The sequence below is a fragment of the Phymastichus coffea genome, unplaced genomic scaffold (genome assembly GCF_024137745.1).
Source record: "Phymastichus coffea isolate CEN01 unplaced genomic scaffold, Cenicafe_Pcof_1.1 PCOF00175, whole genome shotgun sequence".
In the NCBI taxonomy this organism is placed as follows: Eukaryota; Metazoa; Arthropoda; class Insecta; order Hymenoptera; family Eulophidae; genus Phymastichus; species Phymastichus coffea.
In genome coordinates, this window is record NW_026706986.1 from 112,411 (window position 1) to 232,554 (window position 120,144).

The window sequence follows — 120,144 nt, forward strand, 5'->3', positions numbered from 1 at the left end:
ACATCAAACCAAATAATGAAACGCAAATCAATTTGAGATTTTAATCGTAAAAGTATCAGTGAATCAGTGAATCAAATATCAGTAAATCAATGCAGCTAAGTTAATGTGACGATGTATAATTAGAAAAGTTACTAAGAAAAAGAGACAGGTTATGCTTTAAGATGAAATATATCTCTACTCTCTTTTCAACTCTCTTGAATAAAAGACAAAAATTGAATTTTTCTATAGAATTCCATAAAACTTTATAGTTTAAACCATTGGCTTCAATTTATATCAATAAGTATAAAATAATTATGCTCAATTACTTAAGATTTTTAATTTGTTGGAAATCAAGTCACAATCCTTCTTTAATGTTACAATTATAAAAACCAACTGTAATTATGTTTTATTTATCGAAAGTTATTACAAAGTAATAAGGTTGATCAGTTCCTTCAAAGTATTATAATCATGTAGAAAACAACTGAAAATATAATATTCAGAAAAGAAAAATTGTGAAAAGTTTACGGGATACCATAGAAAACAAAAAAATTGCAACCAAGGTGCCAATTCATTGTTTCCTACGCGTCTATTGATGGTTCACACATTGTACCGTTATCTCGACATGCCGCGGCAGATAAAATCACCGGAAACTTGTGTTGCAGGCTCTGGGAAACGTTTACTTCGGAACTTGCTTTACTGGGAGTTTATATTTTCTATTTTTTTCTAATATTATCACTCGTAAATATTTTAACATCATGAAATAAAAAATGTGCGATATTTTTCGAAAATATTTGTTTGTTCTTTTGAAATATTTCACTGCTTAGAAAACGAACTCATTCTTTCAAAATAAAAAATATCAATCACAAATTTCTTTCAAACCACGAATATAAGTAGGTAAAAATCGTATATCATTTTGGATTTTTATATCGAACTCTGAAAGCACGAAACGGAAGAAGAAACGTATATTAAATAGCATTTCTAAAGTAAAATGTATAGAATATTACATGATTTATTTCACAGTGTAATAAAAGACATGATTAATATCATTCTTCATTACCTCGATTTTATGTTTCGCCAAAACATAGCTTATATATGATCTAATTAAATGCTAATTAGATATTAAATAAATTCAACTATTTACTAAAATATCCTCATTATAAACTTTAGATGAGTAATGGCTTTGATTGATTAGAATACAACGCTTACTCGCAGTCGGTGCATCTGTCCATATAATACGCATGAAAAGCAACGATAGCCTTTTTCAACTACTTTTGCAGATCATCAAGGCGCGTTCACTTAATTTCGTTTTTCGAGCATAGTAATGAAAATCAATATATTATCGTCTAAGTTTAAACGTTAATAGACAGTGAGAAAAGGTACGAAAGGAAACCAGTTTTTAAAAATTTTTATTTTCAAGATTGTAATAAGCATTTCATATGCTGAATAAAGTAACAACTTTCATGGTGAAATATGAATTTCTGATTTATTTAAATATTTAAGAGAAAATTTTCATAGTTGTCAAGAAAACATTTGATAAATAAATTCAATGATCGTCAGTGAGTAATGAAAAAAATAACAATAAATCAATCAATTTATGTTTTCGATACTTTCATATTTGCTACCAACGTTTTTATCTTTATAAGTACTTCCTAAAAATCATAAAATAAATGTAACAGTAATTAAGACACCGATTCTCACGTTCTTCTCAGCCTACAAAGATCTAAACTTTATGCAGTTAAGGTCGAAACTAGAGTAGCACGCCGACGCCTAACGGGCAATCGAGTTGCGCTATTTGCTGCCGCCAATCGTGAGACAGTTCGGAACGCAATCTTCGTATAAATGCCCTAATGAATATAATTTTTTTGTTATTATAACATAAAAAAAGCAATATTTTATATTGAAAATTATGCACCAAAGCATTTGAAATAAAATAAAGTCAAGTTCAGCAAAGCGGGACGCACTTTGCATTTGGTCAGCTATCACATAAGCCAATTTCTTGAGAAAGGCTTCCTTTCCTCTAATACCCCACACGTGACCGTTCCTTATCGCACATCGATACTTACTTATATGGATTAGTTATTATATTACGTGGGCTGTCAGTTAGAAATACTGTGATGATACCATTTATCGCTTGTAATGAATAATTCTCTAGGCTCGTGGAAAATTTGCTAAACCGTATCAACATTAAACTTTCTTAAATATTAAGTAAATACTCTTTACTATTGAACACGATTATTGGCTATATCTTTTTTGTTCTATATTATAGTTTAAAGTTATATCCGCAGACATATAAAAAAGGCGAATATTTATGTAAAACGTATTGTGTAAATCATTTTACTCTATTTTCGTGACAGTTCAAAAATCTATCTAATCTTCTTCGCATTAATTATATATCTATATTTATATCTCAGTGAGTTTCACGTGCTTCATTTTTTACGTTACTTTCGTAGTCAGTATAGATGAAATCGCAAAAACGTAAACAATAATCAGAATTGTCTGGTTTCTCATTCACCTATATACTAGTACTCTAATTCTCATAATTAATGAAATTTTAGGATGTTACAAAATCTAACAAACTTGTACGATTACCAATGCTATCCCCGTTGTATGAAATATCACAAACAATGAAAACTGTGAAGAAATATTTTTCTCTCTATCTCGCCACAAGAAAGCGGAAACGGAAAATTTTTCTACATTATTTGCGTGTGCCTTCGTGCTAAATTAAGATATGCGCTCGGTCTAATAAATCAACCATCGGCGCGTGGTCAGTTCACGTAATTCTCAGCACCGCAATAATTTAATTAAGACGTAATCGAGCATGCATACCGTATTGTTTCTCACAGAATTTAAAGAATTAAAATATTCTCTATCCTCTGGAAAAAAATACAACAAATTTGGATTGTTGCTCGTATAGCTTACGTTGAAACCATTAGAAATTTTCAACAGAAGGAAATTTCATATAAATAAAATGTACGCAAGGTGGTATAATACATTGCTCAAAATTATTTTAGAGACATGTTATACATTGATTTGATATAATTAGACAATTTTTTTAGATTTTGAATTTTACATAGTGACTACCACTCTAATAAGTATAAAAACATGAAATTGCTATAATATGGTGCATGTAATCTGTTATAATAATTTACAACTACGAGCCATCCAATTTAAGGTGTTTTTATTTTCTGTATAGTATTCAAGTTTCAAATATCATGTATGAACATGTTCGCAGAACGATGCATGAGGCGTGAAAGAAGCTTATTATGATTTCCAATTATAAATACGCCTCTTTCACTGACGTCGACACAGATGACTCTCGTTGAGTAAAACAGAAAATCGAAAAAGTGGATTTATTTCCTTTTTTTTCTTTGCTACTTTGTAATTTTTCAGCTTCAGGAAGCGTGGAGATTGGTTGAAATCTTGAAAAAGCTCATGAAAAAGATACAAAATAACGTTACTTGTCATTCAAATTGAATCGCTTTTTTGGCACGCTTAAATATATAATAAAATTTATGCACACATTGCTGTCTTTCGTTATTATAAATTACTTGATTGTTGTACATTTATATGTTACAATGTTTTAAATCGTTTTTAATACTTTGAGTATTCGTAAATTTGTTGTTGTTTATAAATGTATGTATGTATGTGAATATAAATAGAATGAAACAAATTGCAACTGAATGAATAGACTAGGATCCTCTCAACAAAAACGATTGATGTTCCTTTGTCTCCAATTCAATGTGCCAAGAACTTTGACAGCGTTCTACACTTGTCCTATCGAATTGATCCATATTCTAACACGCTATTCATGATGCCACCATTGGCTTCGCACTTGATAAGGTTTCTTGCTTTGTATTTAATAAAACTAGGTCTAAATATAGAATCCTATTTTTCAAAGCACAGTAGGTTCGCGTTTTGCAACAAAAACAAAATAAGTCAGTTTTGAAATGAACAGTTCTTTTCGAAATTACATTAAGTGTCCTGGCAATAAATTGGATTACACACTTAATACAGATATCATATAAATTATATAAAATATATCAAAGTATTTAAGCACTTCAAGATTAACTTCTGAGATTTCTTCAAATAAAGAAAGTCTTAGCCGTTAAAGCTTAAAAAAGTTTGCAAACTTTTGTGGTTAGTAATAAATTGGTCAATTCGTAGTTTACGTAACTGAGGGATGCGCGCGCGAGACTATGGCCTCAAATTCGATCCAATTACAGGGGTTAACAGGTATCTGATTAGCATTCTCCAAGTAGACATAGTCCCAGTGACTACCCGACACTGCTTGGCGTCGCGATGTTCTTCACTTCGTTTTTACTTTAAAGTGCTTTGCGTTTCTCTAGTTAGATATTATGGCTGATATTATTGGTTAGTGTGATTTTTGGCGTGCAGACAAATGTAAACGGTTTTATTGTACACATAAACTATTGTGCACAATCACATGGTACGAATCAGTGTGTATAAATTCTTACACTATGTTATCGTGTATAATAATTTGTATGTGTGATAAGACCGTGTACAATTATCCGTACGCCTGATTTTCAAGTTGAAGTAAGCTTATCTTTTATGGAAAAAGTTTGATGTTTCCAATATTAAGAAGGAAATGAAATTTTTAAAATGATGGTGTTCGTTTTTAATGATTATGATTTTTGAATAAAACTAAATATTCCAAATTGAAATTTTCGCTTTTTAGCAAATTTTGTTTTTTTAGTTTATTTTTTACGGCTCAGTCATGAAAAATTATCAATACTGATGGTTACAGTGAAAATAAATTACAATATTTTTGAATAACCATAAAATTAATAATGCATAATTCAAAATAAAAATACAGTTTAGTCCTTTTTAGCTAATCTCTATTTTTATTTCAATTATAAGCCTGAAACTATAAGAACCCTTAGCAAAATATCAGTAATTTCGCAGTGAACAGGATATTTTGGTTTTTATAATAGTACCTATCGAAGTCAATACTTACGATAGTTAGTCATTCTTCTATTTCACCCGTTACTGCGTAAGATTGAAAATTACGAATGAGATTTAATAGTAATACTTTTATAGTAATACTAATATTTTATAGTTATGCTACTACTAAATATTTTTTGAAGTCGTCTAAAAAATATTTTCGACTGATATTTAACACAAAAATATTCAATTTCAAAATGGCTAATTACGTAAAATACTAAAACAATTGAAAAACAAAATCAATGTGAACGTTTTTTTATATGTTACAGAAATGACTAGTGGCGGTACCAACATGGCGTACCGTGGCCTAAGTCAACACGTAAATTTTGACTCGATCCCAGATCCGGAGGACCGTTTTTCTCTTGAGGAGTTAATTGGCGAAGGCACTTATGGTGAAGTATACTCAGCACGTGAAAAGGAAACGGGATCTCAAGTGGCCGTGAAAATTCTCGAGAATGTCGCTGATAACATCGAGGAAATAGAAGAAGAATTTCTTGTGTTACGGGATCTTAGTATGCATCCTAATATTCCGGAATTTCATGGAATTTTTCTTAAAAGAGCAAAGCCTGCTCAAGAAGAGGATCAGCTTTGGTTTGTTATGGAGGTGAGTCAACGGAAAATAATGATAAATTTAGTTTATTTGCGAAATTTCTTATATCCAAATCAACGTTTTTAGATTATTAAGTGGAAGTTTTTATATTTAAACAGAAATAAAATTTGAATTTATGATAGAACAAAAATTTATGATGGTAGGTGAATAGACTAATTATTCAAATAATTGCTTTCAGCATTAAATAGAGTTTTATTTTCATGGAAGATGATCATGAATCTACAATTTTAAACAATTCTTTATTTCTATCTTATAACAAGTTAAAAATATTTCTCTGATCTACTAAAACTGTACAACTTATAACATTCTTATGATACTCAATGCAGTTAAACCAATCATTACAATTTGTACTTGGCTTAAGATGAATTAATTCCGTATAATATTAGATAGTAATAAGAATCATTAATACAACAATACATTTAAATGTATAAATATATATTGGATAAATTACTGCAATACCGGATATCGGAAATCAAGAATTTCAGCGATATTTAGTTTTGTTTTCGATTCACATTTCGATATTCTTAACCAAAATTCTTAATAAAGTAAATAACATAATATCTACTAGACAATGTGAGAAAAATTTATGTTGTTTAAGACTACATTTTTTGTCCAATTTGAAGATTATTATTTGAATTCTCAATATACTATCAATAAGCAGTTATCGGCGTGCATCTCAGCCAAGAAAATTGGTGTAATTATATAGAAAATATTCGAATTATTATCCATTGTTTCTTCTCGCACGAGTGAAAATATCGGCATAGACAATGACGACATCGTGCACAGTTATCGTCTGTAAAATCGCAAGCATGACACTCAATCAGATGCCGATTGCTGCTATATTTGAGAAAGTAGCGCAAAGCGCTTACAATTGCAATTTTTTGTTTCCGTTCGTTCTTCTCTGTTCCACTGATAGGAACAGAGAAAGTCTTTGTTTCAATGCCGCACCAATGATAGAAATTGTCTCGTCTTGAGGTGTAAATTTTTTGTACTATAACTTGTAGATTAATATCCGTAATCGTCATGGAAATCACGTTTAAATCGAGAGAGCACGCTCAAGCGGAAAATAGAAGATATTTCCGGAGAGAGTTGTACTTGATAATAGTGAATTTTATATTTTATGGCAATGTTTATTGCATGAAACTTTCATTTGACTGAAAAAAATATTGCTTGAAAGATCAATATACTTAAAAAATCGCATATTTTTAATAATTTTATAACATTTTCCATATCGCCTATCAATTCTCTTCACGTTTTTGTCGATATTTTCCTTTACATTATCCTTTGCACAGTTATGCACTGGCGGTTCTGTGACGGACTTAGTACAGGGACTGAAAAGGCGTGGAAGCCGTTTGACCGATGACCAGATAGCCTACATCTTGCGTGAGACCGTCGAAGCATTGATTTACTTACATAACAATCATTGCATGCATCGTGACGTGAAAGGCCACAATATCTTGTTGACTGAGGATGCACGAGTCAAACTCGTTGATTTTGGCGTTTCGTCGCATCTTGCGGCAACTTATGTTAGGCGGAATACATCTGTTGGAACGCCATACTGGATGGCACCTGAGGTATCTACATGAATTTTTTATTAGTCTTGTTTACCTATGCTCAATCATTGTGTTATTGACCATAATACTCGATGTATTGAATTAAAGATAAAGGTAGTAATATTCAAACTACAAATCGCTGTAATTATAACTTGCACGATGCGTTCATTAGCCTCAAAGAAACCATACTGTTATGCTAAACTTAAGTGACGTCGAAAATTCCATGTTACAGGTGATTGCTTGCGAGCAGCAGCTCGACTCTTCGTATGATTCACGCTGCGATGTATGGTCGATTGGTATCACGGCTATCGAATTATCAGAGGGTGACCCACCACTGTCTGAACTACATCCAATGCGTGCCTTATTTCAAATTCCTCGTAATCCGCCTCCTTCCTTAAAAAATCCAGATATTCATATGCCGGAGTTGGTTGATTTTATTACCGAGTGCCTTGTCAAAGATCTTGAGCATCGTCCGTTTGCTTGTGAACTGAAAGAGCATCCTTTGCTTTTGAGTATTGAGGAAAGAATGGATGATATAAGACTTCAAATACAGGAAGAAATCAAACGGCAAAGGTAAGACTTTTCGATTGGGTTTTGATACATTAGAAATAGCTTTAACTTATTATTAACATTTTCTTTGCTACTTAGATCCGAAGGTAAAGTACATCGACAGCCAGAAGTAACGACTAAGCATGGAAAACTAAAAACTGATCGAAAAACGCGACCCGAAAAAATGTATATGGATGATTTAGCAGCGCTAGATATGCTCTCGGAAGATGCAATTGTTGACCAACTACAAAACCGTTATGAAAGATCGCAAATTTACACTTACATTGGTGACATCCTTGTTGCAGTTAATCCATTTGCGAATCTCGGCCTTTATACAGGAATGGTATAGTATTCAGTAACAATAGAGAGCAAATGTTTAGAAAAAAAAAGTAATTCCAATATAATTTCTCATATAATTTGAATTCAGGAGCAAAAGCGTTACAAAGGCCAAGCCCGTTCCGACAACCCGCCACACATATTCGCCGTAGCGGATGCAGCCTATCAAGCGCTACTGCATCAGCGGCAAAACCAAGCCATAGTTATCAGCGGCGAGTCGGGTGCCGGTAAAACTGAGTCGGCTAATTTGTTGCTTAAGCAGCTGGTGTATCTAAGCAAAGCTCCTAATCGTAATTTAGAAGAGCGCATTCTTCAGATAAATCCCATAATGGAAGCATTTGGAAATGCAACTACTGGTATAAATGCAAACTCATCACGGTTTGGAAAATATCTAGATCTTACGATGACTAAAGGTGGTAAGGTCACCGGTGCTAGGATTGCCGTGTATTTGCTAGAACAATCACGGGTCGTTGCGCAAGCTGAGTAAGTACTATGATTTGTTTTAGTTTCAAGAGCGTGAAAAATTTGGAAAAATATAGTGATTATTTATCGTGAGCTTGATTTTTTACTCTTTAGATTAAAGATAAACCTAATTGTTTTTAGTAATTACGAGCTTCAAACAACATCATTTTTAATAAAATTAATGCTTTATTTATATTTCAAAACTATATTTTTGGATTACAGAGGAGAGAGAAATTTCCACATTTTCTACTATATGTATGATGGTCTTGAAGCTGACAACCGTTTGCAAGAATTTTTCTTGAATCCTGAGTTACGACAAAACCACCGATACTTCACCGATAAAGTCGATACATCACAGACTCATATAGACAAATTTCAGCAGCTTAAAAATGGATTTAAAGTTCTGGGTTTTCATGATGCTGAAATTGACACTGTTTATAGCGTCTTGGCAGCAGTACTCCATCTCGGTGATATTGAATTTACCGAAGTGGTCTCCGAAGATAATACCGACAATAAAAGTGAAGTTGTTGATAATGAACCTGTATTGCGAGGTATTTACTAGCATAATTCGTATAAATTATTAATTTATGAAAGATGTAACTATAACTATATTTTGTTTAGTATCAAGACTGTTAGGAATCGAACCGAACGATCTCGTTGATGCTATAACATCAAACTCAGTGGTAACACGCGGCGAAACAATTACCCGCAATAATACAGTTGTGGAAGCTTGTGCTGCACGTGATGCCATGGCCAAAGGACTCTATGGCCGTTTGTTTGACTGGATGGTCAATCAGATTAATATATTGCTCAGTTTTAATCGCTCTCCTAATTATGAACCTTTGGCTATTGGACTGCTCGACATTTTCGGCTTCGAGAATTTCCCGAAAAATTCGTTTGAGCAGCTTTGCATTAATATTGCTAATGAACAAATTCAATATTATTTCAACCAACATATTTTCACCTGGGAGCAGCAAGAGTATATGGCTGAGGGTATCCCGGTGGATTTAGTCGAGTTTTCAGATAACCGGCCTGTACTTGATATGCTACTAAGTAAACCAATGGGATTGTTGGCACTCTTAGATGAGGAAAGTCGATTTCCAAGAGCTAATGATAAATCTTTGATTGGTAAAATTAATATAATGATAGATATTTTTTCGTATGGTGAACTTTACACCTAATCTTTCATTTATTGACAGAAAAATTCCATAACAACATCAAATCAAAATTCTATGTAAGACCAAAATCAGATGCTGTTTGTTTTGCTATTCATCACTTTGCGGGACGAGTAGTATATCAGGCAGATGGTTTTCTTGAAAAGAACAGAAATTTTCTGCCACCCGAGGTTATACAACTTGTTCGTCAATCCCAGTTTGACATGGTTCGCTTCCTATTCCAGTGCCCCATTACGAAAACTGGTAATCTATATTCTGCTATCCATGATACAGATTCCCGAAAATTAACGTCTTCTGGACACAGTACAAAGGTATATTATATATAAATAATTGTTATGTACATACGTTAACAATTGTTCAATTTACTTCGATAATTATTATTTTGTAAATATAAAGGAACGATATTCAAGCAGAGGATTAGCATCCCAGTCACGAGCGCAACAGACCGTGGCGACATACTTTAGATATTCGCTTATGGATTTGCTGCAGAAGATGGTATCTGGTTTACCGCAATTTGTTAGATGTATCAAACCTAATGACAATAGAAGTCCAAAGTTCTTCGATAAAGAAAAGGTTATTAAACAGCTGAGATACACTGGTGTACTGGAAACTATTAGAATAAGGCAAAATGGATTCTCTCATCGAATATTATTTAATGAATTCTTAAAGAGGTATGTACAATTAACATAAATATATTTTTGATAACAGATTGATTGTGACAGTATTAAAAATTACGTTTTAGATACTGTTTTCTTGCTTTTGGTTGGGATGAACGGGTAATCGCAAATCGCGACAATTGTCGCTTACTTCTAGTGCGTTTGAAGATGGATGGTTGGGCTTTGGGCCGCACTAAAGTATTCCTCAAGTACTATCATGTTGAATTTTTGTCCAAGCAATACGAAGAACAGCTAAGAAAGATTGTAATGGTGCAAGCATGTGTACGAAGATGGTTAGCTAAGATTCGCTTCAAGAAGGAGAAATGGCAGCTGGCAGTGTCGGTAGTAACGCTGCAGCGTCATATTCGAGGTTGGCTTGCCAGAAAGCATGCCATTAAAGCCATCAGAAAAAGGAATATGGATGAAGAAGCTTCCGTACTTCAAAAATCTGCTGGTAAGCATTTTTAAATACTCCAATTAGCAATGGTCAATTTTTTTCTATGTAGTTTGAACGTATGACTCTGAAGTATTACAATCTTATTATGTCATCTAAGAAAAGTACTTGTAATTATCGTAGATTTTTATGTCAAGCCCATTGCTATTAATACTGATTCTTTAATACAAAATAAAAATCTGTCGATTCAATTAGATGCTATCCTCTCCGATTGATAAGTGTTTCCTGTAGCGATAATTTTATTAAACTAGATTATTCAATCAACTCCGTTTTTGACAGTTAATATATTGTGATTTATTTTTCATCACTTTGAATTACATATTTTAGAAGAAATAGTTGACAGGACAAGAGCATCAAGACAAGCATCCGTTGATGCAGATGAAAATTTGAAAAATGAAGAGCATGCTGCCGTAATTATTCAGAGTCATTTCAGAGGATACACAATTCGTAAGAAATTTGGTTATGAACTAGAAGAACGTTACAAAAATATTTTGAATGATTATGACGATAAGAAAGAAGCTCATCAGGCATTACTACGCGAAGGTCTCAAAAATGAAGATGCGGCTCTCATTATCAGAAGATGGTATAAGACAGAAGAACGTGTCAGAAATAAGCCGGCAACTAAAGATAATATCCATCCTAAGCTCAGACAAGCTGATTTAATTCACTTTGCGCAGACTGTAATTAGCGTAAAATCATTCCTTTATTACAATTTTCAGGTTTCTATACACGAGAGTATGTTTTCTATTCTAGGTACATATGAAGAACCAAGAAGTGCATAAGTACTTACGTCGCAACAAGCCTGGAGTACGATTATACGAAATTGAGGACTTACCACCAGACTACGTTGTTCCGGAAGGCTTTAAAATGGCCAGAAAGGTTTTGCAATATCGCAATGGAAACCAACCAGAAGCTGATGATACTGTCAAATATTACCGTGACCTTAAGGAAGAAATGAGCAGGTAGATACTCAATTTATTTTGATTTTGTAAAAAGCACATTCCACGCGGAAATTGTGAAATTTAATGCGTATATTATAATATAAACACAAAATATGAAAATTTTAATTTCGGATTTCACCATGATTTCGGGCACTCGCATCGAAAGTGGTTCCGACTTCGAAGAAGAAGAAGTTGGCTGGGACTTACCGTTGATACAGCTAGAAAATGACCTTCAGCCATCGGGGAGGTATTATTGTGTGGTTTTTGAGCTAGTTACTATAGACTTTGTTGCTTTGAATATATTTGTCATTAGATATATTGTAAGGAAATCTGTTATCTTTCGATTATTTATTTAATTGAACCAACCGTCATTTCACCTAATCGTCGATTTCACCTCGATACAATAATATAAATTTCCTTATTTTTTAGCATGTAGATCACTGTTTCGTCCACAATTACTTTCTTTTCAGAGTGCTCTTCATTAATCAGTCCGAGTAATGAAAAAATTTGCGACACCATTTCTCATAAAATCATCTTATTTGAAGAATATATCAAAGACATCATGATGTATTCTTTCAAGTTCAAATGAGATTATATACATATAATGCAGAAAAATATTATTATTAAACGTGGAGTGTGCAATTTTTATTACTCGGTGTAGAAATAATACAGTCAATGGTCACTATTAAGATAATACTGATTGGAACGTTCTTTAAAATCACAGAGGTCGAATGGGTCAAGTACTGGAGCTGAATGCCGAAAGAAGAGAACGTCTACAAGCTTATGGAGATTACACAGTCGCTCCGGAACAACAACTTTCAGATATTTGGCATAAAGCCCTGAGAAATCCAGCAGAAATTCAAGTGGGAGACAGTTCGACGAAATCGATTAAGTAATTATCATTTTTCGTCAAGTATAAATGTTGCATGTATGAAACAATAAATTATGATGTTGTATGCAAATTTTGTATGGCTGATGTTATCTAGCCATTTAGAGCTTATTCAACTTATACTAATGTGATTATTATTTCACTTTTATTTCCTATATCAGAGGTATCATGGCAAACTTTCAGGTATATCCTGTTTGATTTTATCCGTTTCCTAGGTGTTTAGTATAGAAAATGCATGAGTTCCTATATTTATTTCTTTTGCTTTGTTAAAGATTCATCTGTACATTATGACTTTTTATACAAATATTTTTAGTTATTTTGTATAAAAACTTCGAAATGCCAATTAACACCCGCAATTGACAATTTGAAGATATCGGAAAAAAATTGAATATTGAGTAATAATTTTTAAATTATTTCCAGTACAAGGACTAATGAGCTGCGTAATCACATGCGATCCTCACCAGATAATCGAGCACCCGCCAAGAAGCCGCAGTTGCCTAACGCTAATAACAATGCGTATATCAACCCTGCAACTGGCATACGAATCGGAGTTAGTTACAAGGTCATCGAGCCAGTTTTACCAACGAACGGGATCAACAGCTTCGTTAACAACAATAACCGACAGAATCATCAACAACATCGAGACAAAATGATCAAGCAGCAAAGGCATAACAACAATAACGTAGGAGAACGAAAAAACGAGCTGAGCCGACTGCCCATGACCAACCTGATCGATCGAATAAGCAGCCAGGATAACAACTACAATATCACCAATAATAATAATAATAATAATAATAAAATAATAATTAATGACCAAGATAAAAACAGACAAAGACCGATCATTGCACGAAATTTGGTCAACAGCCATCCAACGATAGCAGTAAGATCTATTAATGACACAATCGGAATAACACCAGATCTTAGGAAATTTCTCAGGCCAACAAAAGTTAACGAGGAAAAGAAAATGCTGCAGCAACAGGATACGGAAGACATTAATGGGCCTTACAATTTCCGTAAACTATTGAGGCCAGCCGAATATTTGCCAACCGAGTCTCTTCGTAAGAGGAAAGGCTGTAACGGAGCTACTGCCGTCAAAGAAAAAGTTACCGGTAAGCAGGTGAAAAGGAGAGCGCCACCGGCACCAAACGTCAATTGTCGAATTGTCGGCAGTCGGAAATAACAAGTTGCAATTGAGTAAAAATTCAGATCGATTTTCAGTCTTACATTTATCGCTTTTAGAACTATTCCATGAAGTTTATGTTTCTCAGATATTAGATGTTTTTTATTATTAAAAGATTGCTACTGTGACAAACAAGTTGTGGATTGTTCGATCGTCAACTGTGATTAATAATCTAGAAACATTATATTGGCTGCGCGCGATTATACGAAGCAGTGTTTAAAATGATTTTTAAAAGATTTCTTTTTTCATTTGTTTTCAGATTAACTAATCGAATAATAATTAATGTGCGCATGTTTAGTACTAGTCATTATCAATCTAAACTATCGCAGTTCAGCGATCATTTCAGTAGAAAATAATAAAAACTATTGTGTTCGTAACTAGGTAATTAGAGATAAGACACCAGTGGCTCAATTTTTTGCAAACCAAAAATCAATATTCATTTACAAAGCAGTAAAGAATATTATTATTATCGTTATTAATATTTAAACTGGAATTATTAAGCTCCTATATTACTTAATAATGTAAGGTTAAAATTATTATTGAGTCGGTATTTCACTATTGCTAAAGTAATAAATGTAAAATCTACAAAGAAATATTATTGTTATAATTTAGCAAGCCTATAAAAATGTTCTCTAAAATATACGCATCGCTGTCTTTCTTCAATAACCCAATTTATCCTAACGATTATTTCAACAAAATATGAAAACACTCGAGTCTATCATCACAACTTGTTAGATTCTTAATCAGTCAAGCCTGGAAAAGCTCTTGTTATCTACAGGGCTTTTGTCTAAGCTCTACAACTTGGAAAGCTCTCCATGAGATGTCGCGTGTATTCGGGGCGTGATGCGGGGCGACCGGCTTGGCGTATCGTCCGCGTGTGCCTCAGTGGCGCCTAGCTCCCTCTCGTACAACCGCGAAAAAGAATTGTGCGTGCATCGTGCACGTTGTTGTAGAGGAGGAGGAGGGGGTCGCATGTGTGTTGGTGCATCGAACTCCGTGCTGCTACGTTGCAGCTAGTGCGACCAGGGCATCGTGCGCGTAAACACAAGCTCTCTTTTTCTCTCTTACTCTTTACATCTCTCTTTCGCTGTCTCTATCTCTCACTCGCTTCTTTCAAAGTCTCTCTCAAAAAATAAAGAATGGCGACCGAAGACACGAGCAGCAGCGAAAAGACAACCACCGACAAGGTGGAGCCTTCTACTACTACCGCTACTACAACTGTTGCAGCTGCGACTGGCATTGCGTGCACATCTTCGTCGACAAAAGAGAGTAACCTTGTGGAACAAGCAGCAGCAAATAGTAGCCTTGATTTCAAGAGTCGTAGCATCGAGCAGGTTGTACTGCCTCTCGTGTCGAAGGTAAGAAAGAAAAGTAGGAAAAAAATTTCCTCTGTTTTTCTCCTCTTATTTCACGACAAAAAACAAGTGCCACTCGGCACCGCATATGTAAGCCGCCGTCGCCACCGACGGCGAAACGTTTTATCGGTCGGCGATATATCCCAAAATAGCCCAAGCAGCATATTTCAGCTTCTAGAACGCCCCACGCACACTCGACGATTGATTCGGCAAAACCAACATAACGTTCTTTTCGCACAATGTGTTCAATGTATATTCACTCTCTCACGTGCTTTAGCGAGGTTTTGCCGCACACACCGATCTGTCATCGGTGCACTTGTTACCATCCTACCGCCCTACACCGATTCATGCGTTGTTGTATGTGTGTGCGTGTGTAAATTATGCTTCCCATTTCTTTCTTCTTTTTAGTATTTATGCGCTCGATGGGGTCATTGCGACTATGTGTGTGCTACTTTCGCGCTAATGCTCTGTTGCCTTTTTTTATCTTTGAAATCGATAAAAAGGATTTACGATTAAGAAATTTTGCTTCGGTCTTTGTCGTGAATTCACGACAATAACATGTGTTTACAAATGCTTCGAGTATAATTAAACAGATACATTAGTAGTGAGTAAGGCATAGCCCGATTTTTTCACGAGTAAAAAGCGCGAGTCTATAGTTAAGCAAATATCATGACCTAGTAGATCGAAGGTGAAAAACTAACAAATGAAATATCCACATTTCACGCAAAACGCTTATTCAACCTAAGTTATGCTGCCACTACAAAAAAGAGTAGTACTCCAAAACAGACCGAGGAATCATACTCAATTGCATGGGCGACCTGACGCTCACAGTTACACATGTACAATCGATGATCTGATATAACCTAAGAACGTTATTTTCTTCTCCCACATCTTCAACAACAGAATACACACACACACACACTTGCTTAACAAAATTTGTCGACGAAATTACATACCAAAACTCAATCACCGTAATCAACAATCACAAGGTAAATTTAAAACGGTTTGTATTCAAACTCAAAAGTGTTACTTTCTGAAATGTATCTTTAAGCATACCGAACGATGTACTAGAAAATATATTAGATTAAATAGGAATTATATGTGGATTTATTTTATGGTGGATAATTAAAGTTAACATATAGATAAAGACGACTATAATCATGTAGCTAGCTTCAGAAGGCAAGTTTACTCGAAACCTAATGACATATGATGATTGCATTATGACGAATTCAATTATTTTATCTAAGTCATGATAGTCTCTCTCAACTATTTTTATATACAAACAAGACGGATACGTTGCTGATCGAAAATTGAATTAAGGGTTCTTTAGCTGACATAGAATTCGATAAATACCAATCCACTCGTCATGTTAATAGGAGCAAATACAAAAGAATGTATTCAACAATTATTTTACATTATACATTATCAAAATTAAGTACGCCAAAACTGCAGAATGATAATATTAAACACACAGCTATAATCATGAAGGGAAATAAAAGAGAAGACTTTTCAAGAAAGTTTATATTATATTCAACTAGATAACACAAAACAATATAACAAAACTTGATAGAAAATAAAGTAATCTACCAATTTAACATGACTAACGAATTGTTAACAAAAGGAAGTAGCACTTATCAATAAAACATTAACGTTATTCCAAACTTTCACAAATTACACTAATAACAGCTATGACTAACATACCAAAAACTATAACTACTTACAAAAAATATACTCCACGATGGAATAAAAAATACAAAACAGCTTTCAAAAAGAAGAAAAAGAACTCTACTGATATATAAAATACATAATACTATCGAAAATAAACATGAACAATCTAAAAGAAAAGCACAAGCCAAGGAATTAATATAAAAAGCAAGAAAAGATTCGTGGATCAATTTTTTCATTTAGTAAATCAACAAACAATAACGTATAAAATATAGAAAAAATCAAAGCGACTAAAAGGCGAAACCGCTGCTCTCATCCACTTTAATTAAAAACGGAAAAATACTGAATAATGATCAGGATATATTAAATATAATCGTTATAAACTTTGCCAAAAATTCAAGCGACAGACTACATGCTCGAATTCCTCAAACATAAAATCAACAGTGAAAAAATATAAATTAACTCAAATCTATTTATAGGTGACGTTGAACCGTTTAATGTTATAACAATTGAAGAATTAAATACGATAATGATAAATGGTAAGAATACAATCTCAGGACCAGATACTATTCCAAATTTATAAATAAAACATCTGCTAGAGAAGACCAAACAGTCCTTGGTGTTTATATACAACATAAGATAGAAAAAATAAGTATTTCCAAAAATATGTAATCAACCCAAAGTTATTTTTATTCTAAAACCAGACAAATACGAACGTGATAAAATTAGCTAACATCTGTAAAGCCTTCAATAATAATCAACATCTTATAGTTTTATGTATTGGTATGAAAAAAACGTACCATCTAGTATGGAGACGCAAAATCATAGAACTACTCGCAAAAGCAAGCATCAAAGGGAACATATTAAAATTTATAAATAACTTACATATTAATAGAAAGATAAGAATTAAATTAAATAATGTTTACTCCAATCCAATATACAGAGATAATGGAGTACCACAAGGATTGTGTATTAGTATCATACTTTTCATATCATAGAATATATATAGAGACATATACAACAAATTTATCAAAATAGTCAAATTCATGAAACAAATAAAAGTATTTATAATTGACTTTAGTTTAACCAGCAGACGGCCGGGATTTTAGAATGTGTCCAAGTCGTACTTTTCAAAAAATTTTCTGAGAAAAATTTCCAAATGGACTAGAAATATGGATCCATCTCAGAGTAATGCCGATCGGCATCATCCCGGCCACCTGAAAGTTAAAGATATATTTATAACACTCTATGTTTTGAATTTAACTTTCGTGAGTTGACCTCGATCCCGATAATTAATTAATTTTGTGTATGTGCGTGTGTGCGTGCGTGCGTGCGTGCGTGCGTGCGTGCGTGCGTGCGTGCGTGCGTGCGTGCGTGCGTGCGTGCGTGCGTGCGTGTGTGTGTGTGTGTGTGTGTGTGTGTGTGTGTGGACAAAAAAATAAATAAAATAGAAAAATTTTGAAAGCATGATAAAACAATGTACTCGTATATTGAACACTAAGAAAGATAGGCATAAAAACCTCCACTCTGTGAGTGAAGGAAAAAGCCGTTTAAACTAAACTTACAATTAATCGAACTTAAACTAAAGCACTTACAACACAGTGACATGTAGACGACGCACTGGACACAATGAAGCTGAGCAGTAGTCCAGCAGGATACAGCACTGTGGATAGGAGGAGGGTACAGCCCTCAGACAATACACGCACGCACACCCGAACATAAACATTAACAAATTAATTAAGTAGTAGCGCGTTAAACTAAGAATCAATTTAAATATATAAATGAGAACACATTGAACAATATCGAACCGACGGTGAAGCTGAGACACTGTTATTTTACTCGTAAGGGTTAGGTAGCGAGTGAGTGTCAAGAGAGACGAGACATCGCGCGAGTTCAGCGTCTCGAACGGTGAGGAGAGGGTAAAAGCCCACCTATATTAGCGAACGATCAATGAAATTACTCTTATACAGAACTGGTCCCGTCGTCATTGTAGCCGCTCTTTCGGCTGTTTCACAGCTGGATTTCACGACAATTAGGCCGTCGGTTCTACGATACGTGTGGAGAATCCCACAGAAAAATCTTTCCTTTTGAGTTTTACCCAATATGTGTACGAAAGGTTTTCTTGGGTTCCACAAACACAAGCGCTCACGCACATGTCAGAGAAAATCGAAACATAACCCAAACACTCTACTTATAATTACATTGAATACTTTGAATATTTCGTTAATATCCAATAAAAGAAGCAACAATAAATAAAACTAATAAAAAAAATTTGTTTATTGATCGTTCGATTCAGCTACTTTCCAAGCTATATAAAAATTGTTTTGTAAATGAGATGTCGCGTGAACTGCTAGAACAGATCGATAAGCATCCGATAGAATGTGCTACACTGCTTAATTAGTGTGCTCTTCCGTAAACTTTACTTAATAAAATAACACTTTCTAACCCAGAGAAAATGACAGGGTAAAACAAAAGAAGCTTGGGCTTCTACTGTATACTTTAAAATACACCGTTGTGTAAGCTAATACTAAAACGATTATTTTCCATTTTATGAACAGCTCGTTTAATAGTATTTTAACTCATGTATGTTTTAGTATTCAAAGTTTTATTTTAGTGAATTAGTCATTAATATGTAGCAAAGTATTAAAATGTAGAATACACTAATTAACACATCAATCAGCTTTTCGCGGGAAAAGCCATAAAAACATTCGAATTTACTTTACGTGCCAAACTTGGTCAACCGTCTCCTATTTTTATATACGTATAAACTATTTATATTAAATTTTACGCGACATTAGCATTATTCCTGAAAGAGAGCTCCCACCCCCCGCCATTACTCATTTGTGGTACTTGCTTACCACAAATTGAGAACCTTAAAAATGGGCAAAATCATCGTCAGACAGTCACATACACGCTCAAAGAGAAATGTACATATACAAGGATAAACAAAACGAAATAATTGTACAGAGCTTGCGCACTCCCCTTTTTACTGAATATGCGTCAGAAAATTTCGACAGCTCGACGAGGATGTGTTTCCGCTTTGACAAACACACGCGAGCGTATAATACGTCATCGTCGTCATCACCGTCAGTTCAAAGAACCCACACATACATACACAGAAAGTGTACAGGCGCTTAGAGTCAAAAAAAGTTTCGCGACTGCGATTTTAATCACGTTGCTGAAAGTTCACGAGAACTCATTAAGATATAAAATGTGTTCTGTAACTGACTACATATTGATTTTTCTTGTATGTGTATGTAGCCTAGTTAAATCAAAATATTGGTGTTTGTGCTTTCAAATGAATTTTGATAATATGTCATGATGTTTGCAGGTTAAGCAGAGATCGAAGTAGCTTACATTGATAAATTATTTTCAATTAACGTGGCATTTTATGAAAATAATAAGTTGATGGAAAACGAACTAGGTGCAATTAATTAATCATGAAATTTAATCCGATCAGGAAAAGCTTGTGGAATATTATTAACTAAGCAATCAGAAGTTATTGAATGAATTGGGATCTCATAAAATTATTAAATTAGCATACGTACTAATTGAATCTTTAAGTTTATGAGTTCAGCAAAGCTATTGACAAGGAGAATGTCAACCTTGTGAGTCACGGATTTTGATGAAACTTTGCACACACCTTTTTTAGTCAAAAATATTAGACAAATATCTTTCAGTTTCTCTGAACGGGCCTTTTTTCATCAATCTATGTATATTCATTTTTCGCTATTCGACCGACGTAGCGGATACTATGTTATTTTTGAAAACTATAAAAAGTTATTTCCAAAATGTGATACGTGTTTTCAATGTATTTTTATTACTTAGAATATAATGGTCAATCGCTAAAAGCGAAAAACTAAATTTTTTAACGGTATTTTAGCGATTTTTTTGTAGTTTTTTGCTTCTAGTGCTTGACAGGGTAAGTTTCATGATATATCTAATATTTTTGAAAATAACATTTTGTAGACTTTAAAATAATACCCAACGTCCTTTGACCATTATCCACAAACATCGTAAATATTGATTTGACGCCAATCTTAGAACAACTCAAAATTTTGTTTAAAACTTGTAATACATAATTTTTTTTTTTAATTTTTTTTTAACATCGCTCTATTTATGTTCCATCAGTGCTAATCAGCGACAGAGGCTTGCAATATGCTTGAGAACAAAGCATGTGAAACTTTTTTCAGTGGTGTTTGTATTAATCAGCAGGCACTAGGAATCGAACCAAGGTCGACCGGGTGCGAGTCCCGTCACCCTACCAACCGAGCCATTGCAGACCCCAAATATTAAATATTTTTTATTTTTATCTCTAAAATACTTAAGTCAGAATAGGAAAAAAGTATGAAAGCTTTAAAGATGATAAAATTTTTCAAAACCGTTAAAATAATCATTAAATACGTTACTTATACTTCATATTCTAAATTATCCCAAATCATTAACAATGAGGGTTTCTTCACGTTAAATAAATTAAGAAATAAAACACTGCTCCAATTCAATTATTTATAATTTATTTGTATTCCTATTCTGAAAATAGATTTTTTTAGATATGAAAGTATTAAAGAGAACTCGAGATGTGCTGATTTAATACGCATCGAAAAATGTGCTTGAGAATGACTTTAGTGGCCAACGCAACTATTCAATTAAAATCACCATATCTCATGTTCTATTTAATATTTTTCAAATTTGTTGTTCTTTCTAAAATATTAAATTATAAATAAACTTTTATAGTTATTTAAACAATTAAAGTGCTGATAATTAGTTACCTGTCCATTTTTTGTCAAGCTCTTTTCAAAATTAGTGTTCAACAGGTCCAAATACATAAAAACATACTTAGGTTGTATTTTGTACACCATCTGTCTCAACTCCGAACGAAGCTCACACTGGAATCTACCCTACTTTTTTTGCAAAATAAATTATAACAAACACACAGAAATCTCTTAATGACTTTTTAATTTAAGAAACAAGTTGAAAGTTTAAGCATGTTGAATATCGAACTGTCGGGTTCATGTCAAATTCCTTTCTTGTCCACCTGACCGGTATCGTTGAATCACTAATATAGGTGAAACCATTGTTCGTAACTGTCATTATTTTGAATGTTTGAAATTTTTTTATACCAATTGTGAGTAGATAATTATTAACCCTTTAACTGCTAAAGGTGTCTATATACGCCCTCACAAATCCATTAATTTTTACGAAAAGCGTATATATACGCTCTCTATTTTTAATTTTTTTGCCATTATTTTTTAAAAACTCTAAGAATTGCATCAAATTTTCGAGTACTGTTTTTGTCACTGTCAATAGTCGCAGCGACTGACGAGCGAAAAACGCGCCGCCCATATAAATGGATTCGTCCGAGAGCGCGCCGCAGTCAAAGGGTTAATATTAATATTATATATTAGAAAACCCAAAAAGTTACCAAAAATAAATTTGGTACAGGTTTCTATAATATTTCTATAATAATAAATTCAATATGTAATTAATAGTAACGGAAAAGTGATTATTCAAGATTATGTTGCGCTTCGTGAAAGGTTTTTCAAAGATGTTTTCGTCAAATAAACTGTAGTAAGTATTATAAATTGTTGTTATAAATTAATTATTAAAAAGAATTAGTATTATATCAGGATTCCATGAATTGATTATAATTAACTATAACTGTTCGTGAAAATGGCTGATGAATACAAAAATATTGAATCAAATTCAAAACTTTTCAGTCAGTGTTTACAAGTTTGCTTAGAAAATTAAAAATACGAATTTGATGAAGAGTTCTCGTAAGACCTATCAGACTATTTTGAAACATTGACTTTAAAAAAGGAATTGATATTAGATAAAATTGACGAACATAGTTATCTATATACAGATGTTGAATATGTAAATTCAATCAATACGAATCAATATACACCAGAAGAATTTTATACATAACAAAATTTAGAAAGTAAAGAAGAAGGTGGGTTTACATTACAAAAGTGAAGTCTTCATAATAATTAATATCATTTGTAAAACCCACCAAATAATTACTCACACACTAAACAATTTTTGAATAAACTTATATATTAGCTTTTGTACATTTATAGATGACTTTGTTGACAGTCAAGGGAGTGATTATCAACCTGAAACCAAAAAATAAAAAAAGATTATTCAACTGATCCATTGGAAATTCACATTAAATATGCAAATTTAGCTAAAGAAAACTCTGGTTGGTCGCTTTTACCTCTCTGCAACGGAGAGGATTTCATTTTTTGACTAAACTAGACTTACTCAAAAGATGGGCAAAAGATATTCAAAAAGGAGGTATTCAATTTGATAAACAGAAATTCATAAGCAAATGGATATATTTTTTAGATGCCACAGAAAAGGAAAACTTCTTGTGAGTACTCGGAACTTACAAGAATGGGTATTGCAAGGTGCTATGCAATTTAATTTAATATAAATCCTAATTCAGTGCTATCTTATCGTAAGTAACAGATTAAAAAAATATTACCGAATAAAGCAAAGAAAAGTAACGAGATATGTAAAATCTTGAGAAAATAAGTGAATTACAGAAATATTTTCAATAGCTGAAAAATTCCAAGATGAGTATTGCAATACAATAAACGGTACGGATAAGAGCTATATTTTCAATACAGATCAAACGGGTTGCGAATACAGACCAAATGTAAATAGGACATTCAAAATTGCTGGTACGAAAACTATAGAAATATACTTTGATGACTACAATAAAGTGACCCATAGCTACACCATTTAATATAAATTACTACAGCAGGTAAATTTCTACTAAACGTTTTCATATGTTTGCAAGAGGTCAATGGTGTATACGAGCTAAAAATTGTGAAAGATATAAAGGCAATGACTAAGGAATTTTCAAATATTTTTATAACTTGCTCGAAATCTGGGAAATTATCATCGGTCTTGTTTCGTTCATATACTTTTAATATTCTGTTGCTACCTTTGAATACCTGGGGTGGACTGAAAAATAAAAATTTATAAGAAAAATTTTTTCACTAGTACGGTAATCAAAGTTGTACAGTGAAATTTATTCCTCCTGGCTGCACAGCTTATGCTCAACTTTTAAATGTTTATTTTCATACACAAACAAAAATTTTAATCAAAGAAATTTACAATTCAACATACTTTAAACAAAGAGAAGATCAATTAACATCAATATATGATGTAAAAATACAATCAATCATCAGCTCCAATATTTAAAGAAATGATAATATATACCTGGAACACTTAAAAAATGTTGGATGATTGTAACATTTTTATGAATGTTAGACAAATTTTTTTCCCATTTGAACAATGCAAAAATAAATAGTATTATTGTATTCGACGTAAAAGAAATACATCGTAAACATGTACAACACTTTTGGAAATAACTTTTTCTAGCCTATAAAAACAACATAATAATCACTATATTGGCTGGATAGCGAAAATTTAATATATATGGATAATTGATGAAGAAAAATCTATTCAGAGGAACTGAGAGACGCATGTCCAATATTTTCAATTAAAAAAGGTGTGTGCAAAGTTTCATCAAGATTCGTGTCCTACAACGTTGACACTCTCCTTGTGAGTAAAATCCTTAAATATCAGAGAAAATAGTTGAAACTTTATTATAAATTATTCGTTCATAAAAAAAATTAAGATACATCAGTAAAAAATAGTACAATATTCAAAATTCATTGGAACACAGTTTAAATCTGCCGAAAATAATCAATTAGTTTATAAACGTTAATTTCAAAAACAGAAGTCATATTAAATAAATATGCGCAAGATATGCATTCTTTCGTGTATCTATATGCATCTAATGCAACATGCAGTTACATACTTTTTTTCAAGTCCCAAGATTCGATGCCTGCTTCTGTTTTTTTTACAGTTATCCTGGTCATTCTTTAGATGATAAAAAAAATAGTACATACATGAATACGTTTGGCAATACTTCCTACTCTTTTTTTATTCTTTTATTGCCCAGATTTTGCGATTTTTGACTTGTCTCTCAATTTTCATTTGGTCAGCTGAATAGAAAATAGATTTTACAATTTTTTAGTAAAAAACTGTAGGAATGGACGAATTTCTTTATTCCATTTTGCATAAAACGAAAAGATTAAATTTTCACGATAATTTTCATGTTTGTGAAATTGCATTAAATTTGCGGAGAATAAAATTTTTATTTTGAAATATGGCAACACCACGCCACCTGAGCCAAATTGATGTCGATGACTTTTTTGCGACTCAAAAAGTAAACGCACGTTATTATATTAAATCTAAATATAACTAAAACAAAAAGGAAAAAAGTAGAATAAGAGAGGCTCCCCCAGACGGTCTTGATAAAGCACACACAAGAAAGCTTCATAACACATAAAATATTCTTGCAAATAATTACTTCCTTCGTCCATCCTTTTGCGGATTAATCACAGCATAAGAAGAAAAAAGTAATCCAAAGCCCATGATAGCACAGTTTCCTCCAGTTGACGTCGTTCCACGGGAAAGATCTCACGGCAGAAAAGCTTTGACCTTTTCACCGTTATAGAGCCCGACACATTAGTCTATAAATAATCTCTGCGTGCCTGAGACTCCAATAGCAGTTGACTCGCAGAGCTTTCTATTTAAAAACGCATCTTACGTTGTTATCGCTGGAAATACACAGTACACACAATCCATTCGAAAGCATAAAAACTATTGATCCATTTTGTCTTCTTTTTCCTCGCACGCCCACGAAGCAAGCGCATGGATGACTCGTTTGCGATATTACTGCTTGTTCTTTTCCTGCTTTTCCATGTGGCTACCTGTCCGGTTGTGCTTTTGTTCATTGCAATCGAGCTTTTGACAATCCTTGAATACTTGTGATTCTCTCATTCTTCTCATTGTGCTTTGCCGTTTGTTTACGATCAGTCAGTCTGAATGTCAACTGCGACTATCTTTGAAAAAACGTACGTAATAAAATGCCATGACAACTCAAACTCATATTGGCCGAAAAGAGACAGATGGGTCTCGTATTTTTAAGGTATTTGCTCCAGCAGTAGGTAAGGTTGGTATCAATCAGGCCAGTTCATGTAAGCTAGTACAAAGGAAAACGAACCTATTTCCTAGAAATTCTATTATTCTATTATAAATCTTTTATAAATCTTTTATATAATCTTTTATAAATCTCTAATATTTCCCCGGGAAACAAACTATAGGTAATCAGCAAATTCTAAAATACCGTACGTACCCTCACATAAAGTACTAATATCCTTCCATCCTTAAAAAAAGGGAAAAAGAGTATCTGATTTATATGCCTGATCCGTCATCACAGCCATTCGTGAGCGGGTAGATTTATGTCTGCCCGAATTCTCACACGAAGGTTATTATTTGGCGATGTTTTAGTTGCGACGGTATTTTTCTTCGTATGGTTATGTGTTTTCAAGACATAGGTGTATACTTGGTTTTGAAATATGAATTATTAATTTGTCTACAAAATGATTGTCTAAAAAAAAGTATCATTGAAGTTGCTTAGCCAATACGAATGAATCTCGTTGAACTCTTAAAAATGTCAGAGAAGCACTCTTTTTTTCAGAAAAAAACATCTCTTATTTTTTATCCTTTGAAATCTAATGAAACAACACGCACCATCTGTAACATTCAACTTTCCCATCTTATTCAGAATCGAACAAAAGATCTTTGCTTCTACAAGTTTGAAAAAACTGTCTTGCAGATGTCAGCTCCATCGAGAACAAAAAAGAAGAAGTAGTAGAAAGGAAGGTCGTATTTAAAGTAATCGAGACAGCAAAAGATTGGTGCACTTGACGCCTTCCTACACAAAAAGGTTATTTGATGTATATTTTAAGAATGGAAATTTCAAGCGTTTGTTAGATTCAATTTTAGCAATTGTTGCATAAGCTTGCAAATACGTAGATCTTATTATGCGGGTATGCGCGCACATGCCTATAAGTTACGCCAAACATTCGCCAAGTGTATCTGTGTAGTCAATGTTCTAATGTAAGCAAAAAACGTTTATCTTCAAAGCGATAATAACAATCATACAGAACACTTAATCTGATATAGCTCATGAAGCATCGTTAAGTTTTCACTAAACGTCGCCATTGCTGTTGCCGCAATAAACGCGGTGCTGAGGTTCTATCAACGCCAAAGGTTATTGACGTGGCGCGGTTTAACGCACTAAAAAGCCCCCCGCAACATTATACCGTCTTTAACGAAATTCACTTCAATACTCATAAAATGGTTGTTATTGCTTCTGTTTACGTCTGTTCTTTTCTCTTCCTCTCTCGGTTGCAGAATGTTGGCAACTTATTAAGTAACCTAAAATTACGAGTGACATAGCAAATTTTTACGGATAATTTGAATTTCAATAGTCACTCGAAAAAAAAAGAGAGAGAGAGAGAGAGAGAGTTTCTGTGTTTTTACCAAATAGTTTATCCGTTTATTCATGTACGAGGGCTAGCTACAAAGATAAGGAATCCTCACTTCCATTATTTCCAACGTAAGAAACTTGTGTATATATGTAGGTACAAGATCAAAACAACGGAAGCATGTCTTACAAGGTTACCCAGAAAAGACATGCAGTAGATAGGCTTTTAAGCGAGAATATCGCTTTTGTGTTTCGGTGTTTTTCAGAATTAAATGGGCGCCCTTCTTTTTTTTTTCGCGGACGCGCGCTTTAAAAATAACCAAGGTTTCTCACGTGAACAAGTCAGAAAGACAGTTCTTTTTGTTTTTTTGTGCTTCAAGGCAAACGTGAGTGTGTTGATGAAAGTTTTAAAAATAATAAAAGCTTTGTAGACTATAGATGGGATATGTATGCACGTGATACAAAGTCACTTTTATTCTTTTCATTTTTTAATATGAATGATCGCAACTTTTGTTCGTGGTTAAGTGATACCTTTCATTTCGATCATAGCATTGACATCCAACTATGAAAGTGAATTACTTCGTTTCAGTAGTTCGACCAATTCAAAAATGAGAAATAAAATGCTCCGAATTAGAATAGTCAATATCTTAGTATAATATAAAGAGGTTTGCTTGTTAAAGCTTCATAGAAAATAAAGAATCTCTGACCTCCATGTATTCATGTGTTTTCATCAAAAATTCTCCTTGTCCGTCTTATATACGTGATGGAAATATGTCGCTCTGCAATATTGATTCTCTCCACTCGTCGTACGATTCCGATAAAACATCTTGGGATCTAATTTCTCGCCCGTAGAATTTCCGTACAACATACAGAATTACAGCTATATGTAGATGCTAATTTCTCGGAATGTTTGAATATTCTTCTTGTTTAGTAACCGACTGAATGTTGCGAGTTTCCAACGCATCTTTGTTTTTCCACGTGGAAGAAAAAGTTTGGAACGAGAAAGATGAATCCTCCACCATTTTCGAATGCATTAGGAAGTTTCAAAAAAGAATCATTTGAAATTTAAGTAGCTATATCCAGGACAACTTTTATACGAGAGAAAAAAGCTATAGTAAATTTGAATTTAGAAATAAGAATTTATTTACTCGAGAAATGGTTTTTCACTATATATAGCTTTTATTTCGAAATCAATATGACTGCACAGTTGTTTGTCGAGCATCAGATAAAAGAGCATTACTTTTAGGTGGCATGAAGTTCTTGTGCACTTGCAAACCATGGTTCTGAGTATCATGAATAAGACTCATATTTGCCTTCCATTTGAATCGTGAACACAAATTATATACAATATATGATAAAAACAAATATATATATATATGTGTGTGTGTGTGTGTGTGTGTGTGTGTGTGTGTGTGTGTGTGTGTGTGTGTGTGTGTGTGTGTGTGTGTGTGTGTGTGTGTGTGTGTGTGTGTGTGTGTGTGTGTGTGTGTGTGTGTGTGTGTGTGTGTGTGTGTGTAAAATACTATTATGCACAATCTCAAAATGCTATACCTAAGATTACGTATCACTGCTTTCGTACATAATCTTCTGCATATATAATTCCATCTTTCATGTTAGCTGCAAATGTTCTTTAAAATTATAAAATTATACTATAAAGTAAAATGCATATTTACCTTCGAGATTTTTGATGCTGTATTTCTAAAATCAGGATATCATATCTTATCTATAATAGTAAGATGAGGACAATAAATTTAATAAGATTATAATACATAATAGTGTTTAATACTTCAAGACTTATCATAGCGATAAATCGTACTGTTAAAATAATTAGAAAATAAATATAATACGAAAATTAAAAAAGTTAAATTAGCACAGGTTCGTTGTATTTTTTTTAAAGATTTAATTTTTATCGTAATCTTTGTCATTGTTGGATTGAACTTTCATTTAATAGAATATTTGTCAGTAGTGCAAATATACAATAATTTATTCGCTCTTCTTTCACAATAACAATTTTTAAATTATTAAAAATAAAAACAATATAATAAATAATAATAGTAAAAAATGGAACCATCACATTAAGACGTAAATGGAATAATTATTTGCAATAAATACAAAAACTAGCATTCAAATATCATCACAGTAGTAGCTTGGACCATTAAAAGTCAATAAACAGCAGTTTTACCGTTTGGAGCGGACGCCTGACGGAATTGGCAGAATTGTCGGTATAATCAATTACCATCACTCCCTCTTACTTACACTCTTATAAATTGGCCCGCATTCAAATATCTGGTTGTGACGTGAACGACACTCACAGATATTACCGGCAGGATATGACCGTTCGATGCAATAGCTTACTGCGCTTCATTAACCAAATAGCACAAGCAATGTCTTGACCACCTTTTCACAGGAAAATTTTCTGTTTTTACTGTTCATTGCACAGAGTACAAAAAAAAGTCAAGAATTAAGTTAAATTTCCTTTGTTTTCTTTTAAATAATATCATTGATTAGAATGCAAACGGGATAACTTTGCTGAAAGCGTCGGCACAAGCATTTGAAGATATTCCACATGTGCTTTTACTGCGCTAATTCCATTTAGCATTCACACTGCTGTGAGGGATATATCCAACGAAAATTGACGCTTCAAAAGATTTGTTCTAACGCTCCAGGTATAGGATTAGCGTCGTTTCCCTAGGTCGCGAAGATTACGCCGTCGGAATGGTTTAGGCGAGCAAACACGTGAACCTCTTCAAATACTCTCACAAAATTCGCCCGTCGGAATTGCGAATTCACCAACGGATTTTTCCGTGAGAAATGAAGATTCCTTGTGAGCATTCAAATATTGTTTGTCGCGGAATTTTCGAATCGGAAAAAACATGTAAGCAGTACTTTTCACGCATTATTCATTCTGTCAATTGAAATTAAGATCAAATATTTGCATTTCAGCTCAAGTAAACGTCTTGAGTTTTGCTCTGAAGATTTTCTTTGATAGGATTGTTGAAAAGTAAAGGGTTTGTACTTTTAGAATGTGCAAATACTTACAAAAGAAAATGTAAACGACGAACTTCTTCCTTTGTGCTGTAATACCTAGAAAATGGACAGATATATTTTATTATTTAATATTCAGCGCGGAAAACTTGACGGTTTATCAGGGAAAAAAGAGATCGATGAATTCTCAAACAGTTCTAGTAAAAAATAAAGAATTATAGCAAAACTCTTCACTTCAGTCAATGAAAAGTTCTCATTGAACCATTTTAATATTTCTATCGAATTTACGTAGATAGACGCACTCGTGGACGTGAAGAAAAGAAACTCGCGTGCGGTTTAGTTAGAAAAGAAATTGTACTTTTGTTTCGATATAAACATGGGTATAAATAATCATTGGAGAAAAATGTACTAATTTAAATGTATAAATTTATTCGCACTAAATTTGTTATCACGTAACGAAGATATTTAAATGCATTACAAACTCGTAGTTTTTTTTATTTTGTAGCAACCAATCTCATGCATATTTGAGACGGAATATGCCACTCATTTGTAATCAATTTTCTGTTTAAATATTTAAAGGTACATTTAATTTTCAATCGATATATTGAAACTTATAATAATAATAATAATAATAATAATAATAATAATAATAATAATAATAATAATAATAATAATAATAATAATAATAATAATAATAATAATAATAATAATAATAATAATAATAATAATAATAATAATAATAATAATAATAATAATAATACTAGTAATAATAATAATAATAATAATAGTAATAATAATAATAATAATAATAATAGTAATAATAATAATAATAAAAATAATAATAAAAATATAATAGTAATAAGTTTTTCACAAAAACGATGGCTTACTAGAAAGTTTGTTGAGCTTTGATTTATTTAGGCAAGCTTAAACTTAATTTAAAAGTTTTCAACTATTTTCACGAGTACATCTAGCTATGGCTAGGACTTTTGTCGTCCAAACTGATATACTACCCAAATTTATTCAAGCTTCTCTGATTGCAATTTACTGCACATTCAATTAAAAGTAAGCTCATGCTCAGCCAAAAGTTATGAAGGTCATCTCCTGCGTTGGTGTATTCTTTGTTTGAAGAAAATTAAAACACGATGATTTTTTCAATTTATTAACTTTTCTTGAAAACTCTAAAAACATCTTTTGACGTCCATTAAACGGTCCTCACAGTATTCAATTTTTATTTTTCCTGTACAAAGGCAAGCGGTGTACACGCCTTTTCGTAATCCGCAAATAGAGAAGACTCCGAGAGCTTTGGGGGGAACATGCTCAGTACAATAATTCTGTACTGATGCTCGCTTCCTCCACGCCGACCCAGTCACACTCCAAATTTATATAAGTACAGATAAGTGAGTTAATAGGGTCCGCGCTTCGACAATTTTTCGATCGACTATATTTTTCATACACTGCAATACCGTATGCGTGGAACTATATAAGTGCACTCGCAGAAAATTAAACAGTTACTAGTTTGGTTGTCTCGAGTATGCAAAATATCAGTATAATAGTATTTTTAAATTACATTAGTTAACTAGAAGTCCAACTGTTAGACGTTGAATTATTGGTTTCCGTGATTCTCGACCACTTCATTTTGCAAGTAGTGAATGTATGTGTACAGTCAGACATACGTGATTTTCGTACATATAATCCGCCATTCAAAGAGTTTGACATCGCTGTCAAATTAATAAGTTGTGTATAATTAACAAGATTCTCCAGCAAAGTGAAAACGAAAGGTTGCAACATTAAACTGTTCCGGTCAAATATTTCATCTCTCAAAACATGCAGCAGTTAATCTTTCGCTTTTCTTGAATCGATCAATCAACATCTTCTTGATGGATGGCAAAGTTCGAAAAAATTCGATTGTTTTCAATTTGCGCGATACCCCGTTGCCCACGATTGTAAGCTGTCAAGCCACACCGTTGTGGAAAATTATCGCCCACTTGGCACGTAGAATCGTAGCAAAAAAAGTTTTAATGACAGAGAATTGCTAGGAACGCAAAAATATATAAGTTGGCCGTCTCTCTAGCGGAAAACTTATTTAATAAATCCGATTTTTTTATTCCTTCAAGGCATCACCTGATTTTATTTCGAAATATTTTGGAACGAGTCATTATATTATAGACACGTGTGTACCGTGAGCAAATGAATTACTTTTAATAGATTTATATATATGAACAAGTTTCATTGTGTGTTCGACTACCATGTATCTTTATCCTGATCAACTCATTCTACTTTTTCCTCCATGAAAAATTTCTAATTTATAGATATTATTTTAATTTATGGCGTCACGCAAATGCTACTTAAGTGAAGATAATAATGATTTATAAGATTTTTACGGTCTATCAATAATCGTATAATATCTTTTGAAAGCCATATAGCCTTGTTTAAAAAATTAGATATTATTTTAATTTATGGCGTCACGCAAATGCTACTTAAGTGAAGATAATAATGATTTATAAGATTTTTACGGTCTATCAATAATCGTATAATATCTTTTGAAAGCCATATAGCCTTGTTTAAAAAATTCGTACATAAAATGTACTGAATTTTATTGAACTAAACTTAACTATAAAACAAACGTAATAATAAAATATACCAAAGTTTATATACGTTTCAAACATCTGTTTTAACAAATTTAAATATCTATTTTGTATATTCTTATTATTACTCTAGGTAATTTCTATTATCGAATTTATCAGTTTCTTTTAATGTTCGTTTTACAGTTACTAACATGTTTAATTCCTTTGTGAGCATATTATAATATTTAATTACCACTGCATATCCACTGCACTATACTAATGTTTTTTTGAGCTTTGGTATTGGTAGATTTTTAAATTTGGCGTTACTGTTAGACTTCATATATTTATTTTTTCATTCATCGTAATAATAAAAGAGCGATTCGTATAAAAAACTTGATCTAATATAAGTAAATAATTATATATCATAAAATTATTTTTACTGATAATTCTTAACAGCTTATTTTATAAATGTTGTACTGCATATATAGTTGTATTATTTGCAGTGTCCTATGCTGTTATTCCATAATTTAGTAAACTATGAAAGTAGGCATAGTAAAGCGTTAGTAGTAATTTAGTACTGGATATTTTTACTAGTTTATAAAAAATAAATATTAGATATTTAGTTTTATTAACTATATTTTTGACATCATCACTCCATTATAAGTAAAAATCTATACCTAAATATGTATTACCTAAATATCTAAAAATTTCAACTTAGAATTTAATTTAAATAGAAAATTGTAATTTAAATAGAAAAACAATGCGTCGCGCATGGGTAAAGTTAAACTAGACGGTGTATTTTACGCGGTTGCGACTTCAAACATTGGGAGAACACGAAGGGTATGACTGCGCTTTTCGTGACCGTAATGCATGGTCGAGGCCCCGTTTCTGCGAGAAAATTTATGATTCGAGAGATGTGTGGAGGACTTTCCTTTATACTTTTTTTTTCCTATTTCTTTGCCCTTCAATTTATCAAGTGAGTTGGTCGCGCAGTTCTAAAAGATGCCTAGAATAGTTAACGTATTTTGTTATTCACAATAGGTTTGGTTTCCATTCTTTCACAACTGTTGAGGATGATTTTGCGAAAGTTTTGTAGTATCTTATTTTCATAAATAGTGCTTTGGATTACATTAGCCAATCCATAAATTTCTAATGCTCCCCCAAAGTTCTTTCTTTGCGGTACCTCAATTATTCTGCGCAAAATTTTGCAAATATTTACTTGCTCTTTGATGTCACTTAATATCTGTTCAGAGAAATAGCACTACCTTGAAAATATATGTCGTTGCACCATTTTCTTGCGATTGAGCAATTTATTTTAGATTAAAAACATCCGAACAAAATACAACACATAAAGGAAATTGTAGTAAGTCACTCGAAAGATTTCTTGACAAATTTTCTTCCTTTGCTTTCCGTTTCCTGTATTTCTTACAAGCTCCACTCCTTTTATTTTTCTAGAGTATACTTTACACAGAAGTTCTCTTGGTTTTTGAAAAAACTGAAAATTTAAACAAGAATTTTCATACAGCAAATTTCGAGAAAAGAACTATGAACTTTTGAATAAAGACTATGCGCTTTATAGACAGCATGCAATGTCGAAATTTCAGAATTTTTAATAGCGAAGAGGACGTTAGGATACATAAAAATTCTATATTGAATTAAGTTTTCCTACTCTTCCATTCAATTGTATTACCCATTACATTGCCTCTGCATAACATATTTTAATAGCAATTTTTATTTTTCGAGCGGTAAAGACTAGAAAAATAAAATAGCTTCACAAATGATAAGAAAAATATAAAGAATGTATGTAAAAACATAAAGAATGTATGTAAAATTAAAAATTGAAGAAAAATTAAACAGATATTGAATTGTAATCACTATTGGAATCACGGAGACATTTAAAAGTTAATCAATTTTAAGTTACTAAAAGGTTAGGTTTGATGCTTCATCAACGTTGAGCTAACTATTAAAAATTAAGTCGCTAAAAGCAAAAATTACTCACATGCACATTAATACGTACAAACATATACGCATGAATTTCATAACAATTTGATCATTTTATGGAAAAAATGGAATCCTAGAGCGAAGGGAAGGAATATCATTTTAAATCAAATAGAAATCGGAAATCCTTGATAAAAACTGTAAAATAAAAAGTGCTAATAATATTATTACTATACCACCTTTGGAACAAATATCACAGTGCATTTTTTTACATCCACAGCAGGCCTATTCTACTAGGTATAGTGCAAATGCGAATCCACTGTATTTTTGAAAGAATGAATTAATTGCAAATGCAAGGAGAATGAATTTTCCTTCAAATTTTTTAGAAATCAATAATTGTATAAAGTTTTAAATGTGAATTGATTGTGCGAATATTCATAACATTAACAGTAGCTTGATTGCGTGAACTTCCTTGAACTATATTCACGTGTTTTAGGCGTAAACAAGAAAAGACATCTCACGTTAGGTTTCTTAAGAAAATGCGTGGCATGTCTATGGTTTCCTCTATCCTAGTTGCACTTTATATACAGGTTCCATTCGCTAGACACAACTTTTTTTGTAATATTAAATGTGAAGATATAGCAAAAATTATATGAAAAAACTCTACATTGTCTAGGTAAGGCGATGAATACATAAAAGTTTAATAAAATATTCCGTACTCGTAATTTCGATCGTGCCACTTATAATAACCTTATACGTCACATTTTTATAGCCGTTCTTATTTTTTGAGCAGCAATAAACTCGAAAGAAAATACCAGGAGAATCACGTAAACTGACGAGAGAGAATATTTCTGCCAAAAAATATAATAAGAGAATGCATGTGGACCAATCATAATCGACGAGAGATATAGAAAAAAATTTCGGCAAGGTCTTTGAATGAACTTTGGAACGTCGCCATTTCCGTAGCGCTTATCGTTTGAGAGAAAGAGAATGGGAACTCGCGAATATGCAAGAAAGGGAGTAAGGCCTTCTTTTTATTGCTTTAATGGATCCACTCGCTCGCTTACTCGTGCGACTTTCGCTCTTTTACGACGAGATAATGTTGGCTCCGTGCGGAAAAACTTGCAAGCATTGTGTGTTGCGCGCGACGGTGCAATTATAGCGACGCGACTTGTGTCATTTTGAGGCTGACTGTGCCGTATGTCGAATTGCGGTAGTTTACTTCTTAAACTTTCCACGAAGTATCGCGTAAAATATTGATATAATAAAATATTAACTGATATTCTTTTGCAATATGCTTGGGCTGATGATAGAGTGCATAAGCTTTTCATTAGTCATATCTAATAAAATTTAGCTAATGCTGTCGCGAATTCGGTATTGTAATAATTATGGGAACATCCAAATCGAATTACGTGCGGATATTAGGAGCACAAGTTTAAGATTGCCTCACGATTCAAAAGTTAATTTCTGAATTGTGATTGGTGAAACTGCACTAACTGCCTAGTAAAATTACTTTCAGAGCTGCTAGGTAGGTTTAATTACCAGTGTAAAATTTAAAGAATGAAGGGTGAATTGTATATGCCTCTTCTGTTAAAATCACAGCAAACTTATCAGCGAGCTTTCTTCCGAGTAGCTGGAGGTAAAGCATCATTCACTTAACGGCAGCCACAAAACAATGAAAACCGCAAGCGCACAGTTTCATTGCGTCAAGATAACTGACGATCCTCGAACGCGATTGGACGTTAGCTTCATCTCTTTCTCTTCGTTAGCGCATTAAAAATGGCTTTTTTCATTTTTCCTTTGACGCAGACGGAAAGCTAAGCGTTGGACGTGACAAAGAGGGTATACGAGAAGAGTAGCACAAAAGAGAGCGATAGAATAAAGAAAAGCGCGAGTGGGAAATAATTGTCCAGGACGTTCGCGCGAGGTTTTCAATGAACACTCCGACCGCGTTGAATATTTTATGAAAAGTATTGGACTGTCAGGTTGCGAGCTCCCCTTTTTCGTTCCATTGTCTGCGACGATGCAATTATTTGCTTGGGAAAGTAAGTCTACTGAAATATTCTCGCTGAATTCTTTTAATTATACCGGCATTTTCCAATGTTTGCGTCATAATATCGTAGATATTCATTTTTTATTAAGAACTCACGAATAAATTTTTAATATTATTCAAAAATGAACACAATTATGAAAATATCGTCAGCTTCTGAACGCAGCAACTCACGTCACGATCAAGTATTTATTGTTCTATTTTATATTTATTGCTTTTCGCATACCATATAAATGAAAGAATACGTTCCTGCTGTATATTGTAATCTGTCTGAATGATAGTTTGGTATACACAAGAATAACCTGATAAAAAATTAATAAAAATGAAAGCCGGAAACAAAATGGATAATTTAACATAACACTACACTTGATTATTTAAAAGGAATCCATTTATTAGCATTCATTCGCCAATCTACTTAAACTATGTCGATTACTGTCGATCGGTATATTTGACAAGATGTTTTATCGAGTATTAGGGTAATACGTGAAGTGTAAAATATATTTTTAATTCATCCTTAATCTCTTCCAATCAAAAGAAAACAAGTAAGACAATTTGGACGTAAATATGGATTTAAATTCAACCACTAAATCAAAATGGGTTAAATGACGTTTTACATCCCGAAAACAAAAAGCTAGCGTCAATAAAAAAAGTGTAGCCAAACGTCAGAAAGAAACAGAAAGAAAATAAAGTAGTAGATACTTAATTCCGTAAAAGGCATTGTGCAACTAACTTGAGAGAAGCTGGCTCGAGCGTACGAGAGAAAGAAGAAAAAAAGTATAAGAGCTGCAGCAATGAGATCGATAAGAAGACTATTTGCCGTTAGAAAGAAACCCTACGAAGAGACGCAACACTTGACCTCACGCTGTGCGACATCTTCACGTCCGATGACTATCTATTTTTGTGCTTCGCAGCCTCCTGCCCTTCTCTTAGATAGTGATTGTCTCGAAAGGCTACATTACGAGAGAGAGCAAGTTTCCCCATTGATTTGATTATCTTGGGCTGCGTCAATTAGTCGAAAGTGTCACCGAAATGTCGAAAATTTGAAAGCACGTGTTTGTTTTTCGTCGCCAGCTGTAGTTTTCATTAAGTCTGTGAACAGTTATTCTGCTGCGAGCTACTGTATCAAGTGACTTCCTGAGAGCTTTTTTTCTTTAATTGCCAACTGCGTCTAATTGAAGTGCCCACTAACACACAACTAAAAGCACACGTTTTATTTCAAAAGAAAGTGAAAAAGCAGTTTTAAGTAAAGCCTTTTATTCCTGGCCGTTATTTCAATTTTCACGACTATATCTGCGAATATCGAGCGAGTACAAAGAAGAGTCTCCAGTGCAATTAACTTCGTTACAGGGCTCGCCATCGGGTCTTCTTATTCGCCGATTTCATCGGAATGAAATATCGCACCGTCGCGACATCTTTCCCGCGATACAGTTGCTACTTGCAAAATAATAGAGAATTACTGTTCTGCTTCTCAATCACAGTTGTTGAAGATTAGTTTATGTGTGTTAAAGTTTTAAATGAGATAAAATAATTGTTCGACATTTGTTCGACTTCCTTTTTCCTTGCTATTTGCGAGATGAACGTGTGCAAATAATAAAACTCCTGTAAATATTTTGTAAAGCTTTGTATTCATAAATCTGATCAAACACAACACGAAATGAAAGTATTTTAGCAGTAAATGTCAATATTGGTTTATAATGAAAAATTAAAGTTGTTTCGAATGTACACTTTGATAAATTTATACGTGGAACGTTGTCTGACTTGGATATATAATTTTACAGTAAAGCTAATTACCTACCCAGCTCTTTTATAAAATGCATTTCGCTAGCAGCTATTTTCTCATGACAATTTATTTTGTGCAGACGTATATAATTAATCCTGCCGTTACTTTACTTGAGAGTAGAAATAATCACCTTCTCAAGATTGTTCTAATAACTGATTATCTTTCTCTTTCTCATAGTGGATCATTATGAAGATTCGAACAAGCACGGCTCGCGAAAACAAACTATCAATCATGAAAATGCATTCATGAGAGCTTACTTCTCATTGTGCTGGCTGCTAATTAGCGGGGATGGCCTCTGGCGATTTTTAATATAAAATACTAACCTATTGCTTCCCCGTAATAAAAGGGCGACGGCGACTAACGCTTGCAATAGAATTTTTAACGAATCCTGACCCTACCTTTTTTGTGTACGCGCACACTTTCGTCGCATTCATACTATTGTATTTTTTACTACGCTAACCATCCACCTCATTTTTCAATTGTTTACTTCTAAAACCTTAACGCGGATTCGAGAATTCATTGCAGAACGAAATTTCAATTATAAAAATCCAGTTAAATACTGAAATACTTGCATAGCGATTCGTTTTACTTCCTACTTTCCGCGAGCTTTACAACCTATAGTAAGTTTTTTATTCTCGAAATATATTGCGCATATGCGACAGTATGCAAAGTAATCGTACTCCAAACCGTTATAAGTCCTCACGAAGAAGCTAAATAATGCTCCAACTATCCAGTCTTTCTTACAAAGTGTTCATTTTTAAAAAATGCGGATGCTTTCAATGCACGTACGCAGTTGTTTTTATTTTTGTTGATAAAACAAACGCCAATATTCAGCTTCCTTTTTCTATCGTTGAGCTTTGGCATGGAATATTTCATCTAAATATCGAATTTTTATCCCTCGGGTAAACGCGAGAATACTCGAGAAAAAGAATACTCGTTTAATATTCGGAGTCGCTTGAGGATTACACGACAGAAAAAGCCAACAACCACATGTTTGAAATTTGTTTAAAATGCAGAAGTCAATAAATAAGAGGTAATCGTCTTTTTTCAAGATTGCTTGAAAGTGATATAGCGAAAGAAAAAATAGTATTATGAATCGCAACTATTGAAGCTGCTCATTAAAACTGCTGATGAAGTTTTGAAAAGCGAAAAGTCACTTTGACTTCAAATCAAAACAAAATATCTAAGGAACATTCATTACAGAAGCACAATAATCAATCGACGAATTTCCGCACCTAGACATTTTCATTTATTTCATGGATGAAGTTACAGTACTCCTCATTCCGACCACAATACTTAGCATTTGATCCCTTGCCCGTACACCTGAGAAATCAAGGCAAAAAGAGAAAAGAGAGAGAAAAGGAAGATAAGAGCAGTACCCTTCAATTTATTATCTAGTATATCCTTGAAAACAAAATGTCATTTCCGCGTTTGCAAAAAGAGGTGGTGAATAATAATTGTACTGTCAAGGATTTTTCTCTCGCCGCGGCAATGATGACGGGCTGCTATCAATTTGCGCTGTGGCTCCACTATTTTTATAAGAGGACGACGCCTGCTTTCCACGAGATAGTAAAATCCATTTAACTTTAATCGCGGGCCTCTCGTTTTCTTTCTTAGGCAAGGCTGTAAGCTTCATTTGCGATCCTTATCTCTCCGAGCATAATTGACTTATTTTTCATCGGAAAAATTTACTTCTTAAGGTTAAAATGTAAATTTTGGATTGAAAGCACTCCAAAATTAGTGCTTTTTTGAAAAAAAGCACTAATTTCTTTTAGTGCTTTTTTGATTATCTAGTTATAAATTAACTAGATAATTAAAAAAGTGTCAAGTGAATTCACAAACCGATAGATGGCTCATTCAGTTTCACGCTGATGCTTATATACGAATTTCGTCTTATAAGAGAACGTTGCCAACCCTTCGCCTCCAACTTTGCTGCAATTTGGATATATTTTTTTTATCGGCGAAAACAGCTTTCTAAGGAGTGAAAACCACCCTCAAAAATCACCCGAAAATCAGAGCAGTTTTCTATCACTATTTTTGGTTTCAATTAATACTGATAGAAAACTGCTCTGAGGGATGATTTTGAGTATAGCTTTCACCGCTTAGAAAACTTTTTTCGATGATTAAAAAACATACAGATCTTTTATTTTTCAATCAGCTATAACATATTCAAATTGCAGCAAAATCGGAGGAAGTTGGGAACGTTCCCTCGTTAGTAAAAGTCACATAAATTATATACCGCCATCAACTTGTATTTGTCATTGGATCCGAACGTACAAAACGGTATTGTAATCTTTATCCCACATGTAAACCTAACATCGCATTATAGGTTTCTTTCCTACTAGAAAAATAACTGTATGGCTTTCTGATTTGAACTTTTTTATCAAAGTGTATGAACAAAACTTTTTCCGAAAATACCTCAAATAAATTTTCAATTTCAATTTTATTCCGTATAAAAATTCCTGTAGAATTAGGCAAAATATGTAAAAAATTGTAATATATAATCGCTTGAGCTCACATTTGTTGCCAACATTTGGAAAACAAGCAGGATAATTAAGGATAATTAAGCTGAAGCGTAATGCGCACTTCCATCCATCTCGTTGACAATAAAAATACTGAGGACGAAAATCAAGGGAATAAAGCGATAAATCTATTAACATTAGGAGCAGCAGATTGACATATTCGCATAATCGCGTAACTTATGACCGAAAGAAAAAGAGCACATCCAATATCTGCGACTGCTGGACCAACACACTCGGTATGTTAGTCATAAAATTGCACCTTTTCAGGCGTAACTTATTCGGAGTTACAGCGTTCTTTGCACGCCGCGCGTAAAAGCTTTATTGGAGGCAGGCCCAACGCAAATAAACTGTCTGGACGTGGATTTGACGTTGATATAATAGAGAAGCAATAGCGAGATCAATAAAGAGATTTCAATTGAACTCGTAGAACCAATGCTATTTCAATATGGCTTATTCGTTTCAAAATAGAGATAAATTGGAATGCCCGACATTATAGGTACGCATTTGACGAATTTTAACGATCCCGTGATCAGCAAACCAAGATCAATAAACTATCTGACTAATTTAATTTTCAACAATTCCTCACAAAAGGAAAGAAGACGCCCATGCTTTCCCCCACGAGTCGCCAGGAGAAAAAGTCCGAATGTAATCAGCCAAAGCCACCTACAAACATATCGCGACGCGAATAAACGAAACCGACATTATATCAGTGCAGGGGATTGTTACCAGTACTAAATACATTCACGAGAAGATCCGTGCAGCGGTAGAGTTCTATGTGTGTAGGCGTCGCCACCGCATCTAAAATCTATGTAACACATGCGGAGTCTGCGCGACGAATGCAAGCCCAATGTAATCGATAAGTGCAAAATAGGCCGCCGTCAGTAGTTCCTACGAAACGAAAATTAATCGTTGAAACATCTGTCGATGAAAATAAAAAAATATATAATTAACAAACTCGCCCCCACAATAAATTCCATCTAGCTTAAGCTGCTGCTGTCGCGTGGGTTTGTTGTATTTAGAATTTAATCCGTAGAAACAAGACACAGATGTTTTGAATTTTGCGAAATGTTCATGCTCGGTTAATTATCGGTGAACTATATTTAACGACGACGCAAGCTATAAAACATTGTCCAACGCTATGTCGTTCGTGGCTTCAGCTTCCAATCAAGATTTGAACTCTTTGATGGAATTAAAATAAAAATTCTCGATGTGTAAATCTCAAAGGTTATATTTAAACAAGTATAAAGCTTCATTCAATGTGTATTCTTCATTTAATTACCAGGACACTTCTTTTTTTGTCTTTCAGCTGAAATTTTTACGCTTTTGAAGTGAAAAGCTCTCCACTTGGCTTCTCGTGTAAAATACTAATTAGAAGTTATGCATATAATTAAAATTTCTAACGGTCCTGTAAATATCAACGAAAATTCAAACAATAAAAATTAATAACATGTTAAACACTGCCAAGGATAGTTTTGAAAAAAAACGTGACAATTTTAACATAATCTCTCGAGATTATTGCAAAAAGAACGTAATTCCATCTAGGCCTTACCCTTCCGAAAAAAAGCTCCTATTATTTTGTACTAACCGTGTCGTGTCCCTGATCCTCTCTTCTTTGCTACAGCTAATTACAGAGAATTATGCAGCGAACGCACTGATTTAATAAAAATTACCGGGAAAGCACTAATATATACGGACCGGTACTTTTGTGTACGGTAACAGATCGCACAGGACTTATTCCAAGTATATGGGTGTGAGCCCAAATGCCCACATTATTCAATGCTATGTGGTCGAAATATTTATTTCTCTTTTGCTTCTGCTGGCTATCTCAATTACTTTTGAAAGCATATTTTTCGGTCTACGCTTTGTATTGTAAAGAAAAGCTTAGCCTTTAATTTGTCTTTTTTTAAGGCTTTTTTGATTAAAGAAGGTTTTAGCAGATCGTAAGTGTAAAGAAACTGTTTCGTTTTTCTTTCTACTTATTTCGACAATGTTATTACTACCTAATTATGCATATAAACCTGGCATCAGAAGCAGATCAGAAGTTAATTAGTGGTTGCAGTTGGTGCAAGCCAAGAATGGTCGCGCCGCGCCAACACTTTATTAAATGTCACAGATTAAGTTCACCACTGCTGCCGCGGTACTTTCAGTCTTTTTTACATCGTAATCAAACACTAATTAGCATTAATTATTGCATTTACGTCTCATTACAGATTTTCTATATTTAAATTGCTAGTATAGCTTTTATCGCTGATGTGAATCTTGAGTTACATACGCTTTCTCGCTATATCGAATACAGACATTGAAATTTTTTCAGTTTTAAGTATATTACTCTCATCTTGTACAGGTTGTCACTTGAATAAAAATAAGCAAAAAATAGATTTGAAATTTGAAATATATCCAAAATGCAAGTGTAATATACTTGCTTCTTCAGTTAAATCACTTTATGAGCATAATACATTATACATTGCGGAAGCAAAGTAAAAGAAAAAATATTTTCCTTGGTAAAGTTTTTCAAGTGGCTTTAATTGATATTCAAGTTCTGTTAATTGTGTCGAATTTTGAAACGTCTTAATACTGTTTGGACGTTATAGTTTTGTTCAGAGTTTTCTAACAAGAGTGCTATTGTTTTCGTGCTCTAAAAAAATTCCATTTGCAATAATTAATGTGTCAATTACGAATAGCCGAATAAGTCACTTATCTTTGTACTAATAAACCAGTTCTTCTAAACTATGTGTTTATTTTAATCGTCATCAAACGAACAAATACAACACATTGTTACTGCTCATTTTCTTCGTAACTGTTAATTTTCGTAAAAGAGATGAAAAGAATTCTGCAAAAAACTACTGCAATTTCTTTTCGAAGGATCAATTTTTTCATCAACAATTTCTTCACAGTGATAAAAGCTCAATCAATCAATCGCTCAAGATATCTGCAATAAAAATCAATAAAATTGATTAGCCATAAGCTCCTAAGCAAAATGGTTCCTTCCTCAAATTACAACTAACCATTAAAATACCTCTCAACGTGATAATTAATGCGGAACTGTCGCAAATACTGTTTGTTGGCATAGTAGCGTGGTTGGGAATACGATTGCGCAAATTCTGTTCACGTACGCGTCTCCGCAGTACAGTTGCTTGCTTTAAGCCGTAGGAAATATTTAACGATGATTCCTCTCTATCTTTCTCGCATGCATTTTATACTCGATAGCATTACCTACGTATTACATACGTTCTGTTGTTTCTGTTAGAATACACGAATGAACTCGTTGAATGATGGCGTTCATGATTTTCTTTGAATTTTTAGATTCTCACTATTGGTAATGAAGCAAACTTTGAAAGGACACATAGCGCGTTTGATAGGGCAGCTTAGTGTCGATAGGTATATCAAGTAGTTTTTCAAGAATGAAGGCTTATTTTTTTATTATTTCATAAGAACCTTACGGACTCTCGAATCCGCTTTGCTTATACAAAAGCTATATAGCGTATGTATATTTTACTAGATTCGGTCCCAAAGTGAAATCAAATTTTAGCTTTTTTCTTTGCGCACAAGAAATGCGCATTGAAGGAAAATGTAAAAAAATATGTACGCTGTCCAATTAAAAGGCAAATATGTTTTTCAATTATTTTTTATATATCACTTTTTGAATAGAATAAATTTAACAATAAAATTATTTTTCAAGTTAGCATTACTTACATTTACAGTAATTTTTATTTTAACTAAACTTTCATTGTTCTTGTAATTACATTGGATTGAATGATTTTTATATACTTTTTATTTCCCAAAAATCCAAATGAATTTTCACTATTATACAACATTATAAAATGAATGTTTGATAGGAAGAGAATTTAAATTAAGAGTTCTAGATAGTTGTTCAACGCACTTGAAGTGTTTAAACTTTCATAGACTCAGTGAACATAAGTTATTGGTTAATAACGAATTGAATCCATCTACCAAGAATACATCGTTCTCAAATAAATTAAATCTAAAGTTTAACTTGTTTTTTTTTAACTGACAATATAAAAAAAAATGAAAAATGATTTCATCTGCAAATAAAAAAATCCGAGTCATGTGTCATCATTATTCAAAAATTAAATTGCCGTCGTTTTTAAATAAATAAATAGCAACTTAAAGTTTGCGAAGAACAAGACTGGATCAATAACATACGCGTCTTCACATATCACACGTTACGTATCTTACAATTTCGCGCAAAAAGACCCTCCACGCATTTATTTCCACATTAATGACATGCACAATTATTCCAATGAGTGCTACTACTGTCTTCATAAATCCACATAAATATCGTCGGGGGCGTTCGCACTTTCCGGATTTACCGGTGTCACTAGCGTGATTGGAAGATCTTCCGAATATTTTTCTTTTCCTCGAAGCTCTCATGAACTTCGAAATCTTGCTTCTTTTTTTCTAGAGTGGTATATCGGAAAATTCACAAAACTTTTAACTTTTAAAGAGACGTCACAATTGATCTAATAATAATAAAACCAAAGTCATCATACTGAAAAATTTCGAAAATGACTGCAAGTTTTCAACAAATTTTCAACTCTTATGAATTTATGTTGGACGCCCTCACAGATTTTGTTATTCGATTTGGTTTTTTAGGTACCTTACCATGTAGTGTAACTATTCCTCCAAGGCTGTGCATGTGCTTATACTGATATAAAAATTATTCAACGATAAACATATGATGTTAATTTTTTTTTCAATATTTAGTAAAGTTAAAATATTTATTTGTGCGACCCTTTATTATTATTATACTACATTTTTTTTAATTTCGTGCCAAAAGGAACACTTTATATGCTGTTCGATTCGTATGCTATGAATAACCTGTGTATAGCGAGTATTCAAAATTGGTATTTCAAATCGTAAACAATGGCAATAATTTAACGCTTTCTATAGTACAATAGAACTTTACTATACTTCCATGGCATTTCAGGCGTAAGCTGAAGAATTCAATGAAAGTGATCGAATAAAACAAGGCGCGTAAAAATACCGTGACTACATTGAGAGATAATTGCATAAAAAAGTGTTGTGTAATTACTGTTGTAACGGCGGGAATCTTGCAAAAAATGGGAAATTTATTTATAAGCAAACTCCCACGATGCAGAGCAAACCGCCGCTCCGTTAATCACGTATGTAAGTACGTGTATTCGCCTTAACGTCAGCTGACTTAACTTGGTTGTCTTCGATCAAGCAGAGTTGAACTCACCTTAAGTCACATGTATCGTGACACTCGATGAGTTTGAAGTGTGAGCGACTTTACTCCTTCTCCGCTTAATCCCCTAGGCGTAATAGGATTAACACCTAAGCCTATTTCAATTTCTTAAACTATTAGGAAAATCATATGACGAAATCGGCGAATAAGTTAACAAAGTTTATTCATAAAAAATCTATACAGTCTTTGTCGGGCCGAAAGACTGACGCCCGCGAATAGGATTTACAATTAAATAATTTTCCGGTGAGAAAGAGAGAGAGAGAAGATACGAAAATTGGCGCGACCTAACGCTCGGCGCGAATACAAATAATTAACGCTAAACGGTTAAACAAAATACTTAATATATTCTGTCTCGCGATAATTAAGGGAGGTGCACCTACCCTGCGGTGCAATTACGGTGATCGGCCGTAATTGTTGATGCCAGTAAAATTATCAACTGCCTCCGGTTCTGATTTATCAACTGCGCTGCCTCGTATCGCCTATCAGCTCCAAATCTACTGCTACCGTAATGCTGCAATATGTTGACTACGTTGTTGTACTCGCGCACGTAATTGATCTGAAAAAACTATCACTCGGCGAGAAAAATAGTGTAACCAAAATTCGGCGATATCCACACGTATCAACAGCTGAGACGTAACTGCTAATTTGAAAGATCGCGCGCCCCCTCTCTCTCTCAATACTTAGAACTAACGCGCGAAATTCAGAATCGCGAACGGTGCGATTAATTGAATCGACTACCGTTGCACTGTATAAGACTTGAACGTGTACAAATGTATTATTAGCATTATAGTTGCTTTAGTGTACTCAGACTGAGATTATAATTGAAAATACAAAATACTTGTGCATTGCGATTAGGCTTACATATTATTTCCAATAATTAGTTTTATCACTTTATAAAATGATCGTCATTTCATTTGCTGTTATATAAATATGACATACATGACATCAAAATATGTAAACAACGAGTATGATCTACCTTCAGCTTCGAATGTGTTGTCAGTTGAGTTATAAATTTACTAGTGAGATGTCTGAAATCCTGATAACAATGTTATCCGTAACTAGATAATTATTTTTTTTATTTATTTAAAGATTAGTCGCATTATTATATAGTAATATTATATAGTAAAGTAAATATAACAATATTTGTCCAGATATGATGTAAGTGTACCTGGACATGGTGATATCAATTTAATAATGGTAATATAACAATCAGCAACAGCACCAAAACTTCTCCGATATTTGTAGGACAAGTCCCAAGTATTGTAAAGAAAAATATTTATATGTTGTATATTTTATTGCTATTCATATTATTTATTGCGCATGAAGTGCACATAAATTTCCGTTAGTTTCTACTCGTTATTATAGATAAAATGATAATATAATGTACGAATAAAGTAAAAAATAGTACATTACGATACAAGTGCGCAAAGTAGGCGATTCTCGCACGTGCATGATCGCCTACTTTTCGCACGCGTATCGTATACTATTTTCTCGTACGAGATGCGAAAAGTTCGATTATACTTTGAATTTGTGAGATGGGTGGAAAAAGAAGGTTTTATAATTAAGGAATAAATGTGGAAAAACACGCAAAACATTTTTTTTCCCCATTGACAATGTAGATGGCGAAAAATATTGGGAAAACGAAGTCCTTTCCCACTCCACGCAACTCATTTTTAAAAATGAAAATTCAAAAACTATGTTCTTGAGGTCCGACGGAAAACATTCTGCCAGTACAAATTTGGCAGTTGTCCTTTCGCGTTTGTCCTTTCTAGTTCCTTTCAATTCAACAAAAATGTCTAAACAAAAGGTGCTACAGAAATAAATTTGGCAAATACAATAGATTTAAATAAACTTTAAATTTAAAAACATTTAAATTACATTAAATTTTTATAACTGTAATGTAATCATAAATATGTCTGGAGATAAAAAATAAAATTGATTTTTCCTAGATTTTTTTCATTGTAGAAAATTTATCTTCCTTAATTACAGTAACTGGCGAAAATTTGTCTTCGCCAATTACAGTAATCGGGAAAAATGTATCTTCCCCAGTATTCCCTCGTTAAACTTTGTAGGCATTGACGCATTTTTTCCGTGCGCAAAGTATTTCCCCGTGCGGGAATGGGTTTGCGCATGCGCAGTTCCGTGTTACGATAAGCGTGCGGGAATCAAGGGTTTTGCACACGGAAAAGCGTGCGCCAAATCGAACTTTGCGCACGCTGTGCGAGAAAAAATTTTATTTTCTAATATTTTCAAAAGTTAAAAGTTTTGTGGATTTGCTCATATATTTGCGAGTTGACGGTAATTGTTTTCATGATCAAACTTCAATTACTTTAACAATAAATCTTGGGACGAAAGAGTGATTAAAGCTTATTAATTTTCAAAAGCTATTATCGAAAATTACCTCAGTGCAATCAATCGCCTACGTGCAGTTATATTTAGTTTAAAACGAGTTTGTCGATAACTGAGCCAAAATCATCGGAAAAATCATTTTTAAGAAATAATATATTAATCCTTCATTTACACCATCATGCAGCTCACATGATAAAAAAAAACGAAACCGGAATGAACGCGGTCTTGTTGAATTGGGGTCACACACAAGCAGCAGTAATAGTTTCCCCCTGAAATATCCAAAATTCACGCATCGCTCACCAAAATTCATCAGCGATTCGCCGAATTGCCGTCAATACAACGCATGGTGATTAAATTCAAAGCAACCTGGCTAAGGGCTGATTATCCCAGCAGTCAATCCGGCTCATGCCTACACACGACAATAACTTTTAATATGCATGTCTACAGTAGACGACGTGTGTGCTGCGTCGTTTATACATTCATGTTTTACGCGTTTAAAATGTTAATTAATGAGTTTACTGCATTATTTTTTTTATTCTCTTTATCGTGGATGTCTAAAATACAGGCGAGTGATTATTATATTAGTATAATAATTACTCTATACTATTATACTAATTATTATATTAGTATAATAATATAATTTTATCAGTGAACACACGACTGTACATAACAAGTTTATTCGAGCACGAGGATCACCGGAATAGCGTAACAGCTAGTCTTGTTGCTTTCATAGACTTTGGAAAGAGGTTTGATGGAAAATCATATACGCCATCAACCTGCTGCACTGCATACCTGCACGGAGCACCATTTGCACGTAGCTACGAGTATTATAGTTATTTATGTTTCTTAGAGCTATTTACGTTATCGTGTATTATTTACCACGTAATCTTGCACTAATGCATGATTTTGTGCTATATGATTTTGAGAAATAAGTTATATTAATTGAGAGCTTCACTAATACAGATTATCAAATGAAATATAACGATCGAAAAATGAAATCTCAGATGACATTGCAATTTTTATTATATAAAATAGATATATATATATAAATGAATCTTTATAGTGTAGTGTTTATATACAATAAAATTTATAGGTACCAGTTCGATTATTTAAGCATCTAAAATCCTTTCTTGGCCGACAAACGAAGACACTAGACCTTTGAAAACAATGGGATACAAAAAAGTTGTCGGCAAACTTTAAACCAAACTTTCTAAGCACATCAATAATGGTAATTTTACCCTCTCGATCACAGAACGAATCGATTTTCTATGTAGTATATCTCAGCCTTTAAACACCTACATCGGTGACAGATAAGAGAATGGCCGAATTGTACTTCTGTTACGTCAGTGATACGTTCGTTAGCTTGAAACGCTTGAGATAGAAGAAAGAATTACGCGGGTCACGATAAAACATGTGAATGGGAAGAAATACGATTGTGTTCTCTTTTCCGTCAGACATCTATAGGATTATCCTAGTAATTGATATTCTTTCATGTAACCTCGATTAGTGAACGGAATCGATGGACATTTTCAGAAAGAGTTTTATTAATCATCATAAACATATATTTCATACTCTACTAATTTTCTTATCCATTCGGTTGCTTTGTTTTACTATTTCGTGGTCAAATTTTTACGGGAATTAGCAACTAACTTCCGAAATAAAAAATATAGTAGACTCCATAACGTCTTGAGTTCGGCAAAGGTGAAAAAAGCGTAGCTCATGACGTCATCGATTGTTACATTTTAACCTGTTAACCGAGCGGGACGTATGAATACGTCAAAAGTAAACAATATCGGGTACGGGTAAGACATATGAATACGTCCTCGATATTTATATTGCGCCCTGGAACGGGCGGGACGTATATTTTACTACTACTATGGTAATACGTCATTCATACACGTCTTAGTGGAAAAGGACGCGCCCGTTATGTGTTGCGTAATTAGAAAGGGATTTCCCCGGTTAACAGGTTAATAATCTTCTATTTCTAAAAACTAAATATTATCTACCAACAGTAATATAATCAATCAATATTACAGTTTGTGCAAGAACATTTACAAAACTCAATAATAATATTACCGTTGGATATTATTCACAAATTACTCAACAAAATCTCTAGAAAATTCTAGAATCAACTCGAATATTTCCTTTATGTTAACTGGAAACTAGTGTCAAAGTATTCCTGACCTTTGAGTGAGTAAAAATTGTATACAACAATCGAATCTATCTCTTTGCTAAACAAATTTTCAAATTATTTCTTATTATTTCTAACGATGATCGGTGGTCGTAAAACATTACAATACCAAAATATGAATTGCATTATAAAAGTTTTATAATTGATATGAACAAGTAAAAGTTGGAAGAAGTCAACAAGTTTCGCCACTGAAGGATATACTGTTAATTGATATCATTTTCAATCCGGTCATCATTGATTATTATCAAATATTTCATTAATTTTTTTTTAAATTCCTTTCAATTTTAATACCTTTTGTTGACGAAACCTACCTAATTATAAATACTGACAGTTCCTAATATTAAACATTGTCGTTACATGATTTTAATGAAAGTTCTGTACAACTTTTTCGAACGACTCATATCACCACTTCTTGTTCTGTGGTTATCGGAATTCAGAAACAGGTTTATTGTGCTAACTACCAAAAATCAGACAACAAACTAAGCAAGCATGTTCGTGCATTGTATATGACAAGTTTCCGTTTTTATCTTACAGCTTTACAGCAATACATCGCGGTACAGTAGTGCGCCAAAGTAAAGGTAAAGTGAAATGGCCGACGTTGGGTAGGCCTGCGTAAAACCAATAATAGCTTGAAATCTTATTAATCTATTAGCATTATGAATAAAATTTTTGCATTTATTATTTATAAAATTTATAAATGGATATCCAAAAACAGTTGAAGATTATTATATTTTAACTACAAACGTCGTTGTATACATTGGTAATATTTCGAACTATTTTTTATGAATATCTATAATTGATCGTTTTTTTTGTTGTTGCTCGAACATTAAAACCACTCCGTCTTTTGCATTCGTAATGAAATTTGACGTATCAATTACATCAGGATACTTCGTTTCCTTGGTAAATTTGATAACTTACTTTCTTAGTATATTTGTAAAAAAAATCTTTTTTTCCATTAGTGCAAAACAATTTACTATACACTGTCTAGGTTCCAGACCAAATAGTAAGTAAGTATTTGGATTGAAATAACCTTTACTTTCGTCACTGAATCTTTCTGGTAAAAACTTTTTTGGCTCATTACAATATTGAAGATCGTTACGTAGTCCAATAACTGGGAAGCAGGAATATAGGACTGTTTCCGATAATATACTTTAAATAGCCCTCCATCAACGAAATTAGTTAAAAATCTTTAGTGCAAAGTCTATTTTTCATCAAAAATAGAGGATACAAACGTAATGATTATTTCAAAACCATATTTAAATATTTGTAATTCGCTACAGATCGATATGTTACATATTCAACATCGTCAGATAAATGTTTGTCATTTTCTTCGTACAATTTTTACTGTATATAAAGATTAGCTGCTAATTCAAGAGCAGTGAAAGTCATCAAACTATACGATATGTCAAATCGAGCCAAAGAAAAGAATAATTGAACAATAATATCATCTATTGTTATACTGTTATTTTGTTATAATTCATCAACAGTGAAATTATATCTGGCCTAATATTGCCTTTCTGTTGTCTTATTTTCACAGTATCTTTTATAAGATTTAAGAACAATTTGTTTGTAGCATTTAATACAAATGTCATAAACTGTAATGATCGAAATTACATTAAAATTTATCTATTTGCAAAAAATTCATTTGACGAATTTCTCATAAAATTTACTTTGATACCAAAAGTTGCAGTCACGAACATATCAATTGAGTATTTTGTAAAAACCTTTTTTACATAAACTTTTTTCTTAATCTAAAATTAAAAAATGACATCTCATCAGTTATCTAGGCCAATAAACTAGAAACTCACTTCAGTATGCTCAATGAAATACTGAACAAACTCGTTTTAGCACCCCGCAATTAATTCGAAAAGTAGTTTCATTCTTGCCTAAGTAAGACTCAAAGAGGCTCTAACTTTTTTCAACATTTACCTTTTAGAGAAAAAACGTTGTGACCTGCCATCGGATCCATTTCCTCGATAATAAAAGCGTCGTCATCCGTAAAATTTTCAAAATATATTATATTATTATACATATGAATTATTTCTGAATCTTTAATTATCACTATAAGCTTCATAAATTCAGAAAATCTGAAATATAGTGCATTTGCAAATCTATAAATAAATTCAAAATATAATCGCCAAATGATAACTTTCGTCATAGAAGAGAATCACTGCTGCCAAGAAGAGTAGCTTCGACGTGTTACACTTTTCGAATTTTCCAAAAAAAATATAAATAAACAATAGTGTAAGCAATGTACAATAGAACTTTACCTACTACATAAAGTAGTAATAACAAAATTGAACCCATTACTATGAAATATTTGAAAGGTACTGCACAAAAATGTAGATTTTTTTGTGAATTGATTTATTTTATGAAAATAACTATTTTATAATACAGAATCAATTAATAGTTATTGGTAATTAAAAGTTTCATTATAATTTTCTTGTACCTTTAAAAATTATATTTAAAAAATAGTAAAATAATGTATAAACTTTCAATATTTTAAAACATATTATTATGATCATAAGGAAATTATCAGAAAAAATTCAATGTACCTATAAAAATAAATAATTATATTTGAATAATATTTCGAAATGTTTCATGATATCTTGTTTAATATATGACAAATATAATTATAACAATAATACGATAGCAATACTATTTTACAATTTAGACTTAATGTTATTAAAATTTATATAACTTATCAATCAAATAATTTTATATTTAATCATAGATGTTGAATTAGTAAACGGTTAAGATCAACTATTTTTTTTTTCTTTCTTCAAATTTTAATAATGTTTCATTTTTGATTGTTAAACTGAGATTATTTTTTGAAAATTCTGTAGGATATTGAGTATCTTCAGTGCACGTAATGATAAATTTACGAAGTAATTGAGTCAGAACAATTTAGTTTCCATTATAGCAAAACGTTCTCCTATGCATTTTCTAAGGCCTTGTCCAAAAGGCATGAAAGTATATGGCTCGATTTTACTTTTGTTTTCATCAGAAAATCTTTCAGGATTGAATTTTTCTGGATCTGTATGATATACTTTGGATCGCGGTGTAGGCCTATGATTGGAATCATCAAAATAGTACCTTTTTTCATTTGATATTCTGGGCAATCAATCATAGGGGAAAGGAATGTAAAATCATAAACATAAACTTTGTTTCTTAATGAAGTTGGTGGATTAATATCAATGGTTTCTTTAAGACCATGTCCAAGTATTTCATTTCAGTCATTTTTTCATAAGTTATAGCCTGATATTAATTTGGAAAATTTTCGATTATTTCTTGGTACAATTTTTTTTGTACATCTTGGTTTATTGCTAATTCTAATGATGCAAAAGTCAATAAACTAGAAGTAGTTTCGAAACATGCTATAAAAAAGATAAAAGCCTGACCAATTATATCATCCATGGTTACTTTATTCATATTCAAGATCATGTTCTTTATTCATAGCTTTTGTTAATAACTGTATTATATCTGATCTTATAATACTTATATTTTGCCTTAGTTCAACAATATTTTTTATTAATTGCTTAAAAGATTTATCAGTTGAATTTGGAAAAAATATTGCGCCAAATAAACGCATCAAATGAGGACAAGTACACAAAAAATGAACTTTTAAAAACCACGGAGCACCAAATACAGTAGCTGCTTGACCATTTATGTAAAATTCATTACTTTCATCCTTCATGGAATTGATTGTTATTCCAAAAGCTATTATAACATCAGTGGTATACTTTATATATACTTTTTTAGTATCAAATTTCTTCGCCACCTTCAAATATACACAAACAAATTATTATTTAACGAATCTGGATTTAAGATTACATTTACCTCTGGGTGTTCAATGAAGTATTGAACGAATTCTCTCGAACATTCGACAATTAGTTCAAAGAGTAATTTCATTCTTGATGCTGTATAGCTTAAACTCAAAGTTCCTCGAAGTTCTCTTCAGCGTTGACCTTTTAAAGAAAATACGTTGCGACCTGATATTGGATCCATTTTTTTGCTGACGAAAGGTACGTGATCTATAAAATTAACAAAATTCTTTTTACATATTTCGCGAATAATTTTCAGATCTCGTATCATTACCATCGGCTTTTAAAAGTCAAATAGACCGTAATAACGAGCTCCGTCAAATTTCTTATAGAGATTAAAAACGTGTTTAGGAAATTATATTTTCCGCAATTCAATATTTTTTGAATAATTTTATCTATATAATTCAAACATTTAAAATTTGACAATAAATTTTTTTTTTAAGGCATAAAGGTTATTTTTAAAATACTGTAAAAATTCTGTGAATCAATTAATAATTAATTATGAATTAAGTGATTTTTAAGTGACTCACCAATACCGCTCAATACAGACCTAACATTAAATTGAATATACAGTGCCGGTCAGCCACTTTTACCCCCCCACGGGCAAAATCAGTCTAACTTCAAAGTTTTATATCTCTGGTAGAAATTAACGTATAGAAACGCGCATGGGGTCCGTTTGAAAGGTCTTTCGGAGAGCTTTCAAATGATATGACTCACGGTTGCCATCGATTGTTTTTTAAATTTTGCAACAATTATGCAAAATTGAAAATTCTGAAATTTTTTTATTATTTTTGACAATTAGCCAATTTTGGAAAAAAAATCGTACGAAAATTTGAAGTAAACCATTTTTTAGCTATTACCAAGTCCTATCTGAATCACTCATCAAAAATTTATTTTCGTCAAATATGACGCGCGCACGGGCATTTTTTCCTGGAAGTGACAGTTTTTTTCAACATTTTTTATCTCCGTCAAATTGTAACAATCGAAAAAATTTTATAGGAGAAAAAATGTTTGTTTTTTCACGTAGAATACTGCAATAATTTTCTTTTCGGTTTTTCGAAAAATTTTTTTTTTCGGTTTAAATTATTTTTCAAGGTTCGAAAAAAAAAAGATTTTTTTTTTGATGTAATTTACGATACTTGTTATGTAGTATTATTGAATGGGTGGAAAAAAATTTTTTTTTGTGGTTTCTCATCTTTTTAGCGTACCGACTGTGAGAAAAAAAAATTGAAAAAAACCGAAAAAAAAAATTTTTCGAAAAACCGAAAAAAAAATTATTGCAGTATTCTACGTGAAAAAACAAACATTTTTTCTCCTATAAAATTTTTTTCGATTGTTACAATTTGACGGAGATAAAAAATGTTGAAAAAAACTGTCACTTCCAGGAAAAAATGCCCGTGCACGCGTCATATTTGACGAAAATAAATTTTTGATGAGTGATTCAGATAGGGCTTGGTAATAGCTAAAAAATGGTGTACTTCAAATTTTCGTACGATTTTTTTTCCAAAATTGGCTAATTGTCAAAAATAATAAAAAAATTTCAGAATTTTCAATTTTACATAATTGTTGCAAAATTTAAGAAAACAATCGATGGCAACCGTGAGTCATATCATTTGAAAGCTCTCCGAAAGACCTTTCAAACGCACCCACGCGCGTCTCTATACGTTAATTTCTACCAGAGATATAAAACTGAAGTTAGACTGATTTTGCCCGTGGGGGGGTAAAAGTGGCTGACCGGCACTGTACCATCACCGAAGGAATTCATATTAGACATAGAATCGATAATCACCTCAAAATGTTAACTAATACTCAATATGACATACGTGTATAATGAAATGCGATAATTATGCCGTCTACGGATAAGAATGAATTGAGTGATATATAACCGTGAAAAATTAATCGATTCATATTCTGCTATCGTGAATAATAACTTAAAATTTCTCTGACTTTGAAACTGCTAGAAGAATCATATACAAAATTAGGCAATCATTATTTTGTTTATTAATCTCGTTTTTCAAATTTACTCTTTCATTTTTAACTATATCCAAACATTAAACGATAAGATACGTGTGATTATGATATCTCTGTGAACCCCCGACATATCCAGGTGCTAATAAGTATTTAATAATTATAAATCATACATAAGTACAGATAAAAATATACAGTCTTAATATTTTCAACTGAAAAACACAACGACTATACTAATTTTATTGTTTGACTATGCCAAAAGCTAAATGATTTGTTTAAATATTCAAGTATCTAACCTAGAAAAATAGGCTACTAAGGTCATCTCTTAATGCTAATAACGACCATTCGATCGTATTTCCTTCCTTGCACGTATCTCATTCTCGGCTTCGGTATTTCGCAACCAGTTTCACTTCTCGCACTCTCTTTGTCTCTCGACATGTTGCTGAGCGGTGATGTAAAGTTTATATACTCACACACCCACGCAAACTACATTGTGCTTACGAGTCGCGTGCATTACGTTTGGAAGCTGCAAATGGAAGCGCTGGAAAGCGCAATGTTTATAAATAAAACGTGTGGTGTATTTCTGCGTCAGAATGGTCTTTTTCCTCGGAAGTTAACTTGACATGGCTAGTACATTGAAATGATAACAGAATCAAATCGAGTTAAAGTGAATTTTATCATGTAAAATTGATTTGAGAGGTCATTATAATAATGTGCATGTTGACGTGCAGGTATAACATGTTTTGATACATCCAATACTTCAATTACGAATGGAAATTTTCTTTTGCAAATAACGCATAAGTTGTGAAAAATGACCCGTGCTGAAATGCCAAATTTACCAAAAATCCCTCATGAAAATATATATTCTAGAGAATATTAACAGAAAGGATTTCTATAGGAATTCTATAGGAATAGTGGTTGAAAATAGCAAGTATTTTTCACAATACTAGCAATCAATAGATTTTGATAGAACAATTAATATAAGCTAAGTTATATTTTTGAGTAATATAAATCATTGACGAAATGGAACTATTGAAGTAATTTGCATATCATGATGCTATGTTAATTTTAACATTTATTTTGCATAGTCATGGCATAATTATGCAAATAAATTTAATTAACGCTACCGCGATGTATATTGAGTTATTACCAAATACGTATAGCACTGAATATCGAATTTTCCTACGCGGATATACGTTGTTTCCAAAGCATGATTTCAAAATCAAGTTATGATATTCCATGTGAACACACGAAAAGCGTAGACTAGATATTTTTATAAATTTTCGATTCTGCAAAAAAAACGCTCGTTAGAATAATATTGAAAGTAAACAGAAAAAAAGATAAATATGAATGTTATAATTTTGTATATCCACCTGTGTATTTCATTACATAACAATTTTACAAAGAGAAAAAACTTTACAAAAGGGTATTCTAAGTTGCACATTACATATGCTTAAAAATTCCTTGCCCTTTTTACATTGTTTGACTATGTCATTAGATGGTTTCCTTTGCAAAATGTATAATAGTTCTTTGTATATTACAGCTTTACACACATTCACCATATTTTATAAAAAAAATAATAAAAGAAGCACATTGTCTCTCAAATATTACATTCTAAAATTAAAATAGTACATTACGATACAAGTGCGGGAAAGTAGATTCTTGTTTCATGTGGCGTTTACGCTCTAGCGAAGGTGGAAAGGTACAAGAGACGAGAAACTCTTTCTCGAACATGTGCCGTACCGTATTTTTTGATACGACGTGTGAAAAGTACGATTTTCAACGCACATTTTCTGCCGAGCGTGCGGGAAAGACGCACTTTGCACACCAAGTATCGAAAAAAATGTTAAACCAACAATTTAAAAAAAAATTATGCACAGACTAGTCCAATTTTGAAAACGCAGAACTTTATCCGTTATAAAAAGCTGAAAAAACAAAAGATGAGAATGCAGAAACTGAATAACCCTGATTTAAGCCTCGAGAATTACATGTGTGGGTTAAAGCGTATTAAAAATAATAGAGGAAAAAGAGTACAAGCTTAATTACTTGGTCACTCGCAATTTTGAGTAATTCCGTAACGCTGCTGCCCGATGGACATCTAGCATTTTTCAATGTAAATAAAGAATTTTCCTGAGGAACGTCATTTCCACGTTAATATTTTGCATTTTACCGCTGATAATCGCTAAATATTCAGATATAGCGTTTTGATGTGATTTTTATTTCATATTTAGCGGAAATCATGAGAAAGAAAACACTTTATACACAGAGGTTCAAATCGGCTAATTTTTATGGTGTGTATGAATTGAAAAATTGTGAATTTGAAACATAAGGATTATTGGATTATTGAATTCTGTTAGTAATTTATTGTTAGTGGGTTATTGGGTTCTCAAATAAAACTATCAGTTGAAGGTATTCCAAAAACATTGCGTTGAATGTATCATTAAGTCATAGCGAACAAACTTAGCTGTAATTGTAAATAATGATAAGAGCGTAAATAGCGTAAACTTTGTTGAACATTTATTTTTTCAAGACTTGTCTATTCTCCGCTTGTTCTCTTTATATTACAAAGTTTTTCATCTAAGAATTCCCAAAAATGTTTCTTTACGTTGAAACGCCACTCATGACAGAGGTAAAAAGGGTCCAGGATGGTAAATACGAAATATGTAATAGCAGAGAAAAAAAGAAGTATCTCTTTACCTTGACACAGTGAATAGTAGTGCGATGTCCTAAGAGAAAAATGTCGACTTTTCATTTAAAATGCTAGACTTTTGGCGCCGTTCTCTTGTTCACGTTTCTCAATAATTGTCTTCCACGATTTGCACTCCCAAAAGATAACGTTATCGTCCTCTCGTGAAGAAAAAGAGTCGTGAAGGTCACGGTATTTTATTGTTTTGTACGATCTTTCTATTCATTTGTTCTCAATTGAGCTGTTTTGCTTTGAGAAAAGTAATAAAAAAATTGCTAAGAAATTTAGCTTGCTGTATCGATTCGATTAGATTCAATTTTTTTATTGTTGTAAGTCAATGATTTACCAAGATAAACTCGCTTATAGAATAAAAAAATGAGCATTTAGAGTACACGAAATGATCTATTTTTTAAGCACAAATACAATTATGAAAAGTCTCTCTGATTTTTGAAAACGAAATAAGATGAATGTAAGTAATCGTTTTAAATGAAGAGGGGTCATATGCTAACACAAGCTAGCATGATACTAGACTACGGCATAAAATCAAACTTCCATCTTATTTATATACGATGCGAAATATTTTATGCCATTATTACGGTTCCTCGATGTGTGTGTGTGTGTGTGTGTGTGTGTGTGTGTGTGTGTGTGTGTGTGTGTGTGTGTGTGTGTGTGTGTGTGTGTGTGTGTGTGTGTGTGTGTGTGTGCGTGTGTGTGTGTGTGCGCGCGCGCATCCTTCTTTTCCTGCCCTCGAGTACGTTTTTTTCCAGTTAGCCTTATCTCATTTTACTTGTCATTTTTTTTCTTCTAAAGTTTAGTCACTTTTCCCTTTATCTTGCAGTCACTTTTCCCTTTAATTTCCAGTCGCTTTTGTTTTATATTTCTGATCAAAATATTTTTTTTCAAAATACGTTATCTGAAAAAAATGCTTAATTTAGTTATCATACCGCCCCAAGTTGTAATCAAGATTTAGTCTCTTTTTTTGCTAAAAATTCTGGAATTCTTCAAAGGTATCATCTTCTTATCAGAGTTTTCCCATCGCAAAGGCAATTAAATTTCAAAAGGAAATTATTATCAAGCTATTAATATGGTAAATGAGAAATGTATCTTGCAGTACTAAAAATACAATAAAAAAACACTTTTCAAGTAACACGTTAGCTTTCATAAAGTTCAAAATAAATTTTAGTAGAAAAAAACATTATCAACAAGCATATCTGAAATAAAACTTAACATCAATTCACAAAAATCTTTTTTTCTTCTAATCGAATACTATACGACTCCGATAAACGGCTAAATAGGGTGAGGTGGTTTCGACAAACATTCTTTATCAAGTAAAGCCACCAGAGTACATAAACAATCCTTAAAATATATAGCATATATGTTTACTTGAAAAATATTGAAAGCTTACATATTTTTATTGAAATAGAAATAAATATTTTAACAAGTTTATAGCTATGGAATTCAAAGTAAATCATCTTCAATACGTACATCAAAAGAAAAAAAGAAACGATAAGCTCTTCTCAAATTAACATCTCTATAAGATAACTTAAAAGAATTTCACGATTTTAATTCTCAATTTTTGAAGCTCAAAACTAACAAGTGTCGAAGACAACCACAACTCATCGATCTGCCATGAACTTTAAAATCTAGGTTAGTCGCCAAAATCACGAAAACAAGCGTTTTTGGACCCAATTAAAACAAAAAAAAACGAGAAAAAGGAAAAACACGATATATACTCCTGAAAAAGAAACTCTCATGCACTTGTGTGAAAAGAAAACCACTCGTTCAAAACTCAAGGAACCAAAAAAGCCAATTCTCCTTGTTAGTTTTCATCCAACCGATCATTTGTGCGTGAGGGTACCTAGAACTCGAAAGTTGACATTTTAAAAATACCTCATGCGGACCTAAGATCGTGGAGGTTTGAATCTAACCTCGTAAAAAAAGCAACAGAGTATCAGCCATAAACAATGTGATATGGACTGGTCGAGTGCGTATGCAAGGAAATTTCATTCAGATGTGTGTTCGTGGAGTGCAAAAGTGTGCTGTGAGAGAGAAAGAGAGAGAGAGGGAGAACGAGAGAGAGAGAGAGAGAGAGAGAAAAAGAGAGCGAACGAGAGGGAGCTCACGAGCATGAGCGGGAGGACGCTAGGGACCTGCGCCGGGTATTGATTGTACGTGCACCTCTCTCTCGCTTGTCGTCGTCAGTGGGGCGCTAGCGAGGGAGGAGCGAACTCGGCCAGCAGCAGCAGCAGCCAGTCTTCCCTAGGCGCTCGAGCGAGCCACCTGTACTAGATTGCTATACACACGCGGTGCACGAGGTCGCGCTCTTGTTATATTTTTTGTTTGAAAGCCGAAATAAAAAAAGCAAGTTTAAACACGCGAGTCACGGTTATTTTTCTTTCCCACACGTGCTTACTCGCGCTCTACTGTACCACTGTTGTTTCTTCCTTTCTTTCCAAATCTCTCTCGAAACCAAACGCCGTGTGTATCCGCAAGCAGATTTCGTGATAAAAGATAGTGGGAGCGAGAGAGACAGACAGACCAAACGTATATTGTACACAGGCACCCACACACATACATACGCGCGCGCACATATATATACATACACACGCATTATATATATAATATAAATACGACCAAAGTGTGCATAGACAATAATCCCACGAGACAAGGCCCTGATTAAGGCCAACCATGTACGAGGGTGGCATGGCTGCTGAACGCCAGGTACGTTACTCTCGGCTTGTCATTTTGAGCAAAACTATACTCTTGTTACATATACAACAGACAAACATAATACTCTCACGCTCACACGTGCTTAGCGTCATTCATAACAAACCAAAGCATTATCTTTCTTTCGATTTTCAGTTTGAATTTGACGTTATGTTTGTAGACAAGCGTGTGCTTACCCACAATAAATATACGTGTATAGATTTAAGCAGACGTGTGTTTTAAAACAAGTTGCCCATAAATAGCGCTCCACACCATAATGAGTGTTGAAAACTTTTTAGTTTTTAATTCTTGTCGACATGATAGTATACACAGCTCCACGATACATGTGTTTCGCTTTTAGAGAACATGCCTGTATCAAAAGCGTGTATGTACGTCTGTATGTGATCCCTCATAGAAGAAATAAAATTTCCTTTTTTATATTCGTCAGTAGTTGCTATGGTTTTTTGTTAGTTGACCCACAGACAAACGGGGTCTGTTTTAGATTTAGCCGCTCACTACGATCGATACGTAGCGGCTTTTTTCTTTTTCTGTTCTTATTTTTTTACTTTGCGCATCGATGTATTATGAATGAGAAGGTTGGAACTGACTGATAAGCTTTTACCATCAAGCAGGTGGATGGATATATGAAAGCTTATTCCTTTGGGGTCATGAACGATAGAGAGAAGAAAGTTACTCGCACCAAACTTTGACGGATGTGTATGTGATTCAATAGATCGAGGTAGATTAGGTGAATGCGTCAATGTTAGCATAAAAACAAAGTTTTCAATGTAAAATCTGGTAACTTTTTGTATTGGTAACATTTTATACATTGAATATGATTGATAGTTAAGATACTCATTACCAAATTCAACTTTCCCTGTTGAAAACAAAATCCTCATCTTCTCTAAATTATCGTCTCTATTTTTAATGTTAACATTATAGGAAATCGATAACTATAAAACAAGAATCAAGATTATATCAAGGAAAAATTCATTAACCGGAATATTCAAAAAAATCGCGAAGTTGTATTGGTTCGAAGTATTTTAATTAAACTCGGTGGCAGAGAAGCCATTTAATTGAAAAATTTTCACAGGCGATTTATTGGATTAGAGCTTTACGACCACTATCAAACAAAATAAGAAATTGTAAGCAAATCAAACCCTTTTTTATCAATCTCTCATGCCGATGCAATACAGAGTTTGACGCTTTTCAAATAGTTCATCGAATGACCTTATCGTTCATTTTATTAAGTCAATCAATCAGCGACGACTGAAAATCGCAAGTGAAGAAATCAGTAGAACTACTTTATATAAAATCAAGCAGCCGACAAAGAAACATCAGTCTACCGGTTATCCGAATGTTTTTTTTGTTACCTTGAAAAATCACACTTTATTGCAAAACCACAAAAGTATACAAACACACACATAGTAGCGATGTTGATTCTAAATGAAATCGTAAATTAGTTAACGCCAAATTTGAACGCTAAGACGATTGTGAAAGGCATTCTTTCCCCGTTTCATGGGTTAAAAGTCAACTTTGTGTGAAAATGAACGACGCTCGAGATTCCCTAGCTCTGTAGTGTATTTTTTTATTTGGTTTTTTTGCTGTCCCGTCCATAGCCACGGAGATTACGTTGTTTTCTCCGGCAACGTTTTCTTCTCGCGTGACACTATTGTTATGGTCGTACTATTGCCGACGACAGAGGGATTTTCAAAGACGCTGACAATGAAATATGGACATTTTGAAAGCAGAGATTTCTACCGACTGGAATAAAAAAAAACTGAGAAATCTATTTTTTTTCTTCCATTTTCGATTTATTGAAATCATGCATAAGTCTTTGAGATGACACATATTTTCATTGAAACCGCAATTGAATACACGTTGAAAGCAAAGTGAGTTGTTAAAGAAAAATAATCACGAACTATTGCCGATGAAATTGGAAATATTTCGAAAAAGAAAATTAAATAAAAACATATTGTTCTTTCATTAACCTTCTCTAAATCTAAATAATTGAAAAGGTCGTCTATCAGTAATTTCTTAATCTCTGGGAATAGTAAGCTGCAAATTTTTCATTCATTCACGGCAAGTAATAAAAGGAAAAAACCTTCACGGACGGTAGAGATTTTTGTCGTACGCACGGTTACCCGTATAAATCTACTCAGCAAAATTTTTGAATGTTTCCTAAGTCGGCAGATTAATTTCTGTAACATCCGTATGCTTAACTTATGTTAAGAGAATTTAGAAATTTGGTTGAACGATAACCCTTTTTTACGCATTTGAAATAGTCGGAAATATTATGAACGGAATAATAATTCAGTCTCATCAATTCGACGTGCCTTTATAGTACCGATGACCAAAAATTATTGCTCTGATTCTTGATCGAGTTATTCAAACTACAATCTTTTTTAGCATTTTCAATTTATATAAGTATAGTCTAAAATCAATTAGAAAGCGCTTTTCAGTATTCCCACATTGTAATTCCTATTAATACTAAATTATTCCCACTCGTGTTTGTTGAAAATTTCGCATTTTTCATTCATAGAGCAAGAGTACAACTTCTCATAAAAAATTAACGCAAAACAGCACATTGTATTGAACTAACTTTCGCTTTAGAATCATCCTCGTAAATACTTCCAGAGTCAGCTGACTTCCTTCACATTGCCTTTTTCGAAAAAAATAGTTCCAAAACCGTGAAAAACATTTTTTGGAATACCAAAATGTAGTTTGAGATGTTAACTTGACACTTTGCATAATAGAAACTCAATCAATCAAAGCCAAGTTATTTGAGTTGGCGTTGAAGAGCCTCGAAAGCGTGGTCGTTATTATGTGACTACGGAAAACCGTGAGAATTTCCTCAAAACTCATTCAGCAACGGTATTCTCTTGCAAGATTGTGTCTATGTCTGTATGATTAGAAAGTTTGGGGGCTTCAACTTTGGCGATTCAATCAAGCGTTACGACGACGACATACAACGTGCGCAGAGAAAGAAACTTTGAGAACATTACTTTGTCGATAAATTTCAATTGTGTCCTCTGAATAATCTTCGTCTTCTATTACTTCTTAAAGCTCGCTTTGCTTTGAAAGAATTTTGGTTTGCTTGTTGAAGATCCATTGTAATTGCGAAACTGGCTGTTTCATTATGAGAAACTCTCTCTCTGTGAAAATTCAATAATTCATTTTGCGATATTCCATCGAAAACCCATGCATTGGTATATGAAAATTAGGAATTTCCAATACGCCTTTACCCCTATGCAGTCACTCACGTGTGAAATAGCAAAAAGTTTTGAAAAACTCGTCGTTAATAGGAACTTAATTGAGTGGCGTCTGCGCAGACAGAAAGTGAGCAATAAAATAAAAACGAGGGAAGATCGCGGCAAGCGCGACATGATCAAGCTAGAAAATCAAGAGCAACTGGATTCTTGTGTTTGGAAATAAACGTTATATCTACTGTTTTTCAATTATTGTCGTCTTTCAAATAATCCTAACCAAGAAAAAATTAAGAAATAATAACACATTTTATATGCTTTTTTTTCTTTCGACTAAGTACCGTACGCTTATTTAGAATCCTGATAAGAGCGGAGACGAGCCTTTAGTTTTATCAATGCAAAGAGAGGCATAATAATAAAGTTAGAATCCTATTTTCATGCGTCGTTGATCAACAGAATTTTTAGAACTATGCTTTGATACCATTAAGGTACAACAACTTACGAGTACTATTCATTAGTATTCTTATTTTACCTTTTCTTTCTATGTACATTCAAAATTCATCTGTTTCAGGATGAATGATAATTATTACTAAAAGTAATTCAATATATCAAATTCTTATAAGATATTGTTGCGATTTACAAATTAAAAAGAAACCTCAAAGCAGCCGTTTAAAGCATTTCAAGAATATAGATGAAAGATGCTCCTTTTATTCATGTAAAGCCTAAAGATTCAATGTCGAAATATATTTGAATGCCGATATAGCACAGTAAAGCGAGCAGGCGAATGCTTTTCGATCAATATTAATATGCATATTGGAATTCTTGCTTCGTCATAAATTCTCACGCGTAAAATTATTTACTCGAAAAACACCAGCTGTGTCGTCGATACTGTTGAAGACAAATTCCGAACTACCAGTGATGATAAAAGTTTTCATTAGGAATTTGACAATTTACTTACTTTTCATTTACAATACCTTTTTCCTTTGAGTTTATAAAAATTTGCTATTTGATGAAGATACAACAGTTTTACATAAACTCGTAAGACTTTCACGAGCGTTCGCTTGGCTGTTTTTACAATTTACACGATGAGTTTCGAGGGAGTAAGCGAGCACGAGTATCTGTAACGCGGATAACAACAAAGATAAGTAGTGAAATCGAAAGTGGGGTAACCATCGAATTGAACAGGTACAGTAAGTTGCGCATACGGCTCGAAGAAAAAAAATAAGAAACGACTAAGTCAATTTTAAGCTCAGACAGTCTTCTTTAGAGTTTTTTTTCTTTCATGCTCCAGATGATTTTCTTCCTCTGTATGTGCTAATCCAAGGCACAATTAAAAATTGTTCCAGTATTCATTTCAAGCTCACGGCTAGATTATAACCATAGGATTAAGAATGAATCTATTCTATTAGCAATTTAGCTCTTCACTCATATTTTTGAGGTTTCTTTAATAACTTTATTAATTCGACCTACATTTTTGCAATAAAAAAACTGAAATCCCCGTTTTATCTAATTGAAAAATTAAGTTTCAAGCTCACAACGCAGTTTAAGAATTGGAAGGTTATTCTTTTGGGAATACTGATATTTTCCAAGCGAGAATGAGCAGTTGTATACTATCTTCGAGATTGTATTTCGAAACTGTAATAATAATACGTTACGTTTATACGCGAATCTTTATCGTTTGAATAAGACAATAAACCAAATCACATTGATTTGTTAGAGTTGTTTCAAACCGTTTATTGCATTTCAAACTTGAAATTATAAAACTTGGGGAGCATTTATCCAAAATATTTCATCACAGCTGCATTTTTGAATGTCAGAAACTTCTCCAGATCGGCCCTTTTTCCCGCGAGCATCTTCTAAATAATTCTCAAAAAAAAGTGATGGCGAGACGCTAATAAAAAATCAATCCACATTAACATCATCTTCATATTTTTCCATCGTTGTCCCTTCTAAACTAATTAATCGGAAATAGATATCTCCAGCAGTAGCAAAAATGCTTGGTGCTGAATACATATTGTTTATAAACATGTGCCCGCAAAATGCAAGATCAACTAAGACAAAAAATTTTCATCATGTTGCAATTAGAAAGGTTTTCTTTTCTAGCGGAATAATCATTTGAAAATACATGAAATTGCATATTCGTACTTATTTTTTCTATACGTATGTCCACCGGAGATGAGTAAAGGAATAGAGCTACTTGCCGCACTAAAGGTCAAGGAGTTACGGAATAACCAACGTGCCCGAGAGAGAAAGAGAGAAAGGAATGCCTTTTCGTAAAGCTTGCAAGTCATTAATTCAAAAGGTCATCGCGTTGGAAAATAGCCGCTCGGAGACATATACGCAAATTAGGTGCGAAAGACGATCGCATTCTCGCTGAGAGTTATCTCTCGCCGTGTCACAATCCGTTGTTAAGCTCTCTGTTACGTAGTTGAAATGGAAATGGAAACCATGTCAACAATTTTGAATGCAGTTGTTATGTGATTGTGATTTTATTACCAGGGGGAAATAGTTTGCGATTTTTTTATTGATGAATTCACTGTTACTTTCCGAGATGGTGCAAAAAATGTAATTTTCCTTCTCTGATGCGATATAGTTAGATTTCACGTGAAGTGTTACCTCATTTGATTTCATTCTGTAGCTTACACCCGCGGGGAAAAAGACAAATTTATCAATACAAACTATTTCTAAAAATTCTCGTTTTTGCCATGCTACTGCATAATTTTATTAATGAAGCACCGATTTCCAAAACCTCTCAAACTCCAACAATATATATGCTCCGTGGTCAGTCGTCCTTCGATTACCATATTACTAATCAGTTACGCAGAGGAGTAGATGAACAATAAATGATGATGACACCTTTCAATCCTTTTCACACGTCCACCGACTACCTTTAAGCATTTATCATCTTGGTGAATGCTCGCGAATAAACGACACGCAGCTTCACGTTTAATTGTCTTGTAAAAACCGAAAATTTTCATAGCGTAATTTTTTTTTTTAATAACAAAAAGTGTGGATTTATTCAATTAATATGGACACACACTTGAAACTCTCCGTAGACGTCAGCCGGCGAAATCGAATTATTATTTCGGAAAATCGAGTTCGCGTGTAAAGCGAGCTACCAGCTGCCTTTGAAAAATTGGCTTCTGGATTTGATTTTACCAATCGTACTTTCACAATCTTGTCTAGAGTCGACGAGACTTGCGAATTTCGTTATCGTTAAAATTACATTTGTAACGCCACAACACGATTTTGCTATAAATTTTTAAATACTATTGTACAACCTAGGTATAATATTTACAAAACTGCGTTTATTCTATATTCAATACATAAGCTACGAGCTATATCCTCGATACTTACGAATACTCATGCAGCAGCATTGTAATTTCTTTTTCCAGCAAGGTCGTAAACATTGGACACGAGTAACAAAAAAAAATAAAATTAAAAATACATTGGAACTGACTACTTACATGTACATCGTAAATTTGCGTCAACAAGATAAAAACACACGTAGAGTTAAAAGCCATGACATGCCTAAATAATTTATATTCTACGTGCTTTACATGTGCAAACAACTTGATAATCATTAAAGGCATCCCTGCAGGAAAATCGTCATATCGCCCGTATCTGAGATCTCCGAAGTCCGCAAAACTCGGAGAGATGACTAAACATATATGAATGTGCACAAGTTATAAGCCCGCGTAGCTTAAATATGCACCTAAAGCGTGGACGACCTGGATCGTATAACATGTTCATTGGCCCGTGAGGGCACGAATGTTATTTGTCGTCTCCCTACCCGTCACTCAACTAGAGATAGACCTTAAGTGCTCAACGCGTTCGCGCTTCTAAGACTGTTCTTCAATTTCGCAAGAAATGCCCTCGATATTCCTTTATTAATTCTACGGAGCTTTCATCGAGTTTGAGATGCGTGATTTCGAGCAATACGATATCAAATGATGTTTATCAAGAAACGCATTGAAGAGATAAACGTTGCCATTGGTACGCTCCACAATTCGATGGAATGCTTCATTTACCCGTGCAGCAGCTTCTCGAAAAGGGCGTCAATCAATCGCAGTAATACAAGCGTTTCGAGCTTAAATGCGCGACCGCAAGACTTTCGCTGGCGGTCTAAAAGGAATGAAACTAGTTATATATTTGTTGACCTTTCTCGCTTGAATTTACTGAAATATATCTACTCCCTCCTCACGTCTGCTCGCGCGTCCATTAAATTCATCTTTATGCTAAACACAAGGTCATTATTTTAATCGTAATAACGAGAATGATATGACGCTTTTTTATAGTACACTCGTTATACACGCCAAAACTCGTAACTTGATCGGCGGAGAATTCAGCTGATCTTTTTGTTGTCTTAGCAGCAAATTTCCATGACTACATCTTGGAGATTATTAAAAAACAATCAATATTCTCACTTTTGAGTAAAGTCCAATAAGAATGAAACAAGAGAGAAGCTCTTAACATCCATTTACGCATGTGTTTCAAGCAAAGGCAATCTTACAATGCAAATATCATATTCTGTATACTTTCAGCGTAAAGACAATTCGATGCACAAGGGACCAACTTTTCTTCCCATTAATGTATCTCTAAGTACTTTCCGTCTCGAGAATACAAAGTTGCTTCTCCGTTTACACGTAGACATGGAACTTAAGTCGATTACATCAACGGTTCATCGGCGTATTGCTATCTTCTTTCCCAAATCACAGTACAATCGAAGAGGAGCTAATTAACCGCAACGCAAAGCTTCGGCAAATCGAATAAACGGATAAATGGATTAAGCATTGTTTGTTGGGCTCAGTCCTTTTCGCCCATTATCCGTCGGGCGCGCACTGCATTAGATTCGCGGACCTGATCCATTTCGCAAGGGATCGAGGCCACCTGATTGAGAGGTGACTGGCGGAACGTGGTGCTGTCAATGTAGTCGTTAGCTTGTGACGTCAATGAAAGTGCATGTTTGGCAATGATTTATACTCCTCGTCATTTTGCGATATAAGGGAACGCGTAGACGTTTATTGTTATACAAAATTTTCAGATGACCCTAGATGCGATATAGGAAAAGGCGAAGAGACAAGTCATTTCAACATGAACAACATTTAACCACTGATTGTCATTTCAAAATAATCGTTTTGAATTCGTAAAGTTTGATGTAATTTTATTCGATAAAAATGAGGCATTTCGCTTCCCGCGTCGACCGCCATTATCGCACACGTCACAGAACGAAACATAGTGTTGGCGAGCAATGTTAATTATCCGCTATTAATCAAATATAGTGGAAATTAACGTAGCGTCGAAATAGGACATGACCGCGCGTAAGGACCCTATTAACGCTGTGTTCTATACAACGACGCATCACGCCTCCTTTGTACGCGATGCCGCCGCAACCGCTTCTTTATTCGATTTGCTTGGGCTGACAGTATATACTGCCGTTAATTAATTGTCACTCGCGTGTCGTTCTTACTGAAAAAGATGAAAGTCCTACAATTAAAAGTGCCACTCGAGTCGTAGTTTATCGTCGTGTCCGCGTCGCGGCAAATGAATGTAAAGTTCCAAAGCTATTTACTCGAAGGCCATCCATTTTTTATGCGATCCCCATAGTCAATATCCGAAAGAGAGTCGCTGTTTCAAGCGAAAAAAGAACTAATGGATACCTTCTGTCATTCCTTTTGCGATAAATCAATGAACTCTGAGAGAGGGTGTCGCCGCGCACTAGTTGTGAGTTTATTGCACAGCTAGAGTTAATGCACTCTCCGCTGCTCCAAGTACTCGCGTTGTTATACGTTCTGAAGGAGCACTACGACTAAATAAAGAAAAGCTTTTTTCGCGTCGTAATTAATATTCACTTGAGAGACTTTGTCGTGAAGGTAACAAGATTGGCGACACGCGAATGATGCTCGCTGAGGAGAGAGGAACGGGGAGTGACACTTTGACTGCCACGCCTTTCCGATTAACGTGCTTCTAATTGTCGTCTCCGTCACATCGATTGGCATTTTATTTCTCTTCAGGTAGCTGCTAACATCCGACAAAAAGTGGTTAACTGCTACTTCGACGTTCGATTTTATCACGACGCAGCGGCTAAGGTTGAGCGAATATGATTTATCCAAGAGCACACGCCCAGTGTAACTCGTAGATCTCTGTTCGTTTACTTGCCGCAAGACGCCCGGACAGCAGCCTCAAAACGACCACTATAAAAAGCAACGTTACGACGCGTATAAAAAAAGAGAATCGCCTTGTGTCAGCACCTTCTTACTATACGCCTGTGTAATAAATTACAGGTCAATAAAAGTGCGCAAGTCGCGTTCTCTCCTCTCATGCATCTTTTATAAAGAACCGCGACAGCAAGTAATCGTCTACTCTCTCGAATCTGCGCAAATGCATATACGTATACATGACGCGCGGCGAAAGAAGGAGAGAAAAAAAAGTCAGGAGGGAACGCCTAATTAACGCGAGAGGGAAAGGTCATGAATGCATTACGAGCAGCGTATGTATGCGCTGCCGTGAGTGAGAGCTTCTTCGACCAAGCTATGCGATGAAAAAATATTGCGGTGACATTGATTCTTATTGCCGGGAGGTTTTCTTTTTCGGAAAGTAAGCGAGATTTATTATGTGAATATTTTGCAGCGCAGCGGTAACCGACTCTTTCGCGAGAGCATGGGAAAGTACTTTATCCCAAAAAAAAGTTCATACTCTCGTGATGAATCGTAATGGTCCGATCAATTCCTTAATCTGATAATAAAAGCGTCGATTGTACAAGAGAAAAGAGGCGGCAAGTTCGAAAGAAACTTGAAGATGACATCGCCTTTCATTAGAAAGCGCGCTCATCTAAGTTAAGTAGTGCAAAAATGTTCGCAAAGAAAGATTTATTCGCAGTTGTATCAGAGAAAAATAAGAAGTGATCTCGTGAAGAAGCATTTTTCTGTATGGTATTCCAGAACAAATTTGTCACTTTTACGCACAAAGGCTTGCGAAACTATGTGTCCTGAGTTGAATAAAATTTCACAGTTGATCTGATTTTCTCGTACAACGCTCGAAATAATAGTTACACTTTACAACTGGCCCTCTCTTAATTTTCGTTTCTCTGTGCATGCCGGAATAGCTAATCAGAGAGCCTCTCGGTAAACTCCCGCACGGCCTTCGAAAAAGGAAAACCATTAGCTTTATTAGATTGTACAGTGAGAGCAGCAGCTCCAATTTCCTCCGACACGATCCATGTCTTCTAGAGAGACTTATTTTGGTTTTTAATCACTGTACAATTGCGGAATATTGCACACATTTGTTGATTATAACTAATTCACATTTCGTTTATTAGCTCCTTCGCCAAGTTTTTAGTAAACCAGAGTAAATTCCGTCTAGTTAATTGTGATTTTACTACTGGCAATTTGGAATATTCTTTTAATTACGATATAATCAATTAGTTTGTTAGTAACCAACAGCTTGGAATTTCAGAATGACAATAGTAAATAGAAGCGATCATTAGATTTCTTTGTCCAGGCAAAAGAAATTAAAAAAAACATGTAACCTTAAAGAACCAACCAACATCCAGTTCCTCATTAAAATTTTAGGGACCGTAGCGAAGGAAACTCTGCAAGAACAATCGTGGAGAGGGCCCCAAGCACCGCGAATGTACCGTTAAGCAATCAGGTCAACAACTGCGGTGGCTTAAACTCCGAATATAGTATTAAGAAGTTTCGGACAGGAGATAGAACTTGAGGCAAAAAAGTGTAGTTCGAAATCCCAAGTCTATTTGAATGACGAATGCCGCAGGAACGAAAGAACGTCTTTTGCTCCAAGATACAAGTTTCGAATGATTACGTATTGATTATTTTTAACGACATAGCGCATGAAATGAAAATGTACTTGACGCAACTTTTAGCAAATGAATCGAATCGAGGCATTCTTTTCTTCTTGAAAAATATCTTTTATCGAAGTGGAACTGGATAAAGCAGATTAATCGTAAATTTATTACTGCTTCTGCTCGACCTACATCGATTCTCGTTAATTTGACATTTTAAGCTCTGCATCCAACGAAATTATACTCTCAGTCCTTCCATTTTACACTTGTGTTTTATAACTGATAAAATAGTAGGAATTCACTTTTCTCTTCTGCCTCTCCGAGAGAATCTAATCAGCGTCTCCCACTTGATAGTTTTAGCTGCTGACTAATCATTCTTTTTCACGAGAAAACTATGTAAAATCCAGGATCCCTTGGTTCGTAGTCCCTCGCGTGCAATATAGCCGTAGTTACCTTCCACGTTGGAATTACCGTCATTCTCCCACTTTCATGGCTACATATTCTCTGATCGCGATCATTCGCCGCTGTTCCTTGAAATTTCAGCTGACTGTCCACTCCCTCCCACTCTTCGCGTGATAACCCGACTTGAGTGGATTGAGCTTTGGATTTTATTGTCTAGATATTTATGTTTTTTTCGGATGGACTTTTTTTCTTCCTTACCTAAAGCCACTGTTTTAATCTAATCTATTTATTATCTTGAGTTCTAAGTGACCTTTTTTCCTGAATAAGCCTTCATGATCCCTCTTTTAATACTCAATAGAGAGATCTATTTCATTAAGACAAAAGTATCCTAAACCACTCGTAAAAATTTATTAAATCCATAAATACAAACCGAACGGAAAAAGTGAAAAAGAAATAAAATAAAGAAGCGGATCAGAACAGCAACATCAATCGTAACTGAATTCCGACAATCATTGTAAAATGATCATCAATATCACTGAAATTCCCAAAACCTTATCAAGGCACAGGTGTTCCAATAAAAAACAATTCCTATCAAAGGTAGCGCTGATCTTCCTCCTGCTCCATTGAAATTGGTAGGCTAAGAGACTTATCGCGTCGGAATATGAAAAAAATGTTCCACCAAGCCAACGATTAATGGCCCCCAAGGAACACAATAACTGACTTTTCGTTAAGAGAGCTTTACGTCCCCCAGTACAGTGAAAGTCTTTGCACATGGTTACGTGTCTTTTAAGCGGATTCAACTGACAATGATCAGTAGGTTACTTTTTTTAACTGGGTTCGGTTGGGTTTCTGATTTCACGGTGCAATGACTTACAGAGATTCGCTGCTATCGTTCGGAGAACCCGGTATTTTCACACGACATTCATATTTTGAAATCCATGTAGTCTGACATAATCTTGAGTCGTTCTACTTGATCATTTATTCCTACGTCGCTGCTATTCATTTCATTCTATATTTTTATGCTCTAGTAAATTTTAATATCCCATGGATAGAAAAAAAATTTCCCTTCCCGATAAGAATCAAATCTAAAATTCCCAGGTGCGGTTGTAAAGAAAAATTCATTTCAACAGCTTACCGACATTCGCAAAGCGCACCATGCTCGCGCACTTCTTCATCCACAGTCGAGTTTACTACTGTCGATGATGGATTCCCGAAGTTTACGCGACGAAAGCCTCGGGACACGCCTTTCGGAGAGACTTATTGCCAAAGGAATGGAAAAGGTGGAGGATGGATATTCGGGTCGAGATTTACACATGAACAGTTTGACCTTGTTTTTCGTTTTAAACTCTCTTCTATGGTTGCCAGAGAAGATGTCAGTTAAGATTTTTGCGACCGAAATGTCATTGTTTTAAATTTTATCATCTTTGACTAAACTGCAATTGCGCTGTTTGCTAATTATCCGTAGTACAAATGAAAGCATGCTATCACGATAAGCATATTTATATGCACCATTCGCTAAAACATCACATTTCCTTTGTAATCACACGCAAACCACTTCACCACTTTAACGTAAAGTTTTCTAACGCATATCGTAACTACCTCGTGCGCGGGGACTCATAAATATTCATAAATACAATAGCACATGATTCTGCCTACCCGTATTACTTATTATCATCATTTCTTTCTGTTTCTTTCAATCACGAAATCAACGAGATCATCGTTTTTCTACACATAAGTCTCTGCTACTTGTACTCTTTCGAGAGTGATACAAAACGTTTGCCAGAGATATAGGATTAGAATGGACTGTATCAGTGGCTATTAAGCTCTCGATTTGGCGAATAATAGAACCGCTAATTGGCTATAGACTCTCGATTAACATATTACCCTCCAGCGTTGCGCAGTCGTCGGCGTGTCCTTCCAATGCACAATTTCAATATCCTCCCTGCGATTTGCGCCGCGGAAATGAACATTGCAATATGGCACTATAAATGTTAGTAATGAAACGATAGATTTCACAGTTTTTTATATTCTATAATCGGAATATTGTTAAAAGATGTTTGCGTTATGCAGATATCAGAAAATTAGCGATGATTTTTCATTTAACAGTTCTTGGTTGAATAATTTGCTTTCGACTTACTGATGAATAATTATTTGATTACGTATGGCGCGGAGGGAATTCATATTATTTCCGCGCAATAAATGCGTTTATGACGCTACATGTTTGATAAATTATAATGTGCGGCATAACACTTTACAGTGATGGATTATTAGTCAAAAAATATTCGATTCAACAAGTCTCGTTACTTCGTTTGTGAAAAATATGGAGTAAATTTTAACCAAATAAGAAACAAACCAAAAAACATTTTCCTTTCCTTGTAGAGGGAGCTTTGTTTTGATGTAAAAATTTTTGTACTGAAAATCACTTTAAAAGTTTGTTTAAAGTTATCAGAGGTCTAAAAATTCAATTTTCACAAAATGTTTGTATGTGTGCATGTGTATGCGCGCGCGCACGTGTGTGTGTGTATGTATGTGTGTGATATGTACGTATGGCATTATTGTCAATAACAACGTTCTACATGGTAAACCTTCTTGCATAAAAACTTTTTAGACATGTTTTTACCACGTAAAGGGTGAAAAAAAAAAGATTCATTCAAATCTATCTAGTAATAGTAGTTCGGTAAAAAATCAAAATTATGCGATTTAGTAAAATTATGAAAGTTGGTTTTTTAATTATTTTTGGTAATATAGGGTCCTCTAAACAGCCACAACTTTTAACTGAAATCGATTTTTCGGTTATACATGGTTTCATAATAATAGCTTTAAAATGAGTCCTTACGCAACAATTTGATTATATCTAACCTGAGCTATCGCAAAGTAAATGTGTTTTCTGTTTATGAAATAATAAAGCATTTTTCAACAAAAAGAGCCATAACTTTTCACTCAAACCAAATTTTTTATTATTTGACAATTTCATTTAAAATTGATAATAACAGCATTAAAATAAGACCTTGCACAAAGAATTTGACGATATGTGTAGCCTAAGTTATCGCAATTTCAAACATAAAAAAATATCAGTGTCCTTATTTTTTCTTATTTTATTTATTTTTTTTTTTTTTTCACGTTTAAATTTATAGTAAATTAGTACAGTTCATTATGGACACACAAATGAAACGATATGTTATCAAAAATATGAATTAAATAAACGACATATCTTGGTTAATTATTAATAAAACAAAATAATACAACTTGAAATTAGAATATTATAGATGGAATGAAATAGAATGGAATAAGATTAGGAAAAGGATAAAGAATAATACCGATAAAAATCTACGTAAAAAAGTGATATGAAATAAATTAAATAAATAAATTATTTGAAATAAAATTCATAAATAGAGTATGAATGTAAAAAAATATTCATGAAAATAAAAAAAATTAGAAATTAAATATGTTAACGGGGAATCTAACTGCCGATGAGTTGGCAGCGTTTTTTTTTCATGTTATATGTTTCGCTGTATGCATTTTTATATAATTTTACCGCAGCTGCGAAAGATCGCATAAAAATAATTTATCGGGTGGCACTGGACACTACGTTAAAAAAAAGAAAATGAAAATAGGAGCAAGCCACGAGTTAAAAGTGCAAGAAAAAAAGAAAATAAAAGGTGCGCCCTCATTACAGCCTGAATTTTTCACGATTTAAATAAAGCAGCTGTTGCAACCCAGTTTTTTCGACTTTAGAAAGCCCAAGGAGTTTCTCTCTAAAAAGAGCAGCTTTTGTGCATTCACGAGCGCACTTTGTTCATTGCGCGATATACACATTAACTGACTTCGGCACAGGACAATTGCAACCGCTAATTTCACGTGTGAAATTATTGATAATACCAAGGTATCCGCAATAATGAGAAGAGTTGTTGTTTGAACTTAACTAGCCGTACTTTCACGAAGGAGGAAACATTTTTTCACGGCCCTAATTATTTTCTTCGACTTTCCCTTTCGTCCATGTGTATGTTCCTTCCTTGTGTTGTACATTTGAGCAAGTCACATTTATATGAATCTCGAGATAAAAAGAGGGGTAGGTGAGAATTGTGTCCGCGTAGACGTTGTGGTAATAACAAGTGCAGATCTTGACTCACATATTAATCTGATATTTATTGCGATTTATCTGCGTTTCAACATATTTTTCGCGTAAAAAACTTGCACTTAAATAGATACAACAACAAACTCTCAAACAGTCCTAAAATATTGACGGAACAAAGGGAAAGTTTCTGTATTTATATCCAATACACAACCCGTTATGTATCTAAGCTCCAAACTAGCTCACGCGGTCTTTGATGAATGCACAGAGATTCTTGTATTCGACTTTTCATCTCTCCAGTGTGCCAAGTTCACCTTTACTCGGTATATCTCGTCGTCATTAGCTTAAAGACTTTCCGCTCGCATCATGATCGAGCCTCATCTTTGCCCTCATCTTCAAACTTCCGCGCACCCAAGAATGAACTTGCGAGACCAAAAAGTTTCGAGATGAAGATTCGTAGATTAGATGTATTGAGACCTTGAACGTCAGTTTGGAAATCAAAGAATAGAATCAGACCAAAAAAAATTCGAAATGACAAGGTAAGCTTAAAAATGATCGTTACCTTTGTGGCTGGCCATGCGATGCAATGATGATATAAAACACTTGAATCGAAAATAATGAACATTGTCTTCCGCGTGAAACAGACAAAAGGTATTAGATAAAAAGGTGGCTAAAAAGTAAAAACTTGAATTACTAGCAGTTTCCGTCACTTTTTTCTGAAAAAAATAGTCACCACGACGCAAATCAAGTTATATCGAGAAAAAAGAGAAACGTGATAGTACGACGTCTGCCCTCTGGCCGCAGAAAAGCGACAAAGTCTTCAATTTTCAATAAATTGATTCTCTCCTGGTTTGAAAAAATATATAGAACCACAGCCCTCAGCTAGTGATGGAGTGTTGGAATCCGGGCATTACCAAGTGAAAAATATATTGCGGCATTCCTGGGAAGAGAATCCCGCGCGATATTATCGATTTTACGATGAAAATTAATTTTATTAGGAGGAATTTAATTATCAGCGCGCGTATAGGTGTGCGTAAACTTACACGACTTGAAAATATCGTCGTATACGACATTTTAATAGGCTAATGCTGCTTCACCGTGGTTAAGTCCGCGCGTTGGGCAACTTTGAGCATAATTTTTGAACGGCCGTTGAGTAAATCATATACAAATCCACACTCGCAGCTTTATGTGATCTTATTATCAAGCTCTGTTAAAATCCACGAATTTATGGTAGTTATAACAGCGTGCAACATAATATTGCTTGGAGCATCCGCGTAGCACGTAACTTTATGATACGCGCGAGAGGGAAAATCAATCAATCGTAGATTTCGCACACATTCGCCACGCTGTTTCGTATGTGTATCATAATTAAGCTATCAAATTTGAAATTTGAAGAATTCACTTCGGTAGACGATTTATTTCCAATATGACGCGTGCTCGCCAAGCTCTGAGTCGTTATCGTGAGCGAGCGAGTTATCCATTACAATTTCATTATCGAACATCTCTATTTCTCTCTCGGAGCCATTTATCGGAAAATCATTTGTCAAAAATTATTAAAATACCTTACTTGGCAGATACATTATTTTGAAAGCATTTTTCCTTGCGTGAAACCAATTATCAAACTATATTTCGAACGAAAAACAACGCAGACGCAAGAGCTGATAGTCATTTCCAAGGTTTCCTTTGGTAAGCTAAGCGTAATTTTCCAGAAGAATCGCATCGCAGCTGGCGCATGAGCGAACGTATTAATGCTCCATCGTCCGCGTGACTGCGTTCATTTGACGAAATAATTGCCGTCACCGTCCTCTCTCTCTCTCTCTCTCTCTCTCTCTCTCTCTCTCTAGAAGCGACGTACGTTTACCTTTTTTTCTTTCTTCAATCCAACCGAGTTGACATGACGTTTACCTTAAACGTATTGTGTAATTGCACGGAAAAAATAAATAACGACAGTCGACGCTTTTTATCGAGACAGTTTCTTTTTTCAAAATGGTTAAACTTTTTTTCGTGAAAATTGAAATTATGTATGTTAGGGGTCATGTTCATTAATTTTTTCGTCGTGTTTAAAAACAATTTAAATGTCAAATTTCTATAAAAATTCTTATACCTACTGTGGGTGTTTACTACATCTCATCTTCACGACGGTCTCTCTGAGTATTACGTTTTCGACGTAGCATTCATTAAAAGCAAAGAATCGTCTTTATTGACGAAAAAACTTAATTGATTAAAATATATTAACTTATATAAAGAAAAATGTACAACAATTCGAAGTAGGTATGACTTAGGCTCCAACTTACGATTAAATAACAGAAAGTAATAAGTTTTTTAATAGAAAATAAGCGTGATATTCCTAAAGCAACGGTCGCACACTAAAATAAAGGAATACGGCCCAAGAACAAAGTAGCACAATCGCGACGAAAATGCAATAATAATGGGAGGTAATCAAAGTTTCAAAACGCGGTGTTAAATCTTCAATTGGCTATTAAAAAGAATAGCATCAGCCTCGTGTATAACCACACATGCTAGATTCACTCGCATTTGCAATTTAACAGCACGCTCATTTCACTTTTATTAAAAGTTCGCGTGCGCTGAAATTATCCAGGAAAATATGCTTTCGTAAATGTTCTCTTTGCTCTTCTATTGACCACTAGACGACTTTGTCTTTGTGGTAAAGCTAACCCGATTTTCCGTCTTCGAGGGCACGAAATTTCCAGTTGGCTCGCGGCTCTTTTCTTTGCTACCAATTGCTTCGGAGCAATTTTGCGGCGACTGCTCGTTATTAGCAAGTTAAGAAACTGGACAACGAACATTTGAAAATAAAAAATGCACCGTGTTCATTTTACTTTGTGTATAGTATGAAAATTCATCGATCAATGTCGACGAGCAGAACAACAACGTAAATTTTACGATTCAACATGAAAATTCAGCGTAAAACTGCTCGTGAACTTACTACAAGATCGAAAGCACGCGCGCGCAAACACACACACACACACACACACAACTTTTGTAAAACTCTTCGAAACGATCAATCGTTTCCACCCACCGAAATAGCGTTTGATTTATATCCAGAAGCAAAAGCTTCCACCTGACTCCTTTCATTAATATCATTAACTTTCTTATATCACTTACCAACAACCATAGTAATCGACGCGTAACGTGAGACTCTACTAACCGAATGAATTGCAACACAAGTGTAATAGAAAGCAATGACAAAGAGAACTGTAATAGTAGTGTTTATTAGTGGAAACGAAAGGTTGTGAATAGACTCTTTAAATACTAGATTATGTATATTCTGGCCGGTAAACTATTGGTAAGTTCATAGCACGCGAGAACAACCAAGGCAAACACATGCTATGGGCTTGCCAATTTCCTGGTCGTGGTGCGTATACAATTTTTTGCCCAGCGGGGCTAATTAACATGTTACCGACCAAGCTGCGGCGGAGAAATGCTACTTTCTTGCCGCTGGATAAAAAAAATTGTATACGGTCAGGAAATTGGTAAGCTCATAGCACATGTTTGACAACCTTGGCTTCGCCTCTACTGTCAATCCTCACGTGCTACAGATTTACGAATATATCTCCAACGGTACGTAATCTACTATTGTCCTGCTTTTGTTGAATTATGAGATTGGGTCTTCACCTTCGGTTCACTCTGGCACAAATGCGAAGCTCCATTGCATTCTCGCACTAGTATTGAAATGTACTATTAATTATTTTAACTCTAAAATTTCGAGAGAGAAGTTCAATTGCTTCGATATTGGGAGTCACGTCGAGCGTCATCGGTCTCATTTAAAAAATAAGTCAATTACTTTTCGGAATTTTTCTGTAGTAGGAACATTTATTTATTATTAAATGGAAATTTTTCAGAAACCTTGTTAATGTTACACTGGTACATGCATGGGTTTTTGCATTGATCTAAATAATGTTATTAACTGAAGCTGTTCTTGCAAACGAACTAAATAGTTGCAATGTTTCTCTGGAAAGAGAACATTTGAAAAGAAAATCCATCGTCCCACATAACAGCTTTTAGTCTAAATATTAGTTTAGTTACAACGCCAACGTTAGAAACTCAAAAGGCACTTTAAAGCGTACAAGTAATAAAAAGCGATTGGAAATTCAATCAACTTAAAAGAACGTGTCACTTTTATTTCTTATGGTGCCTTTGGAGTATACAAAAAGTAGAATAAACATTTAAAAAAAGTCACATGACTAACTCAATATTTCCCTTTCTTACAGATCTCGAAGTTGGTGTCGCACAGAGACAGGCCGTTTCGATGCGAAAGAAATCCGGGAATGTTGGCGCGGGTAGGTCAGGGTGTAAACCTTGCTGTCGAGAGGTTTGTCACCGTAGCCGAAACAATTGCAGATGATAATTTGGATGTGAAAGCCGACATGTACGAAGCGTGCAAAGAAGCGAGGGTCGCTGGTGAGTTTTTTTTCTTCAATCGTTCAATCATTGCCTACGAAATCCAACCGGGGATACAAAGATTTCCCTTGTGTTCTACCTACTAATACATACTTATATTAACTTACTTCAATCGAACCGGATCAGTCTCACGTTTTTTGATTTATAGAAATTACGAAAATTTTTGATTTAAAGAAATTGGAGCGCTGGAAAATAACCGATATTTTGTATAAGAATTGTGCTTATTCTCTATGATCGTACATAATCGTTTTACTTTCCGCAGTTGTAGTATGCAGTAAAATTGAATTTTACATGCAGCTCCAATTTTCGTTTTTTCGTTAGTTTTTTTTCATTAAATATTTTCGTAAGTATAAAATAAAATATTTTGGCGAATAAATTTGATCTGCAGCGCAAGGAAGATGAAACTTTGTATACAAATTACTAAAATACGGAATAAATACATTTCATGTTATGTAATTGGTAAATGACATTCTAAAGTATTGAACGAAGTGAAAGTTATTATCGTCGCAAAATGTGTCATGAAGAAAAAAACGGAAAAGAACAAACGAAATTTTCTTTCGTGATAGATGACGTAATACTCATAAAAGATACAGCGGGACGCTATAGGTGACCTATTTCGCAGAAACAAAGCTTATACTTGCTCGCTCAGCGAGTTGCAAGCTTTGACAGCAGGATTGAGGGGAGTCGTTAGTTATTTATCGAGGAGCTAATTAAAAGATTTTTGTTGTAACCGAAAAAAATGTATCCGTCAACGCGCAACAGTAAAAACGAAAGTTTTAGAGCATAAATTCAGGTAGCTTACGAGTTTTTCCAGGAGAATTTATTCAAGACTTTATTTTACGTTCGAATAAACTATAGATGAATTTTTTATTTTTTTTCATAGTGACGTCATCAAAAAATGCTATAAGATTAGTCTCAGTAAAAGCAAAGATAACCACTCTCAATTCAGGTTGATAATTTTACATTAACACAAAAGGAAACCACCGGCCGAGAATCGAAGAAAGTAGTCTAATTGTAAGATCAACATAAAGCGATTTTTATAGTCAAAAATAAGGTATTAAAATGTTTTACAAATAAACACCTAAACTAATAAAAATATCGAAAAAATGGTTGAATGTTGTTATATTCTGAAAAACATTTGTAGAATGCAGAATATTTTTCTTTATTTGAAAAAGTCTTCTTTCACGTAATTCAATAAGCGAATTTCTGATTAAAAACGAAAATCCTTTCCGTTAAAAAAAAAAAAATTTAAGCAATTAAAATTTGCAGGCATCGTCAAATGTAAAAACTAGTATTTTCAATTGAACAAACAAAATCAACTGATAAATAAGGGTTTGTATTTCTTTGTGGTTTCTAAAACATTTGCTATAAATCTTCCGGTTACCCGCACCTTTACCTTTTTGACCTTGCAATTAATCTTAAAATAAAGACTTCTCTCCGCAAAAAATCTCTAAGCCATCTCAATCAAAAATAACGCAGCAAATCAAGAAAAATTCTCGCAGTTTCGGCAACCGCAATCACGAAAGATTCTTATAGACATGTAAATATATTCTCTTGCTTATGTACCTTTTCTTTTGGCAAATACTCGCCGTTCTCTTCGGACGAAAATTTCTTCCTCCGGGAATCTTTCGACGTAATCGACATGATTACCCAAGCGCGCCAAGAGAAAAATCCATAACGACAAGCGTGCGTGTAATACTTGAGAAAGAATTTTTATATAGCGCGAGAGATGGATAAGCTCTTAGAAAATCGAATTTTTCATGTGCTAACGCAAGCGAAAATTTATGATAAGCGCACTGTAAGTGTAAACAAGCTTTTTTTACGAGGGAAAACAGTGTATTTACCGTGATATGAAGGATAATTAGAAAAATGCGTACTCAATTGTTTTCTTGGAAAATATTGCGGAGCTGTTAATTAAACGCTGTGATCCCCTTGAGAGATTCTTGCACAAACGTAAGGATATATATCGATGTCATTTATTTCATTAACTAAGCGAAAATTTAAGGAGGAAAATAAAACATAACACGATTTTGACCTTCATTCACGATCGCTCTTCGACTCCGTCAATTCGTTTTGCCCGGTACTATCGCCTTTCTACTTAAATGATTTATTGGCAAGTTTTCGATTTCACCTAATTACCACGGGGCTGTCCTGCGCATGTCAGCAGGATTAAGCGCTAATCTCATTAAACAGTTGATGAGTTGTGAACAAATGATAATTCTGCTACTTTTTTTGGGCTTTCCAATTCGGTGACCGATGAATCGAATATCAGTTAAAACAAGTTTCATCAAAAAATTCTTTTTTCTTTCAAGATAGTTAATACCACTGATTACTTTATTTTTTACAGAGTAACTATTAAGTTCGATAATGCTTTGTGAATATCCGAGTTTCCATTTAATTGCTCAACTTTTTAATTTCCTTGTGCTCGATGAAACATATCAAGATCAGGAGCTTTTCATACGATAGATTAATGAAGCACAGCAACAATGCTAAAAGCTGCAATAAATTAGTGTCCTCCAAAATTTGAATACGAAAGTCAGCCATGATGGAACGCATATAGGCGATTCCTGGCGTGCATCACATAATCCCACCGGAGTTCCGCAAGCGAGGTGAAGATAGTGTGAGCACAAGTGGATTGTTTATTAGGTAACGTCACGTACACGAGTCGATAACGGCCTGCGCCTAATTAACCGCTGTAGTTCCATAACCTGTGACTAATAGTCGAAGTATTTTTGCCGAGAATCATCAAGTGGAGAGACAAGGAACACTTATCAATAGTTATAGTTTTGCTGACGAATCATCAATCTGATTAACGCAACGTCCGGCATAGGACAATAGAATTAACGCGCAAAAGAAAACAACGATTGTCACGTTTCTCCTGTCGGCCTCGCAAACCGTATTTACAAGAACTACATGGATTAGCAGAGTTACACCCTCGATCCCCAACGAGCGACTAGTTGGAATTTATAAACAGCCAGCCCAGCACGAGCTCTCGTGAAATGAACACTCAAACTATTTAAGCAAGTTCTTAATGTGATGCTAACTTGCAATTCTATCCGCGCTTGACTTTGTGGATTAAAGCCTACGATGGCGATTTGTAAAAGTCAACAACAAACAAAGTCAGCTTCAACGACGCATTGACCGAAATGAAAAGATAAAATAAACCGCACATAAGCGATATAAATAAACTACACTTTAATTATAACTATAGCCATGGATAACAGTAATTCGACATATGCTCTATACATCATACACGATACTTACAATTATTTTAAAAGGAGGAATTCACAACTTGAGACTTTAATGAGGCTCTAGAAAATATTTCCGAAATACCGTGAGAGAGAAACAATTTAACAGTAACGGTGCTAACCGATTTGTCACCTTGGATGTGCATATGCGTTTCATTCGTTTCTACTTCACAATAAAAGATCTTTTTATTGTAAGAAAGGATTTACTCAGTCCGAACTAGATGGACTTTTCATTATGCATGTGGAAAAGTTACAATCGTCTCTTACTATTTAAAGTTCTAAAACTGTGCTTGAACTTTTGAAAACATGTTTCATTGGTATTAAATAAGAGATGTTTTATTGATCACGAAAAATCAAGCGTCGTCACAGAAAACATAGATGATTTGTGATGACAAACTAAACTAGAATTATCTTTCGGAGAATTTCGCAGCTTCAACGTGCAATGAAAACTTGTACCATTGAAAACTTCAACAATTTCAATTTGGAATCTCAAAACCCTAAAATGCGTTAATAAATTCACCTCCTTCTCAGCGGAATTCAATCAAGCAAACAAGTTTCGTACAATATTAAAAAGCGAGTTTGGAACTTTCAGCAAGATTCTCGAACCACTAAGCATTAAATACAATGAGGAATTGCAGCACTCCCGAAAATTCTCTAGATTTCATTCACGAAATTTCAGATAGAGCACGACAAAGCCGGAATTCAATCACTCGGATTCGGCTCTCATGGAAAAAAAAACTTCCGGACTCGCGATCAAAGAACCGCAGCAATTCGCTTTTCTTTCCAGTTCGAGCCACCTTTGTCACTGTAGTGGCAAAAAAAGCGAACCCACGTTAGAACTCCTACTAATCCTCCTTGTTCGCTCGGTTAATCTGAAAGGATTAATTTGCTCTCAACTGCACATGAAAAAAATAAACCCAAAACGTCTTCCCTTGCACTAAGTTTATTCACTTCTTACTATCAGTACTTTTATCTTTGTGCTTGGATCACATTGATGTCAACTTTTTGCCATTTAGCATTTCGTTTTTCATGCTGCGAGATATATTCGCATGTAAATGATCACGACGATATAATTGATCCAAGCTTTTTTAGTTTCTTTCAAAGGGCAATCGGGATATTGTGGGAAGTCTGCCAAAATAGCTTACAGTGAATAAGGAAACGATTGGATAATGTTTCAATTTATATTTAAGAGTATAACTTTGCATGGTGCGATCAAAGCCATTAAAGGAATTGTTTTAATCGAGCTTTCTTCTTTCCGTTAAGCTTCTACTGAGAATTTCAGCTAATATTAATTTGAAATTCAATGAAAGATCGATTTCATGAACATTTTTCATTAAGATTAAGAAATATATCGTAAGAGTGGAAAAAATCAGACAGATCTAATAATCGGCTTTCCGTTATAAGCGTAATCCTGCAGAAATTGTTACATCTCAGCCCTCATCAGGATTTAGAACATCGATTTTGAATAATTTTACCTTCTTACCCTCCATGCTATCGATTTTCGCCCAATTCCTAATTTCACCTTAAAAGCTAAAAATCGAAATTCCACGATTCGATAGTTTAATTCTTACTTTAACTGCAACGTACGTTAACTGCAATCTTGAATAAATTTTAAAAATCCCTCTGCAAGTCATTTAGTAGGTGGAACAATGATAAACTTTTCTTGCCATCAACGTCAATCAACATTATCGGCACCATTTATGCATATCATCAATATGTATATATGGCAAAAGTCCAAAGATATTGGTAGGAAGAGATATCAGAGCGGACGATTCATGCACGACCTTCTCCCCCTCTTTGTCCGCCTGTCTCTCTCTCTCTCTCTCTCTCTCTCTCTCTCTCTCTCTCTCTCTCTCTCTCTCTCTCTCTCTCTCTCTCTCTCTCTCTCTTTCCCTCCCAGCGAGTCGAAATAAAATGCGTCTACTACTGACCTACATTCAATAAAGACTTTTTCGACAACTCATCTCCCTCCTCGACTACTGCGTGCGAAGTATTGCTGCTAGTGGAAGAATGACAAATGACTTTTCCAGCAGGTGAGAGAGATTCAAAGCGCGTGACACTCGAGAAAATCGGTTAATCTTAGCCAGTATCTTTCTTTTTCCCTTCGCTCCTCTTACTCTCCATGTGTGTGTCAATCAGAGAGGAGTTTCTATATAATACGAAAATTATAAATTTAATGATGATATAACAAATTGTATACGTACCAGAATCTATTAATTTCTATTTGTTTCATTTATAAAATACAATTTAATATTGCGTATCAGTGAAACATTATAAATCACTTGAATATTGGAAATTAATCACATAGAAAGCATTCTGAAATCTGAAAAAGAATTTATAAGAGATATAATTGAGTTTGTATGAATCTAAAACGTAATTAATTGTAAATGTCATTGTATAATCATAGAAAAGTTTGGAACAGCTTTTCTTTAAGAAAACTAATCATACATACTCTAAAATTTTTACTTTGATTGCAGAAAATGGTACCATTGAGTAATTTATTAAATGTTTTTACAATTGTTAAAAACATTATCTTAAGAAGAGGAAATTTATTTGATAAATTACGTTAATAAAGAATTGTTTCTTGTATTGAGAAAACATTCCTAGATTTAAGATGTTTATTTTACTGCGTACTCGTTGGTTTTTGTACTTGAAGCAAACAAAAACTATAAATACTAAAGTAAATATTGATAACTATAAACATGGGAGAGGGGGATACTTTAAGATGAGGTTTCTTTAACAAAAATGAATATTGTAAGTTTATAAATTCTCTATTTTAAATTCAAAAATTTATAAAGTCAAATTAAATTATTTCAAATATAGTAAGTGTGAATATAATGAACGAAAAGTTGCACTGCGATGAGTCATCGAGGTGCTAAAGTCACGCGGACGGCTCAAAAGGAAGACCAGACTCGCAGAATGTAACATGTGAAAAAAAGAATACGGTTAACTGAAGTTTAACTTTAACATTAATCAGTCAATCACAATATTTACCTAGATTCTCTACTAGACCTTACTGAATTATAACAGATATTGAGACACTTTGCGTTGAAAGAAATTTACATATAAAGCGCATGCTTAAAAATAAGTTATTTATAGACGAAAAATTATCAATGTGTAGGTATAATTAGACTTTTGGAGATTTTATTACACTTCCCTACTATTGGCCCAGGTAGTTAAAGGTATAAATCGCCCAATGAATTATTTCCACGTTGCATGTTTTAGTCATCTGTCGAGCGCACATGTTGCATCCGCATTTCTTCTTTTGCGTACGTATTGTGACGCGAGAGAGATAACGAGAAAATATTAGTAGGGATTTCCTCGGCTTCGTCCAGCTATCGACATTCACAATGGGCGGCGTGCGCGCGCGCACGGGGAGAAGGGGGAGGGGTCGAAAAGAGAGAGAGAGAGAGAGAGAGCTGCGAATGCTGCAAGTTGCTGATGATGGCCGCGGCTATAGCTGCTACCGTTGTCGCTGCCACTGCTGCTACTGCTGCTGCCGAGGATTCCTGTCGAGCTCCCGATAGTTAGCCCATCGACTCGTCCTTGGCTCACATCGGCCACCTGTGAATATCACGCGATGGTGGGAGAAGCGAAAGAGCTATCAGACGAGCGGCGATGAGATTAGTAGAGAATGAAAGAGGGAAAAAAGAGAGAGGGCGGCTTGGCTAGCTGGTCCAAGAAAAGGTGTGTTGGTGAGCAAGCTCTTGTTCAGAAGCGGACAGTCGCAGTGGCTCTTTCAAGGTCGCTTTTTTAGTGGGTAGTCTTTCGGGTGTTGGAAGTGTTGAAACGCATAGTTGCGACGTCGTCACATGGATGCGCGCTAGCCTGCCCCTCCTACGCGGCAATCCGATCGCGAAAGCTACGAGGGAGATGTAGATTACAGGTTATGCAAAAAGAAAATGCAAAAACAAAAATCAGAATCAGCTGATTTCGGCTACGAACTTCCTCGTTGTCTAGCTTCCTGGGGGAGCATCGGTCCGGGTTCCTGAGTATAAGAGTGTGTGTGCGGGAGTGTAAGGGTGGTGCGCATCAGTCGGACGGGTCCTGAGAGGTCATAATTCGCGAGGTCTTGAAGCGGTAACTAGGTGTATGTGAGTTAGTGGGATCAGCTGATTGGTTAGTCACGTCCTCTGAGCGAAAAGGATTTCGTAAGTTAGGAGTTTCGTAGAAAACAGCAGGCGTTTCCGAATATGGAACGACAATATTTGCCAATTACCGAATAGAACGTTTTCAAGCGGACATTTTCAAAAGCTTTGCGCTGTATTTGAACAAATATTGTGTCTAACCATATACGGTATTTATGGTGTTCAGACAAACAAAATGAGAGAAAAACATTAATGTTCTGTCGATTAGTCTTTCACGTACTGTTTATACGTGACAAATTAAAAATAGACTTTCCATTACGTTTTTAAATAAATAAGAACTCGTCCTTTTCATTCTAATATACAGTGTCTGCCAAATCATATTCAATAAGTATCACTTTTTTACACCCGCGATCTATTCTAACTTTCAAAGATAAAATACCAAAGCTAGAAATACTTTCTTCAACCTTGAATTTTCATTCGCTTAAAAATATTTTTTCAAATAAATTCTCTATACTCCACTCGCTTAGCAACAGCAAAAGGCATGTATGGAAAAGAAAATGTCATTGTTGTATAATCAACTAGCATTTGCTGAACCACGAATAAATGAGGATAACTGGACTAGAATTTATGGACCCGGCAGCTTGAATTTCCGCATTCGGAACGATCAATTCTCAAAGTAAATATTTCACACGAATAATTATTATTTTTTTTATTTCGCTGCACTCCACTAAAGTTCATGGCGCAAAATAAAGTTTCACTTGAGTACTTTTCTTCGAACCTCGATTTTCTTATTGGAAAGTAAAATGACTGCACATAGAATAAACCAAGAAAAAAAACCCTGTCCCCACTAATAAAAATTTTCGCTTTTCGAAAACATACAAAATGACGGAAGAGAGAGAGAGAGAGAGAGAGAGAGAGAGAGAGAGAGTACTAGTGCAAAATCAGTAAATTTCTTTCGCTCATTTCTCGTTTAATATATCTTCGTCTTCTTAGAAGTGACAGAACATAAGGAAAAGACATACACACGCACTTATATACCAGAAGGCTTCCTAACAAGTAGCGATGAAGCAAAGTGTCATGTGGGCATTGAGCCAAACGGTTCGTTTAAGACCTCAAGGATGTCTTCATTGTTGCGCCTCATTTTTTTCCTTCTCGTATTGGAAACGTTAAATTATTTAGAGCGTATACGCGGCAGAGGATTTTATTTGTATCAAAAAAATTGCTGTTTTCGCAAGGTTGATGCGTTTGAATGTTTCATCCGCTCGTCTGTTTCTTCTGTTTCATCGCTGCCAACACTCAAAATGTATATACCCAAGGCTTTATCGATGACGTGCTGGTGTTTTTTCTGGCTATCTATTGTTCTTGTAGAGATACATTTTGTTGAAATTTGCAGAATGCAATTGTTTGATTGATGCAATACTTTCTACGTTTCAATCACACTTTATAATCAGAATGGCAACTACTTCGATTCCCAAAAGAGGAATCTAAGAAACCGAAGAACACTGCTGTACTCCTTTCCATTTTACCCGCAGACCAAAAAAGAAAAATAAAGAGGAAAACTTCATTTGAAGAAAGAGACAGAGAGAGAGAGAGAGAGAGAGAGAGAGAGAGAGAGAGAGAGAGAGAGAGAGAGAGAGAGAGAGAGAGGAAGGCAGCCGCAGATTGATAATTAAAAGAAGCAACGCTTTTGCTACAGCAGGTGTGTTCACTAATATAACAAGAATCGATCGCGACGACGACGATGCTCGTTTCATGCAGCAAAGAAGCGCGTCCAAAAAGAAATCAAATATTTTTAACTCTTTTGAGGATGGAGGTCAAGTCACATAAAGTAACTCCACAAAACATTCAACAGCCTGGTTTAATACCGACGACAAAAGCAGAAGGGACGGCTGCCCCTCAAGAGCAACGTTTTTTGTACTTTCGATCTATTTATCCTCCGTGTGTTCTACCTCATTCGACTTGCGAAGCAGAGAAGCGAAGAAGATCGGAGACTTTCTGCTGCGGTTTTATAACTGCATGACATGTAGTTTGTTGATCACAATACAAACTTCTTTGCTTGGTTGGGTACTTGCTATTAATCCACATTTAAAAACTTGATTATTTTAATTTTCAACACGCATTAGAAACATCAGGAAATTTTATCAAATTATACAATGGGCATTTTGTATTGATTTATTTGTTTTTTGCGCATTCAAAAATATTTCGATACAACTAGGAACTTTCATTTCACCAGCAATTTAGAAAAGTTTCAAAGCATAAGAAGTATAAGAAAAAATTAAAATAGAATAAAAACTTAAGAAAATCAGGTGTGAAATTTCCACTATGACTAGTAGATGGAACTATCATCATATCAACGTGTTTTAGTTCGTGAATAAAACAATGAACGCGAATGAACTCAGTCTACGTTATCATTGTAAATTCATAATTAGCTTCCACAAGACTCGAGATACTCCAAGAAAGCGAACAATGTACTGACAATGCAGTAAGTTCTTCGCAACGAAAATCATAATTGATAAACAATTAGTCCATGTAGCAGATGTACACAGTGAAGATTCCTGGAAGGGGGGAGCAGCTAATTCCTTTCAGCTGCTAAGCATTCAATTTTATTAAATCATTTCACCCTGTACAAATACACACGAGAGAAGGGGACGGGCAGAAAAATACTCGGGCAAAGATGTCGATTAGTTTCTTTCTATTAGTCTTCCCTTATACACATAAAAATAAGTTTTACAGGGCGGAACACAGCAGCTTGTGTGCTTCATCAGTTAAACTAGTCTAATTGATTTTCAACGAGAACAGTAGATTTTGCGATGCATAAAAAAATTGAAATAACGTGAAAAGTTTTCGATAAAAAATTTGTAAATTATTAAAAAGCAAACAGATAAATGAATCGTGAAAACGTGTCGACTACGATAACGTATCGGCTTGAACAACGTTACATTTTTCACTTGCAAATTCGTTTATCATACCGTGTCAATGAAAATCCAAAATAAAAAAATAACAAGTAAAAACGAAAGCGACGCAAAAACAAAACAAATGATTTTCCTCGTTTGCTCTTCCTGAATACAAATCGTGATATAAGCTATTAATTCATATCTTAAAAGCAATAAAAATAACGTGGAAAGTACAGGTTCAAATCGACCTTGTCATACTCACCCCTCGAATCTCCATGAGCCAAGGAAATGAACTTGAATTTTCGAGCATTGCGTGACTGAAAATTTTTGCTCATCGAAAACTTCTCCCCTTGGCAATTATCATGAAAGAGAGTATAGATCGAGTGAGAAAAGCGCAGGTCAAGGTGTACACGAGTAGTGCGCGCCTACAATATCTGCATGAAGCCCCCGCTATCAAGGTGACTGGCTTTAATCCACTTCTCCGAAGCTCGTTTCCCTTTTTATATCTCCGGCTGTTTATTCCACCTCTCACCCATTAGCTGCAATGTCACGTATACGCGCCAATCGTTTCCTGCACTCGCTGCACGCGTGTCGATGCGTTTACGAGGTACATCAAACAAGGATTCAGAAAGTGTTTTGTTTTTTATTGCGATTTCATGAACTGTAGACTGCGAGCAAATTAATCTGAGCACTTGAGTTAATTAAAAAAAATTATTTTCGTACGACTTTGCTCCGTGGCAAGTGGTTTAATTTGCAAAATAGGTATTGGCGTAAAACTTTACTATTCAAATTCGTTGTAATAATTCCTTTCTATATACTATCGACCTAATATGATTCTTTTCCGCACTTTAATTTAAGTTTTACCTTTGGCGTTATCGAATTCAGTTTTCCGTGTTTCTGTTGTCGTTACAACTTTACAAATGGCCTGGAAAAACGAGGTCGCGTGTCTTTATTTTCCGAGTAAAATTGGCTGCGAGCGATGCCACGTGACCTACTTTCTTGAAGTACACATAGATTGAAAATTGATAGGCGACACAAGATTATTGTCGGATTCATTAATTACGATTCGCTTGTAAGTAAAAATTACAGATCGTTCGTCACACATGTGCCGTGATATTATTTTCATATTAAAACGAATTAATTTGCAGCTACTATTTAATCTGCAACAAAAGAGATCGATAAGCTTGTGCAATTAGTGCGTTGCTGAATATTTCATCTCGGCAGGCGGTCTGATCAAGATTGCGCGCGCAACGTAAATTGCGACACTATACCTATAATTTTATTTTTCTACACTGTCGCCAAGGCAACTCGACAACAAAGCACTCTGCAATCTCCACTATTTTCCAATGCCACAAACGATGTAACAAAAGAATGCCGGGCAGTGTAGTGTTTCATCACACGGCGATAACAAAATTTTAGCGGCGCGCGCGCGAGTTGTAGTAAATTATCAAATTCCCACAGAGTATTACACAAAAGTCCGTTGAAAGGAAAAATGATCAAAGGTGATATCGTATCGATAAATTGCTTTCTCGATCGAGAGCAAAAAACGAGGAACCGTATGTAGTGTCCTAAACCAACGTAGCCGGGATTTAAAAAGGAAAAAAAATTGCGGTGATTTTTCATCGTTCCGATGCACTTTCGAGGTCACTTTGAATGCGTTGGATTTATTTTTATCTGCTCACACGAATGGGTTGGCTTGATGGTACTGCTGCGTAGACGACCTTTCTTTGGGCGCATGTGGCTGACCACATTCACATTTGTTCTACTTTTATAAAATGCTATAGATTCTGTAGTGAACGAGTTGCTTATAATACTAGTCTATATTTGAGTATTTTATTATCGATTTGCAACTTATACAAACAGTGTGTTCTAGTGCGACATCCTTGAACGCTTATCGAATAATAACATAATACGTCTCATTGATTTTCACATTATTCACGAACGAAATGTCTACAAAAATATAAATCATAGCTTTTTCCAGTACTAAAGGCTGAAACTACTAAAGGATGAGCAACGATACTTCAAACGCGGAAAGAGAGCTCGATGAAAACCTCTCGCAATTTGTCGTCTCGCAAAAAAAAGAAGCGTTACAACAAACCACATATGCGTGCGTGGGTCGGAACGGATATTATGTGAATTATATGCAACAGCCACTTTTCTCTCACCCACTGTACAATTTCATGCTCGGGCTATTTCCGAATACTCGAGGTCTGTTATTTTAATTTCCCGAGTACTCGTGCACCGACTATACGTTTCTTTTTTCATTTCTGATAGTCTCTATCAAGGTTGCGCACTCGTGCATTCTTCAAAAATTGAATTATAATGCAATTTGCTTGTACGCGTAACAACGCAACCCGTCGAATTGAATCATTGTTAAAAATGTCGCAGGGCTGTTGCATTGGATTTCATAACGTGGTCAATAAACATGTTACACAAGATATGCCGTGAAACGATGACCGCATAATTTTTGCATGATAAACGATAAAAGATAAGTTGTTAACAAGTGTTACCTCTAAGAGTACCACTATTTTTCATAACATGCAGGCCTGGCGCGTTATATGTGAAATGATATTAAAGAAACTGCTTGCGCGATGAATGCTTCGTACGTCATTCATTTTTGACGTAAATAAACTCGCACATCAGTTATCCTTGCTCATAGTTTGTTAAAGTTTGCATTGATATCAAGCCAGAACAACTACAGAAGTTATTTACAGGTAGACCGCACAAAAAAGCTTCGGAATTAACAATTTATACATCTTCATCATAAAACTTTTCGAGATACGAATAAATTAAAGATTCAACGCTCGAGGGTGAATGTAGGGTAGTAACAACAAAAATCTATCGTAAAGTCATACAAATAGCATTCTAAGGCTTAGCAAGTTTCCGAGACAATAACCAATAGCCACAATTCGAACTCCGTGTGAGGGCCAAGTGTAGGAATTAATAAAGTGCTGGGGGTAGCTCCGGTACTCGTTCTCTCGCTCCATTGTCAAGTTTGTAAAGACGAAAAGCGTTGACTCCATTGTACCATGCCGTGTGCTTATACCTTGGATCTATTCGATAATAGAATTCCAAAAGAGATGTAAACTTTTTCCAGCCGGTTCGGCATTTTATGATTTAGCCTTTTACCGCATCGAATTTGATTTTAAAGTAAAAACATAAAAACCCCAGTCATAAACGAGGAAAAGCCTGAACTAAACTTCTACAAACTAATACTACGCAGAGGGAAATCGCACTAATGCTTTACAAGCGCAAGATGTAGCTAGACTAACTAACTAAACTAAAGATGGCTATCAAGATACCTCGCACTAGCTGCTCGCCCTGACCACCGCCGGTGCGAGGTAATGTTCATTGGGGCTCGTTTTCCGCTCACAGTTAGCCCCGCCCTTTGATTTTTCCGCTTTTTCTCTCGCGCTTGCTCATCTCGCTTACTTTAGCCTATCGGACTAGAGCAGTCTTTTTGCTGACTATCCGTACTTGGGTGATCCACGATATCCAGAAACGTCCTTCTCGAGGGATCTAATAGCCTCCTAGAACCCAACTCTAGGAACTAGGGGCGTCACGGCCACGATAGTGCCTGTGCGCTCGTGAACGTTTCAAGTGTTGAGCTTCGAGAGACAGAGACGAATTAATCGTTTCATTATTAGTATATAGATGCGCACGTATACATTTATAACAATATTTTCGGATCATCGCGTTACGAAAGTACAATAGCAGCTACGTGTTTTTACGATTTAGGGTGTCCTTGTCGTACAACTTTCGCTACCTGCGCTAAACGCGTTCTTGTTTGTTCGCTCACGTTCACAAAAATCTTTCTTATTAATCGCCATCTATTTATTTTCGATTCAATTTTATGGTCTTATTTTCTACGCTTGGAACAAATAGTATTTAGGTTATTCCATCTCTCGATCAACGGACCGCGAGATTTGCATAAATGCCGCTCGAGCTTTCTTGATTACCTTGATATTTTTTAGGCAGGAAAACTAAAGTACTCTCATACAGCTTGCTGCATTTATTCTTTCATTCCCGAAGCTGCAATCAGAGAGTTAATTCCAATTGTATAATTGAGGTTGGTACTCAACTCAACGATATAGTGATCTACTTATAAATGCTTACATGCTTATGTGTCAATTGAGCGTTACGTAAATTTCGCGATTGGTGTGATACATTCTGAGCTGCGCAGGCTGCTTAACGATAATGGATTAGAAAGAAAATTTTTCAAAGTGTTTTGAAGACATTCGTTGGTTGTCCACAGGCACAGCTATTGAAAAGTTATGCGAGTGTGCAATGGAGGAGTGTCTGACGGATCGGGAGGCAGTGGTAAGGGCAGCCAAATGCCTGCTAGGCGCAGTCACGCGAGTTTTACTACTAGCAGATATAACGGTGGTGAAACAACTACTCATGGCCAAGGACAAGGTAGCACGCAGTTTGGGTAGACTCGAGAGTGTATCCAACTTCACCGAATTCGTCAAGGCATTCAGTCAATTCGGAGCCGAGATGGTCGAATTGGCTCACATGACGGGTGATCGACAGGTTAATTTTGCTTTGCTTTCATTACTAATGAAATTAATCAACTATGACTACTTTCGCAGTCGAATGCTTGATACTTTAGAACAATCTCATTTCACATCGGACGCTATATATAAAAACATTTGCAATCGATTATGCTACTTCCAATGTTATTTACCGCAGATTGTTTATGTTTTACAATGGACGATGACAAAAAATAACTCGCAATGTCATCAAAGACAGGATTCAATCGATGAACTACAAAAGCGTTTTTTTAAGATAAATTAATTATCTTGAATTGTTGCAAGTTGGTGCACGTATAGGTAATACTTCGAAAGAAATAAAAGACACGATCGTGCGACCTTTACAAGACTTCCATCCCCGTAGATTACACTAATGACTTTTTCGAAGGCGTCGTGAAGACTGCTCAGAATTTTAATTACAGGCTATTAGTTCTTATTAAAAACAATATCGTTGTGGAACTTGGCCGTGCAAGACAAGTCCGTTTTATCGAGTTCACAAATTGTCAAGCAACAGCTTTTCTATAGGTCGCTCAATGACGAAACAATAAACATGAAAAAATATTCCAGAACGACTTGAAAGACGAAAGGCGGCGGGCACAAATGGCAGCAGCGCGTCAAGTACTAGAGCGTAGTACGATGATGTTACTGACATCGAGCAAGGCATGTTTAAGGCACCCAGACTGCGCGACAGCCAAGGAGAATCGTGATACCGTATTCTGTCAGATGAGGCGAGCCATGGATCTCATTCATTACGTCGTCAAGGACGGTGTACTTGACTGTAGCGGATCCGATTACTTGAATTCGCAAGTAAGCCTCTTTCTATCAAACACAAGAAACTTAATTGTATTTATAGTTTATATCATGTTATGTTAGACGGAGGTTTCAAAGCACGTGAACAGCAGCAAATCTAATTCACTATTGAATCGAATCATTCTTACTGCACAAAATCAAATCAATTGCGTTTTTCTAAGCAATGCGGAATTTAAGTTTTTTCAAGATTTAACATTTTAGATATAAGTAACTCATGTTATAAACTTATTAATTTCTTAAATTGAAGAAACATTGGTTAAAATGATAACGTTATTTTTTATGAAATCTAATTTTATAATTATTATTTTAAGTATTTTTTTTTAATTTATGAGCCAATTGAGAATTGTGTTACCGAAAAAAGTCCTTGACAAAATTAAGATTTATGAATGATAATTTAAGAACATTAAGTTTCAGAGACACTCCTTTTCTCGAACATATTGCACTGTTATTCGAAGAAAAATGTATTTCTCCATTAAATAGTTTTTTTTACTATGAATAACGTTTTCTAAAACTCACCAACTTGTGTAAAAGATAGGATGAAATAAAAGGTATCTTGTCGATTGGTCATTGACGCAGAGCCCCCAACAGGAGGACTGGGATAGCAGCACGGTGTTCTCAGCACTGAAGCAGTTCGAGCGTCTAGTAGAATCGACTCGAGTGACATTGCTAAGTGCCGGTTGCCGTGAGACACTGACATCGGCGCTGGACGTCGTTGTCGAACGTACCCAAGACTTCACCGACAGTGCTTACACGAGTCACGAGCATCGCGAGAACATACTTCTACTCTGCGACAGAGCTAAACTCGAACTCAATACACTGCTGCGCATTGGCAATAGTATGGTAAGCTGTCTTTTCTTTAAAAAAAAAAGCAGTTGTTCGCACTTTCAACTTTGTTCTTTGCTTCGTAGAACTTTGACTCGAGTACGGGAGCGTCCCCGAATTCCGAGTTGGATCAAGCGGTTCTTGGTGTTCTGCGAGCAACGCGTGATCTTAGACATCAGTTATGTCAAACGACGATGGAGCAAGCTGGCGACTTAAATCAAGTGACCAAAGCTGGTCAAGAACTAGTCTCGACTATTCGTAATTTCGCGCTGACCAGTGACATGGAGAGGCTACAGGAGTGCAGCGATCGCTTTCACGAATACATCGAGCACATACTCGAAGTGCGCTCTTTTTCGCTAATCAGCCCGGTATCAACTTGCTGATTGTCTTATTTGTTCGGCAGGTTTGCAAATTATTGAGGCACATCGCACTCACAGAGTCTTTGCAAGTATCCGCAAAATTCACAGAAATTAATCTCCGGATATATGGACCTCAAGTCGTCACAGCTGCGCACACGTTGTCGAGGCACCCCACGAGTAAAATTGCCATTGAAAATCTCGAAGGTTGGCTCAATACTCTTTTCCTTTTCTTTACTTCGAGCGATAGAGATAAACTTTCCTTTTCTTCTTTTCGGTATTTTAGTATTTGCAGATATGTGGCAATGGTTAATGTCGGACGTGACGACGGTGGCAAAAGACGTTCTCGAGTTATGTCAGAATCGACCTGAAAAGCAAGTATACATGTCTCTCCCGCGACCAGGGGTAAGTTCAAGCTGTCACCTCACCTTTTCTTCGAGACTTAACCTTTGAAACTCTGCTGGCAACAGAAGCACGGTACAACAAGCAAACCTTTGAAACCAGTAAGATTAGATAGCGAGGAGCAGGCGAAAATTGCCAAAGCCGGCCTCGAGATGAAACGCATAACTTCGGAGATGGAAGCCGAGACGGAAAAATGGCAAGAGAACGGTAGCGCATTGGAGGAGAACAACGATATCGTTAAAAGAGCGAAAAATATGTCTTCGATGGCGTTCTCCATGTATCAATTTACGCGTGGCGAGGGCGCGCTCAAGACAACCCAAGATTTGTTCACCCAAGCCGAATACTTCGCCGAGGAGGCAAACAGATTGTACAAAGTTGTGAGACAATTCAGCTATCAGGTACATCAGCTTGATCGCCAATTTTGCTCATTTAGCACTCCAATTAACTGGAATTGTTCTGAATCATCTCTCTCTCTTTCTCTCCCCCCCCTCTCTCTCTCTTACTCTCTCTTACTCTCTCAATTATTCTCTCTAACTCTATTCTATCTTTCTTATCCATTGTTTACCAATTATATATTGGACTTGACCATCCCAATACTCGTGCTATTGGATACTTCATTGCTGTTGGACTATCATTTCTATCTATTTCTTTTTTTCATATTTTTTTGGTCTTCAATACTATTTCTGCGCACAAGTTACATCCAAGCTTCTTCATTCTTTTTTTCGGTCTCTCTTTCACACACGCTACGTGCAACGTCAAAGACAAGACTATGCTCACTCAAATATAGCACTATTTTACCTATTCACTTTGCTCACAAAAAACTGGATGAAGCTTATGCGCAATGAAAGTTAGCTTTAGAAAACACGTTGAAATATATAAAAAAACACGTTTACTGCCCTTTATGCGAAACATCCTAGTTAGGCTAAATAAGATATAGCTGTCTAATTAATTTGAAACGCCACCTATCAGTCTTTCTATTATCACCATTTAACTATTTCTTTTTCGAGAGATCAGTGCTAACCTGTACATTTCTGTATTATAATAACCGCTCTTTCGATTGACCCTCGCTCTTGAATGCCTCCATCCAGGTAACTTTTTCTATCTTTACTTTAGATCCATTGGTTGTTTATCATTCTCTATTTGTTCATTATTTTTCATACAAAAATCTTCACCTCGCCTGTAATAATACATCATATCTTTTTTTATCCAACTATTTTTCTTATCTTTTTGCCATGTAGTAGCAGTCATTAAATTAGTTGTATTTCAACAAATGTAAGCATTCTTTTTTTTGGATCAACAGTATTTATGTCGAAAATGTGTAATCTATCTATAAAAATATAAATCGAGATCACACGATTCAAAATTGAATTTGAACAATTAATTAATCAGCGTGTGATCTTGGATAGTATATCAAAGTAATAAATTTTTCAAATAAAATACAATATGATGTGCATCTCTAAGTATTAACGTACATACTATCATAACTATTTAAAAAAAAAACATGTTTTTTCTGTGTACGATAGTAAGGTGTGTTTTAGATGCTACGGGAATGCTTCCGTCTGAGGACGACGTCTATGTGCATTGTGGTCCCCTTCTCTCCTTCCACTAACTGGGGCATGAACATATAAATAAATAAATAAATATATGTGTGTGTGTGTATATATAATACATATATATATATACAAACACACATACATATATATAATAAAACGTGTCCCAAAAGAAAGTTTTTGCTAGCTTCTCAGAAAGCTAATGTATCTCTTTTGATAAACTCTGATTTGTACATGAAATATAGTGTAACTAAACGAAACATTTTTATACAAGTACTATCTGTTGAAATATTAAATGACAATAAAGTAAAATATGTTACGTTTGATAATTCGCAAAGCTGGCAAAAGCATCAAGGTCTGTACTGTATCACTGTCACTCACATTATCACTCTTTTAATACTATACTTCTATCTTATCTTTTTTCTTTTTCTTTGATTTATTATTATACTTCTATATTATTGCATTGTATTTAATTAGGAAAGATAAAACTCTAGATGACTAAATGCGCGTATGCAGACAACTGCAAATAGAAAGAATGTTAATTTTAGTTGATCTACAAAGTTGAAAACTCTGTCAGAAATGTGTGCATGCGCGCAGATGATTAGTTTGATTTCACGGTTATATATACGATCGTTAAATTTAGATTCAGACATAGCATAAATACATGCATATTCTATTACAAAATTTTCAAAGATAAATGCCAAATTAATAATACATAATACCAGATCGCTAAACAAGCACACTGCTCGAGCTTCATTTTTTTCGGAAAATAAGTATATACTTATTTTTAAATAAGAAAAAATTGTGTAGCTGTCGAGTACCTAAAATTAACACTCGAATTATTGTTTAGCGATACGATAAACCCCATGCAGCGAATGCATCTAATGTAGATTTGGTGTGTTGGGCGCAGGTGCCGGGTGGGCCACACAAAAAAGAACTGCTGGAAAATCTGGATCGCGTGCCGACGTATGTCCAGCAGCTGCAGTTCACCGTGAAAAATCCCACCGTCGGAAAAGCAGCCACATTCATCAAGGTCGACAATGTTATACAAGAGACGAAAAATCTCATGAACGTTATATCGAAAGTTGTGACCACGTGCTTCGTCTGCGCCACAAAGGTGAGTTTCATTGTATGGTATACTGGCAATGTTATTGTACTTAACATACGCCCTGTATTGATATTGAGATAGATTACATATATGGATTTTTATTAGTAGTGAAATTGGAGTATACGCGAAAGACGATAACTCAATTAACAAACAATATGCTAATCATTCTTGTTACGATTATTATGAAAAACATCTGTACGAGAAGTTCATGACAGATGTAACAGAGTTGGCTGATGGATGCCTGTATTCATAACATTGAATCGTAGATGTGTCGCGATAGCACCACCCTATTTAGATCATGTCTATCAAATTATCTAATCGGAGTATCACGAGTCGCTTGTATACTCGTGTTATTCATATCACATTAATGTCGTTAACTAACTTTTGAACATTCAATAAATCTCGTCTTTGGCGGTATCAGAAACAAAAATAAAGAAAAGAACTATTCTAATTGTATTCTTATAGCATTCATTCACTCTGTTATTTATTATATATATTTTCTGATATGATTCGTTGTTGTTCGATGACAAAAATGAAAATAATGCACCATCACACTCGTAGCACAATGTGAGCATGCCGCAGTACATGGAGATGAACCCACCAACGCCACCCGGCCAAGGAGAAGAGGATTGTCTGTATCCAATAAGTCCACAATTGATACCACACGCGAGACCATACGTACAGCCACATCCACTGACTCCCGAACAATTGTATGCCATATTTCGTCCACCGCCACCCGATCCATTGCCATTACTTAATGAATTACTGGTCAATCAATTGAATTTCAATCATTACAATAATACACTACCAGCGATTTCTCGTATGCGACAACGGCATAAGGTTTTTCCAGCAGTAGCTACTTTATCAAGGAACATGACGACCGAGGATGCATTGCATTACCTGCATAATCAACAATTGCCACCGCAACTTTATCAGATTAGACACTCGAGATGACAATCGGCCATGGGGCTGCTGCTGTGCTGCCTCGACTCTCTACTGTCATACGCGCACAAGCATATCACCACCACGCTATCACTTCTATCACTTCTTCTTCTTCTTCTACTTCTACTTCTACTTCTACTCTCCTCCTCTTCTTCTTCTTCTTGTTCTTCTTGTTCTTCTTCTTCTGCTACTCTTGCATCGTTAGAGTAAACACGCGGTGACGTACCAGGTGCGGCTTTTATGGCTTTATCTCTCTTTTCTATATACTGCTTTTTACACTTCCATCATCACGCACACATACCCTTTTTCCTTAGAGGAATAACGACTATGACTTTTGCCTCGGGCATCACCTTGTTGGCTTCTTTTGGATTAGATACAATATTATTATAGGTAAAATAGTATGTTCCAGAGCTCGATTTTTGTCGTGATTTTTTGTGCGTTGTATGCTCCGACTAATCAACTAATGTGTAGATGCTAATACGTGTCCTTTGTGTATAACATGCCTATTGATTGATATTTTCAGTGAATCGTGCAGATATTCTATAACTATGTAAAACTATGTTTTTCTCAACAATGTTGAATATATTGCTTCCACTGAGTTAATGGATTTTTCAAATGTATATTGTCGAGAAAAACACAATTGGACTAAGCATATATTGGTAAGGTTGACTGATTTAAAAGTTTTTCTGATTTGATTTTTGAAGTTTTTTCTAGATCTCTCACCAGCACTAACTTAATTGTTTACTCTCACAGCAACTGTACTTATGTTATTGTTAAGAATTAATATTTATGAAGTTACAGGTTGTCGTGGATAAAAGATTTTATCTACAACCTGTATCTTCGTTTCTTAATAGAATAAAATTTCACATCCTTTTTACAGAGAAACATGCCTTTACCTCAGGATACTCTGATAGAAAAATGTAGCGTTCGAAATGCATAAGTTATTGAAAAAAATTCGCAAATCATTGCAAATAAATATAAATTATTGTAAAAAAGTTTAGACGTTTAAAAATTATTAATACCGATTCGAAAAATCGTAGTCGATATATAAAAAAATTTGATTTTTCACAATTAAAATATTTTTATTTTAATCTTGAACAGATTTGAAAAATAAAAACTTTCAATTTTCAACAATAAACTATTTTGCAATAGTTTGTATATATATTTTTTATTTAAAAAATTAATTACTATTCCCTAACGACATCTTTTCTACGGAGTATCCATGACAATGATGTATTATATACCTAATAATAATCATTCATAGTTGCAATATCCCCACTCCAAAAGATAAAAAAAAAGCACGATCATCGTGCAAATGTCTGAATGATGAAACTAATGCCGGTCGTTTTGACGACCTTTCTTCTCTTCTTTTTTTTTAACATTGTTACAGTACAACCTGGATTTCCGAGGTCTGTCGGCGCGCGGGGCCGGCGGCTTGCCGTACCGGGGCGGAGACGGCGTGGGTGCCGACGGCGATGGAAGCGGCGCGGGTGGCGACGGCAGCAAGGCGGGCTCCGCTCCCGGCAGCGATCCGTCTGTCTGACAGTTCGGGATGGCCCGACGGGCCAAGGGGGACGCTCGCCGCACGCGGGTTTCCTTTTTACTCTTCTAGGCTTCTATAATCAAATGCTTGCCCATAACTTTTTTCTTCGATTTTTTTCGACGGGCAAACGAACTTTTTCCTATCTCTTTCATTTTCACGCTGTTGTTGAAAAGGCCGTTACTGAAACTAGAACCATACGAACACCCACGTCCAACGTTTTATGTCTGTTTCACTTTGTTTTACACGGCTGCGTGTGAAAATCGAGGTACGAAAATGTTAGCCTCAGAAGGAGACCTGTTGGGCGGCAGCAGGGCGGTCAGGGACGTACTTTGTGGCAATGGTGAAGCTTTAAGATGACGTGTGACGTGATAATTTACCGGTTGAACATTATTTTTTCCTTGTTTTTTTTCGGCTGTCGTCATCACGACATCTACTGTCGAACACCCGACGATTCAACTTCAACGGTATACCATTATATTTTTGTACAATTTTTTCCATTAACGTTGATAACGATATGACGTTGTTACTGCAAACATTGAAGAGTTGCGGAATCTATGTTTCGAGATACTGTGAACTGGATCTAGGGTGTTCGTCGCATTGATGAAAAAAATGACTTTTTTTATAAATAAATCGTGCCACGAGATGTATTCTCTTCCAGTGATGTACAGTTTCTAGTATAGCATGTAAGTTTAACAGACGCGAGAGAACACAATAAACAATCACTCTGTGAGATCATTCCAACAATCTTTTCAAATGATCGTTTTTTTCGTTTTCTCGGTCATTGTTTAGTAAAAATACAATCGAGCTTCTTTCGTGCGTCAAAGTCTTTGTAGTTTGTATATATTTAATTGTACGCAATCGAGAATAACGTTGACAGAGCATTTTTTCTACATTTCGTCAAAATAAATATATATAGATACGATGTATATGTGTATACACGTATGATAGGCTGCTGAGCCTTAAATAAATTCCATATATATGTAGAATATAATTTTTAAAACAAATGACGTCATTGCTATAAAAAGCTAAAAATATAACAAAAAAGACAAAACAGTGAACTGACTAATCATTAACGAATTAATAAATAAAATAAAAAAAGGAAAAGAGAAAAGAAGAACTTAAAGTTCGAAAATCTTGACATTTAGAGGCATTTAACACTCGCAGATGTTTTTTCCAATTCTGATTGTTATATAACGATATCATAAATGCGTATTATAAATTGCGTTGATGTGTCCTCATTCTTTCGTTGTTTCCTCGCACTATATACTTGTATTACACAGGGTCGGCACAAAACAAAAATTATACGATTTTTCTTTAGTCTAATATTATTAATTATTGTTAAAATAACGAATTATTAGTTTTCCAAAGGAACGTACTCATTTTCAATACGCTTAATCTCTATATTACAATATTAACGAGTGCGAATCTTCTTGTAAACATATGAAAAACTTATTGCTTTTTCAAATACTACTTGAATAATTTTGTAAATCATACATCTAATACACCAATTTATGAAACCACTGTGACAATTGATTTTTAATGCATTGATCTTCTTGAATAAAAGTTCCTAGATATACGTCATTCTTCAAATAATAGACAATGTTGATGTCTTATTCATGCTTATAATATTGTATATACTCTGTAATATATCTTTGTCTTCGATTTAGAATTCAAGTGACATTTTGTTTTCGTTATAACATATAACATTATACATGTGTGTGAAAGCACAAATATTTTGGAAATTCAAATAAGTCACTTTACGTACGAATGAAATTACTTGAATATATATTTCGTTAAAATGTAAGTTATTTGTCAATTTGGTGCTTTCATCTTAATAATTAATAACTAGAGGAGATATAAAACTTTACTAGTATTTTATATCCGTTCAATACTTTTAATAGTTTATCTCCTCAGCTTAATAAACTTTATTCAAAACTACTTCTAGTTTGTAAATAATATAAATCTTAGTATAGAGACAATGATATACCTCTCTCATGTGCTATAATTGAATTAAATCTATTGAATTCTGTTATCAAAAAGTAATCTATTAACAAATATTATTAATAATTAAGATACTTGTACAGAATCGGCATCATGTCAACCATCAACATAATTGCTTTTAAACTATTTTTTCTATATTCTATTTCTATCATTCTGCTTAAAATATTCCTCATATAATCGTATATCATAATTAATGATTCCATCTAAAGCTTCGACCAGGGTTCACTTTCGTATATTACGTTCTAATTAAATAAAATAAAAAAAGAAAGTATTTGTCAAATTACAAGACTTATTTTATAGAGTTAGTACATTTTTAAATGAATGAACATTTAGATAACCGTAAAAATTTTTTAAAAACGATCTACTTAGCGAACGCACATATTTATTCAAGACACAATGGAAAATGATGTTGGTAAAGTCGATAAATAAAATAAACGTTGATACACGATTATTCTATAAACGTAAATGTACAAATTGGAAATAGATAGAAATTACAAATCGTAATTTACCGTGATATAGGTGGACTGCAAATTAGATTAAAGATTTTGTGCCTGCCATTATTCTTAGAATAGTATGAAATGAATTCTTTGATTAAATGTTTCATCACTTGATTGTTATAATCATTAATGAAATCTTCTAAACAATACTTGCAAAAAAAAATAATGTAGTTGTGTCATCTTTCAAAAATAGAAAAAAATACTAAAGAACAAAATACACAACGAATGGAGCTTAAAACTTTTGAAAGTATTGAAATTCTATTCGGAATAAATAAAAAACAAGGAATCATGATAATTATTTCAAAAATTTCATTTGAGTACAAAAAATTATAAAATCTGATAAGTCGATGACAATCTTCTACATATAATTAATTATTTTATAAAAACAATTAATGCACGTAAAATCATAACTACCCATCCTTGCATAATACACGCATTTGAAATAAGAAAATATGCCGTTCTTAAAAATAATTTATAAGAAATTTGAATTTTTCCGACATTTACATTGATGAAAACTCTTCGAATAAAATATTTTAACTTTTTTTACCGTAATTCTGCGCTATTTAGTGATTATTATTAAACTGCTAACAAGAATCAACTTTTTACACAAATATTAAAAATACTAAGCATACACACATTTTTTATACAAATCATTTCACTTAGAAGCTTATCTTTTTGTAAGAAAAATAAAAATATAATTACGGCTTACAAATAAAAAAAATATCGCTTTAGAGGCGCGCACAAATATCGCTCGTTTTAGGTAATACAAGCTTTGCTTAAAAATTTTTAATAGTACCTAATAAAGCTAAAGCATTTTCTATTGGTCCTCTTGTAAAGTTTCGCGTCAAAGTAAACCAAAAAAATTGTCAGCTGATATTCGCAAGCCTAATGTAAATTGCATTTTAAACACTTGTTTATCTTGGGAGAAATGGAATAAAAACAATAAACGCAATCAAGCATGTTAAGCTCGATAAAAATAAAAGAACATTTTTGACTATGCTATATCAATTGCGCTAGTGAAAAAACAAATTGGTCGTCATACAGACATAAGTTTCAAAATGTGCATGTTTGTATATAATAAAAACAATACAACTGGGGAGTAAGCGCTACTATTAAATAATGTGAGAAAAAACAAAGTGTAATAGATACAAGATTATTTGACTGACATAAAATACCAATAATCATATAAAAAGATTATAAGAACGGTAAATATACGTACTGCTGTATAACTTTTCTTTAAAGACAAAGATGGTTAGAAAACTTTTTCGATATGAATATGAAAAAAATAGACATACACAATAGATTATAAAGACGTTATATATTTTGTGAGTAATAGCGAATTTACGGCGAGCGCAAATTTCGAGTCTTACGCTCTCGTAAGATTTGAGGAGTAAGATTTTTATAAAGTAAATAAATAAAGCGGTGTAAATGATCATTACAATAATTCTTCAAATTTATATATGGACAAATAAAGAAAGTTACGTCTTTGCATTGTGTAATTGAAAAATAACCAATCGAATCTATGTTCAATTTATTTGGTTACCTATTCACTGTTTCCAGATTATAACATTAAAAATAATGCGAATTTAAAAAGTTTTGATCAGACAGAGTATCAATATAAGAAATGGTTGCGAATAAAACTATAGTCTTCCTATCGATGCTTATGGATGCCGTTGGATAGCGCGAAATTTTTTCCATTATATGCTGAAACAATTTGAAGTCACTTCGAAGAAAGTAAAAACGGTATAATGCGAATCTATTTGTGGAAAAACGATGTATCTTTTGATTTGTACGTGAAGATCGAAATGAGATAAAAAACAAATGATTTAACGAAATATCTAGAATAGATTTCGTACTTCATGTTAAGCGATATTATTACTTCTTTATGTAACAGAACATCATGACAAATGAAAAAAAAAGCTGACGATAATAAGAACAAATAAATTATTGTATTTGAAATTATGATTTGTGTTTCACTTACCAACATATAAAGTTAGTATAATGAAAGTCCTGACACTCCATAGTTAATTATCAAATATTCTAAAAAAACTGTAGTTAAGGATCAAACCTTGACAAAATCTTTTTTAACAATACTTTATACGTAAAATAGTTATTTTTATTTATTCCTTATTTGCCTTTTCTTTATAACAAGTAAAGTTTTGAACCTTTTTGTGAAGCTTTTCTTTCAGTTGTTTAATATTTTAATATTTTTAAGTTGTTTTTAAAAATTTTTTTTCTAAATTTCTCTAGTATTTATTAAGATTGTTTGTCTATTTTTAATGAGATGTTTGAAAGACATCTGGAAAAAAAAAATGTAAAGTTTTATACAATAGAGCACCTAAATAATAATACGTTTTTCAGTGATGTTCGAAAGCTTTTTTATTTTCTATAATTATTGATTTTTTTGTGCCCACTGACAATCAACTTGTCGATCAGAGCTTGATATTCAAAACAAGTTACCACCAATCGATAAAACAGAAAATTTCCAAAGGATAAAAATAACGTAGGCCCGATCACATCACGCTCCACAGGGGTCGAAAGCTCATGCGCAAAGACAGAGACGAGGGTCAGCGACGTTCACTGTGGACGTGTGTACTACACACTGTAGTTGCTTGGCTGTTTTAGATCTATTCTTGTCTGCTTATGTCAATTGTTTGACTAGTAATAACTACGTTCCTTTTATTTCTGTAAAGATTGATATGAGTTTTTTTTAAAGTTCTGCTAAATTCTTCTGTTGGTGAGTAATCTAATTCAGTTACGAAAGATGTCTGTCAGTAATTACTTTGGTTAATAGTACTGTGATTATATACAGTGAAATAAGCTATAATATGTACTCTTAAACAGTTAACCATATATGTTTTTAGAATGTTAGTTCTGTCGTATTTCTATAGTTTTTTATAAAATAATGATTGAAAAGTTCACGATAGTAGAGTATTTTTTACTAAATCTTTATAGTTATTTTACTAAATGAACAACCACTAAATGTTTATAATCATCTTTTAATATTTTTACGTTTTTGAAATCATCGACAATAACATTTTAATAAATTAGTAAATATGTCTATATTTCAAAAAAAGCTTCAAGTTTTAAATAATTCTAATTTCTACATATTCATAGAATATTCATAGAACTCTAGAGGAATTCATTCACCAAGTTTTGATACATGCCTATGCAATAGCTACTCTAAAAACACCAAATGATCAACATGTTTAAAAACAAACATTATATAACCAATAAACTAATTAATAATTATAATCTTTTTCCAGCTTATCGGTGTATTGGAAATTGTTAAAAGAAAAATTTTCATAATTATGGCAGTTGCGTCAGAAACTCTTACACTCGGAAGAGGTATGTTATGTTTTTCCAAACTTTAAATATTTTTCTCAAGTTATGAATCATTTACGATAAAAATTTTCTCAATTTCAGACATCAAAAGATCAATTGAATTACTAGATAAACTTCAAAAAAGTGAGTTATTGGTTATTATATACATCAAATACATTTATGACAAATCATAATAAATTTACATATTTTCATATATATCATGAATGTTCAACGAAAAATTTATTTATTGTTTACAGGTGGGGAAATTCCCGTAACAAAATTAGCTACTCTTCAGAAAGTTTTACAAAGTGACTTTCTACATGCAGTTCGCGAAGTCTATGAACACATTTACGATACTGTCGATGTTCAGGTATTTCTTCAAAACTACTTCGCCACACATTTGAAAATTGAACAATTAAAAGTTTGTAATTTTATAAAAAATGTTTCAGGGCTCACAAGACGTTCGAGCTTCAGCAACAGCCAAAGCAACGGTAGCTGCATTTGCTGCAAGTGAAGGGCATGCACATCCACGAGTGGTGGAGTTACCAAAAACCGAAGAGGGTCTCGGTTTTAACGTAATGGGTGGTCGTGAGCAGAATTCTCCAATCTTTATATCTAGAATTATCCCGGGTGGTGTTGCTGATCGACATGGTGGTTTGAAACGTGGAGATCAATTATTATCTGTTAACGGAGTGGTAAGTATATTAGCAAGTAAAATTGACGATTATAAATCTTAATACAGAAACAATTGTTTCAGTGCGTTGAAGGAGAAAATCACGAAAAAGCTGTAGAATTGTTAAAACAGGCTCAAAACTCGGTGAAACTCGTCGTACGTTATACCCCGAGGGTTCTTGAAGAGATGGAGATGCGTTTCGATAAACAGCGATCCCGACGACGTTCGCACGTACCTTAAATGGATTAAAAATTACAAAAATCAAACTCTCTATGTGAATCAAAAAACTAATTATTCACAAGTACCTTTGGTAGGATCGATACCTTCTTTGTAGATTCGTCGTAGATCTACGAGTTGGACCAACTTTTCATTGTCATTGGAATACAATCTTATGGAATTTTAGATCTTTTAATACTGTACCCGTGTAGCATATAAAAAAAGAAATCTTATTCGTCAAATAATGGAATTGACTTGTCTGCTCACGTATTCAGTCGCATAACTATGTTAATAAATTGTATGTTTAATCCAATTTTCAAATATTTTCTATTTTTTATTGATTTTTAGTTTAGTAATTTCTGTAGTTTAGTAATCTCTCGGTTTGAAACGTTTCTCATTAGAAATGTGCCAATTACTTTGAGATTTATTGTTTCAATTTATTTTATCATTTTAATCAATGGTAACTTAAAAGATAGGGGATTACGTTCTACACAAACTCGTTGTAATGTGTCCAGATTTATTATTTATTTAAAATTTTTTAGATTTTATATCAAATGATTTATTTTCAAAAAGTTATTTTTAAATTGCTTTTAGTTTTGATGTAGCCAATACAATTCATAATATATTACTCAAGTTTTCGAATTAAATAGCTGAAAAAATTAAATAATTTTTAGATCTCTAAAATATATTGCTCACTTTGTCATCGAGTATGCTGGTTTAGTTATCGAACAAACAAAGAAAGAAGAGGAGTAAACAAAAAAAAACATTTTATAACCCAGCAATATCAAACACTAAGAGAAGTAAACTCGTCGGGAGGCCCGTCTGGGGATCAACAGTAAAAAAAAGACCAGCTGCAGTCGCTGAATAAGAAAAGACGGCCGAGCTCACCGAGAAAAAACGGTAAAACAGTTATAAAAACAGCGCCGAGAAATCAATTATTCAATCGGGAGGAAGCGCATAAAGAGATGCGCTCTCGTAAAAAGAGGAAAAGTCGTCGTGTGCTTTTTTTTGTATATGTCGCCTTATAGGGTAACCGACACCGTAAACTCTACGGTGGCAGTTAAAACTTAGATAGCGGCCAAGCGAGTTATCAAGGAACGGACGCGTTTAACGGTTATAGGAGACGAAAAAGCACCCACGGCTATTAAGGGACACGCGCGAGCCCGAGTGGGACGACGCTTTGCATTTTTTAGTTACTTGTACTTTTATCTCGTAAGTAGCCGAAGACGTGTTGATAAGAATAGTTGTAATTTCGCTTTCTGATCAAATCATCAATGGCGAAAAACTTTAATAACTTTTTTATATTCATTGATACAAGTAGTCCAGAAATGTCTAACGATTGAAGGAAAAAAAATCTAAAATGAGAATAAAAAAGCTTTCATAGCAAGATAATGAAAATTCATTTGATTTGGTAATTAAAATTACGTGGGTAATGCAGTAAGCTACTACAGCTACGATTTTTATTCGAAAGTCATGCGTTGGTTTGAACTACCCCACGGTAGATGGCGATGGCAACTACTAATATACATACGTTATTTTTTTCAATGTTGTCAACCTAATCAATATTAATATTATTTCAGATTTATCTTTATTTTGACATATCGGCAACTAAAGAAATTATAATTTACAAGGCGGTGAGTGTTACAATATAAAAAAATTAAATATAAAACTTATTTATTGATGTATTTGCGAAAAGAAACGATTTTTGTAAATAACGTTGATTCACTAAAAATAAATACAAATTCAAGAACAATCAATTGTATTTATCCAATTAATCGAAAGCTAATCCCAATGCTGTTTTCCAAAATAAACAAAATACAAAAAAACAATTTGCTAATATCTCTTAATTCTTTCAGCGAACATTCGGGATATGTATATGTAATTCAAGCCAATCACACAAAACAGACATAGCGATTACATCGAAACAACATTCCTTTTTTCGCCCCTTCTTTCGCAATAAAGGGATGAAAAACGTGGCGCGTGCGCCTTTCCCTTCGTAACACTCGTGAGATATCACTCGGCGCCCCTAACACACACAACTGTCTTCATCAAACATGGAGTATCGCTTTTTTCTTCCACCACCATGGCAATCGTGATCAATGATAATTCAAAAATTATTGCTCTTGTAAGGACGATTCTTCACGTGTTTAGTCGACAATGTTTAATGCTCAAGTGAAGGGGCGTAGTATTGTTTAAACCGGCGATTCTCATGCGTGTCGGACGTACGCTCGTATTTCTTCATTTTAGCTTGGATCCTCTTTTCTGTTCTGTCGAAACGATATATCGATGTAGAGGTTTTTATGATTTTGGAGTACGGTTTGTTTCATTCCTTCTTTATGTATTAGAATTATTTATGAAATATAATTAAGTTTCGATTCATTTCAATGCTTATTGTGTAAACTCATTGATATACAATAGTTTAAGCTAGTAAAACTTTGTTTCGGCGGTACCTGCTTCTTTCAGCGAAAAGAGAAACTGAACTTAATCTTTCTGCATCTCAATGTGAATTCGTTTCATAGAAGCTGTCTAAATTGTTTCACGATTGCTTTTCTCTCATTCAATGTCACCTGTACCCCGATACAATATTTAAGCGTGCATAATCGAAGTCAAAATTCAACAATATAATGTTTTACAACAAAAAAACCCAGAAGAAGAAAAGCAAACCTCATTCAATCTGCATCATTGAATAGAAATCATTTTCTCACAAAGAAAATGAAAAAAGAAAAAAACAGATTGGATCATATAATTTGTGAAGAGTCGAGATTGATAAACAAGGCAATAGGAAAACGAGGCAAAATCCGGCCGTTTGTATTTGAAGCCGGTAGAGTTGGCTTAAATATTCAACGAGGCAGGAGGCGCACAAGCTTGCGTTATATTCCTTTTGGCCTTTCTCTCCTTCCCTATAAAGTTCCCGCCAAGAATTATACTCGCTGGAGAGAACTGCAGTACGAAATCGTAAAGCGTCTGGAAGCTCTATTGTTTCCTCCCGTTCTATACCGAGACTCGCAAGGGCAAAATATGGCCGCGATAAAAATTACGAAATTTTATGGGCCGCAGCCTCTTGTGATGGCGAATACATGATTATCTCAAAGATCCCTAATGGTACCTGTAGTTTTCTTTTTTCGCGACAATATTACATTACACGTTTTGCTGCTGACTGTTAGGAAAATTAAGAGATGTATATTTCAATCTGATGGAGAACTGTTAATTTCTCTGGAGTTCAAGAATATCAGTGTCTAAAGTCAACATCATTTATTTGATGTATAATTGTAGATTCAATGCAATTACAATTAAGAAGGAATTATCCCCATCCTACAACGACAGATATAATCAATCCAATTCGAATAATTTGTGGTTAAATGATTGAATTGTATGCGTCTGTAAAAAAGGCAGTGTAATAATATCAAAAGCACATTGTCTAGTAACGCAATTGAATTTATTCAATCTTATCTTCTTGCAATAGCTAGCGATGGCAGAGAATAGACCTACAATTGTGAAATATTTCTCTAGAACTTTTGAAAATGTCGGTTGTAATATTCTATTGAATAACTCTATCATTAATAAACTTTAGTCTTAGTTTTATGGCATTTACTTTTTTATTTTCATAAAAGGAAGTCTTCAAATAGACTTGTTATTGAATGTTTATGTTGTATTCCAGCGATGTTATTTGAATGATGAGCCGGTGATGTTAAATAGTCACAAGCTTGGAAATAGTTTCAGAGAGATCAATGATAAATGATTGTCAATAGTTTGATAATACTGAATGAAATATTTACTAATAACCGATAGAAAAGAATAGTGTTCGCAATTATGCAGCTATTTTGATACACGATAAGATACTTGTCATATCACTTGTTCACTCGTAACTTTTTTTAAGTACTTTTGCAGCTCTTCAAGGGTGTGTAGTTTATGATGTTTGCACAAAAGCTCAGTTAGTAATACAGGTCGAACAAAGATCGTCGTTATTTTGACTATAAAAATTGCAATATTATTTTTTTTGCTGACAGTTTGAATAGTTTAAAGGTAAGTATCGATAAAATCTAATCATATGTCTCTTAAGTTCGCCAAAACACTTATTAGATTTTCATTTTGTCAACCCTACTTATTTTAATATCAAAAGTATAAAAATATCACTTTTAGGTAAAGTGGGGTAAGGCAAAGCTGAGGTACAACTTTTTTATTAAATTGTTTCAATCTCGTTTTAAATGAACTAAATACATTAATTAATGTACATTGGGTGTAGTCTTAAGCCTGTTTTTAAATAATTAGTGAATAACATTTACGGCTCTAAGCTACGGAAAATACTTGCGAGTTGGCGTCAGTGTATATAAACAAAGAGTCGTAGCTCCAGAGCGGTTTCATATCTTTTTAAATCAATATATTTTTTTAAGAGAAACAAAAGCCAGTCACCAAAGTATAGTTTGCATGTGTCTAAAGAATGTTATAGCCGATTGTCATAGATACCTCCTTTGCCTAGCTTTTTTTAAAAATCCGAAAGTTGATTTCTTGCGATTAAGTGCTCTGAGAATGAGTTTTTGACATTAAAAAATGTTTAATAAGACACATTTAGATAGAATTTTTCACAAGGAACCAGAATCCGTCGTCAGAATTTTAATTGCATGTGTTTGAACGAAATTATCGCTGATTAACTCTTAGGTATCCCATTTTGCTCGGATGTCCTCTAATTGTCACTCAAATTAAGCAACGAATTTCTCTTTTTTAATGTGAACTACTTTAAACAATTATTCATTCGAACAAAGGTTCACCCTCCTATCTTACATGCACATGCATAGTGTGATGGACTTTTGACTTCAACGTAGAATTTTGCTAGGAAAACTTTTCGCTAATTTTAGTTGGGAAATGATTGTTCATGAGTGACGCAAGCAAAACATGAACATCGACATAAAAGTAAATTTGCATTTCCCAAAATAATATAAAACGAGCTCCGTACTTTTGTCCGATAAAAGTCGCGCTTCCGCCGATTCTGATAATGTACCCGTGGGGTTGCCTGCTTCAAAGTGCCTTCCGGCTTGCGAGCTCTGCGTTCGGCAAATTTCATTCTTAATACCAGCAGCGATTTTATATGGATCTGAATCAAAGCTACAGTTCACTCGTCGATGGAGCAGAGAGAAGAAAAAGAGAGAGAGAGAGAGAGAGAAAGCGAGAGACAGACAGACAGAGCTTATACACTTGGGAACGCGTATGCGCCCGCACTCGCGATCGGCTCTTTCTCTGTACACAAGCCTGTTTCATCGGGACCGAGTGCAAAGTGAAAGATGTATCCTCAACGATAATTTCGTTTCTTTGGAGTAATATTTTTTTTATTTCAACAATATCATTTCAACCTGCAAACTATCTCACGGGCACATAGAATCTTTAGCGGTAAGATGTTTTGTGAACAAGCTCAGCCTGAGGCAAAGACGTTACGAGAGAGAGAGAGAGAGAGAGAGAGAGAGAGAGAGAGAGAGAGAGAGAGAGCTCGCACATACATGATTCGCAAACTGTATATAGCGCATATAATATATCCTTATACGCACAATCGAATTTGCCTTTGGGTTCCATTGTTCGCATCTCCATCGATTCTCAAGACATTGTACCACTGACGACGGCGACAATGCGGCGCGACGCGAGGAAATCTGCATTGTCGGCTTACAACGCTGAGAAGCCTAGAAGTGCCTCGGGGACTTTGGATCGTTTCTGCCGAGTTTCACTCTCTACGCGTATTACTCCGACGTTCGATGCTTTCGATATCCATTGAGTTATTCTTTTCCAAAGAGAAACTTAAAATTAGTAATACGTAGCAAAGTTATTTCGGTTATGAAACTGATAGTTGAGAAGGAGAAAAGAAGAAATTTATGTCTGCGTATACCACGAAATGACAAACAATGATTAATTCAGTGGAATAGCGACGTAATGAAACTTATCAATACCATTAACCAGAAATATGCGTACGTGAAAAGTTAATCAGTCACTGAATATCAGTGTCATTAGGCTTATGATCAAAGGAGAATAACAGTAGTTATTGACTTTAGCTAGTTCACTGACATTTGGGAAATAAGGTTCCGGTAAGGTTGCGTCGCAGACTCTATGTCATGAATTATTATCAGATCGGGAATTAATATCTAATCACCCTCCGATTATAGAACTCAGTCGCAGATGATTTGAGTTGAGTCGCCTCTTTCCAATTTCCACAACGGTGACTGCCAATAGCTATAGATAGCTTGTCGACAAACCAAACAATAAACTCTGCAGCTGTGTCAGATTAAATGGAATTTTCCTACTGGTGAAAGAAGACACCGCATCATTCTTTATGAACATGGTGCGCGTGACGCATTGAGTCGCTGAGATGAATGTTGGATATAGGTCCATAGGGTTGTGTCGTGGCAATTAATGTTTAAACGAGATAGCAGCCAGCCAGGGAATGCTTTATTTGCTCTCTCTTGCTCTGTTCTACAACCCGCAAGTGTTGCGGTTTGGTTTGGATGAGGGATATTTATGGTACAATTTAACTCCGTTGCGGAAAATAATTGTCATCCCTCCCGTGAGAGATAAGATTCCGCGGTCTGTCGCCACGATACACGAAACAGCTTGATTAATCATACTCCTTCGGGTGATGCTGAATTACTTAAAACGTCGTTTCGTCTGATCCGTTCAGCGACACAATTTAAATGTTTCGCTGTCGGCGAGTGGCTAATTCGAAAAATTATCTATTTAAGTACTTCGAGCGAAAGTCGACTATAAATTTTTGTTACTTTGACAGATGGGTTTTTGTCACCACTTGGTGTATTTATGGTAGCCTCATTTTTTGTTCGTAGAAACGAATGACGTTTATGACGAAGGGGCATGTAGAAAATTTAATTTAATGTAGGTTTAAGTTCTTGATTGAAAAGAATTCATTAACTTTAAAGTATATCACGGTTAAGTGTCGTAGTATTTATTTCAATTTCAAGGGATCGATTATAATTTGGTTATCGCGTTAGTTTCTTCGAGCTTCAAACAAGAAAGTAGCTTACTATAACTCGTAAAAATTGGACAAAGATCCATAGAGGATCTACTATAAACGTATTTTTTATATATTATTTATATTGTATCCTTTGCTTGGCATTTTTTTAGTACTCATAATCAAGCTTACACTTAAGTATATTCAATTCAAACAATTCAACTAGTTACTTTTTGGAGTGAACCGCTGCAATTTAAGTGAAAAATTGCATATTTTTGGTGACTTGAAAATGAAGATACTGTGTTCGACCTGATTTTTTTAACCTATATTTCTGAATTGCAACAAATTATGTCAACGAGGGCGGGTTCATTTGGAAGGACATGCTTCCGAGGTGGCCTGATTTAACATTGACTTTATTACAATATAACTTTGCGAGCTATTGCAAAAAATGAATTTAAAGTCAGCTTTTATTAAACAAATTAATCTTGTAAGTAACGAGTGATTTATTCACAAGAATAGCCATTATTCAATTGAAGTTTCAGTCGAGTATCAATAATTGGCATGAGTAAATATGCAAGTCTTTCAGGGGATGCAACATTTTGTTGTGAAGTATTCCAAACTATATAAAAGAGCCCAAACGTTCCAATCTTTAAAAGGAAGCGAGAATTGCCAAGAGGAAAAAAAATTGTAATTTCTCCAAAGCTCTCCCTGTTCGAAAGAGAGAAAGACACATACGCGTGCCTCTCTATTGCCACCACAGAAAAAAGGCGGCGCAATAAAGCATAAAAATACAGGCCGAAAATAACCGAGCGGGTAACAAGAAAATAACAGGGATAGCTGAGAAGCCATAGCAATACAATTGTCCCTCTCTCTCGCCGCCGCAGAAAGAGGATCTTTCGCACACGTAGGAGGTCAGAGAGCGAGAAAAGAAAAAAGGAAGGCGCGCGCGCGAGAGAGAGAGAGAGAGAGAGCGAAGAAAAGGGGTGTGTGCGAGTGCGGCCGAGAGAATTCGTAAGAAGAGAAGGCAGGCGGCGCGCACGGCCCCGTAGGGAGGAATTCCGGGGCTACGTTTTAAATTGCTGCATCCCCGGCGGCTGCTTGTTTATGCATGGCTCGGCGTTTCTTATTCTTGGTAACCTCCCCCTTCCTTCAGAACTTTATGTGCCTGGCGTTGGCATAAGTATGCATTCTCGCCTCCTTCTTCCCTTTTTCCGACTTTCTTTCTCTCTCTCTCTCTCTCTCTCTCTCTCTCTCCCTGTTTCGCTCTGCCTCGAGATTCGATTGCCGAGCGAGACAGAAAGAGGGAGGCTCGAATTAGGGCACGCCGGACGTTTTAATCTTGCGATTCTTCGCCACCTGAATAATGGATATGCATTTGGTGTACTCGCGCGTGAGTCTCTCCCGACGTTTATTTATAGGCCGCTCACCTTTTCCCTCGCTCCGTGCCCTCTTCACCGAAATAACGCGCTTGCGGTAGGAATGACCGCTTTTTCGAAAAATACCGCGAGCGAATTCAATTTTCCGAAAAAACGAGACGACGAGTATTTCTCTTATGACGGGGGAAGGGAGACGCACCCAAACAGCGGCGTTGCTGCGCTAATGAAAGCTCGCCTGTGTACTCGATTGGTGTGTTCTCTCATTTGGCAATCTCAATACTGTCTCCGACGTGCTCGCACGTGTGTGTGGGTGGGAAAACACTGGCGCAGAGTCCCCTCCTTTAACTATGGACTATGCTAACAAAGCTAATGCTGCAAACATTTGACACGGCTATGTGCATGCGAACACACGCGCGTGCACTGTGGATTGTTAGGCTAATGTAACGCAGGGCCGTCGATGACGTAGGTGGGATGTGCGGCGTTGCTTGCTTCTGTCCCCTGGTAAGTTCCGTTATTTATTATTACAAAAATATTCGTTTTTCTCGGCTAATTTTCGCAAAGGTAAATTCCAATGTCAGAATGACATTTCTCAGCATGAATACGCGCGGTGAACGCTCATCATGTAATAATGTCATCCTGGCGTTGACCGCTTCACGCGAGGGATAGGGAACTAAGAGACATTCTTGGTGAAATAACTTTTTCATTTCAATCAGAAATCCCACGCACACGCTCGCAAAGTCGCGATCCATGAATAATGAAGCAGAGCTACCGAAACAATGACGTAACTATCAAAGAGAGAAGAAAGTGAGCGACAATCACAACCACGCGACATTCCTTGACTTATTTATTCCGAGGAAACTTTTTGCTAAGACAGAGCGGCTCTGCGTATCTGCGATGACGATGATCTCGTCGACACTCGACAACTCACGCATGTTATTGAAAAATTCACGCAGACGCGCGTGGAAATTCAGAGCAATTATCGCAATTATGCGCTCTACATATGCCCGCAATT

The 120,144-nt window shown here is 34.5% G+C and overlaps 4 protein-coding genes across 9 annotated transcripts; all 4 read left to right on the forward strand.

Moving 5' to 3' along the window:
* The first annotated feature begins 4,253 nt into the window (after nucleotides 1-4,253).
* LOC131673385 (myosin-IIIb-like) lies at nucleotides 4,254-14,376 on the forward strand. Of its 3 annotated transcripts, XM_058951319.1 has the most exons (17): nucleotides 4,254-4,350; nucleotides 5,211-5,545; nucleotides 6,844-7,125; nucleotides 7,337-7,677; nucleotides 7,753-7,996; nucleotides 8,081-8,472; nucleotides 8,674-9,002; nucleotides 9,073-9,579; nucleotides 9,651-9,937; nucleotides 10,023-10,297; nucleotides 10,369-10,736; nucleotides 11,064-11,416; nucleotides 11,490-11,698; nucleotides 11,844-11,924; nucleotides 12,402-12,569; nucleotides 12,728-12,749; nucleotides 12,987-13,126. In XM_058951319.1, the coding sequence occupies exons 1-17, from the start codon at nucleotides 4,335-4,337 to the stop codon at nucleotides 12,996-12,998; spliced, it is 4,221 nt and encodes a 1,406-aa protein (XP_058807302.1). In that variant the 5' UTR covers nucleotides 4,254-4,334; the 3' UTR covers nucleotides 12,999-13,126. The 3 variants fall into 3 exon arrangements, with proteins under 3 accessions (XP_058807302.1, XP_058807300.1, XP_058807301.1); XM_058951317.1 differs by lacking the exon at nucleotides 12,728-12,749 and having other exon boundaries at nucleotides 12,987-14,376; XM_058951318.1 differs by lacking the exons at nucleotides 11,844-11,924; nucleotides 12,728-12,749 and having other exon boundaries at nucleotides 12,987-14,376.
* Nucleotides 14,377-14,666: 290 nt separating this feature from the next.
* On the forward strand, nucleotides 14,667-108,538 carry LOC131673386 (alpha-catulin). Of its 4 annotated transcripts, XM_058951322.1 has the most exons (11): nucleotides 14,667-15,104; nucleotides 81,621-81,810; nucleotides 96,296-96,573; nucleotides 97,140-97,379; nucleotides 97,959-98,222; nucleotides 98,291-98,545; nucleotides 98,608-98,767; nucleotides 98,847-98,965; nucleotides 99,031-99,360; nucleotides 101,423-101,629; nucleotides 103,953-108,538. In XM_058951322.1, the coding sequence occupies exons 1-11, from the start codon at nucleotides 14,886-14,888 to the stop codon at nucleotides 104,103-104,105; spliced, it is 2,415 nt and encodes an 804-aa protein (XP_058807305.1). In that variant the 5' UTR covers nucleotides 14,667-14,885; the 3' UTR covers nucleotides 104,106-108,538. The 4 variants fall into 4 exon arrangements, with proteins under 4 accessions (XP_058807305.1, XP_058807304.1, XP_058807303.1 ...); XM_058951321.1 differs by lacking the exons at nucleotides 101,423-101,629; nucleotides 103,953-108,538 and having other exon boundaries at nucleotides 97,971-98,222; nucleotides 99,031-100,648; XM_058951320.1 differs by lacking the exons at nucleotides 101,423-101,629; nucleotides 103,953-108,538 and having other exon boundaries at nucleotides 99,031-100,646.
* On the forward strand, nucleotides 101,654-103,294 carry LOC131673387 (uncharacterized). The gene has a single exon (XM_058951324.1). It carries the CDS (start codon nucleotides 102,194-102,196, stop codon nucleotides 102,572-102,574), a length of 381 nt encoding a protein of 126 aa, XP_058807307.1. The 5' UTR covers nucleotides 101,654-102,193; the 3' UTR covers nucleotides 102,575-103,294.
* Nucleotides 108,539-109,184: 646 nt separating the features above from the next.
* LOC131673396 (protein lin-7 homolog C-like) lies at nucleotides 109,185-111,123 on the forward strand. Its single transcript, XM_058951342.1, has 6 exons — nucleotides 109,185-109,340; nucleotides 109,870-109,951; nucleotides 110,030-110,071; nucleotides 110,185-110,297; nucleotides 110,377-110,622; nucleotides 110,685-111,123. The coding sequence occupies exons 2-6, from the start codon at nucleotides 109,915-109,917 to the stop codon at nucleotides 110,838-110,840; spliced, it is 594 nt and encodes a 197-aa protein (XP_058807325.1). The 5' UTR covers nucleotides 109,185-109,340; nucleotides 109,870-109,914; the 3' UTR covers nucleotides 110,841-111,123.
* The last annotated feature ends 9,021 nt before the right edge of the window (nucleotides 111,124-120,144 follow it).

Bases quoted from the DNA above. Each gene is read 5' to 3' on its own strand.
- LOC131673385 (XM_058951317.1), top strand. The intron at 7,126-7,336 runs GTATCTACATGA...TCCATGTTACAG, and splicing joins CATACTGGATGGCACCTGAG to GTGATTGCTTGCGAGCAGCA. The intron at 11,925-12,401 runs GTATTATTGTGT...TTAAAATCACAG, and splicing joins GACCTTCAGCCATCGGGGAG to AGGTCGAATGGGTCAAGTAC.
- LOC131673386 (XM_058951320.1), top strand. From the start codon at position 14,886: ATGGCGACCGAAGACACGAGCAGCAGCGAAAAGACAACCACCGACAAG. The intron at 15,105-81,620 runs GTAAGAAAGAAA...CCTTTCTTACAG, and splicing joins TACTGCCTCTCGTGTCGAAG to ATCTCGAAGTTGGTGTCGCA. The intron at 98,223-98,290 runs GTAAGCTGTCTT...TTTGCTTCGTAG, and splicing joins TGCGCATTGGCAATAGTATG to AACTTTGACTCGAGTACGGG.
- LOC131673387 (XM_058951324.1), top strand. From the start codon at position 102,194: ATGCCGCAGTACATGGAGATGAACCCACCAACGCCACCCGGCCAAGGA.
- LOC131673396 (XM_058951342.1), top strand. From the start codon at position 109,915: ATGGCAGTTGCGTCAGAAACTCTTACACTCGGAAGAG. The intron at 110,072-110,184 runs GTGAGTTATTGG...TATTGTTTACAG, and splicing joins ACTAGATAAACTTCAAAAAA to GTGGGGAAATTCCCGTAACA. The intron at 110,298-110,376 runs GTATTTCTTCAA...AAAATGTTTCAG, and splicing joins ACGATACTGTCGATGTTCAG to GGCTCACAAGACGTTCGAGC.